The 144179-nt window shown below is 41.2% G+C and overlaps 2 protein-coding genes across 4 annotated transcripts; one reads left to right on the top strand and one right to left on the bottom strand.

Moving 5' to 3' along the window:
- Positions 1–20978: 20978 nt before the first annotated feature.
- On the top strand, positions 20979–33293 carry rflna (refilin A). The gene is made up of 4 exons (XM_086031060.1): positions 20979–21180; positions 21250–21615; positions 32387–32496; positions 32569–33293. The coding sequence occupies exons 2-4, from the start codon at positions 21391–21393 to the stop codon at positions 32900–32902; spliced, it is 669 nt and encodes a 222-aa protein (XP_085887186.1). The 5' UTR covers positions 20979–21180; positions 21250–21390; the 3' UTR covers positions 32903–33293.
- Positions 33294–35866: 2573 nt separating this feature from the next.
- Positions 35867–121179, bottom strand: ncor2 (nuclear receptor corepressor 2). Of its 3 annotated transcripts, none has more exons than XM_086030094.1 (46): positions 120910–121179; positions 101111–101312; positions 99263–99378; positions 95075–95252; positions 93073–93255; positions 91554–91667; positions 86193–86249; positions 85698–85750; positions 83113–83179; positions 82029–82201; positions 81809–81902; positions 78149–78327; positions 74616–74670; positions 74434–74532; positions 72791–72945; positions 70632–70792; positions 67458–67520; positions 62912–63054; positions 62660–62798; positions 60243–60672; positions 57146–57266; positions 56419–56683; positions 55292–55456; positions 55048–55184; positions 54630–54729; positions 54379–54483; positions 52989–53080; positions 50523–50673; positions 48654–48803; positions 48469–48561; positions 48049–48266; positions 47600–47945; positions 47216–47416; positions 46643–46891; positions 45825–45920; positions 45514–45738; positions 45225–45402; positions 44623–45104; positions 42861–42997; positions 42589–42770; positions 42242–42376; positions 41497–41639; positions 41370–41423; positions 40432–40638; positions 39305–39484; positions 35867–38309 (listed from the first exon to the last, which is right to left on the bottom strand). In XM_086030094.1, the coding sequence occupies exons 2-46, from the start codon at positions 101213–101215 to the stop codon at positions 38119–38121; spliced, it is 7167 nt and encodes a 2388-aa protein (XP_085886220.1). In that variant the 5' UTR covers positions 101216–101312; positions 120910–121179; the 3' UTR covers positions 35867–38118. The 3 variants fall into 3 exon arrangements, with proteins under 3 accessions (XP_085886220.1, XP_085886219.1, XP_085886221.1); XM_086030093.1 differs by having other exon boundaries at positions 45825–45977; positions 120910–121178; XM_086030095.1 differs by having other exon boundaries at positions 44737–45104; positions 45825–45977; positions 120910–121177.
- Positions 121180–144179: the final 23000 nt, after the last annotated feature.

Genomic DNA, 144179 nt, shown 5'->3' with positions numbered 1-144179 from the left:
TGTATGTTTGAATCAAAATCAAAAGAAGGTGTGTTGACACATACAATCCATTTCCATTGTAAAGCAGTGAAAGGAAGCCGTTTCTCTGAAATGCCACGTCCTTTACAAAAAAAACCTCATGGAACGCCCTCACAAGGCCCACATTGTTCCTTCAGCCTGTTAAAAATGCACATGGAGACGTTGGTGAAGGGTGGGGCGAAATACTGTAGCTCTGTGGGTGGGACATCAAGCTGCTGCTAGATAAGAAAACAATATCACCATTTCTTTCTATTCTATTCTTTTAACCACAGTCACTATTTTTAAGGGGCACTAATTAGTCCTGTTAGTGAATAACATCTACTACATTTTCCTTGGACAAGGAGGTGTGATGGCACATACCTGAGGCCGATTAGCATCTTAATTCAAAGGCACTGACATAACACTCAATGTTAAAGCGGAAGTCAACAATATAAGTTAAGCAGCAAAATGCACTCATTTTAACCGTCTCCGGGGGCGGCCATTTTGTCTTCTGTCGACTGAAAATGACATCACAACTGCTCACAACGACCAATCACAACTCAGATTCAGAAAACAGGTCAGCCATGATCTTGCTGCTTCACTTATATTCCACAGACGCAAAATTAATCAGAATGCCCTGTTTCAACTAGTAACATATTCTTGAAAAAAATATGTTTGGGTTGACTTCCGCTTGAATAAGAAGCAAAACAAGCCAGTTGAAAGAATTCAGGGGTGGGGGGCAGTTTGTTTAGCATTAACTCCGCAAGAATTTGTCACATATTTGTGCTTTCTTGTTAAGACAGAGGGTATGAATACGACACGCATTTGTTAACAGATTGATTTCAACAGCATGCATCTACTTAAAAGCATTTACCTCTGATAACTACTATACATATCACATAACATAGCGTTCGGCTCACTCGGGCTCTTGAACTGACATTTGCAATAGCTACTGACAATGAAAGCACCGATCCAGTGAGTGAATGTCGCATGTCTGTCATCAATAGGTGTCTGCAACGCACTTCAGCATTTCAGGCCGTCGTGTGGCAAGCTGCACCACAGGGCTAATGAGCAGAGAACCAGCACTGCCTTTTCGACGGCCTTCTGGTGATGGAGCGCCCGCAAAAATCCAACAAATTAAAAGCCAGCGCTGAGAGTCAAAATAGCCTCCAGCTCTCACTGACTGACGGAGCATTTGGAGTTTGCAGTCTTTAATCTGACAGTTGCAGTAAAAGCAAAACACACCGGATAATGTGGCATGAGAGGAGGCACAAAGTGATTATCTTACAGGCTTAGCTCGAGACGAGTGCTCTCTGGTTTGGCTTTTTTTCCCCACAGATAGCCTACTATTGCGTCCATTGATTTTGCAGATCACAATCATTGTCCGTGAAAAATAAAAATGTAATTATGAGCATCATGTAACAGGAAATATACCATTCATTCAGAATTGACAGCAAACAGCCACAACATTGTGAACGCCTGCACAACAATGATGAAAACGTTGTTTTGGACTACCCGCTCTTGTCAGAATAGTTCTACACCACAGCAACCTTCAACTATAAACATATTGTTAATTGAATACCTCTTCGACATATTTGACAGAACTCTTGTATTGGACAATGGGCATCAATATATTGATGGTCATAATGGCCACTGTATTGGCTTGCAGTAGTTGTATGCATAATGCTTGTCTACATTGTATATTGCTTGATTGTGTTTTGTAGATGACTGCATCATGTGTAAATTGAATCATATTTTAAACGTTTTTTCTTAGCATTTTAGAACACTTTACTATATATATATATATATATATATATATATATATATATATATATATATATATAATGTCCGCTGATAGTGTAGTGGTACACACGCCTGAGTTGTGTGCGGGCATTGACGGCTGGGATAGGCTCCCGCGACCCTATATAGGATAAGCGGTTTGGAAGATGACATGACATGACATATATATATATATATATATATATATATATATATATATATATATATATATATATATATATATATATATATATATATATATATATATATATATATATATATATATATATATATATATATATATATACTTCTTACACGCACATAGTAAAACACGCTCAATCCTATAACGTTCTTGACAGAATTTCAAAAATAGGAAAATTAAGATAAATTGTGCAGGAAGGAGGGAAGGAAGGCAATAAAATACATACTGTAATTTTACACTACCACGACAGTTGGTACTGTATGTATTATTATTTGTTTATTTGTTTAATGTTAAAAAATAACAGAGCCTGTGTCTTTTTCATTCAATTTCATTTGTATCTATTTATTTATCCAAGCTATTTTGTTGTTCTACATTTCAATGCAAATGTTCCATATCGTTGAGAATTGAAAGATAATTGCACTTAAAAAGGATGTACACTATTTTTGCGCTAACATCAGTGTATCAGTGTCATTTAAAAAACAACAACAAACAAATCATACTATTGTTTATTGTGATCGTTTCTGGGTAAATGCATCCGCAAAAATGTGTTATCGTGACAGGCCTCCCAGTAAATAATTATGTTTAGGCGCCCCTGCGATCGTCACACTGTTTCCGTTCCAAACTGACCCCCGGACCCCCATCAGAGAAGGGCAAAGTTATTTGGCCCTCACAGGAAAAGGTTTAGGGACCCCTGCTATAAGTGATGCTATCTCATGTGCAAACAAGGCTGTCTGACCAAACTCCATAGCAAATATACAGGTAAATGACCTGATTTTTCCCCGTTGATTAGACTGCTTGCCAGTGGACCCATGGGGTGAAACATGCCCCTCGGCAGTCCAGGTCACCAGAGTTTGCCCCCATCCAGAGCGCGATGGAGCACACCCAGAAACCACATCAAAGCGGCCAAAAGTCAAAAGCCAGGCCGCAGCGCCCCTGTGTTCCAGTTTGTTATTCTCCTGCAAAGGTTAATTAGGGGTTTCCTTCAAAGGACTGGCTGGGCCATCTGCTAGGAGTTTGAGACTCGAACTCGGGAGATTCCTGTCAGGCCAAAGTCAAATATAAACAGACCAATCAATCATTGCAATGCTAAATTACACACCCCCTGCTGTGGTTTGTGGGGGGTAATTGCAAGTTAATGTCTCACTATGAAAATGTCACCTGACTGCGAAACAGACCTGATAGCTCCACAATACACTCTGCTGCACGATTCATGTGCCGAGGTGATGTGGGGGCACGCCACCATGCAGCCGCCATTGTCCTCAAACTCCATGTTGGAGGGAACATGCCAAGACAAAGTGAACTGAAGAAAAGGACAACAAAGAGTCCACAAAGAGGTGGATGTACTGAAAGACACCACCAAATACGCAAATGGCTCATTCCAAAGGTCTGTGAGGGGCAGAAATGAGTTTCATGGCGTGCTGGTGTTCCTGGACGCTCTGCTTAGTGCTATCAATAGTCAGCTATTTGTGTTTGTGCAACTGAATCCTGAACTCTTTTATGACTGTTTACCAATGAGGGAGTCCTGTTAACTCCCCTCTTGAGCTACTGCATGTCACAAATGAGAAATGTTCACTGCACAGGGCTGGGTCGAATAGCAGTTGGTTCAAAACTCACTTCTGAGAACTCTGACATTTCAAATATGGTCCATCAAAGAACATACAATCCATCCCGAATCAAAAGTAAAAACATACAGTTCAGACGGCCATTTCCCAACCTGAAGGTTGTCAGTTTGTTCCGCAACCCTTGCGTGACATGACTTTTTTGAAAATGTTTTTTTTAATTATAAACGAATACTATGCAAGTAAAAATTTACTCAAAAACGCTGCTTATAACATTTACTTTGAATTCATGAGTGAAAAAAAATTTCTATTGAGCAAATATCACTCCAAATATTTTTCAGTGCACTAGAACGGGAGTGAATCTTCAGAATGGATCAAAATCTGTTCACTGAGTAAATGAGGATCTCATCAGTGTAAAATATTGGCAAGTAACTTATGTTCTCATCAAATAAAAGTTGATTTTAATCGTTGGGAGTACAATTATCTTCAACTTTTAGTAAAATTGACTGTAAGTAGTTGACTCTCTTCCAAGTTTTACTAAATTTTACTCTGTTTCGAATGGGACCAAATATAGTCTTTTTCTGAGTAAAATGTCATGTCATGTCATCTTCCAAACCGCTTATCCTGCACAGGGTCACGGGGAGGTGCTGGAGCCTATCCCAGATGACAATGGGCGAAAGGAAGACTACACCCCTAACTGGTCGCCAGCCAGTCGCAGGGCACACACACACACACCCAAACAAACAGACACCGTCACTGAGCGGGAACCGATCCCACGCTGCCCGCACACAACTCAGGCGTGTGTACCACTAGACCATCAGTGACTTTTTCTGAGTAAAATGTATTGTACGAAATTTACTGTGTGTACTAGGGATGTAATGATTAATCGAACATCAATTTAAAATCAAATCGCCCCGATTAATCGATTAGTCAATTTGATTAATCGAAAATCAAATTGATTACATTCATCTCGAAAATGATGCCTTGAAACACTTTTTCATTCCAGATGCACAGCACATTTTGAATGTGTAGATCAAATTAAGCTTTTGCGCCAAATATTATTGCGTTATTATTTGTGGATGGCTGCAGAACCGCACTGGTGCACGCATGGTAGCAATTTTTAAAAAATCGAATCGAATCAAAAATCGGGAACTGAAAATCGAAAATCGAATTGGGGCTTGAGTGAATCGTTACATCCCTACTGTGCACCATTAGAAACTGTTCAGAGTCACTGGAAAGCCAGGGCCCATCCGGGCTGACTATGAGAGGAGATCCAGGCAACCCTTTGCACTCACATTCAAACCCATGGACAATACCGAGTCTTAAATGGACTTAACAAAAAAACCCTTGCAAGCATGAAGAGAACATACAATTTAGAAAGGGAGATTTGAACCAAGAACCTTCTTCGTGGGTGTTGGTATGTGCCCCTTAAAAAGGAGAAAGGTCCCACACTTTGAATATTTGCCAAGCCTGTTTAGTTTGTCACACAGCTGACAGTCATCATGAATCTGGGACAGCAACCCGTTCACTTGTGCAGGTGTGTATGGTTGCGTGTGCTCTTCAAAACAAGCTCATCTACCCTGCTTTTTACATGCTTCTCAATACAGATTTAGCACACTTATCATCAAATTACACCTGAATTACACTTGCGCTATATAATGAAATTCAGTTGAAGGTAAGCATCAACAATTCTCATTTTGGATAAACACTCAGATAGATACCAATTCAAAACAGTTATTTGCATGGTGTGGATCGAGCTGCACTGCATCATAGATGTTTGTAATATTTACAGGTAACATATACCAAACAACACCACTCAGTGTAATGCAATGCTATTTCGAGTGGAACTCTCTGAGTGGTATATACTGTATGATGGTGAGAAACTGGCACTGCATAATGCCGAGAGGTGTTGGGTTACCATATTTAGCTAAATGAGAGGGACAGAATATTAGAGTACATTTTAGGCTACACCCTGCCAAGTACAACCACAACAAGAATAGAACTAGAGCTTTAGAGCTGAGTATAGCACAGACACACTCCACCAAGGCCAAAAATTGTAAATGTGTCACGTGATTTAAAAACAAACAAAAAAAAAATCCTGACTTTTGGGATAATACTGTTCCACTGCAGAGCACCAACCAAGTTGGTCACCATCAAAGAGACTGTAATTGTGAAAATAAATGCTTGAAAGCAATATGTACCAAAACCTGGGTTCTTCTATACATGGCCATGTGCCTTGAAGTGGTCACAGTCTTACGCTAAATTAAGCTAATTGTCACTGAGTTTTTACTCCCGCTTGAAATGGTTTTATTAAATCGGACGCAAAGCACAGTCTAATTGTGCAGTTTTCTTTCTTTTGGTATTTTGCTAGAGTAGCGCAGATATAAGAGGGCGTTTGTGCCATTGTGCGCCGTTGTGGGAGGGAACGCAGCTGACTCCTGGCCAATCAAAGCGGCTCCCAGCTCATTCCTTTGAAATTCAACGCAGAGAGGTGCGCGCAGTCTACGTGGCGGGAAGACTCGCTGGAGATTGGCACATGCAAACAGTAAAAGGAACTGCAAGAAGAGCTTCTTTGGATGTTAGAGCTCTACCTGAGGATGATGTAAAGTTGGTCGCTCTGGGAGGGCACTTGGAGACCGCTGTCCAAACCCAATTGTGCATCCGTGTGTGACAACCAGCTTCCCCCCATGCACCACCTCCCATAGTTGTGCCACGCGGTCACGGTAAAAAAAATTTTTTTTTAATAAGCAATAATTCAGAAGGAACGTCTGAATTATTGAAGATGACATGCACCGCAAACATCCGTGAAGAGCCGAATACATCTATCTGCGGCTGGATCGAATCCACAAAAATCACATTACGCCACCTGCGCCAATATTTAGACCTACTTTTAGGCAGTCTACAATCTTGTCTACTTTTGGTTACCAATTTGGGGAATACAATCAAATACGCTGGAACCCATACTGAGGCGTAGCACAAACGCGCTAGACTTGCCCCGGCATGAAAATGAAGATGCGGCCATTTTTATGCCAAGTGAAAATAGTGCCATAACTCTTGGTAAAGGACCAAGAGAAGAAATGCATCATGCAGGTTGCAACAAAATTTTTTAGCCACATGATCATCCCCTTATGTACATTACAAACTCTGCACCCATCCGTTTACTATCCCACTGGCAGGTGTCCTGTTTGATGTCTCAGGGAGCTAAATCCTATCCCAGCTGACTTTGAGCAAAAGGCGAACTAAATCCTGAACAGGTCAACATGGACAAAAACAAGCATTTGTACTTGCTGTTACTGAATCGCAACTAAAGCCACACTGCCCGCGTGAAAGTCGGGCAAATAAAGTACTACACCATCTGTGACCTCCAATACACACACTGTCCTGTCCTATATAATCAATGTTTGGATTTCAAATGATAGACGCTACATGTAACATCATCATCATCGATCTTTGAAAATGGTCAACGCGTGTATGTGCGTGTGTGTATATAAAACGCTGCCTTGTCAGCCTAATGGATGGGGGATGAGGGAATGTGCTGTTGCCGTAAACATCTCATCTCAAAACCCAAGCACCAATGCAAACTCTCAATCTGTCACTAAGATGCCCGGAGCTAAATTCATGTTACAGCCCACATGCAATATTTCACCAGCAGAGCATCACATCGGACGGACAAATTCGGTATTGTAACCACAAGGAGGACGAATATCAATAGAACATAACCTTTTTCTTTTTTCTTTTTTTTAAGTCATAGTCAAAAGAGGTCATCTTTCACACCAAAACACAGTTTTGCTAATTACCCACAAGGGCTGTAGATTAATAATCATAAAAATAAAAAAAAAAAACAGACATAAAATATATCTTTGAGCTCTGCCCGGATCATTTTCTTTGTGGTATTTTGGCTTTGTGATGGACAAAAGCAGCCTGTGTAACTGGATGAGGGAAAATGATCATCACAGCAGAGGCCAATAGCAGCAAATCAATCCCCAAATCGCACCTTGCCAAAAGAAATAGGGCCCAGCAGTCGAAAAGGTAAAGGTGAGGCTCTTTATAAGTCTCCTGATGATCCTCGCAGACTGAATGCAGCAGCTGTGACGGGGCTGCCGTTGGCTGCTCGTGGCGGGTCACACGGGGTCACGCGGCGCGGTCAGTCGGGACGGCGGTTCGGATTTGACATCGGCCCAGTGGCACGGCTGCCAAAAAGCAGACTGCAACAATGTTTGGCAGCCTGTGTCAAAACGGACCACTTTATTCAAACAATACAGAACCGCCGTCTGTCTAGACAGAGCAACAAAAGGGTCAGGTTCGAACACAACATTTCCACTATATCAGATCTTGTATCTTTTTTTTTTTTTTTTTTTTACAGCTAGCACCAGATGGTTTTGTGCTGCAGAAGTGATGTCAAGTATTTGAAATAGTATCCATTAATTTCGCATGCTTCACTCCAAAGCGTTTATGCAATGCTCCCGAGTAAGCTTAGCCCATCTCTGGCTGATATTAGCACCGGTTCAAAAAGCATGGTGTCAATATGTTGCTTCCACGGCGGGTCTCAGCGGTCACCGTGGTCAGCAGCTGTGGGCCACACTGGCTGACCTGCTTTCAGGAAGGGACTCTCACGGGAAAGACAAACATGCATCTTTGCTTGAAACATGCTTTCAGGGCGGCCTCTTTGGCTCAAAGTGTGAAATGACACTAACTGATGGGAAGCCTTTTTGTAATTGTAATGTAATTGTCATACCGCACAACTAATAACCACCCATCCATTTTCTCATGTCCTCATTAGTGTTGAGGGGGAGCCGGAATTTATTCTAGCTGACATTTCTTGCCGTTCTTGTAGTTTTTGAGATAGCGGACAAACTGACGAGCTGCAAACGAAGAAAATTGTCAACACGGATGTATTGGAAGAAGGGGCAACTTTTTCTACAAACACTTGTCCGACAGTAAATCTATTTGCTTTTTTTCTTGTTGTTTCAGCAAACTGAAGCAGTATGTAAGAATGACAGCAAATTCATTGTTTGTTTGGATGTGGAGCAGAATACTGAAATTAACATAGAACAGGGGTGTCAAACTCATTTTTGTCGCGGGCCACATCATACTTATGGAGTCCCTCGGAGGGCCGTATAATATAAACGTATGATCATCTTATACTATCACATATACACAACAAATGATGGATAACTAGTTTTGAAATCAGAAGCCCGTAAATAGATTTAGATATTTTTCAATGCAATATCTCATATGTTGTGTTAACAGTGAAGACAAGTCAACACACATGATTTGCCTGCGCGGGCCACGTAAAATGATGTCGTGGGCCGGATTTGGCCCCCAGGCCTCGAGTTTGACACCGGTGACATAGAAGATCAAAATAAAGTTTGTATATTTGGACATCAAAGACCGGCCTATCAATACTAAAATAAAATATCAATAATAAAATAATATGGATCGTTTATTTTTCTTCAATACAATCCCTTGCCATTCATTGTTAAACTACAGCCTTTAGATTAAACACACATGCACATTATTTATATTTTTTTTCTTTTTGGATAACAAATTCCTGAGATTCCCTGGATATTTTATAACATGATATACGTATCATTATAAAGCTGTCTCAATGCAACGATACAAATCAAAGCAAATGTTGCCGGAGGCCGCAAGATGTTTTCCCAAGGTGAATGAGTGAATGAATAGTGGGTGTCGACTAGAGCCTGGGACTCTCACTGCTACACATGTGAACGTGATCATACTTTACTAAAACATCCCTCAGCAGGATTCTCGAGCGGTCGGCAGGACAATGCTCACGATTTACAAGCCGTTTGCTTCTCTTTGCACGATTGGGATTTGCTGAGGATAAATCCGTGATATTTAACCTTTCATGTTGTTGCCGGACCAGTAGTCTGGGACAGAAGTTAGGAGAGAGGTTCAGGAGCTGGGTGAAAAGGTCGGCATACAGTTTCATCCTTTCTTTTTCTCCTGCGTGAGATTGTATCTTTACTCTGTCAAACACGTCGTGGCAAGATTGTGTGCTGTGCCACTTGAAGACGCACTCCCACCTTTCGTGTGTTTGTTGCGTGTCTGTGTGTGTGCAGGTTGAGACGGGTGTCTAAACACAGGCTGTTTACCTGCAGAAAGTGCATGTGCAAATGTGTGTGTGTGTGTGTGTGTATGAGTCAGTTGGCGAGGCCTGAGGCCAGACAGCGGCACAAGAAAACAAGAGCTGCTGTCAGCAAGATTTGGCAAATAAGTAGAAAACAATACAACATTTAATCAACGATGAGTGTTTTTTTTTTTGGAGTGTGTGTGTGGGTGTTCTTTTTTTTAATAATATGAGCCAAACCGTATGCATTAACACAATAAGTGATCTCAATTGCTATGACTATTTCTTTTTGCATTTTGTATACTGGAGCCGACAACGGAAAAGGAAATATGTCAGGAATTTCTTCTCTTTTCATGTTCTCACTTGGCAGGCGAGGCTTTTCCAGACAGTCCAAGATGTAAAGCGGGGCTTCACTTTGTTGCCAACTAGTGTGTTCTCTCCACACACAAACATGAGTCTCCAAACAAGAGGTTTGAGGCTCAGCATTTGCCAAAAAGCGCAGATGGACAAGCGGAAGTCTTCTAATAAGTACCCCAGCCCCCGCCCCGCCACCCACCCGACCGACTCTGCACACAGGAAGGAGAAGAGGAGGCATCATCTTTTGGAAAAGAGGTCCATCTCGGTGAGGTGAAAGGTCAACACGTCACTGAAGGGCAAACGCTTGACTGAAATGGAAAATTGTGTGTGGAGAGGAAAGAAAAAAATGCAATAAAATGGAATTGAAAAAAGGAAACAAGGCACCATGGAATCAAATGAAAGATGCGTTTCACCTTTTGTCACCTCCTGTTATTTACACATTTTTTCTCTTTTCTCTGTTGTCCAAAAAACAAAGATGAACGCTCAGTGAACGGTCGGCACCTTCTAGCTTCCTTTGTTTCATTATAAATGTTTAAGGATTAAAAAAAAAAAAAAAAAAAAAATTTCAGCATCACTTGGATTGAATCAAATTTGATATTAATTCACAGTCAAATTTTCTACCGTGAACCACACTTATTTTGTTATAAATAAGGTGTGTGTGTGTGCATGCTCTGGGTCATTGGAAATATTTTATTTCCATTCAGCATATTTTTGATGTTCAGTGAAATGACTTGATTAAATGGAAACACTGCGGCGACATAGACATGCAGAAGAAAATGGAATGTGTGGCCACAATTGTTGTCTGTAGAATGTCTTGATCACACTTTTTGGGCACCCGAGTCCAAGTCTTTGGTTTTAAGTATCTGCCGATACCAAGTCCCGATCCGATTCGTCAATCCATTCAGAAAAAAAGAATCATCAAGAATCGGAACCATCCAACTTGAAATGTTTCCAAACTTCCCAAAATTCTCATTGAATCTTTCGTTTGGCAATAGTATTTGAGATCAGTTCCCACGCAGTCTCTCGTTCACACTCGCCCTGTATTTGACAGATAATCAGTCCCCGTTGTAGGCTGCCTGTTGGCTCAAGTCAGATGCGATGGGCTCCAGCTACGATAAATGGGATGGAAAGTGGACAGATGATTATTTAGTTCAGATAGGGCTGCACGGTTGGGCCATATCACTTCCATGAGAAGCTTCTAGGCTTGGTTCTGGAGTCCCCCCAAGCCCCCCCTAGATGGAGTTTGGGTGCTTTCCGCAGTGACGGACTGAGGCCAGCAGTCTACACAAAAACAGCATGGCCGCCCACATGCTCGTAGTCTGGTTCTGCTCCAAGTTACTTCCAGTTAGTCGCTCCCCTCCCACCTATAGGGTTGGCTTTTGGGGGGGTCAGGTCAATATGTTCATGTTCATTTTATGAATGAAGGCCTTCTGATGTGTCTTATACAGTGTAAATGACATAAGCAAATATGGTCACGTTCTTTGCCGACCTTTTAAAATGACGGAAAAAGTCGTTTTCTTCCTGTTTTACACACACAGAGAAGCAAGGGGAAGTCTTTTAAAAACATGCAGAGTAAAACAGACATGGGTGGTCCTGGCTTGCCATTCTAATCTCCCTGCAGGCTAGGAAGCAAACACAAAGCCCCATTGGGAAACCTTCCCTGATGGCAGAATGCTTGGAGGTGCCGTCATGAACTAGTGAACTTGCAGTGACGCACAGTGCGGTGTGTATCTTTTGGTTTGATATCAAACCGACAATATAACGCTTTATATGATGACATTAAATAGGAGATTATAAATATCACTCAGAAAGACAATCAGCTTGATTGTTCTACCTGGTGCAAGTTTGAACTGATGTGAAACTATTACAAACCACACTAAAATGGAGCCAATTTGACATACTCTTTAAGCATCCATTATCCAAACCGCTTATCCTACAGTCATTATTACGTGTTATTAGGTCCACACACGAGGTGTTTGGTTTGATTAAAAATGCCACAACAAAATGTTTATGTTTCAATATTAAAATGACTGGTTGGCACATCCGCCTCACAGTGCAGCGGTAGTGGGTTCAAATCCGGCCCCGGCTGGCCTGTGCGGGGTTTGCACTTTCCCCCCGTGCCTGCATGGCTTTTCTCCGGGTTTCCTCCCACATTCCAAAAACATGCATGGTATGTTAATTGGACACTCTAAATTGCCCCTAGGTGTGATTGTCAGGGCGAATGTTTGTTTGTCTCTGTGTGCCCTGCGATTGGCTGGCAACCAGTTCAGGGTGTACTCCGCCCACTGCCCGAAGACAGCTGGGACAGGCTCCAGCACGCCCGCGACACATGTGAGGATAAGCGTCTTGGATAATGGATGGATGAATATTAATATGGCTGCATGCAATAGAACTATTATGCATACATATTATCAGGGCTGGGCATTTTACTAAAAACTAAAAGCGGTCTGTTTATCGCATACCACCTACAGCCAGGGTACCCTTCCACCTTTTTGTTTGGACAGAAAAAATAGCAATCGCCTATATGCCGGTGTGACTATCATTTTAAACAGGCTTCTGTTAGCGTTTCCGACTACAGACTTTGACAAACTACCACTCACTACCACTCCCATCGCCTCACCGCGAAAATAGACGATTACATAGACGGAAAAAAATGGGCTTCCGGCTATGCTTAGTCCGCCTATTTTTCTAAGTTTCCCGTTTATAGTTTATCGCCTACAAAATGGGCGTCCGTCATAGGCGGAAAGACGGACCGGTCGACACATAGAATGCCCAGCTCTGCATATTATGCACATCAACAAATGTTTCATACGTTCTACCTATTATGCATACCTTAAATGTGATATTTTATTATACTATATTATCTATATACTGTATTTTATTGTCAATATTTTACTTAATCTATCAGTCTGTCAGTCTATGTTTGTTTGTCTGATGGTCTGTTGGTCTAAAATTTCAAGTGAATGTGAAATCCGCCCATAAACCTGAAACACAATATATACTTTCATGTTTGCAATATTAGATCTTAGCTCATGATTGTTTCTTACACAGTATAATGAATTTATTTTAATATTACAAATGAGGTACTGTAACTCTTCTTAAAAACAACTGTATTGCAATATTGTATGTTCACTGCCTTATCACTACTTTATTCCTGCAGAATTATTCATTTTCAAAGTGGCCCTAATGCCTCTTTGTAGTTTTGAGTAAAACAAAAAAGAAAGAAAAAAACACCTGAAAAGAGTCTTGTTTTTGGTTCATACGACTACCACTTCTCAAGCAAATTGTATGTTTTTTTTCCCATTGCAACTGCATTCAGGAAAGTTGCATTACTTGAAATATAGTAAATGAAATATGACATTTGCACATGAAGTGTATTCACAGGCCATACGTAGTGTCTGACTTGACCACTATTATTCTGGTTGGGATATATTCATTTTTCAGTCACCTTTGCAGGTCAATGTGAATGGTGATTATTTGGACACACTCAAACTTTATCATCTGCTGTATATTTGAAAACACATTCCTGTTGTTGCTACTACAAGCACAATAAAGGACAGTAATTCGTAGGGCAAGCTGCACTTATGTGTGATGCTTGTTTACCCTCGAACAGCACAGAGAATGAGGCGAGGTGCTCTTTTCTCTCCTATGTCAATACAAACATGTTTGAAGTGAGATGAATGGGACAAGAAACATAAACAATTCTTATCTCTCTGTCCAATACCCCCACTGTGACCTTTTACTGCATTCAGCAGCTTGCTCCTCTGCTCGGCCTCATCCACCCATTGTTCACTGAATAAATTACACAAAGCCCACATTGTATCAATAGCCAAATATTTGTTGTGTCAAAACTGTTGAAACTGCTGTACCCTGTTATTCTCATAAGCACACTGTTGTCATGAGAATTTCATTTAAAAACACATTGTGTTTTTTTTTTGTTTTTTTTTTAAGGAGATGTTGATGGGTATCATTAAGGAGTGAAACACATGACAGGTGTCACACAGACAAGAGCACAAGATTGCCTAAGGGCGGAGTAGCCACTTCTAAAGGGACAGACTGGGAATCAAACCTCCATCATTAGTATATACTGTATATACTAGAACTTTTGTGCACCTGCCCTGCAACCCAGTGACAGACTTGTCCACCCTCTATGTTCCTTATTGGCCTGGTCAGAGTGTACAGGCTCATTCATGCATTCAGATAAAAACTGAAGCTCTATAAACCCGACCTCAGTCAACTCTTTGGGTTGGCTGTCTGAAACCAAGCCTTCAGGATTAAAGTCTGACAGTGGGAACTGACACTTAATCTTGTACATCCTTTGTCAATTTGCACCGTGCACCAACTCTGAGGGCTCTGTTTCCATGCAAGTTTGCCTGGGCTATACAATTTGATTTATTCCTTTGTCAATTTACTCATTATTATTATTATTCTTATTGTTATTATTATTCTTATTGTTATTATTATTATTATTAGTAGTAGTAGTAGTAGTGGTAGTAGTAGTAGTAGTAGTAGTAGTATTGCGTCCTCTCCATCTTTTTACTTTATTTAATGTTTAATTTCTTTCAGTGTGCTCTGCAATACTTTTCTACTTGTCGATAATTTTAGACAATCGGTATTTTCCATCCATCAATTATCTATAACGCTTATCCTCACAAGGGTCGTGGTCGGTATATTCCTTTTCTCAATTGTTGATTGCAGTGTGAATGCCTGTGACTGAGTGTTTTTTTTACAGTGCAGAATAGTGCTTGCTTTCTGATGTACCTTTGTTTTGATTGAGATATTTTTTACTACTGAAAAATGTAACTTAACTGAGAGATGGCTTTTTTGTAATGGCTCAACTTCTGTACCCCTACCAGAAATGTGAAAAAAAAATCCAAACAAATATTTGACCCAAAACAACATCAACAACAACAAAAATCTATGACAAATCAGTGCTGCCAACCACATTGAAAAAAAATGGTGTGTTGAATCTACTCAATTTTATTTCGTCAGGTGGTTGCACAAAATAAAAACATTTGGATCCATGTAGACTATACTTATATTACTTATATTTTTAAGTAGTATAGTCTACATAAAAAAAAATGTATCTGGATCAAGATTATTATATTTTGTGCAATCACTTGAAGAAATAAAATTGAGTAAAATCAACAGAAACCTTTGTCAGTGCATATCAGTAAATATAGTCTGGCATATGTTTGGTGCTTACACATTAAACAAAATCAATTTTCATGTTTAACTATTGACTGTTCACGTGAAGCTATGAGGAAGTGAAACATCAGGTTATGTGAAGTGGAGGAACTGTTAACATGCACGGACACCAGCACGCCGGAGGTTATATGAGCTTCACTGCTTTGTGCACATACACTTGGGGAATTAAATGCCTTAAATATGGCAGTAAAGTCGATGTAAGTTAATGCAATTAGGAATAATAATGTTCCTCCATCTAGTTACACCCACGGCAAGGCCAAACTATTAACAATGGTAAAATATTGTTTATGTATGTCTGTGCGTGTGTGTGACTGTGTGCATATGTACATGTGCGTGTGTGCGTGTGTGTGCCTGGTTCGTTGGGGTTGCACAAAAACGATTTTATCACTCTTTAGTGTGCACAAACCACAATTCATAACCGTGGAAAAAACCCTTTCCTGAATCTGTACCTCAATTGCGATCAGCGGTTTAATCAGCGGTTTAATAGTTCTTGCTTGATCCATGCTCCATCCCTCAACAAAGTTTGTGGTTAGTAGCTTTTGTGTAATCGGATCCTGCTGACACAGTAGTGGAAGAGCCAAAGTGGAAACATTTTATCTACCAATATGACATATTTGCAGCTTCTGCCTGTACGAGTGGTTCACCCAAAAGGGAAAATGTACAGCCAGCAATAAAATGATTCATGACCACTTGCACAATTTAATATCCAATTCAAGAGCTGTACCAAATATTCCGCCTTTACAAAGTTAAAGTTGGAACTTCTTTTTTAAAATTATTTTGACTTACACTATCAGTAAGGTATTCATTTATTCATTATTGAGTTTGAATTTTGCGGTGGTGTAGGAAATGATAAAGAGCTGTTTCATAATCTCTGAGCTCTTGTTATGATACAGTACACTTCCATATCAATGCAAACTACAACCACATTGCGTAAGTCATTGTTGTAGTCAGCGTCACAATAGTATATGACGTCTTTACTCATTCTCACCAACTTGAAACACGAACAAATCATTTAGGTTGGTAACATATTGTTAACGTAACTGCAAGAGCAGGCGTTCGCGCAAAGCCAGGGAAAGTTTGTCATGAGGGCTGTAGTGGAACTCACCATCAACACAAAGTCGATCAAACGGATGTTTCAGAGCGTGATCAAGGTTCACCTGTATGGACTACAGGTTGTTCAAAGGTTTCAAATGGAAGATTAGAATGCCCTAGTCCTAACCTGAAATCGGTATGGGTAGAGATTTAGCATTCTCAGAAGTGATGCTGAATTCTAGTGCAGACTTTCCTTGGCTTTGTCTAAACGCCTGCTCTAAGAGTTGGGTGCCATCATCAATTGTGGGGGAAGCAAGAAACTTGCCATGAAAACTGGAAAAAAAAGAAAGTGCATCCCACATTTTGTGCATATGAAACTGTGATGAATAATTTATCCGATTTCTTGTTAAATAAAACATAATCAATTATTGTTGGTGTAACATTAAACAAAAAGGGCCCTATTCTGGTAGAGTGGCACCCGTGCACTCGGCGTAAAAGCAGGCGTAACTTAATTTTCATGTCAGCGCAACTAGTCTGGTCTACACTGAATTTTTTTGTTGTGGTTGAATTTACTCAGTTTTATTGAGTCAAGTGGTTGCACGAAACAAAATCATCTGGATCCAGATACGCTTTCTAAGTAGACTATACATTTATGTAATTAAATACATTTATCTGGATCCAGGTGATTTTATTTCATGCAACCGATTGAGGAAATAAAATTGAGTAAATTCAACACACCATTTTTTTCAGTCTAGTTCAGCCTGTTTGTGAATTTGGCAGACGTGCTACGCCTCACTGGGTATTTCTGCCTTGCCCCCCAGCGCATCTGCAAATATGCTTACAAAAAGTAGCAAAAATTTTAGACGGGCTAAAACGTGGTCTATTTTGTAGCACAAATGGTCGAACACGATTTTGGTGTATTAAATTGAGGCACAGGCAGACAGATTTGACACTACGCAGACATGTATTGTGGACCTCATGGTAAATATGACACCATGGCACAATCCCTCTGAATAATTGTAGAAATCAATTCATTTAACGAATTGTAACATTATCATATTAAAAATATTTTAATAGTGCCCCTATATGCAGAAACTCCAGCTGAGAAGTCAGGGTTAGGGTTAGGGGACATGAATTAGACAAATCTGATTTCTGTTTCCGCAGTGTTCAAGCACGGCGTACTCAGCTGTGCTCTCCGTACCACCCTAATTTTGATGCAAATGAGGGATGCTGCAAGGATTGGCCGGGAAAACACTGCAGTCCATCCCACAAGGGCGCACAAAGGCGCAAACGCCCCGTTACACACATTTTTACCCACGCAAAGTACAGAAAAATACCAAAAGAAAGTAAACTCCATCAGGAACAAAAATAGAGCCCAAAGTCCCCCCTTTTCAACTGGGGCTTGTGTGTTTGCTCCCCGTTTGCAGGATGGAATGTGTCTTCCCATCCATTAAAACCAGATGCAGAGAAACAAGTTGAATTATGGATCCAGCTCCAAGGTTTGGACACTGCCATTGTCATCCGTCAAAAACATTCCCATAATCCTAAAGCAGAGGTACACAGCTGCGTGGGCACGGCGAGGCTGTCAGCTAACAAGTGTCCGGTGTTGACGTGTACATTGTGTGAAAAGCAAAGTGGAGAATGTTCACCTATCTGCGAGATGTTGAGAATGATTGCCTGGGAGTCCGAAGAACGTTGTGTGTGGAAACCGCAGCTGACGTCTGTCCCTGCCGACTGAAAACAACCTTCCTGCCTGCCAGCCCTGGCCTCTCTGTGGTTTGTTTACATTGAGAGTCACTCCAGACAGCACATGCGTGCCCCAAGAAAGCACCTTACTCTGACCCAAAAAAATAAAAAAATAAACCTTTTCTTCTCCTCTCACTCACGTTTCTGCTTGCAAATGTTGCCAACTCATGGTTGTGCATTTCTAACAACAAGCTGTTTTTGCATGTTAAGAATTAAGTACTAGTGTCTATTCAGTTGAACATGATAGTCCAATATGAAGCACTGAAAATGAATGATGAGCAGACAACTTTCCTGCCCCCTCAGTGTGTCTCTCTCTTAAAGTCTTGTGGGAGCTCAAGAGCACAATCCTGATTGCAGTTATTGGAGACAGTCTCTTGGCCAAGTGGAACGTGTTTTTTACGCAATGTCTCACATCCACAATCCATTATGGAAAAGGTCAAAGGTTTCAGTAACAGTGTATTAACTAAAGAAACAAACTGGGTGAAAACAGGGGGCCATTTGCAAGTAATGCTAATACTCCTCAGTGGTTTGTTTTAATGAAAAACATTACTATATGACTCAATGTAAATGAAAATGGATTTCATTAATTCGGCATATAAATATACAATCATTATTGTCAAACCACTTCCTGCAAACAACTGTATTGGTTTGGTGGGGTGTCTTTTAAATATTATTTTTATTTTTTTTTATTTTTGATTGTCTGGATGTTGTTGATTTTTGTCTTTTATTGTACGGTATACGTTGATGTTTGTAATAAAAGAAGAAAAAAGAAAGACCTGTATTGGTTTCATGCTAAATATAATTGACATTTTTATTATTATATGTTGTTGTATAATATGTTGTTGTATAATATGTTGTATACATGATTCAATTTTCCAGTGAAATGAAGAATGTTATATTTTATAAGAACAAATGGGAAAAGTCAAAGGGTCGAGATGTCAAAGCAAAAGTGTTTCAATAAATGCCCTGTAAAAAGTTAATAACACTCAATTATGCTGCAGATTTCCATGCATGTCATTCTTGCTCTCCCTCTCGTCTTTCTCATTGAAACTGCAATTGGGCCACCCACAGACACGCCCACTACACCCACAAACACACACCATGTGTATCCCAGTGTCTTCTGGGTAATCTGTAGCAGATCTCAGATTGAATTCCCAGAATGCTGAAGGATCAACATGCCGGTCTCTTTCGGACACACGTGATGGCCCCAAAACACATCTGACACACTCGGCCACTTCCTGAGGCGAATCCTGAACAATAACGCAAGCAAGGCAAAGTGGGGGCCCAGTAAAATGTTTGGTGCCATTTGGTGTATCTTGCACACGTGTAATGAGAAGTGAACAAACATCACGCATGATTTCCTGGCAATTGTGTGTTCATCACCATGGAGAGCTGCTGGACCATCACACACACACAATCAAACACGGCAAGCACACGGTCGCCTCGACAAAGCCAGGCTCTTACTTTCCTTTTGATTTCCTTTTTGGCAGAGTTGCTGTTTGTAAGAGCACCAACAGAGAGGCCAAACATGATGTGCGAGGAGAGCGGCAACAGGCATTCAATTCTTTCTCGGTGCATGCGTGAAACATTTAATAGCAAGCGGTGGGATGCACAGCGTTCCCTCTCACCTCCACCCATTCCTGAAATACACTAGCAGGATGCTTACACAAACACATGCACACACACCCACTCGCGCGCACACACACCCACTTACATGCATACTCTGACCTTATGAAAAGTATCTGTACTGATGTTTCCAATACCCCATTAACAGTTATTGTATGTTTTATTTCTTCTCACAAATACGGCACTAAACTATCTTACTAGCTTTTCAAAATGTAGCTAATTAACTCTATAGTGCCAAATGCTTTTGACCGAGCTATACAAAGTGCTTTAATGCGAAGGCATTTCTAAAGGTATAAAGACGCTCAATATAAACAGTTCCTGCTTCTGTTGCATCTTAATATTCAGTTTGATGGCATTGGCAGCTAAAAATGACAACTGAAATGCATGCAAACAGCTGAACTTTCTTGCGTTGTTTTGTACAAAACAGTCCAATTTTATGGGTTGGTTTGTACAAAACTACCCATTCTTTGGGCTGTTTTCTGCATAAACAACCCAGGCGGTTGGGTCAAATCGACCCAAGTAATGGAGTGGTCCATTTTTGACCCAAAATTGTGTTATTTTTAACCCAACTGTTTTTAGAGTGCTTTGGGTTCACAGTCATAATGGCCGCCTGAGGAGCACCGTAACTATGATGTGACCGGCTACAAAAATGAGTTTGACAACACTGCATCAGTTGTATTGTTGAGAGGCGTATGTTTTTCTTGGCAAACGGTGTTTTGACTGTTCCTTTCTTTATCAGTACATCTTGACTGGATGGTTATGATTTAGTTTTTAAAATCCTTTTGGTACATTAAAAATCAGAATAATTTGGGCCTTCAGCTACACAAAAAATTGTCAGACAGTGAATTTATAGCAGACATATTACTGAAAAATGACTTTTTTAGTTGCTGGTCTACAAGACGTTGGGTCTGAGAGTGCCTACCCACACATCAAGTCTACATTTAAACAACCAAGTAAATCTGCAGTTAGATGTACAGTTCTCAAGATACATCTGTGAGCAACCTGTTGGTCATTTTCCAAATTGCTTATCCGCAGTAGATTAAAGTACCGGTAATAATTATTACTACGGCACATTGGTTAGACGTCTTTGGCGTGTATGTACTGGTGCCTCCACAAGTAAAAATACTTTTATTACCTTTTAAGGCGCTCAATTATTTCCGCACTGTGTGGGAAAATATTTGCTCTATTCAGCAAGAAAACAGCAGTGTGTGTGAACTGAAAAGAATGAAAACGGTGACGTTGCAGATGACTTGAACAGAGAAACGACAACATACTGTACTGCAATATCCTCCCCCTCCTGGCCATGCGTGGAAGTGATCCCCATCACACTGGACACACGCTCGCAACACCCGCGCGCACACTCACGGTGACGCGCACTCCTTTAGTGGAGTGTGAGCCGTGACGAGTCCCACAGAGGAGCTTTCCTCTAGACCTGCGTCAGACGCACGTCTACTTTGTGTTTTTGTGTCGAGCGATACGTGTGACATTTGCTTTAATGTCGATGTAATTTTTGCACGGTTGAGGCTGGGAAGCCAAGTTTGAGCATTTTAGTGGAGGGCTCACTTGGCTACTTAACGCCACAGGTAAGCTAGTTCATCTACTAGAACTTTTAAAAAAGTAAACATCTAATTTAACTTATCATCTTCTTCCAGGAGTCCCCCTGGAAGGAATTGGCCGCGGATTAGTACATTTCGACGCTGAGGCTCGACGAGACAAGAGAGGGGGGGGACTTTTTTTTTTTTCCTCCTTCAGTGCGACTTTGCGTCTTTCCTCGCCTGCAATCGTCCCCAGAAATGGTGGGGCACCTCCACTTGCAAGCGATGGATGAAAGTCTCAAAGGAAAGAACCGGGAAGGGCTGCTCGACAGCCCGGACTCGGGGCTGCCTCCCAGCCCCAGTCCGCCCTTCTGCTCCCTCTCTCCTGCTCTCATCGAGCCGCGCTCCAGCAGCTGTGCGACGCCCGTAGAGAACCAGCAGCAAGCGGCCTGGAAGAAGGACTCGAATCGGGAGGGCAAACTGGTAAGATGCAGCCATCATCATCGTCATCAACAACATCTTATAGTAGCGGAGAGCCGCCATGGCAAATAAGGCTTCCTCAGACCTACATTTACAACCTAAATTGTTTCATGAAATTGTATTCATTTATTCCCAACTTTATTCTCTTCATTTCGTAGATTTTTTCTTTGCTGCACAGTTTCCAGTAGCTACATGTATGTGGATGTTATGTATATCGGTGGTTCTCAGAAAATAGGGTCCAGACGTGTGACATGAAAGACAAACTTGTTCGAAACCAGGTGAAAATGATAATATACTCGTGAAATCAAACCCTTTGTTCGCAAGAGATTGTTGAATGTCGTGGTCTACTCCATTGTTTCGTAGTGGAGCACTTGGTGCCTGAGCACCAAGCACTGAGTACTCAAGTTAAAAAAAAAAAAAAACAACATCCCTCCATCCTTATTCATAAAAACAATCGTCCTCTGACCCGTCCGTCCTTGTCCTTTTAAAGCGCTTCCATCCTTACATTTCGTCAGCCCGTCCCCACCCCCCAACCCCACAAAAAAAAAGGCCATCTATGATGCCAAGACTGCTAACGCCAGAGTTTCATAATTCATAGACATTATTTAAAGCTCATTAGCTGGTTAACTTTAGATACACACTTACCGGCTGGGAGTATCGTGAGTGGATTGAATTGTTTACAACTGTTTCAATGTTAACACAGATAGCATTTAACTGCCCACACAAGTGGTTTATTGCAAAACTTTTATAAAAATAATTGCTGAAAAATAACGCAATGTTATTTTAGGAGGACTTCCACTTCCGGGTTGTAGCTTTAAGTGTATGAGAGATTTTTACGCTCTAGACTTGTCCCGGACAAGGACATACTTTGCTTGCAAAGGGATAAGGTATGTACTAATGTTAACAATTACCAAAACAAAATTGCTATCCACCTTTTCCCTCGTCAGTGAAATGGGCATCTTGTGGTGTAATCCATGGTATTACATGCGTTGAACCACTAGAGGGCAGACTATGCCTGTGAGTACAATGTTACTGCAGGGAGCGCACATGAAAAAGAGAAAAAAGGACTCCAGTGTTGTGCAGTCAGTTAATAAAGGCAACTCTGTGATATCAGAGACCAGTGGTCTTTCTTTTTAAAAGAACAAAACACATCAGTCGGTACTTGACCCGGTTAGGGACGACTACAGGGACGAAGGAAAACCCAATGCTTTCCTTAGTCCGTCCTTTTTTAAAAAACGTCTCGTCCTCTGTCCACAAAATGGGCGTCCGGACGGAATGCCTATCTGTACATTAACAGTCAAAGATGACGTTTTTTCCTGGCGACGTATTATCACACTATGGACAGCGACTTGATTAAATGGTAGTGTGTTGCATTGATATTTTGCTAGTTTAATGGTAACAACTGTTTTTGAAACGGATGCATTCTAAGAATATAAAGGTTTCTTATTTACATGGGTGTGTTGGCGTGTCAGGAAGAGGAAGTGGCCGCGACGGCTATTTTGCACCACTCTAAATACATTCACACCAAACGACAGTTGATTGTTGATTTTATCCCTGCAGTATATTTGCAATATTGTAAGCGGTGAAATCTGGTGATTGATTGTAAAGGGAAGAAAATAATGACTCTTGAAGTGTGTCAGTGTTTGAACATCAGTTTGGACCATACTTTCTGAAAACCACCCATATATGTATATATTTTGTATCTAATCAGATTTCAGCCTCTGTGCTGCCATGTTAATCCAATCAGCCCACGGCCTTCAGAATCACAGTCGTGCTGGCCAATTTAATTGAAACTATACAAGCGAACACGAGCAATCAGATCCATTTCCAATTAGAGCAAGCCGGCCCTCGATTACGTTAGCATTTTCCCATCCTCTTAGTAGTCGGTCAGAGCAAAACATGTGATATAGTATTACCATAAATCAATATTTATTCTGAGCTGCTTTTAGATGATGTATTTTACACAAGTATGTGCTGTTTTTGTAGAGTATTGATGGTTTCTATGATTGCATGGATGAGATTTTGTGATACTATTATGAGTTTATAGCACTGGATGAAATCATCGTCCATTAGGTGTAAAATTTGATTGTCCAGAAACAGATCTTCCATCTGGAAGCTCTCTCTCTCTCTCTCTCTCCCTGACACCTCCCACTTCTCATGTTGAGGATGCCACTGGCTCAGGAATCCTTAGAAGTTAAATGCCTGCATGACTTACTGCATCTGACTTAACTGGTTTTATGGGGGATCCAAAGTGGGACCCAGTAACCCTCCCAGTTTCATAACGTGCCGTATCAGTTGCAGAAAGTGTAGCCATTGTTGCCTCCTGTCTTTTGGTGTCCGCCAGTAAGAAATGCTAGCAATTGGTCAGGTCAAGTCTGTCTTCATCACTTTGCCTCACAGTGTTGTTGTGCATAAGTCACTGTTGGTATAGCAGCACATTTGCTTGCCCCCAGTGCAGACAGCCGGGGTTCGCCTCCCACTCATTAACGGTGTCAATGGGAGTGTGAATGGTTGGTGGACTGGTCATCAATTAGTCACAGGGCACATAGTGTCCGCCTTTTGCCTCGAGTCGGCTGGGTACAGGTGATATACTACAAAACATTACGTGAATGCTGACTCATGTGTTCAGCCGTTGTACATTAAAAACAATGGGAAAAGCCAGCATGCGTCTTCCATTTTCACCAAATCAGTCAACATTTAAGTGGAAGTCGACCCAACCATATATTTTTCCAGAATATGTTCTATGCAAGCCCACTAGTTGAAAAACAGCGTTCTGATAAAAATTGCATTTGTGGAGTATGAGTTAAGCAGCAAAATCTAGCCATTTCAGGGGGCGGCCATTTTGTAACTTCTGTCGACTGAAAATGACATCAGTTGCTCAGGGCTCAGATAACGACCAATCACGGCTCACCTGTTTTCTGAGGCTGAGCCATGATTGGTTGTTATCTGTCATTTTGTTGCAATGTTGCAATGTCATTTTCAGTCGACAGAAGTGACGAAGTGGCCGCCCCCTGAGCTAGCTAAAAACGGGTGGATTCCTCATATTCCACAAACGCAATATTAATCAGAATGCCATGTTTCAACAAGTGGACCTGCATAAAACATATTCTTGAAAAAAAAATGTTTGGGTTGACTTCCTCTTTAAATAAGTGGAAAAGATCCACTTTTTTTATTTTCAAAGCACAGTGGACGACATAGCCATCGCGACTGCTTTATTCTTGTTGTCCCGCAAGTCTCACCAGCTACCGGACCATCGAGAAGCACAACAGCTGCTTGTGAATTTCGCAGCCTTCTCTGTGTAGATGATTGTAGCTTGCAGCATGTCATGAGGCACACCTGTGCAACATCCGCTTTCCGTACCTTTTAACACGGAGCTGATCGGCGTCACCCACAAGTACGTTTAGCTCACTGTTTACTGCTCTGTTTCAATCGTGGAGACTTTTGGTTCCATCTCCAAGTCCGACAGAGGTCACTAAAGCTTTTTATATTTCTGTTTAGACTAGTGGGTCTGAATAGAACATATTCTGGAAAAAATACATTTGGGTTGGTTTCCCCTTTAAATATACAAAATAGAAAAAAATTATATATCCAAAATGTTGGACGGACATTTCTTGTCAGGCAGGTCAACATAGTAATGACAGCATGATGTCAAGCATCAATCAGATTGATATGATAGGGTCGTATTTGCATTGTTTGTCAGGTTTGCTATGATGTGCTGTACTTTATTTACCAATACCATCATAAGTCCTGAATTCGATTTTTTTTTCGCACTTTCTCCAACAGTTGAAGTAACGAACAGCAAAGGGTGATCTGCAAATTTGGACAATGAGTGTCATATTTTCAGAGACAGCAAAGCTGCGCTGTGGCACAAATGCTGCCGTATTGTCATTTTTGTACCAGCGCAAGGCGTTTGCTATTTGGCAGACCAGTCTCTGCCAAGCACGGCGTTGCAGCACAGCGAGGGTGTCCTTGGAAATGCGCCCGGTGAAGTGACAATTCGGTGGCAGAAAGTGTCTAAACTCAGGTCTGCTCAGACCATGTCTAAATACTCTCGCAGCTGGTCTAACGTGAGTTTGGTGAATTTGATCGGGTCACAGCCGTACTTGAGCTCGAGTTGTTTTGTCTAGGGCATTACACTTTCTCTTTTTTTGCTTTGCACATCTGTCATACAGCTGAGCTGTCTGGGTTCAAGTCTCGCAAGTTTTCTTTGTCTTTGGGTTTTCTCCCAGGTACTCTGGCTTCCTAATTAGAATCCTATCCCAGCTGACTTTGGGCAAGCGATGGGGTACACCTTGCACCGGTCACCAGCCAATCACAGTACACATAACGAGCAACTGCATTCACACCTACAGACACATTTGAGATGCATTTTTTTATGGTTGTGGAATGAAGCTGGAGTACCTGGAGGAAGACCCACGCAAGCACGGGGAAATTATCTATACTCAGCACAAGAAGTCGAGATTGGAATCCCAAACCTCAGGCCTCTGAGGCAAACGTACTAATCCGACTTGTCGCCCAAAGTATGAATGTGCCCCATCAAAAGAAAACCAATTTTTGAAATATATATTACAACAGTGAATATATTACACAATCCTATTAGATTTCCCGAAATAGTTGGATTGATATTGCAGCTTGATGGTGTAGTGTAACTTGATAATAGGGCTGGGGGAAAAAAATGCTACCTTGGCTAAGTGACTACAAAAATTAGTAGACAGAAAAGTTTTGTCTCGAAACTATAATTAATCGTTAAAAACGATGTTTGTACAGCCCCGGACCATGTTTGGCCACTCTCCATTTTTTCGCACAGAAATTTGTTGCAGACGCACACATTCAGTCAATGGGACGGGAAATGGGAAAAGGTGCCTAAGCTTTGGGGCGGCTTTAAACTAATAAAAGGACAAAAATAAAAGTTTCTGTAATCACCACGGTGTTTGTAGATTACACACTGTGGTGCAAGGGTCACCAACGTGCTGTCCGCTGACACCAGGTAGCGCCCAAGGAGCACATGAGTAGCCCGTGGGCCTGTTAGGAAAACTGAGATTTATTTTAAAAAATAATAATAATGATAATAGTAAGTGTGGCATATTGATATTGAAAGGGGACAGTGCAATTTCACGTAACACATGAAACATCATGGTTAAAAAAAAAAAAAGCCAGAATTAGCCAAAAGCCCCCCAAAAATCATAAAAATGCAGTTACAAAAAATACATATAAATAGCAAGACACTAAATCTTTCAAACATTTTACAATATACATTATAACAAGTAATTAACAATAGTTAAGAGGCACACAATAAAACTCACAATTCTATAACCACATGAAGACAATGACAGCACAGAAGTGCTGTCAAATGTAGTTATTTTTGGACCATGTGCTCAAATTATTATTGAAGGCCTTGTAGTTGGTTTGTCTCCTAACCTCTTCTGGTATTCTGTTCCATTCCCCAGCACCTCTTACTGACCACACTGACAGACTAAAAACACTCTTGTGCAGAGAAATTGCGCAGTCACCTCTGAGAGAGGCACGAATGAGCAGCTCACTCCTGTCTCTTCGGCAGATGAATTGGGCCAGGGGAACTGGGGCGAGGCCATTCACTACCTTATAGGGATGTAACGATTCACTCAAGCCTAGATTCAATTTGATTTTTCGATTTTCAGTTCCCGATTTTCGATTCCATTTTTTTTGAATCGCTATCCTGCTTGTCTCTGTGCGCCAGTGTGGTGCTGCAGCTCTTCGCAAACGCAATACATGATAATGTTTGGCGCATGCGTGTCAAGTAGGTCTCCCACAAAATTTCGCTTCTCGACTAAGAACCAATAGTAGTGCTGAGTGGCACTAATACTAGTATGAAGCTACCTATAAATATTAAAAAAAATACTTAAAACATATTCCATTTTTTGGACAAAGTTTGTAGACGGAAACAAAAACAGAAACCCATTTAAAATGATAGGCGGACTGGCCTATAGGTGATATTTGGTCGGGCCAGACAAAAAGGCGACCGGCTGAAGGCGGAAGGCGATAAACGGACTGGGAAATTTGTAGTGTTCATTTTTACACTGATGCTGCATGCAGCTCACGCTATTGTACTTTTTAAGTATCCTAGCATTCAACGAGCTAAATCTTTGTCACAGTACATGGCATTACTGCACATTTGCATTTTCAATTCAATCGTAATGGCCGGTTAAACTTATCTGGGTGCAAACTGGAGCTTCTCTTCTCTGGAAGCTAACTTGGCTTAGCATAGCTTGCTACGCCGCTAAACTCTTGAGAAGAACAAAAAGAAATAAAGCATTCATCAACTGTGTGCAGGTCAGGGAGTTTTGGATGAAATACTTGATAGGATAATTCATTCTAAATAGATTAGAGCAGCCTACTTGATAACTCCAATAACTAAATATTGGATGTTGCTTTTGCAGCAGACCGATACTCAACATTGTAATCCCTTTTTTTCTTGCCTGTGCAAGATGCAGCAAGACATATTTGATCAGAAATCCTCTCCAGGTCACTCCCAGTATCCAAAAATCTGGAGAACATGTCTGCGCAGGTTTATGTGGCCTTTAAAAAGGTCTGAAGGAGGCCTCGGAAATGCTGTTCTGCATCCCGGGATTGTTGTGACATTAGCCTGAGACGCACACGCACGCATCCACTAATCCTCTGGAGGTTCAAACTTGCTGAACGTTTTTGCTTTGTGGTTTCCATTTTTAAGCGGATTCCTGATCGTTGCTTGTCTTCGGCTTCAAGAATCAAACGTTTCCCATCAGAAAAGAGTCCCTTCTATGCAGTGTGCATGTCTTGCAGCACAATGGGGGGGGGGGGGAGCCTTTTGTTCACTAGCGCTCATGTTTGACCCCCCCTTTCCAAATCTATTTTGGAGTTGTTTTCATATGCCACCTAAGAACAGTCGTCAAACTATTTTGAGGCATGGGGCTTGTTAGAGGCTGTTGCATAAGCGTTTGTTGATGAGCCCTCATTTCTAAATGCAACGCGGGCAAAATGCTCAGACTGTCTGTCTGACTGCCTGTCTGTCTGCCTGCCTGCCTGCCTGCACAGCACTTGACAGGGATGCGACAGTCTTCTCAGCGTGCCACCGCCGATGTTCACATAAATGTCTCGATGGCTGCAGGTGGGAAATGTTTGAGTTGGCTTGTCGACACTCGGCGGCTCGCCGTGGTTCTTTGGACGCTGCGGCTTTGTCAGCAGCACACTGTTTGGCTGGGCATGAACGTGCTTCTTCCAGGACGGGTCCATTCTTTGTGTGCATACCGGGCCTTCTTCCTGGAGGCCTCCTAACTTCCACTCAGGTGTTTACTTTGCACAAGATGGAGCGCACACACATTATGGAAGGACAGTGAACCCCCATTTATCATAGGGGGTATATTCCAGACACACCCGCCATAGGGGAAATTCTGCCATATAGAGACCATATAAAAATACATTGATACAAAGTGGTTTTATTCCTCCCTTTTCAACCCAACCATTATAATTTCTGCGAGCAAAATAATGTTAGCTTTTTTTTCTCGCTGCTCTGTGGGAATGACTTGTTGAGATTGTGGAGCTTTTCCGCCTCTTTTTGCAGACAATTACACAGTGTCTCTTTCTACGTGGTGGCCATGGCCACCCCTTGTTACCCTCTGGCCGCCCACACATCCAGGGAAAGATTTTCATACCTGTGACATTTCTGCCGCAAGTCATTGACAGTAACTTGCGTATTTTAAGAATACACTTACAATTGATCTAAATTGAAATTGTAAAGGATCTGCATTCAGTAAAAAACACCTCATTCTCACAGTCAACGTTGATTAAAATCATTAGTTTATACTTTGACATAAACGACCATAGCAAGCAAACAATAGGGCGGAGACGCCATCGTTTATCATACCATCCACAGTCACAGTTTCATGAAATCAAATGCACACGTGTCAGTATTGCACTCACACTCATGATATAAGTAGAAACAAACCCAATTACAAAGTGTGAAGAATGAACAGATTGTTCTCTCATTGTGTTTTTTTCAATATGATTTGAATGAATGAGCCACTGATCACAGTTTGCAAAATGCCGTCAGCCATCTGCGACATTTGAACACTCTTGATTGGCTGTTCACTAGCAAATCAGTGCATGAGATGGAAGTAGACGGCGAGAAAGCAAAAGCAATGGCAAAGAAAATGTGTTGGGAAATGAAGCTCAGCAAAACACGGCCTTTTATTAAGACTTGTCCCTGCTTGTATTGTGAGAGTAAAAAGGGGTGGATTTTGCCGCTTAACTCGCATTCCACAAAGGCAATATTAATCAGAATGCCGTGTTTCACCTTGTGGGCCTGCTGGGAACATATTCTTGAAAAAAATATTTTCGGGTTGATTTCCCCTATAAATTCAGACTTGCCATTATACTGCCAAACCCCATTAAAATAACAGTCGTTTAAATATCTGCGATGAAGTGGGGGTGCAAACACTGAACCTCAACATAGCGGGGGTTCGCCGATGACGACGACGACGACGACGGTTCAGTCGTGAAAATTCTTCTAAGAAGTGTGCGCACGAACATTGCGCACAGCTGCCGGTCCCTAACATTCAGACGGCATCGGTAAGACGAGCCGGTGGCACTGATCTGCCGTGCCCTTGGCCTCTTCTCGCCCGCCCGCCCGCCCGCCCGTTCGTTCCCCGTCCCGGCATGTGCGCTTAAGTGTGTCCAAGCCGCAGCATGTGACCGCCTCGCACTGTAATGTGAGAGGAGCCGGCCAAGCGCTCAGCTTCGCGTGGCCCGAGCAGGCCCACATGCAAAGGCGGCCATCGATCACAAGTCCGGCTGCAGCGTCTGTGACGGCGCACGTTGCAAGCGGATTAGAAAACGCGCCGCGTTAGACCGAGTTCAATCAGTACACATTCTCATGCAGTCATTTGAGCAGATATCCTTCAGATATTTCTTGGCTGACGACCATCTGCACAAAGTGAGAAGTCAGAAAGAAAAAGAGTACGTGGCATCCACCAGAGGCCAGATTTAGTCATACTCTGGCAAAATTTTGAGTTCAAGTGAATATTTTTGTTTGGTAGAACTTTTAGCCATAAAAGATCCAGAAATCCACTTTTCTTTATGTTGTGTATTTTTTCAAAATGCTCTAATTCAAAAAGTATTCGTACCGAAACGACTTTTTTCAACACATGTATAGCCGATGTTCTAAATGTATAGGTGATTAGATGATAGTATATGTTATTATGATACTCAATAGTGACAGCCCTAACACCCATTGAACAAATACTAATGAATTTTCTCTCAAAAAGTAGCTACAGTGTAGTATCCCCGAGGTGCCTTGAGGTCAAGGGAGAAGTCAGCACATTCAGTTTGGTTTTATTTGAAAAAAAACCAAAAAAAAAACCTGTCAAACCATAAGCCGGCGAACATGGTTCGTACAATGTACTCCATTTTTCCGCGCATTCCTAGGGACAATAATTAACCAAACTATGAGATTAGATCCCATCCAGCAAACTGTTTGAATTTTGAATGTAACATAAAACGTAAGCCGACAGATCGAAAACAGATGGTAGATTTGTAATCATACACGTTTAAGGGAGATTTGTATCTTCAGTGCTATTTTTTTTTTTAGCAACAAAAAAAGAGCACGCAACAGCTAGACAACACACTTGAGCCATTTTGAGTGGACACGTTACATTGGATCTAACATTGCAGAGATGTGCCGTGTGCAATTAGGAGTCTCTTGACGAATCTCATGTGTGGCCTGGCGCTTGCGGCCATGTGGGCACAGAGCAGTGGAAGCATAGCACTTTTTGTGCGGAGACTCAACATCTGTACCGCACACTATCTTATAGATGTGGGCGGGGCTCTTGGTCTGGCTCAGCTGTAGTGACAACTACAGAAAAAAAAAAAAAAAAAAAAAGGGCGCACAGTTAGAAACTATCTTTGTGAGTGAATTAGATGAGAATAAAGCAGGAATTTACTTAATTGGTGTTGCCTCTTAATAGAGAACTTAAATGTGGGATATATTTGTCCAACCTGATTTAATGCAAGTCAAGTTGAACTTGCTAATCCTCAAGCACGTGCATGTAGCACACTGCTTAGTGCTGGCCAATTGAAACCACGCACTGTGCATTCCTCCATGTGGACAGAAGATTTCTAGAATCCTTGTAACACGTTGAAGCCCAGAACACAAGAATGTTGAAGCCACACTTTTATAAATATTATTTGGTTAAATATTTTAAACTTGGGAACGTCCGAAATTAATGGTCATGCTTATGAACGGATGATAGGAAAGTTTCGTTTGGAATATGATACACTCTAAAAACAGTTGGGTTGAAAATGTCAAAAATGGACCGTTACACAAATTTGACCCAGTTTCTTGCATTGTTTTGTACAAAACAGCCCCTTTTTGGTGTTGTTTTGTACAAAACTACCAATTTTGGGGTTTTCTGCAAAATAACCAAGAATGATGTGTCAAATTTCCCCAAGTTGTGGATCGGCCCATTTTTTGATCCAAAATTGTGTTACCTTTAACCCAGCTGTTTTTAGAGTGAACCTTTCCATTAAATACTCTTCATTTCCAAAATTCCCCATCTTAGCTTCCCATGGAAATGTACTGGAAATGTTGCAGCCCTTTTCAACTGTAATGAAAAGTAAACGCGGTTGGGCCTGCGGCGGTTTTAATGGAGGTCGCCGGCTCCGCTCGAGCATGCTGAGCTCTTTGTTTGCGGACATGTTAGCATCTCAGCTCACAAGGCTTCCTGGCTTCCTGGCTGTGATGGTGACTCTTTCCTCTCCCCAGCTGCCTTACCTGCTGCTCAACAACACAGGACCAGACCCCAGGACTCGCATGTATCCTGTCTTCTACGGGGAGAGCATCGAGGTTGACCCAAAGCCGGAGCGGCAAGTCAAGTAAGCGACGTACACACGAAACGAGGACATTTGTCCCAATCTTCCCGTACTCAAGTGTAACGTCTCCTGCAGGTGCACGTCAGCGGTCCGCTACGATTCGGACAAGCATTACCAAGACCGAGTGTACTGCATCCCCGTCCCCACGCCGACTATGTACAGCGAGACGGTGGTGACGGTGCCCAACTGCACCTGGAGGAGCTACAAATCCCAAGTGTACCTGGAGCCGCGGCAGAAGGCCATCGGCTACCAGAGCACCACCATCGTGTACCCCAAACATGCCAAGAACATTTACCGCACCACGCTCACCTACAAGGCCACGGTTGCACGCCGCTGGTTCGTCTCCAGAGTGCAGCTGGAGTCCAGCGAAGATTCAAGTCCCTGTATCATCTACACAGAGGACCTGTAGGCCCACACATGAGCTTCTTGTTGTTGTGTGTGTGGTTTTTGTTTTTTTTAGGACTTGAGGACAGCATATTAGAAGGGCAACACAAGATAACTGGAGTAACCCTTTGTTCGTTCATCTCGTCTCACCCCAGAGGAAATCTTTCAACTTTGGACTGGTGCAGTTTTTCAAAAGGGTCCTGTTGCACCGCATTGGCTAATGTCTTACTATTTAAAGAGAGCGAGAGGTGACAAAACACCTTCGCTCCTGCAGGATGGACTTCGGTGAAAAGAGTCATTCGAGTGCGGACAAAATTTCACAATGAAGAGCTGAGGATTTAATAATGCCAGCAGGTGCAGACTTTGAAATTACAGCTTCATTGCACTTGTTTCCTTATATGAAAAGCATCTTGTGTGTGTGTGTTGGGGGGTGGGGGGGGGGGGGGGGGGGGGACGCATGCGCTTGAACTATTGGACCAAAGTCAGTCAACAGCCACACAAGCTGCCCATTGATTTACCACACCCATTTTCTCACTGTATTTATAGTTGACTCAATTGTAACAAGGCATCCTATTTATTCAATTATTACAATTCTACACTGAAGTATTAGTGCCACACCGAGGGAAAAAAAAACTGCAAGAAAAAGTATTTGTCACAGCATGTCGAGGAGGGAACCACAATGACTGAAATCTCTTATTGGGGTGGTTTCACGATCTAGATGTGTTTTCAGCAAATATTTCATATCACTCAAATGTATGGCAGGTCTGTTGAGAGAAACTGGTTGCTGTTTGTGTTCAAAGACTATTTTTTTGCCATAACAGTGTGGTCTACTACTTTGTACAAATACAAAACAATAAGAATAGCTTCAGTAAATGACACACTTAAGAGTTGTGTTTTTCACCAGTTTCAATTTTTGTTCTCATGATGAAGGTAAAGTGAAAGTGAGAGGATCCGGTTTGACCCCAGGTGGACACTAAAAAGTTTGTCGTGTTAATGAATCTTATTCGGTCTTTTCATAGTCTCAACTGCATCGCCTAATCCAAAACCCAAGTTCTTACCACGATAAAGTTCGCCATTTGATGTATATGGGAAATGTTGAAAATCAATTTTTTTCCTCTTGCAATTTGCCATCAAAGCAATTAGTTAGCGTGATTTACAAATGTTTTTTACCTGCAAAAATCATTTAGCTACTGTGCTATCTAGCTACTAGCTACCTGTGCGTGCAGCGTTGCTATCTTACAACCGGTAGTACCAGGTAGGTCGAACTTTTTGAAATTCTAGAAACAAAAGTTTACGTTGTCTATTGAGCAAAGCAATCCTGGAGCTTGTGAATGAGTTAATGGCTGGCTGGAGTCACAAGGAGGAGCCATGTCACATCAACTCTTCCATGTCTTTGCGTCTGGGCCATTTCAGTACACTTGATAGCTGGCCTCCACCAGTTTTTCCATTGTGCTGTGCTATCCTGAATTTTAAATGTGAGGTAGGATGGCAGATCCATCCATTTCACATTGCGTGCAATCGGTTAAAAGTAAGTGAACACACAATTTTGGGCCCGCTATTTGGAAACTTAGCAAATCAGGCTCCAAGGGGCAAAGCCAACAATTCAGAGTAAAGAGACTTTAACACATCAGATTCTGGATTTCAAAACTGCTTAACTGAAATCTGATTTGTTTGCAATCACTGTGGGAGGAAGAGATTTAAATAACTTATGTTCTATTTAATTTTACAAACGTGTACACCTGATTTTCTTTTTTTTTGTTACCTTTACCTGTCAGTTTAGTCGCTTGAAAAAAAGCCTGCAGAGGTGTGGAAGCCGTACAAGTGGTGCATGCCAGGATTAACCGAGGGGAGAGTATGTTGTGATTAAATTGATGGCAGTTTCAACAGTTACTCTAAATCAGATATTGGGCTGTGGAAATGACTAGGAAGATTTCACAGGGAGAGGTCAGGTGTCGATGGTCAGCGAGTTAAGTGTCATGAGAAAGATGAGAAGAGCTGGTTAGATGTGAACTTGTTAGTACTTTGCTGGTTTCATGTGAGATCAAGTGTTTCCCAACATTTGATTTTGTTACTGTAAAATAGTTTCCTGATGTATATGTGGACGTGAGGCACTTCATAATTCTCTTTATATTTTTGTACGTCAGCCGGTGTTCCTGTTCTGATCTAATTTAAAGATGTATATTGTAACTGAATAATAAAAAAAAAAGATTCCTATTTTGGACTAGAGGTCATTTTGTGATTTTGGAAAAAATAAACTTCAAACAGGATACAAAGAGTTTCCTTCCAGACTTCTCTACTGTGATGTTCTTTGTTGTAAATACAAATTGAAAGAATTTTATATGTGCTAATCAACACAAACAATAGCGAAACTGATCGTTTTTTTTTTTTTTAATTTCTTCCATAGCATGCCCTCCATTGGTCCAAAGGTGTGCGGTCGGAGCTGATTGCATGCGCACAAAGGCATGTTCTGAAACTTGGGTCATGTACTTTGAAGTTTGAAGGGAAAGGGTAACATGAGCTATAATATATACGGTATATATTTAAATCAGGATTAGAACATAATATTTCACAAGCTGTTCCCAAATGCTCTTCATCTGATCTACCAGAGCTGGATCTTTTTCGCAAGGTAGACTGGGCAAAAAAAATCAGTCTCTAGATGTGCAAAATGGATGGAGACATTGCTAATACTTTTGCAAGGCACTGCACGCTTTTAGAAAGGCAGTTAGTTGGGCTGGATGTAAAATAAAAAGAGAGCCCTGACCTCAACCACAAGTGGTACGAAGCAGGACATGTTGTTGTGAGCCAGGCCTAACATTTTCCAGACAATGTCCCAAGAGTGGCATCTGTTGAGTTTTCAAAGAATCGTCGGCCAGTGACGAGGACGAAACATGCAAACGTAGAATTATGACGCCACCTAGTGGTACTTAACCTTCAATTGCAGCACTACTGTCCACTTCACACCTTATAATAAAGTGACTCCAAGACTGAATGGCAATAAGCTTTTTATTTAAACATTAAGGCAGTGTCTTATTTGTTTTCCATTTGTACACTGCTATCCACAAAGCTTGCTGGTGGGCATGTAGAATTTAACCGTGTTTTTTTGTTGTTGTTTTTTTGTAATACCAACCTAGAAGCAAGCCACATAAATATGTACATCTATTTAGTTTTATATACAATCCTTGCTATTATACAGTGGGTTATAATTATATAAAAAACATTATGAACAAACAATGTTATAATTTCCCCACAGCCCTGACCTCCCTCCCTCCCTCCTGGGACCACATCAGATATTTTGAGATGTAAAGAAATGGTGGTTGGACAAAACTGTGTGAGCAAAGGCAAAAGGAACGCATGTTAAAATTCAATTTAGTATACTTTGTTGTTGTTTTTTTTTAATGATTGGATTAGTCCGTCATCTGTTAAAGCAACAGCTAGATATGGCTTAGTCTGTTTACGGTCACATTCTTAAACTTCATCAATGGATTCATGACACAAACGTGGAGACAGATAAACTGTACATCATGTGGCGAAGTTACCGGTACGCAACCTCCACTTGTCTTCACCTGGGGAAACCGCCCCAATCCCACCTAAGAGACGGCTGAGATGAGCATTGTGCAGGCGTGACATGCTTCACCATCAACAGGCAGGATGGAGGAGGGAGAGGAGGTAGTCCGAGAACAGTCAACACATGGACGTCGCTGTGCTCAAATAAACTACAAGATGGAGGAAACTCCACACCAGCAGACGATGGCATCCGACCTTGGACACTCCACATACGTATAGTGAGTCAACATGACACTTTTTGTGTGTGTTTTTAAATCATTTGCCCTCATCTCCCTTGAACCCGAACCAAACGCGGGCGCAGTGAACTCGACTGTCATAGTTGTCTCCATGGAGAAAGCATCGAATGCAGGACTGATTGCTTCCGTGTGTGGTTTCAAAGCTCGGCGGGTCTCGTGTGTGACTGACAGATGCACTACAAAGATGTCTCATTTGCTTCTCTGTTAGTACAATTGCCAGCATGGACAGTAGAAACCCTGGCAAGGGAGGGGCCAAAAACAAAAAACAATTGTGCGTCACTTGGTAACTTCAGGACTGTGCGTGTAAAATAAATGGCACTTAACACTAAGAATATATTATAATGTACAAAAGCTGCACAGGAGAGAAGCTAAGGGTCTTCCTCTATGCAGTACAAGGTCAATGGTCAGACAGTCACAAAAGCTCCAAGATGAGATTCTGGCAGGCCAGCTGAAGACGATGCAAAGGACTGAGGTACGTACGCCTTGTCGATGTGAAGAACCCGCTCGACTTCTCCTTCACTCACACGTGATTGTCGCTTGTGTTACTTGAAATCACTGGTGGCGAGAGCAAAGTTCAACAGGTGGAGCACGGGGATACCTTCCGCCACGGGCTGCCATGCTGTTCTCGGGACCATGTGTCACCCGATTCTCCACTACTCCATTGGGAACAGGCCAACAACTAAGTGCTTAATATCCAAAAACCATTTCAACAAACACAGATGCGGTTCATATAAAAACAGCGAGAAAGTGTCACTTGTCTGCGTGCCATCCTGTGGCTCAACCTGACATCAGCAGGCCTCGGCTGTTCCTCTGGACCCTCACAAATGTATGATGACATCGGCAACGAACAGCGTGTTTACCCTGTAAACCAATGATATGACCCTCCTGTGCTCAAATCCCTCCCCGCCCCAAAAGCATTTGTCACTGCAGATCAAGGACTACACGTCGAGTATAAGCATAAAACGTTCACCATTAAAACGTACTTGTCTGCGATCGGTTTGCAATCACAAGTCTGGACTGAATGAGTTAAAAGAAGAAAAAGAACCAAGGACATTGGGAAAAAAAAAATGTCCGTTTTTTCCTATCCCTTGCATGCACTTGTGCATTTGCAGCAGTGTGGACACTGTAAAGAAATGTAGGAGGGGCCTCTTGCTCGACGGGCTGCTGTGCTTAAGGCAGGAGCAGTAGCACGCACACTTGGGGACTAAGTGAATTAGGCAAGAATCCCAACCTTCAAAGAAAGTGTAAGCGCTTGAGCGCGGTGAAGGTTAATGTGCCCGAGTTGATATGGCCAGTGAGGAGATGCAACATGGTTTGAAAAAAAGGGAGCAGTTGTTCAGATAATCCTGGAGTGAGCATGTGGACCGAAGAAGGAAACGCAGAGTGGAATGGTGTGGGATGTTTCTCCTTTGTGCACCTGCGTGTATGGTGCCACTGCGGGTCACTCGCTGTCAGACAGGGACTCGTACTGAGACATGAGCAGCGGCTTGGGCTCCTCCTCCCAGGCGCGGCCCGGTCCCTGCCCGGGCACGTGGCCCACCGGCTGCCCGGACGACGGGGAGGGAACTGAGACCGTCCCGCTGGGGAAACGCATAATCAACGGGTTGCACGGGAAGGGAGTCGGCGTTGAACCTGAAAGAAGCACAGGGGCCATAATTACTTGCGGGAGCGCTTGTTGGACAGTCTTCGCGCAATAGAGGTAAGATCCGGGCCCGAGTCCGACAGACCGGGTCGGCTCAAAATGTCAATTATTACGTTCAGGACCGGGATTCTCTCTCGCTGACTTAAAAAAAAAACATATATACATATATATATATACATATATATATATGGCACTGTCGCGTAAGGGTAACAGAAGTATCTTAAACTTTTCCAGCATTATTTCATTGTGTAAATGCATTCATAATGACCATAAAAATATTATTATTATTATTTTAACATTAAGAAATTTTCTGCCAACTCGAAGAAATCTAAATAAATGTCAAATGGGCTGCTGCATTTTGCGATGAAGTATGATTTATCCACACCTGATAGAACAAACACACAAATATAAAATATATAAATGTTTATTGAATATGCATCTTATAGTCTTGTTTAACTGGGAGAATTCGTTACAAAACACAGGCTTTAATTTGTTATCATTATGCACAGACATCGTCACAAATGTGATCACACAAATAGCAACCCGTCCCGCGCCTGCAAATCAAGTTAATTGGTCAGGCTCGGGCCGGGTCTGGCTTTAATACCCGCCGGAGGCCCAATCTTACCTCTACTGTGCAATCTACAGTGAACCCACACATATTTGCCATTTGGCATTTGTGAATTGACCTCATTGCAAATTGAGTCTATTTTTTTTAAAAACATATTCTCCATCTTTCACAGTTTTGTGCTCAGGCTAAAACATTTTTAAGTATTACTTTGGTACTATCTTGTGGCATTTAGGTACCAAGGAACAACGTTGAAGTGAACTGAGGAGCTTCATTAAGACAAACGTAGCGATTTGCCTCGATCTTGGTGTCAAGGAACTACATTGAATTGAATTGAGCACCGAGATAAAAGTTGTACTTTGCTGCCATCTTTCTGCCATCCCTAGGCAATTCTAATCCTTTTTGGGGGCCGTCAATTACCTGTGGAGGAGGGTCGGTCCTCCCAGACTCGGTTGGTCAGTGGCGTTCTTCTGTTGCAGTCTCCTTCTGAGTGGACTGAGGACACTGAGGATGGCCTTTCACCCCCTGACAGGCCGGGTCCCGGAGACTTGGCCTTGCGCCCATTAGAACGCCCGCCGCCCTTTGAGGGCTTCCCAGCACCTACAAAGAGAGATGATGGAGCTTAAACCTGGGAATGTACTCTTAAGTGTGAATGGTTGCTTGACTATATGCTTTGTGACAATGTGGCCGCCAGTCCAGGCTGCTCTGGCCTCTTGACATTTGGCGTAATCCTGTTCGCAAAATGATGAAATGAAACCAAGTATTATTAGCTTTTTTTTGTGTTTCGTGTGTTCGAAAAAAAAGCACGTAGATGGCAGCAATGCATTTGCCATCGAACCAATTCAAGACCAATTCAAGTTTTTTTCTGTGTACTGTCGTCAGATATCTTCCTACAATAACCCTCCCTTATCATTTTTGTCTTGATCTGAGGCAAAAGCACAACACAAAGACTTTGCCAAATACTGGATTGTATATAGTAGACACACAGTAGCAGCGCTGTTGCTGATTTATACACACTGCCAGCATCATTTTTTCTTCAAACCTGAGGGGAACATTGCTCAGTCAGAGCAATAATACAAAATGCTCCTCACCTCCTCCTCCCCAATGTACCTCACCCACTGTAGGAACTACGCAGCCGAGCCTGCAAGTTTCAAGGCTCATTTAATGCAAACTTTAAGGTGCCACTGCTGGCCAATAGGTTGATGAGTTTACAAACTTTTTCCTTTCCTACCCTGGTAGACAACTAGAGTGAATTTTCCCTTCTTTAATTGGATGGACGGATGGATGCAGTAAAAATAAGACATAGCTATGTTTGAAAAAATGCTAACTGCATGATGTACATGCTAAATTGTAAACTTGTTTGGTCCAACCTGATTTATTTGTCTGTTGCAGCGGACCAAGCTCAATTACTGCTTTCACTTCATAGACACGTACCGCACTAAGTGGAAAAATGATCTAGTGTTTGATGAAATTTGACGCGCCCTTAGATCGCTGGGCTCTTGAGCAGGTTTTGATGTGATTTGTACAGGTTTGGAGAAACTCATCACCTTGTGAGAAACTGTCCTCAGGTCGTCCATCAGCTCCGCTCATTGTAACAGGCAGACCAGACGCGAGAGGGTTAGCAGCATTGGCTGGGGAGCGTTCCTCAGGTTGATCATCGTATTTTCCCATTAAGGCCTTTCTTATAATAGCCTCCAGACCGATGGAGCTGCCAGGTGTCTCTGGAGCTGGGTGGCTGCGGACACTCACAGATCCTGTTCAAGAGACGGTGGACCATTCATCATGTGTGCGTGTGTGTGTTTTTTTATTTATTTTTTTTAAATTAGATTTAAGAACAATCAACTGAAACAGTAAACGGTGGGTGAGAGAAGATGCTGACTCACGGAATTGTAACACTGAAACTTATTGGATGAAGAGAAAGTAAGCAACAAGGTTAGCAGTGGAAAGTATATAGAAATGATGACAACCGACATGGAAAGCAGGGGTGTGCATCTCTTTAATAAAAGACGATTTGATATCTATCCCGATAGATGGGGTGCAATATGACTCAAAGACGTTCCGACTTTAAAGTGGAATGATTCGATTCAGTTCGATTGGTACGCCTCACTTCAAGAGAGTATGACGTAAAGAGTTTCTTGTTGTCATTTTACGTACATATGGATTAACTTGTTCGTACCGTAAATGTGACACTTCCTTCAAAGGTATATCTCTCAAACAAAAGTTGATGTGAAACATATCTCGACATATTTTAAATAGGAACGTTACGATTCCGTTCGATTCAATGCGCTCGCATCTTTTAAATGAAACTGATTTTCTGATTCAAATTGTCATTTTTTTTTACACCTCAAAGGGCGGGACAGAACAATATTGACAAAGACCTGAGAAAGCCATAAAGACATCTTTGGTCAAGAAAAATTACGAACATGTCCTCAGGTTATTAGTTTTGGTTGTGTAGTGGTAAGAAAAGAGAGGAAAAAAAGGTGACCTGCTGTTGTAGATGCGGGCATGTTGAAGATTTCTGTTCCAGGCTGACCTGCATCTGAAAGTTTAAGTATGCACACTTAGAAATTGTTATCAGGCTGTAAAGGTATTTATGCTTGAGTAATACTCACTAAAATCACTGTCACTTCCCACTACAGTCATCTTCTTGATCATCTCCTGCTTCTTTGATTTCACAATAGCGGAGGTATTCTCAGTCAGCTTGCTGAAGAAAGCTGGAGGCTGGGAGGCGTTAGGAGGCGAACGGGAGCCCATTCTGTGAGCGGGAAAAGTATTCGGTCAACAGAACGCACCCGAACCAACTCATCAACCTGAGAACTGATGAGTCGGCACACATGAGGTCTGAGACTTATCAGACACGGCTACGTTTCCATGGACAAAATGTCTTTAATCCGATCAGAGTTCAGATATGAGGTTTTCACGGACACTAAAAATAAGGTTTGATTAGGACTTGCATGTTCATGCATCACATTTCGCTCTGCTTCTACTCGCTTCTGGAGATAACAGAAACGCGTATACTGACGTCACAGATATGCACGGAGAAGACGGTTTGCTCCGAAATTTCGAACTAAGTGTTTTCATGCGCGCCAATCGGATTAACAATCGACAAACTACCTCTCTCATTTGGAATAAAATCTTGATCGGAATGGTCTTGATCAGGTCCGAATATTCCGAATGGGGTGTGCACATAAAGCATTTTTATTCCGATCAAGCATTTAATCCGGATAAATATGTCCATGTAAACGTAGCCGCTCAACAGAAAAGTATACTCTAAATTATGTGGCCGATGCACATAGGACTGCAAATCCATCTTTCCTTCCAACATCTGTGTAGAGATCGATAGCAACAAAGTCTTACATTTGCTCTCCTTGTTCATTAGGATAGGACACGCCTCCCTGGATCTCAGGCTCAGAGTTAGCTCCGGCAGGAGATACCGGTTCAATACAGTCATTGGAAACACTGATCGGAGAAGACTTGGACTGAGGTGGAGACCTGTAGAGCACACGCAGATAAGTGACCTTTTCTAGGCACAAGTCTCCCTTCACATAGCCTCATGTGTCCATGAAACATGAGCACTTGTATGCCTATTAATACATTTATTAGACGTCAGAAATAAACCGGTAGGGAGTAATGAGTCGCCTTGCACAACCCCAAAGAGTTGATCATGTTTGCTGCTGCTGATCTTGCTTCGTAACCACTCTTACCGGTCTCTGTTACGATCTGCCCCAAGGCCCTCAGGATAGCGGGTCACTTGGGGAGACTCCTGGGATGTGGGCTGGGGCTGTGAGGCACTGGGAGGACGGGTCAAGTCCAGGATGGGCGAGCCATGGTAACCTTGTTGATGCTGCTGCTGACTCAGCCTTGTGTAATCTTTCGTGATCACCTCCTGTTGCCGTATAAAGGTATCGACAAAGTTGTCACAGGCGAAAGTCAACACACTATCGACGGTTCCGAAAATGTTATGGTGTGGACTTACACTGATGTGCTGAGCCAGGGTGACGATCCTTTGGCTGCCTTTCACGCAAGGAGATGGTGGTTTCTGACCTGGGGACAGCCTCTCCTCAGATGGAGGACGGTACAGAACATGTGGCTCCATCTTCTGTTGAGCTGGAACTTAAAAACAAACACATAAAAGTAAAAAAAAGGATGCTAAAAAATGCATCTCCCCGACAGTGCGAATGTAAGGAGATGATGACGCAAGTTGTTCACAGGGGATTGCAATGATTGCATGGAATCCCTCAGGGGAGAAAACCCTCAAAGGGGCAGTTGTTTTGGCTTCTGTTTGTGAGTAATGAATGACAAGAATTTGTCTAAACAACATCTTACAGCCTGCCTTTCTCCCTCTAGACTTTCCTACTTGTTAGTGAATGCCAATTAACAGCATCAGAAACACCAATGGTATCGATGTCCATGTTGATTTATTTTAAGTACTCTCAATCACAGCAGCAATTGCTCTTCACATCACACTTTGATTTGCAAAAGCCTGATAATGAGCCTGATGATTTGAATCAGGTGTGTTGCCGTAGGGATAAACCTAAAACAAGCTGGATTGTGGCTCTTAAGGACCGGACTTTTCCACCCTTTGTTACATTGATGTCCGTATACTGATTTTATTAAGTATGTCTTCATTTACATTAGAAACTAGTGGACCAGAACAGCTGCTCGAGCATATTGGGTACCGTTAAATGAAAAGGTCACGGAAGCTTAAAGTGCATAATCTTAAGAGTAGTGGTGCAGTAAAAGTACTGTAAGAATCTCGACAGCCCTATTTTAAGATGAGACAATAACAATAGCACATTTACAATGGCGAACACATTTCAAGAATATGGATTGACTGAGCATTTGATGTGCTTGTGTGGGTGTGTGTGGGGGTAGGGGGGTGGGGTTAGCTGGAGGATAGCTCGGGAGTAAATTATGATGCCCAAACAAGTAGCATGCAAAGATTAAGAGGGCAGGAATCAGTAGTACCCCATCTCCCTCTGAAAGGCTTCAAGATGCCTGAGTCGCACACAATGTGTAACAACAAAAGTCTGCTTGGTGGCTGGCACAGCTTTCAGCACATGGCCAATCTTTGGTAACTGTCACTCTGACTTGGAGCAACAGCATTTGATTATAGTGCCACTTTACTAGAACTCTTTAGTCATCTGACATGTATCATGTCAAATATTGTTTTCCGGGCCTACAGGATATCCGAGGCAAAGAATCCAAATGGTCCTGAAATTTTAATGTAGTTTTAGTCGTGCCCACAACCACTTCTAAACTATTATGCTTAAAGTGAGTAGCCAAAAGGGAGGGAGGAGGGGTGCCTACGTGTGAATTTTCCAACAAATCTCTGATGTAAAGACAATGAAGTGATCTTCAGACTTGATGTCTGTTTAGCAATCACGACTTGAAGCAGACACCTTAAAGGACACCTGGGATATTGCTCTTTCTCAGTGGCCATAACCATAGGCCTCAATTTTAGATTGCATCAGTTCTCAATCAGACGCTTCATTTAATCTTAGCCAGTTAGGTGGAATATGGGTAGGCAAGAATTTTTTTTCAGAGGGCACCCTTGGTGGTCTTTAAGTTTGTAAACATCTTTTAAAAAATTATAGTATTACAATTAAAGACAAAAAAAAAAAAAAAAAGGAAATGGGCTGATTTGATAATGCCGACCACCTCAGCGTGCAAAAGGCCACAGACTGACGGGGGCGTGTCTGGGTGAGAACAGGACCTTAGCATCCACAGCATCTTACCATCAGTGGCGCTGCTGGCAACACGCGAGCCCATCTCTGGCATCCCCGTTTCACAAGAAATTTGATGCATAATAATCGCGTTTATGAAGTTGGCCGCAGTCATGGTGGTCTTACCGAGTGCTCTGAGTTCTTGTTCCTGAATGGACATCGTTTTGTTTTGAGTCTTTTCCCTACAAGGTGTACCACTGTCCCCACGGCCAGCGGGGTTATCCATCTGTAGGTGTGGTGGTCGTCCTGACATCGAGGAATAAGGACCTGGGTATATTCCTCCCTGGCTAGGGCTGGAAAGCTTGGGGTCTGACTTGCTAGCGGGCCCATGCTGGTCTTGGACTTGCTTAGGTAGTCCCCTGTTTTTGCCATCGCGACTCTGTTCTTTGGCTATGCTCGAGTCCAGTGCAGGTGCATAGGCCTCAGGGGGCAAACCAGTCCTTTGAAGATGACTATGGTAACCTTGGTATCGGGAGGGTCCTGAGGGCATGGATCTGAGAAGAAAAAAACAACAGCAAAGAAATTCATGATGTGAGTGCATGTGTGCATTTAGTTCAATCTTGAAAACATCTCCATTTACGGTTGAAAGACTGAAACCCTAATCAGCAGTTTACCGTAACACAGAGGAACTGGAGTGTTCGGCCGAGAGATTCTTGCTTCCAGTGTTGTGCAGGACGCTTGGCCTTTGCTGCACATTCTCTTGGGTGCGAGGGGACACTGGGGAATGCTGGTGGCTGTATGGCTGGGAAGCAGGTCTCACACTGCTATTGCTTGCTAAGCTGTGCTCTGTACCTGAGGAGCAAACAGGTAGACACGCATTCACAAATACAGTTTTTCTTTCCCCCTGGACTTGTATGAATAAAGAGACAGAATCAAAAATAAAAGTCAAAATCTGCTCCACACCTGGACGCCAAATGGGGGCGTGCTCCACATTTGTTCCACTCTTTTCCCTGTCCCGTTCTCTATCCCTGTCACGATCCCTCTCGCGATCTCTCTCTCGTTCCCTCTCCCGTTCTCGTTCGCGCTCTCTCTCCCGCTCTCGGTCTCTCTCCCGATCCCTGTCTCTGTCACGATCACGTTCTGAAGAAGAGGATGCGCCTTGCATCTTGTTCATGTGCGAGGAGCCAACTTGGTAAAGAAACAGAAAAGCAATAATGATGTCAACAATGATTACTGGTATGACTGGGAACAAATACTGGTATGACTCATCCTACCGGGTGAGATTGGGGGAGTGGTGTAAGGCCTGCCAGGGAAGGTGGTGCTTCCCCCAGGGATGTAGGTAATACGATCCATTGGGGAGCTGGCTGTCCCTGCAGAGGGAGGGACCAGGACAGGTAAGTGCGGCACCTGAGATAGATCAATGATTCCTATAATAGAGGGCAAAAGAAGAGGAGAGCGAAAAAACCTTTAATGGCAAATGGCCATGTGATGGTTGGAAGCATGGGGTTCAAACTCATTTTAATCTCGGATCACATCAGCATTATGATTGCCCTCAGAAGACAACTAAGTTAAAGATAGACTACATGGTCAATGTGTCGTCATTAATCAGAATAAACATGTCATTCTCAAATCAAGCAGGATATTTCCCAAATCAACCTTTCATTAATTCAACTTCACATTAATATCAAGCATGTGTTTTGCCACAGTTCCGGTGGGTGTGGATGTGTGTGTGACTGTTTGTTTATCAATTGTAAATTTGTGAAATTAACAGGCAGAGGAGCAACAGTAATAACATGTTTTAAATTTCTCAACCATTTGTGGAAGCTGCAGTAATAGAGGCTCAAACCTCAACAAAAAAAATAACACAAAGAGGAGCTCTGTCAGCGTTAACCCAGAAATTCCATACTATACTACAATACTGACCAATGTTCTCATGCACACGCTCTGATGATGGAGTCTCTCATTAAGGCAAACATAATATGCTTTCGTTCAAACCCAACCTTGGTTTTGTGTACATTTGGACTCATTGGTGTACAAACTGGTGGAGAGCCATTAATCCTTTAGCTAATGAACCCCAACAAAGTGGTCTCACCACGAGGGGCTGCAGAGTAAGGCAGAGGAAGGGCCTGATCTCGTGGAGTAAGGCCCCTGAGCATGTCTGAGCGCTGGGCAGCCATAGCAGCTGCTGCAGGCCACTGGTGCATTTGCTGGGAAGTAATGTAGTCATTGAGCAACGTCTGACGGTTCTCGAGGGCTGCTGTGTCTGGAAAGCCCCGGATGAGGTAGGGATAGGGATGAGGGTACGCCGGGTTGGGGGCCAGATGGCGAGGCAAGTAGTAAGCTGTATTAAGGAGAGAGAGAGAGAGAGAGAGAGAGAGAGAGAGAGAGAGAGAGAGAGAGACAGAGATCTCTTCATAAAGGGCTAAGAATCATCACATGAAACATCCCACATACTTTAAGATTTCCGGAGAAGCAGAAGTGAAGTTAGCCATTTTATCGGAGGCAAGCTTGTTTAGGGTATACCCACAAAATTTAGTATACCCATTTAAGCTTCATAATGAGAAGATTTGTTTGATGGTGTCCCATAACTCTTTCCACGCCCAACCCTCCTTAACTCATTCAAACATCATGGGTGTGGTGTGCCATGCAGTTGCTGCGACTGTACCTGGGTCAATGGGGATACCACGAGGCAGAGCTGCGGGATCAAAGGCCAAAGGAATTTGTCTGTAAACATCAGCTCCAAGGCCCTGCAACAGACGCTCATAGGTCTGTTGGTCAGGAACCCCCGGGAGAGGGGATTTGGTAGCACTCATCTCCCTTGGCGTCGGTGTGGCTTTACGCTCCTGAGGTTCTTTCTTACTGCAGCCTGGGGAGAACAAAACAGATAAGCAAAATGTACAATGAGGACAAAATATTGAACATGAACCACTTCTTCATTTTTGAAGCCAAAAGGACAAAATGACAATATTAATCCAACATGTTTACGGAAATTGAACTTGTTTTTGAGTAATCCCTCCAGAGGTGGCGGTAAAAACATCAATGTCCTCACCATCATGTTGCCTTTGACTTGCCTCCCTTGAAAGCGGCGAGCCGCGGTGTGATGGTCCAGGGTAAGCGTTTCTTAAGGTGCCTTTGTCCTCGTAGCCCACTGGGCTATGATGGGATTTACCTCCCTGCTCTGAAGCGAGTGTAAGGGGAGAAGAGCGTGCTATGGGGCTAGCCGTGCTGACCACTGCACTAGGGCGTCCTTTGGGTGCCTCTTCATAGCGTCCCCTCTCTGCCCGCATCTCCAGGTGAGGGGGCGCGGTATGGTAGGAACGTGGTGAACTGGCTATGATGGAGCGAACATCATGTCGTTTACCTGAGCCAACGGCCTCCTGCTTCATGGGTGTTCCCTGAAAAAAATGGTTTGAACAGGAAATCCCATTCGATCAGGTATTGGAAGAAAAGTCATGTTCATAGGCCATTTGGATGCATTTCAATGATGTGTGTACCGACCGGTGTTATAATGCCCTCCTTGGCTGTCTGTCTGAGCTCCTCCCTGGGAATGAGGTGAATAGAGCGCCCGGCCTCCTTCACTGTGGGCACCATAGCCTCTCTGCCCTTCATCGTGTCCGACAGTGAAGTGGCCCCACGTGGTGGAGAGTTCTCTCTTTTCATTTGCTTCGCCTCCCTTCTCAGGTAGCTATCCTGATGGTCCAGATGACGTGGTATGCCTAACACCATGAGAATATAAAATTCAAAGAGAGAATGTGTAGATTGGGCATACAATCATTTCATTGTTATTTTTCGTTAAAGGAAAATGAATGGGTCATACAACCATACGGTAGTTCTCTTCTAGAGAGGACGTGGCAAATATAGAGAACGGTGGCTTGGTGTAATGAAGGATTGGTGTATAGCAATCAAAAGTTATTTTACCTTGTGAGATAGAACCACGGATGTGGTGAGCATCTTTATAAGATGTGTGGTGTGGACTGTCCCTGTCATGAGGCATGGCTCGACCAATAAGACCTGAGGTTGGATAAGTGGCAAAATGAGTTTAATACTAAGGATGGGACCTGAAAAATCCAAGGTTGAAAAAGATCAGATCTAGTATCTGCTACCTTCACAGTTGGAGGCAGACAGCGAATCCCTCATAGGCAGACCTCGGGAGATGCCTCCCTCCATGACATCGTAAGGACGCTTTACGCCAAGAATTTCACCAGGTTGTCCTGACCCTCGACCCTCATCTTTAGAGGTTTGAGAAACTGGACCTACATATTCAAAAGAGGAGTTACAATTGTGTTATATTTACATACAGTGAAAAGAAATAGAAACAACACTTTCATTTTTCACTTGTTGACTCAAAGACTTCTCTCAAACAATGCTCACAAATTTGGCAAAATCCATCTTAATGAACACTTCTCCTTTGCCGAGACAATCCGTCAACCTCACATGCGTCAAGATGCTGATTAGACAGCATGATTACTGCATAGGTGTATTTGAGCGGTCCGCAATAAAAGGCCTCCTAAGATGTGCAGTTTTATCACACAGCACAAAGCAAAATAATGTTGCAAGTTTTGCATGAGCATGCAATTAGCAACCTGACAGCTGGAATGTACAAGAGCTGTGGCCTGTGAATTGAATGTTCATTTCTCTACCATGAGCAGACTCCAAAGGCATTCCTGAGAATTTGGCAGCACATCCCGTCGGCCTCTCAACCGACGACCACTTTTAACTTTAAATCATCACCTTCAATATCGTCTAACGCCAGCCACCCAACTGCTGCAACAATTGGTTTGCATAACCAAAGAAAATGTGATCAGAAACCATCCCAGGGAAGCTGATATGTATCCTTGTCATCTTCCTCTGAGTCTGGACCTGAGTGCAGTTTGAGTGGAAGTCAACCCAAACATATTTTTTTAAAGAATATGCTCTATGCAAGCCCACTAGTTGAAACAAGGCATTCTGATAAATATTTCATTTATGGAATAATAATTAATCCACATGTTTTTAGCCCTCTCTGGGGGCTGCCATTTTATCACATTTTGTCACAAACAATCGCGGCTGACCTGTTTTCTGAAGCTGAGCCATGATTGGGCGTTACCTGAGCCCTGAGCAGTTGTGATGTCATTTTCAGTCGACAGAAGTGACAAGAAGTTACCCTGAGATGGGTAAAAAGTGGTGGATTTTGCTGCTTAACTCATATTCCACAAACGCAATACTAATCGGAATGCCCTGTTTCACTTTGTGGGCCTGCTGGGAACATATTCTTGGAAAAAATATGTTTAGGTTGATTTCCCCTTTAAGCTTATTTGGGATGCTTAAAGATGCTTGCAATGTGTTTCAGTACCTGCCAATGTCCAGCAATTTCACACAGCCACTCATAAAATGGACCAACATTTCAATGCCAAAATCAACAGTCACTAGTGTGTGTAAAGGAGATGTTTTTGTTTTTTTTTGAGTCATTGTTTAACCAGGCAAGGCAACTGAAAACTGTTTCTCATTTGCAATGCTAACCTGGAGGCAATTTAGGGTTAAGTGTCTTGCCCAAGGACACTTTGACAGTAGACAGTCGGAGCCAGCATTTGAACGGTCGCTACACTGCGTAAGGAAAAAGGCCGCCACACCAGATATTGACTGGTTTTTGGACCCCCCCGAAAATAGTAAAACTGCACAACATTTTCAAGTGTTCTTTATTGTGTGCAGTCATCATGCTGTCTGATTAGCTTCTTAATATGCCACACATTTGAGGTGGATGGATTATCCTGGCAAAGGAGAAGTGGACACTAACATTGACCTAGACAGATATGTGACCAATATTTGAGACAGACTTTTTCTATATGTAGACAAAGTCTTACAATTTTGCATTCAGTATTATGAGAAGTGGGAGCAAAAACTTGAAGTGTTACATTTAGATTTTTGTTCAGTGCATATGTTGTGTTCGGGATATCGTTTGCACAGACGTTGTTGGGTTTGTGCAAAATACTCACGGTCATATGTGAGGATGTGTCCACTTATTCCCTCATAAACCACATGACCTTTCGACAATGCGTCATCCCGCTCTCTGTCAGCACGGCTAGCGCTGTCCTCTGTGATCAGACGGGTTATAGTTCCCTTATACAGCACATCAGCCGGTGTCCCCTGTGGACAGAGTGAGAAGTAAGACCCATACTCATCATTTTACTATGAAGCAGATGGTTGAACTTATGTGGTGAGACTCAAATGGGTAGTCTAATAATAATGTGGTGTTGACGGTAAAGCCTAATCTTGATTTAGGCTAGGGCTGGATGACTTTAGGAAATAATCAAATTTCCCCCTCAATATTGCGATTGCAATTTAATATAACATTATTCTTTCAAGGCCCTCTTGGGCCTTATTTTTGTTCTGGGAGCTAGTCTAGTGCAAAGCGTAGTCTCACTATGCACATGGGGGGTGGGGAGTTTTATTTCTTTTGGTATTTTGCTAGACTTTGCATTGGTAGAATTGGGTGTAATGGGGTGTTTGCGCCATTGTGCGCCATTGTGGGACAGAAAGTAGTTTGCATCAAAATCAGGACGGTACTGAGCGCACGCCCGAGCATGTCGTGCTTGACATACAAAAATAGAAATTAGACTCGGAGGTCGTGCATGACACTGGCACGTAAACTGTAATTAATATCTCCACTTTCGGATGATGCAGTCGGCTGTGTGTGACGTGGGTAATTGGAGACCTTGGCGCCTCCCGATCGTGCGTCCAACCATGACATTGCAACGTCGATTTGAATTCGATTATTTGGTCAGCCCTACTTTCATATCCTGGCAAGAGCCAGATTGATATGTGAATCACTCAAAGGAGTTGTCCACAGTATCAATCCGGTGCTGCTCCAATGTGATCTGCTTGGGAAAGGCGGGACATTCAGTACAATACTTGGCGCTGATTGGATGATGCGGCAACACGTGCATGCCTACCAATCTTGTGTTTTGACCAATCCTGTCAGCGGATGAAAATGCTATCACAAGCATGCACCTTGTTTTGACCAGCTTGTTTTTGCAATGTAAATATGCGGATAAAGGATAAATAACACAATATTGATTTTTTTAAATCAAGCTGACTGTCAACCAACAATGAAGTCAGTGGGCTCGGGGCAAGATGGAGTCTCTGGGTTTTGTGAAGTCACAAATACCGGGAGAATTCAGCTTGCAGGCAAAGATACTACTGTTAGCCTTCACAATTATTACTATGATCATCAACTAACTTGACCACATTAAGTTTTCTTCACACCATGCACTTATATACCCTGAGTATTTGTCGACTGATCCGCATAAGGATGGGTGGACAGAGAACACATTTCAGCCTGTTGAGGAGTTTCGAGAAGTGTCTTCCAATTCTTGTGGATTTTGGGTAGTGGGTGAGGGGTGGAGTTTTGAGTGCTGGACTTGTTTATCTGCTACCTCGCAAAAAATGAGAGCAAATAACTGATCTGCCACAAGACAACAGCTTGCGCACTGCTCACTTTTTCTTTACCAATCTGTCGTCACAGACTGAATGAGCCAGTTGGATATTACATTACGGTGACTTGGTTAGAATTAATGGGTACAGACACAGCACACCATGTACTTGTTGCTAGGGTGACTCGGACCGGTCAGAGCTGTGGTTATGTCACAGCTGCTGGGAAATCCAGTTGCTGCTGCACTTGGTCTGCCTTATGACCTCTCCACTGCTCATGTGCTCCATGCTGTGTCCACGAATCACAGAGAACTAACACTACGGCTGCAAGTTAGATGGCTTCCGAAGGAATTGGAGGAAGGCCAATTCACTGTAATATCGAGGACAAGAAATGAATGCTTTGCATAGTCTTTTCTTCTTGTGGAGCTTCCCAGCTGACCGAGCAGTTGAACCATTTCATCATCAACACGGATAAAAGCCCTCACAGGCTCCTCACACTCTTTCTTTGGCCTGGCGGCAGCAGCATGGCGGCACGCCACTTCATTTTGACTTTGTTCTTTTGCTTGCTTTGGTGAAAGTAAACAGATTGATTTTCAATTTAATTGGTTCTTTTGGTTATTTTATGTATTTTTTTCATCAAAAAAAGTGTATACATGTACTGTAATGACAACTTGTCTAACTTGAATACTTAGATGTGTCATAGTCATAGGCTGTTGCTGCTGAATGTTTAAAGATCTCAGTGTCTTAATAGTTTACAAAATGAAGACACTTTATTGTTAGTGTATTTTTTATTCTGGTGTAATTTCTTAGAATACCACCCGAATGGTTTGCTTCTATTTATTTTTTCTAAAAAAATGCACCATTTACTTGTCATCTTTTCAAAATAAACATATAAAAAAAACAAGCATTTTTTTTGTACCGAGAGAGAGGTTAGCCTCAGCTTTAAAAAGGTTGGTGACCCCTGATATATATAGTTACTGTACATATACTCATATTATTTGACCATAGACAAAACAACAATCTAAGCTCACCTGAGTGATGGAGCCGCCTCTGTAGGAGATTGAGGAATCTGGATGCATTCTGGTCCCTGGGATACCCTTCGTGATACTACCTCCCTGTACAGCTAGAATTGAATTCAAAAAGGTAAGACCGAGATTTCTGACAGAAATAACAGAAGAAGTGGTGTACACTTTCAATGATACTTATAAGCACAAATGAATTGTACAGACCTTTTAAGATTTCCATATTTGCAAAATTAACATTCAGTGGAATACCTTTGCTGAGTTTGTTTTTTCTTCTTTTATGATGTTAGAAAGAGTGAATAAGGCAGAGAATGACTAATTTTTAAATACAAAAATGTATGTATGAAACCCAGGCAAAGGATTCTGTTGTTGACTTTAAGGCTTATTTTATGGCTATTTGTTACACATTGGTGAAAGGTGGCTGTAGAAAACGGTTTTATTTTGATGAGCTGGAAAGATGTGTGCTCCATGATAGTGCTTTGCTGCAAAGTGGTTACGTAAAGGTAACGTTCAACAAGTACTGCGTCATACAGCATTTAGGGTTGGGCATCTTTTGAATTTGTATGATTGCGGTTCCTCAATTCGATTCCAGTTCCTCACGTTTCTCAATTCTGATTCTTTTTGGAGAAAAAAAAAAAGAAATAAGGGAGCTAACCAGAATTATTGTTTGGATAAAATCATATGTTCTGTCTGTTTTTTCCTGGACTTTTTAGGGTTTGTGAACTTTACAATGAATTTCTCTTTTTACCGGGATACTAATATCAAACCTACAACCTTGAATTTTTCATGAAAGCCTTATTTTTGAGAACCTCAAGAAAATACAATAATGCAGCAGGTACTTAAAGCATGATACTGAGCACCGATTAATGGGTAACCCAGTGATATTTTTCTATAGAATGAAAAAATATGTATGACAAACACACATGCTGCATTTGAGGGGCACACAAGGAAAATCTAATCCAAGCAGTGTACGTAAACATCTATGCTTGCTGTGTATGCAATAAGCTTGGATGGGCTTTTGCATTTGTGTGTTGACCCAGTATTTTAGTTACAGTCGAACCTGTTGAATCAATGCTAGTGAAGGTTTAGTCGGACTCGCCAACACGGCCGTTTAAAATTAGAGGCGGACCGGCCTATAGACGGGAACTATTTCCCCCCCCCCGGAAAAAATGGCGAATGACGTACGACGGAAGGGTACCCACGTTGCACACGGAGGACAAATAACGGACGCTCAATTTTTAGTAAAATGCCCAGCTCTCTAAATAGTCAACGCTAAGCATAGTTTACATGTTCAAAAAGGAGTAGGAACAAGTAAAAAAAAAAACGGATTTAGTCACTGCCACTTGTTCTTTGTAAGAAAGTATTATTAATAAAAAAAACAACAAGTCCAAAACCCTACCTCTTCCACCATCATGAAGTGTGCCTTGAGTAGATGGGTTTTCAGATTGCAAGGAAGAGCTGCGGGGGGATAACTGTTCTTGTTTTACCACAGGGAATGGACCACCTATGAAATGCACAGCAATTTAGCAAAGGCACAAAAAGAAAAGAACGTTGATTGTTACCCGAAAGATGGACTTTGCTATCCATATAGAGGCAAGAACTTGGAATAAAATCGGAAGTAAATGTGATTATTCCGATAAATTCACCCACCAACTTTCCTCTGATCAATCCAAGACAAACTCATCTGAGTAGAAGGCATTTTTCCATGTTCGAACCCATGAGCTGGGCTGTGCAACTGTACAGGAGTGCCCTGGAAAAGCATTGACTTGATTAACAGTATCCGCAATACAGTACATGAGCATGGCTTTGCTTTATCTCAGAGGTGTCAAACTCTTGTCCTCGAGGGCCACAATCCTGCATGTTACGTGTTTCCCTAGTCCAACACACCTGATTCAAATGATTAGCTCATCAGCAAGCTCTGCAAGAGCCTGATAATGATCCTGATCATTGAAATTGCGTGTTGCGGGAGGGAAACATCTAAAACATAATAGATAGTTTGGCACCTGTGCGGCATCCTAATTTGAATCATTCATACTCTTCAGAGCAACCGATTGTGTTGTATTTCTACCTGTGTGATAGAGCCCCCTGGTTTGGTTGAGGAAATGAGAGGTGGTGGCTCTGGCATAATGAGGGGTCTCACTGCGGCTTGCCTGGCACTATCCTGTTGTAAACCAGGAAGTACTGGGTGGCCCACTTGCTGGAAGGCTGACAGCCACAAGAAATAATGAAACAATGAGCACAATGCAATGTAACACATACAGAAAAAAAACAAGACAAAAATTAGGCCCGAGGAGATAAAGAAGAGTCTTTACAGTTAAATTGGAGCAGGTGCTGGTCGTGACTGATCTTGGTCATGTCTCGTGGGGACATGGGGAACGGGGACAAAACTGGTCGGCCCAAGTTTGTGGACCTTAGGTCATCCGGGCCCAGTGCGGGCCTCTTGACTTCACCATGAGACGAGAAAGCCTGCAACTTTTCTACAAAAGCAACACATATTCTCCGTCATTGTACATTTCTGCTTTTTCTTTTTTGTTTGTTTTATTCAATGCTGTTTTCAGAATGTTTTGTTTCTTAAAATCTAGGAAAATACATGAATTTGAGTTTTTCGCAGTGGGCTTTCAAAGACAAGACTGACCTGATGTTCACATACAAAAAGATCGCAGTCAAGTGCGCTAAATAAGCCTATAGTCCCTTCTGGGTCAGTAGGGATACAATCATTTATCAGCTACCAGTGTCCCAGAAACACATGATTATAAACTAGAGAACACAGACTCAAGGTCAGCAGCCAACTCGGAAAACTAGTTCAAACACTATTCAATGGGTTTAAAAAACTGCCAAGCATCTTGCATGATTCTCCGTCACCTCCGTTTTTTTTTTTCTTTTCTGACATTAAAAGGGGACGTCAACCCAAACATTTTTTTTTGGAATATGTTCTATACAAACCCACTAGTTGAACAAGGCATTTATCCGTTTTTTAGACATCTCTGGGGGCAGCTGACCTGTTTCCTGAAGCTGAGCCGTAATTGGTCGTTACCTGAGCCCTGAGCAGTTGCGATGTCATTTTCAGTTGACAGAATTGACAAAATGGCCGCCCTCTGAGATGGCTAAAAAGGGGTGGAATTTGTTGCTTAACTCATATTACACAAATGCAATATTAATCAGAATGCCGTGTTTTAACTAGTCGGCCTGCTGGTAACATATTCTTGAAAAAAATATGTTTGGGTTGATTTCCCTTTATGATGTGCCAGATTTAAGACTTAAATGACAACTCCAGCATGTACCATGTAAACAAATACAGTACAGCCGTGAGTGAATTAGCCCAAAAAGTGCTGTTGTGAAGTGTCTGTTTACTCTCTATTTGTTCACCAAAAACCTTGTGCTGTTCGGTACTAAAAGAAGTTTAACATTAAGTATCCAGTAGGCAATAAAAGAGGCGTACCATCCTTGTCACCAGTGGAAGGACTGCGTGGGCGGATGCGAGGGCTGCTGCTATGAGGAGCCTCCCTGTCTCTTTCTATTTGTTGGGAATAAGGCTGCTGTTTGCCTGGCTGGCCTGAAAGCTGCTGCTGCTGTTGTTTGACCTCCTGAGACGACTCCCCATGAGCCATGGTGATCTGCTGCTGGTACAGCGCCAAAGCATGGGGGGGCAATACAGCCTTGGTACCGCCGCTCCGTTGATTGCCTTGGACCGATGCTTCTGGTATCTACACACAGGATTAAATATATTATGTATGAAGTCCATGCAGTGTCTGATGATGTTGATCATGATGGCGATTATTCTACTAAAACCAAACAGCTTACTTTAGTCTTTACAAACAAAGAATAACATTGCATCTGCTAATGGTTCATGCAACTTTTCAAAAAAAACAAATAAAAATGCAAGTCCTTTAAAGACATATTTTCAAGCTTACACAAGTTGATTTTAGTTTGTCTGGCATTATACTAGAAAAAATATTACTCGAAAGAAATTAAGAGAAAAGCAAGGAAGGTTTTGTGCACGGGTTTATACAAATATTTCATTTGGACAATATTAAAATGCCAATGATTTGGTCAAATAAGAACTTGAAATATTTAGTTTACTTCAAATTCTTAATTTAACATTAAAAACACGGCATTGACGGATGGCCGCAATCAAAAACGCAGAGGTTGGAGAACAAGTGACTCACAATAGATGGTATGGCAGCCGCCCGCTGTTTGAGCTGTTTAAGGTCCATGGGCTTTTGCAGAGGGGATGAAATGACCCCATCATGAGTGTAGTTCAGTAGGCTTGGACGGGGAGAAGTCATTCTACGGAGAAATTTAAAAGAACACAAAAATATTAGCTGGGTTTTCCTTGTCACCTTCTTAACAACACAACACAACACAAAATTAATTAAAAACTTGGTGACAAGATACAGATGTATAGTCATAGAAAACAATATTGCAAAAGATAAGACAATTTCCAAGATCTACAACTGCATAACTACAGCTGCACAATTTACATACAGTGTTGCCTCGATACTTCATGGTTCCGTTATTGCAGGTTCACTCTATCGCGGAGTTTCATTTGTGACCACAACTTCATCTATTGCAGTATTATTTTTTTAGCAGGTTTTCTTGCTATTTTCTTCCTTCTAAATCAGACCAGTCAAGAAATGTACATTTTTAGGGCAAATTTGTTTTCAAAAACTGAGACCGCCAACATTAGGGCCGTGTTTCAAATTTCACTCTGACGCCCGCGCACTGGACACTGACATTTTTTTGGGAGTCCAGTACAAGGAAAGTAAACCACCAGCTGCATTCAGAAAAGTGAGCGGCGCGTGCTCTGCCTCCGACAGCACCCAGGACGAGCACGAGGAAACATCAGCTAATAACGATGTTAAAGTTTTTCGTTTTATTTTAAATCGGCTAACGTTAACTAGAATCCCACATGGCATTGTAGCCAAAGGTATAACCCTGGTGAATGAATGCTTGTAGAGCTGTCAAAATTAGTAATGGCTGGGGGCAGAGGCATAAATCCCACCGAAATGTCGACCTCTACTAACCAGATTTGACCTATTGCAGGTACATTTTGGAATGTAATCCCGGCGATAAATGAGGTACCATCCCACTCAGTATAAAGTGGCAGAAAGACACAAGTGACACAAACAAGTGAGAAAATACACACCCACGCACACACACACACACACACACACACACACACGCACACACACCCCCACACACATCTCTTTGTTTGCTTTGGCAGAGGGCAGCATTTTTCTCAGCTCTGCCAGTGTGTTCAATCATCTCTCATGGAAAAAAAACAACAAATACAGCGCAAACATGACTAATCATTCCTCCCACGCACTTTGACACCCATTTCTTGTGGCCTCATTTACAGGCACGCACGTATACAAATTACACTTAAACATACACAATATAAGCCACTGAAACTATTTCACGGAGAGAAAAGGCCAAGTATTCAAGTACACACAACCAGTGGCTGCTGATGGGAGTTTTCACTGGGGGTTTGGGGTTAGGATTAAAGAAAAAATATATATATATATAAGGGGTGTGTTCCAATCAGGGTTTTATGCTGCTGATTCCGATTATCCATGAGTGAGATCAACCGATACTAAAATCGATCACATGGATTAGCTGCACATTTTTCAAGTTTAGAGCTGCTCACTAACGATTATTTTCATAATTGATTCATCTGTCAATTGTTTTTAAATTAATTGATGAATAAGATAAAAAAAAAAACTGCCTTCCAAATTTCCAACACTTTGTTACACGAAAAGAGGACATTATTCAAAATGGACATTGCTTTAAATGCACAAACACATTTAATGATTAAGTTACTGGATTTGTCTGAAACATGTGAAGTGTTGAGTAAAGAGGGACAGGGTGCCACACTGCACACAGGCTGGTCTTTAGTTGGCTGTAGGCTGCAACGTACAAAGTACTGTACGAATAGCGGGCGATCATTTTTTGTGATCGGCACAGAAAGGCACCGATCGACATATGTGTACTTTGAATGTACTTTTCCACGCAAATCGGACTATCACCATTGGTGGCTGATCCATTGGAGCACTACTTTGTGCAATTTTGTAATTTTGAGTTGGGTTAAAACAATAAAAACTAGGAAAATATAATGGTGGAGGTTGAATGTAGAGCTGCAACTGTCGAATATTGCAGCATTTGAGTATCATACTGAAAATGTTATAGCGTAATTGTGTATTTGGTTAAACTAGGTTCTTACTTAAAACATTTTACCGACCGTAATTTCCCGTGATTAAGAAGCGATAATTAAAAAAGAATAAATAACAAAAAGGTCCAAAAGTGAATTAAGAAAGGCATTTCAAAAATGTTTGGTACAGTAAAAAGTATACCGTAATTTCCGGACTACAAAATACACCTGATGAAAAACTGCAACAGCTAAATTTAGCTCCCAAAAACACTAATTTGTACATAGATTAGCCGCTTCGGACTAATAGCCACGTTGTTAAATGGGGTATTATCTATATTATAAACACCGGTACACGTTTTTTTCTCCCCAAACAATTCTGAACGCAGCGTTACATAGCATACCGGAACCTTTCTCAGACTCTTCTTATCACAGGAGGCGAATTCACAGATGAGCTAAAATGGGGGTCGCACTGCAGTGATGGCAGTATTTATTGCACTTTATAACTTTGCTCAAATTACAACTTAAGATGCTCATTTTTGGATTGCAGTTGCTCTCTCTCTCTCTCTGTCTGTCTGTCTCTCTGTTTCTGTCTGTCTCTCTCTCTCTCTCTCTTTCACAACTAGTTGGCTGCTCCCGCAGCTGTAAATCATGTTGTTCCAACCGCAAATAGCTGGTAGGTATTCACACAATTTCATTGTGCCGTGTTCAGTAATGCCATTGATCAGCTGTGACAAGAATGGTACATCTGTTAATTGCTCGTCAGTAAAAACCCATGAATAAACCGCATCACATTAAAAGCTGCTGGGTTCAAAGTTTGGGGGAAAAAAGCAGCAGTTTGTAATCTGAAAATTCAATATTTTGCGATATTTTTATTATAAATTTTCCCAATTTAACTTTTGTCCCTTTCAATGTGACTCAGCTGGGTGCCGCCCTATCGCCCTCTATTGACGAGCCGCCACTGAAGGGCAACCATTGTTTTGCTAAAAACTAATGACACTTGGAACTTGCGCATGTTAGAGTTCTTTTTTGTGGGGGAGCCTAAAAATGTAGGACACATTTCACCCCGATCACTGTTCAATGATTTGAAAAATTACTGGCAAATTACAGATTTTCACCTGTTCTTTTCTGTGTTGTCTGTCTCTTCCACTTCATCAGCACTGCAAGTGGCACTGGAGTCGCTGTCCCCATGAGAGCCTACTTTGCCCCCATGGTCCTTTTTTGAGTTCTTGGGACAGGTCTTCACATCGTCAGCCTCTGCTGTAGAAGGTTTCTTGTCTGTGGGATCACTACTCTGTGATGGTTGGGTCATTTCCTTGTTTGGCTCCCCTGTTTCAGTCTTTATCTCCTGCTTGATGGAGACCTCTGCATCTTCTTTTCCTAGAGGTTTCAAATCTTCAGCCTGCTCTGTTTCTGCTCCAGCTACCTCCTTATCACCAGTATTACAGCCAGCCTTCAACTTATTAGAACCCTCCTCCTTGGCCTTGGTATCGTCAGCCGAATGTGGTGATGGCAAACTCTCTGTGTCCGAGCTGTTGTTGGCACCACCTAACAGAAGGCAAAGCCAGAGACGTGTGAGAGAGTTGGTATGATACAGAAGCAGGTATGTTTACACTTTTTTTCAAATTGTGGCCTCAGCTAGAATTTATCATCCACTTGAATACATAAATGTCATATTTTAAATAGAGGCCTCATTTTTCCCCCTCAGGGAAAAAAATAAATAAAACACAGTGCCATCTATTAAAATCTATTACGTGTAACTAGGGGTGTTCCAATCAGGGTTTTATACTGCCGATTCGGACACTGATCGTCAATGAGTGAAATCGGCTGATCCCTATTGTGATACCACTCACACGGACTGCAATTTTTAAATTGTACAATTGCTCACTAACGATCATCTTAAAAATCAATTAAACTGTCAATTATTTTTTCGATTACATTGATGAATCCGATTTTTAAAGCATTCCATCCAAATTACCATCTCTTTATTATTTCCAATTTACATTACTGGTTTGAACTGTAATGTGCAGTATTAAGGAAAGGGTGGGGGGACGCTACACTGCACACAGGCAGGTCTCTAGTTGGCTCCGGGCTACAAAGTATGAGCTGCGGGTGATTGTTTTTTGGGAACAGAAACTAAAGGCATTAATTGACATATGCCAATCCCATATTTTTCCACAAAAATCGCCCAATCACACTCGGTGGCCGATTGATCGGAGCACCACTACCAGAAAGTGTCTTAACTGAGTAATATTGAGTACCATTATTATGACAGCACCATTTGTGGAAGTATATGTCATTATCGCAACACAAATCTGACACACAGCTGACCTGGCCTGGCATGAAATAACAAGTCTGTGGCTGTTGTCAGTGCAGAGCAACATGAGGCATAAGCTGCTCAATGTTTCTTCACAAAAACAAAATTGGGCATCCACGGAACAATCTCATGTCTTCTGACAAGAAGAGTACGCGCGCCTCGCTGGAGGACAAATTGGGAGAAACAATAAAGCTTCATGAGGAGTTGAACTGAAAGAGTTTAATTAGGGATTCACGATAACCATTGGAAAAAAAATGGGCGTCCGCCAATGAACGGACCGTTCCATCCTTGGGACGGAATGCCCATCTCTGTTGAAATGTCACTAACTTTATCAATAGGTACTGATACGCATCAGAGCTTTTGAGTTTGCTCCTCACCTCACCGTCTGAAGTGGCAAGAGTTCAGAAAGTAACAAAACATGCGACTGTGCATTGTCACTGACCACTTTTTCCTTTAATCATCCTCCGACCATGTTACATTCGTAGGAATCGGGATTCAAATGTTTTGATCTTTTAAGATGCTATAACAGACATATTTGTAGTTAAGTATACGAAAAAAGTTAACGGCTATCGGTAGAAAAATAAAATTTGGTCTCATCTAACCAAAGCACCTTCTTCCACAGTGTCCCCCCCGCCCCACTATCTGGCCTGTGCAAACTGGAGTTTTGGTGCCTCTCTTTTAACAATGGCTTTCTTCTTGTCACTCTTCCATAAAGGCCAGATTTGAGGAGTGCATGAATTATAGTCGTCCTGTGGACAGATTCGTGCCAGTTAAGTCGAGTTTTTTAGGATAAGTGTCAGCGTTTGAACCATCTCAGTAATTTTGACCTGTCCATGTCTCGGAATTTTGGCCTGTATGAGCAATTGGTAGATGTTTATAACTGAAATTTAACAGCCAATCAAAAAAGCGGGTTATCTGAGTAGAAAATGAAACGAAAACGTCGAAGAGAACATTAAGAAATAATGAGGTTGGTGTTTTTTGGCCAGATTTTCTATAGGCCATGTCACACAAAAGCAATCCCCAAAAAGGCCATCTTCTTCCAACACAATACCCCTCAATTTTCTCTGGCCCATCGTCCGATTTTCAAAATTCTAAGTGTGTTGTACTCAGGTTGAAGGGACCATTTCACCAGACGCGGCGTTTTCATTTTTTGAATTGATTCATGTCACATTGATAATATTACTTTAAATCCGTATTAATGCTCTCATTTCAGTCTACCTTCTCCATCTTCAGGTGGCTCCTCTTCATTGCCACTAGCCCCCGAGCCTTCCATCTCTTCTTCCTCTGCAGTGAACTGGGCAGTTGGCTCTTCATTTTGAAGGGTTTTTCCCCTGCGGCGAGCCTTTCGTTCCTTCTCCTAGGTTAAGATTCAACACACAAACAAATATTTAAATAACACCAAATAGAGATCACAAAGTTGTGACCTGAGAGAAGACATCTGCCAGTTGTTTTTTTTTTTTTTTTGCTTACCGATTTCATTTTATGTTGCTGCAAAATCTCATCCAGTTTTTGCCTCTTTTTGTAGTTGAAATAGAAGTTCTTACACTGTGACACAGTTTTTGATCCCACCATCTTGGCAATGGCAGACCAGTTCCTACCATACTGAAGAAGACCTGCACAAATGCCCAAGTGAAGTTTAAATTAAAGACAACATTCTTGTCACCACCCAATCTGCAGTCTAGAATTATAAAATTGTTAGCGTAGCCTGGTAAAAATTCTAATGTATGTATGGTTAACACTTGGAGAGAACAGCCTGTCAAATAATTATCAGCAATAACATGTAAGCGTCTCTTAAGAGCTGTCCTTTCTCAACGATAGGACAACTAGGACTTGATTCCGCAGTGTCTGCGGATAAGAGGAGCATTGGCAAGCTGCCATTATATTCCTGAATGCACAAACCAGAGAAATGGTAAGGGGAGTGGTAATGTGGCGGCTGAACCACCCCTTATGTCAATGACATCACTAACTCTCCGTCACTGAGGTCACGCTGTGTTATATTCTGACTAACTTTGATGTGACCCAGTTCCAAGAAACCCTAGTCCTTTACTCAGTCAACCACATGATTGTGCCTTTCACAAGAGTTGACATGCACCCGCCAGACCAGAGAGGGATAGAAAAAGCGGTCATGAAATCCACATATCACATGTGCTCAAAGATTTGTTGTAGGGAGCGGTCAGCATGTTTGTGCAAGAGAGGGCCAAAGACAGATAGTGTCGAATTTACTGTGGTGGTTCCCCTTCGGCGTGTGCTGTAAGAGGCTTAACCTACAACGCCCACTTGTTTCCTGTGGCAGTACGACAGATCCTGGGAGGGCACTCGCTGAGGGTTTTGGGGGTTGCTATGAACAAGTGTGAAGCCAACACCTAGCAGGGCTAACCTTATACAAGAGTTCAGAAGTCCTTGCATCTTGTTATTCGATGGAGAAAGGAAGCCAACACGCAGACACGCTTTGATATTATGGTCAACTTGATACTTTCGCTGCCATACTTTACATTCACGGCGAGCTCCCCCAATTACAATGCATCTTTGACATATATAGCTGTCAATGGCAGTGACTTTAAAGGGAAGCCTATTAACTCATTCGCTGCCATTGACACATTTATTTGTCTTTTCACAGTGAGCCATTCAAACCCGGGGACTTATATTTTTTTCAAATGTTTTCAAACGTTGGGGTAAAAGAGGGTCTGAAAATGCCTGGCAGTGAATGAGTTAAAAACGAATCGGCCACATACAAAGCAGTGCATCATCCAGCAAGTGCAACAACACTACGCTTGTATTGCTTTCATAAGAATATGTAAATGACAACGCAAATAAGTTACAGCAAACGCTGAACTGTCGTCATATAAAATCTGCAGCTCGACCTGTCGCGCTTTAAGTGGGAAGACTATGACTGAAGACATTGCCTAAAAAATAAAAAAAAAGAGAAAAGAGCCGATTTGATGTCCTACTTCCAAAAGACAGGTCGACAACTAGTAACGCCTATACTTGAGAGGGTGATGCCTCATGCAAGTCAGTCACCATTTCAGACAACCTATAAAAGCACTCCATAAATTCAAAGTTTTAAGAAAGCAATTACTCAGAACGGAAAGTAATGACAAATATCAATACCTAATTTAATCCTTGTATGCGAGTGTACAAAGCACATTCCCAAGTAGCTGCAGCTCACTCAAAGCCTTAGAGGCAGGGGGGACACGTGGAACAAACATCCAATCGGCAGCAGCGATACTGAAGCAGGTGGTTGCCTCACATCCAATCAGGACCCTGGAAGGTCTTAAGCACCACCCCGAGAAGTCCAATCAATAGCCGGAGTAGCCAGAATGTGGTTGTCACTGTGTCACATGCCTGTTACTTCAGCCGTCGTCTTGTGGCCCTTCTGGATCACACGATCAGACTATCTGATCTCTGGCGGGCGAGTCAGGAATGCTCTTCAACACTGGGCCTTCAGATCCGGAGCACAGATGAAAACAGCTCAATCTCTCTCTCCACTCTTACTTCCAGCTGGCTTGATACTTGAGCTCGGGTCAGGTTGACATGCTCCAAAACAGCACGCGCTCCTGGTCGCTCACCATCTCTCTGCTATTCCACGTGCCTCAGTAATTGCAGCTTTTATTCTTCTGCCGCGTCTCTCTTCAATGGCGGCCGTCTAGGACGACTTCCACGGGAAAGTAGGACTATGAGGCTGTGCTCTGTGCTCACTCACTCTTCTCTTTCTCTCTCCTCATCTGATCTTTCCTCTATCTCTCGCTCTTTCCCCTCCCTCTCTCTGTCAGCCTATCCCTCCCCCTACATCACTCTGCCAGCAGGCACCATCGACCAGTGCGCACACAAATGCATGAGTACACACTAACTGGAGCCCTCTCGCTCCCTCTCGCTCTCTCCTGTTAATACTTTAACACACAGACACAAACACACTCAGGCAGCCCAAGTGTAAACACAGAGGGAGTCGAGAGGAAGGGTTAGGGAAGCAAGGAGAGGGAGCGAGGAGAAAGTGAGAGAGAGAGAGAGAGAGAGAGAGAGAGAGAGAGAGAAAGAGAGACAGAGAGAGAGAAGAGAGGGAGTGGAGACTGCGATAGGGGATAAAGAAATGGAGAGTAAGTAAAAAGAGAAGATGGGGGAACAGGGGAGGCAACAGAGTTGATGTTGATACCATGAGAAAGCATAAAGGCTTCCACATTTTTCCTAACTGACCTGCTTTTCATCTTGAATGTGACCTCTCCAGTCTATAATAAAACAGAGTAAGGAGAGAGAACAAGTGTGTGTGTGTGGGGAGGGTGGGGGTTTTACTCTCGCTTGCCAAATCTTCCACAGCACTTGCCAACTACTTGGGCTGGTGCCATCTCCCAAACCGAAAAGTGGACATGGAGAGAAGCAAAGGGCAAGCAACAGTGGAGAGGAAAAATGATATGTGGTTTTCAGCTCCTTTATGTGGGCTCTTCCAGCAGGTGGAGCAGAGGCCTTTATCCAGGTGCCCGCTTGCACTCTGACAGAGCCTTACATGAATGCTAGCCAAGAAGTGTTGACATGCAAACACACAAGTTGGATCAAGATCCAAGTGATACAACCTTTACAACACAGGCCCGCACAAAGAGCTACTGCATTTAAAAAGCAGCCCTAGAACAACTCTTGTCCGAGCTACGGATCTTTGAGCAGGAATGAAGACGAGGTATGGTTGCAATACTATCCTGGAAAGCAGGGAACATTTCAAATGACCTGAGACATAAATGCCAGCTTTCAAATCTGTTGAATGAAAGGAGAAATACACACTAAGCTTTCTGACAACCAAGCTTCGTTAACACATACACGTCACGAACCTGCAAGAGGGAGCGGCGAGCACCTTGAAGAAGTTGGTACAATACTAGATGGGGGGGTGGGGGCTTGAAACAAATGGGGCCTATACAAGAGGGTGAGCTGCTTTTCGTGGCGGGGAGGGCTGTTATAATTTCAGAAAAATGGAAAGACTAGTCATCCTTCAACTCTGGCTGCTGTCGCCGGGGTTCAGTAGTTACATAAGCACTTCATAGAAGCCCTGCATCTACTGAACTGCCAGGCTAATCCTCTGGGATGGAGCACCCCACTAATCCCACCGCAGGAGAATGGAATAGAAGACATTAACCAGGATTACTACACAGCCAAGCAGTGCCAGATATTGAAAAATAACCCCTTAACAGACAAATTATGTACAAATAAATCCTCAAATTGCTGAGGCCAATGCACATGTAGCCAAGAGGCTGCAGATTCGGCACTAGAGCAACAGCACCATAGTTACTATGATTAAAAGGAAGGATGGATTTAATTATTCGGAATGAAAACTTAAGACACACATAGCCACGCAGCTGACCCGAATCATCATGATGCAGACAGCAGGTCGCATATTATAAAGACAGCCCTTAGCTATTACATTTTTATAAATGCTCAACATTTTAATGTATGCAACACCGATTACTCATTAAAACAAAAAAGAAAAATCACAAGTATTTATGTTTACAGTAATATATAATGTCAGCAAGCTTGTCAAACTACTGTCACAGATCTGTGGGGAATCCCTTTCTAAGAGTGAGGAATTATATACCACAGAGTGAGAAGCTTAATGGGAATCATGTACTTTGCACAACACTGTACAAGTGTGGGGACAGTGAGCACAGTATCTGAGACCTCTGTGAACCAGCCATGGGCTGCTGGGTAATCTTCCGTCAGAGATAATAAACAGGCAGGTTAATGACTGCTGCAATTTTGCAAAGGTTAACTGATAAGGGACAGACTTTACAGCCGCCACGATAAGAAGACAGGCTGCCTTGACCCAGAGAAAGGAAATGGCTCGAAAGAGCAGCAGCCACAGTCCACACTCGATACACACAGACAAAACTTCGAAGCATGTGGCAATTGCTTCCTCAGTAACAGGAAGGCACAAACTCATCATTGCTCTGGTGTGCTTTTAAACCCATGCGTGGCATCTCATTAATGAACAATAATGTGGCAAACAAAGTCACAGAGGAAAGAAAGGTTTGTTGCGTGTTACCTTTTTTGGCAGTTTCCATCTCTTCTTCAGTCCAGCGAGAACTCTCATTCATCTCTAGATTGGCTGTCTCAGATACACACATACACACGCGCGCGCACACACGCACACACGCACACACACACACAAATAAGCAAGTAAGAAGAAGGAGGGGGAGTGGGCAGTTACAAATGACAAAGTCAGTTAGGGAGTGACTGACAAGAGGAAAGGAAAGACAAATTAGAGAAGAAAAAAAACTGTGTGGGGGCAGGGTATTTTTGCCGCTTGCTAAAGAGGCACTGTTGCCTAGGTCGCTAGGGACTGTTTGCTTTAGATGGAGGAAGCAGGAAATCGAAGGGGAGAAGTCAGTTAATGATTATAGACAACAACTGGCTTTTCCCTCACTGCACAAGTTATTAGCCAGAGCGACCATGGCTCTGCCCAACACATAGAAGTTGGATCTTGTACTTGTACTTGTAAATCCTTCATTTGGACCTGTGAAGGACGAAGCAGCCAGCCAAGCAGTGCTCTGAGCATCAGGACAAGGAAAGAGGGAGGCTGTTCAGAGTCCCTGCACCTTGTCTCACTGGGGAATTCCGTGCAACGAAACTTAGTGATAGCAAATGCAACATGCAGAATACATTGTACGTGCAACAGCTGATATATTTAAAAAAGGTATCACCAATAGCAGAAGTGATGCTGTGAGTACAACAAACTGACAATGTGCAAGGACTCCATATGGGGACACAGCTGGCACTTAAATAATGAGTGGGGAGAGGACTGAAGGGCCAACAGTGCACTCTGGTGGTATGGAACAGGAGATCATTATTTGGAGCGCAAGTGAGCCACTGAAAAGATTGGGCTAACTTAATTTTTTTGTCATATTGCAGTTGGGCAATTTAAAGATTTAGGTATGCCGCCCAATGGATGCCACTGAGCGTTTAGTTCAATAGTAGTCTTAATCCAAACATCTGTCAAATATATTCATACTTTGTGCAAGCTGATTAATTACTGGTACAATGGCACATTCACTTATACTGTACTAACATGCAGACGCACTGAGACCCAAGTTTAAAAAAAAAAAAAGTGCTGTATGCAATAATGAACTGCCCCTTCAATGTAAACATTGAAACTAAACCTTTATTTAAACCGGTATTCATCAAAAGATAATATGCATTTTCTCTGTTTATTTGTGCTCTTAACTTACAAATAACAAAATGGTATAAGCTCGCTCATATTCTCAGTGGCTCAGTTGACAACTGTATATTAAAGCAACACTGTCTCATGTCAGTTTTTGTTGATTATGGCGGTGCCATGTGGACAAAAGCGGTAGTGTTTTGATAAACGTCAACCACATCTCCCATGTGCGCCAGCGCGTAGTGCCGTGAAATCCTGAGCTCTCCCGCTGGTCTGCAAGTTGGACTGAATTACATTTCTATGTCCAGTGGCTGTGTGAAAGATGAATAGCGATGAGGTCATGAATCTAATTTTGTTTAAACAATACTTTTGTTTTTTTGTTTGTTTTGGGGCTTCTGCCATAACACCAGTAATAGCGGGTAGACGTTTGAATCGACTTCCGTCCTTATAGCGAAAGGAGGAAGTGGGAGTGCCCTAAAAGAATACAGGACATTTGTACATTTTTTTTGTGTGCCAGGGTTGCTCCCATCCTCCTCAAAGTTGATTAGTGCCAGTAAAAACGATACAGAGCCCCCCAGGGCATGACTTAAGTCCCATTCAACTACTTGTCAATGTTTCATCAAAAGAGTTGTGAAAATGTTTTATTAAGGTCAAATTCTTGCCCAGTGCTGCTTTAATTCACTGACATTGACATTACACATTTGGCTGTATCTTATCTTTATATGTAGGTGTGCACATCATTTTTTTCATGCGGTACTCACATGAGTACCAGGGGATTGTCTTTGGTACTCACTAGTGGGCCAACGGATCTCATAAGTCACGGTTCGGATCGGTCATGGATTTTGAGTCACGGATCGGATCGTTTTTTTGTATGAACCAAAAAAAAAAAAAAAAAAATAGCTAAATAGAACTTATATTTTATAAAACACTTTTGCCTATTAAAAAACAAACAACAACAACAAAAACCCCTCTTAATGTCTAGTATGGCCGTTTAGGATTTAAAAACAAAATTTAACGCAAGTTTGTAAGTGGTACAGTGTATTTCAAGATATCCTGCCATACATTTTGAGCTGAATGTTTTCTTACAATTATTAGGCAAACGTGTTGTTATAAATAAAATGAAGACAAAGTTTTATTTTTATTTTTTTTCTTAATGAAAAAGACTTGAAGTGCAACTTAAGGCACCTTTATTAAAACATGGGCGGCACATTACAAGTAATCTAGGTCCACAATATAGAAAAAGAAGTTAGAAAAAAAAAATCAAGGAAAGGAGCAGATGTTGAACTACCAGCTAATGATAACAGCTGCTAGCCACTAACGCCGGAGACTTGTGCCGTATCATACGATGACAGCAAAATTAACCAGCGGTTTGTTCGAGTCCTAAATTAGCGACTGAATATGATTTCGAGACAGCGTTGTGTTGGTAGCAAGTGTTAAAACTGCCAATGCGTCGAAAACGGAAGTCAAGTTAGCCGTTACGCCACCAAAGTAAAAGTTCACTAAGGCTATTGCATTGGCATTAATGATTCGATGTATCATTTGGTAAGCTTTATTTTGAAGTTAGCCTTTGCGGAGGCGGTGTGTTCATTGTGTGTTCATGTTTACAAAACGCTCTTGTACATGCAACTTGTGAATGGGCGCATTTTTTTTCACCAACCATTCTGCGGATCGTGCCCATCTTGAACCGATGCTTGATCCTTACCAATCAAAGATGATTCATTCCACTGCACCACTAATAGGTACGCAAATGCGCGTAATGACGCAAATGACGGTATGCATTAGTGATTTCTGTTGCGCATGCGTACCAGTTATGTGCACCCCTGTTTATATGCTCAATGAACAACATTAATGGTGCTTTCAAATAAATGTTAATGATGTAATGCACAAATGCAGTAATCAGGAAACAGACAAGCATCTCTCAATGACAAATTGACATTTACTGTTGCCCACAGGGGGACTTAAACTATGAACCTCCGGTTTAAAGTTCAAAGACCTTACAGATGCGCTACCATCGTCCCACACCCTGGTGCAGTGATTTGATGTTAAACCACCAAGACTGACCGAGCTCACTGTTGACAGGTGCCGTGGTCATCTCCTCCACCTCACTGGTCATTGAGCGGGTGATCCGGCCCTTACGGCGCCCCTGGCTGTTGGCTGTTCGTCGACCCTTGACAGCCACTGCAGGCTCTTTGTCCTCTGCATCTTCCCCAGAAGTTTCATCTCTGCAATTTAGAAATGGCATTTCGTTTTCAAACAACATTTAAAAACACATTGTGATCCTGTATATAATACGTGGTATAGGTAGGAGATGGCTCAATACATCCATCACAACCATTGACATGCAGTCTATATAATAGTAAACCCATATCTGGCTTTAGTTTCCACCACAGTGTGTGTACTTTGGATGGTAGTACAGCGCAATGAAAAAGTATTTGCCACCACAATAAAGTGGGGAAACACTAGTTTCCCCACTTAATTGTCATCAAACAAAAGTAAAGATCAGACAAAGATAACCAAAGTAAACATAACATACACTGCTAAATAAAATGCACTGCTAAATAATAATTTGAATTATCAAGGGAAAAATCTATTCAAAGTGACTTGACACTGTGTGAGAAAGTACTTGCCCCTCTTGTTAAATCACTAATTTACTGTGGCTAATCACATTTTTGAGCTTGTTTAAAATGATAGGCGGACTGGCCTATAGGCGATTACTATTTTTTCCGGCCGGACAAAAAGGTGGCTAGTCGGACAGCGGAACGGTACCGGGCTGCAAATTTTTAGTAAAATGCCCAGCTGTGACTTTATTATTGATGTTGCTGCTGAGGGTGGTGTTCACACAGGAACATGCAGGTTTGGATTTTTTTCCTCCACTCACAATAAAAACATTCATTTAAAAACTGAATTTTGTTTACTCATGCCTCTGACTAATACTTTTTTTTTTTTGATGATGGGGAAACAAAATTGTGTGACAAACATTTGAAATTAATATGGATTTACCAAAGTGGAACACAACATAGCAAAATATAAATGAGGATCATTTCACTTTTTTTTTTTCTTTTTGTGTCTGTATGTTGCATAAAGCCAGGTTTTGGAGGAAAAACAAAAGACTCATTACTGTATTCACAAGGGACTACATGGTGTCTACCTCCATCTTTTAGGTACCTTTCGGGCACCACTCCAGCTGGTACAAAAAATAGTGAAAAACGTGATGGAACCAATCACATCGTTTGGCAGGCTTCAAAATTGACTAAGGAAATAAAAAATAAAAAAGATTTAAAAAATGAATAAAAATAAAAGGAAACACAACACATCGATACTGCTAGATGGAAGCGGAGTAAAAAGAACACATTTTGGGTAAATCTGGGCCGCATGAGAACTGGAATTTTACAGAATACTACACACAAAAAGGCCAGTGTGATAGCAAACACTCTCAATTCAGTTTTCCTGAGTTCCATTAATATTAACGTGGCATACGGATGCTAGTGGGCCAGCTGTACGAAAGCAGACAGTGAGACAGCAGGGTCTGGTTGGAATCACCCGGCTATGTCTCAGTAAAGGCAGAAAGGAGGTAATGCCTCATCAGCATCTTCCTGTCTGACATAAAGGCTCAAGAATGTACATTTCATCTACAGTGCAAAGAACAACCTCCGATTAGATAATAAGAGTGCCTGCCTACACAGATTGGGTGCATTCACCTATTGATTTCCAAGAAGAACAGAAAGAGTGGTATTCAAACTGTTGCTTTTTTTTTTCATCCGTTGCTGTTTGACAATATTGCACAAAGCCATCTACCCACGCATAAACACATATAATCCGTTTACATTGTCAACAGCAAAACCACAGAACAGAAGAATCCAAAGGTGTTTCCAAGGAAAACAGCTGTTTAAATAAGGTAAATGAATTCCAACTTCATGTCGGTGGAAAGTCTGGCGAGGTGTGAGACACTAGTCCTTAAGTTTCAAGCACAATAGGATTTCCAGATGAACTTTCTCTCTCTGAAACATACTTCTAACATTATCTCACTCTTTGGAGTTTGACACAGAAGGCAAGGCATGAAAGTAACGTGACCTGAATGAATGAAATTTGTAGGCTACAAATATTTGCTTGTTATAAGATGACTTCAAAAGTTGTTCATATACTGTGACAAAGATGATAAGGCACCGAAAGCCGATTACTGATTTTCTGCTCTCTCTGTTTAAATAGTAGTTTGGGCTTACTTCATTCCATCCTCCTTGTCTTCAGCCTCTGGTTTATCCTCCTCCCTCTCTCCTTCCTTGTCCTTCTCCTCCTTTTCTTTGTCTTCCTGGCTGTTTCGATTGACTTGTTGTTGCTGCTGTTGCTGCTGTTGCTGCTGCTGCTGCTGCTGGCCATGCTACATATTATTGAACAGGACAAGAAGGCAAAGGCAACCTATTACAAATATGAACCCAGATGATCTACTTATGGAGAATAAATATCGGAGTTGTCATTTTACGCAAATGAACATCAGCGTTGTCATTTTAAGCATCTATGTATGAGTTTGTAATTAGTGAAATGAAAACTGCCAAAAGCCTTTCTAGCTCAGGAATTTGACAAGAACCCCTCATCAATGCTATAATTTATTTATTGTACATACTTCAAAAGCATTATTCTTTGTGTTGAAATACTCTTAAACTCACCTGCTACAAGATAACATAGGAATAAAACATGGTTAATACTTAAATATACAATAGAGACATCAAAAAATGGCAAACAGGTTGATTTGATAACCCTGCCGTATCTTGTTTATATAACACACACAAAGTAATCTGGTTTCGCTGAATTTCACATAACTAAAAAGAATGCCCGCTTAGGCAAAACAAAACAGGATACGAAAGTTCAGTAACCGCAGAATAACTGTTCTGCTGTATAACTTTTGGTTTTCAAGCAAACAGTACCACTTCCTCACAAGTGACTTGCCTGTCTGGGCTTTAGGGTGAGAGTTCAGATGAATACAGACATCCAGGCTGACAACTACTCTTGCACTAATGACACCCATTGCTATTTATGATGTATTTGAGAATTGCTGCCTTAGGCCAAAGCAACACTTTTTTATGATAATGACCTAAATACAGTATCTTTAATGTGTGAGACGGACTGACAAAAAGAGTGAGAGACTGCTAGGAAATACATCGTAGAGTCAAAAAGATGATCAAGGGGATGAGCAACTTTGATGCGAGGGACAACAATGTTTTATCTATACCTCGATCGGCAATACTTTGAGCTACTTTCAGAGGGAAGCGATGACTATGTTTTTAATGAAAGTCAAAGATAAGTTGTAAATGATTAATAATCATCAACTATTTTGTATTTTTAAAGCATAACATATATGTATTGAGGACACTAATTCGAAAAAGTCATCATACAAATCTAATGGAGAGCAACAGCTCTTCTATACACCGTATGTGTAGCTGGCCCCATTGATATTGTTAGTGTTTTGCAGTCAGTGACAATAAAGTCTTGCCAGACCTTGGTCATTTGACCAATATGTCTATTGGTACTAGACACACTGACTGCTGAGATGATTTGTACCACCCTCAAATTAAGCACATTTTAACAAATTCTGTTCAAAGTTTCATCATCTTAAAATGTTATGTTTAAAAAGAAAACAAGGCAATTGCAACATGCAATATACAGAAGGAAAGCAGAAAACAGGTTAGCATAGGTTATTCTTGTCTGACTTGTTTCACCAAAAGCTTCTGGCCTTTTGCCCACTGTGAGACTACTACAACCTCAGGAAATGTAATCAGCTAAAGGTAATATTGTCATTGAGATAGCATGTGTTGAAATAAAAAATGAGAGGACATGATCTGGAGTCTGAAAGCTTGAAGGTTGAAAATACCTGGCTCCTTCCTCGCCGTCTGTAGTTTCTTCGTACAATGTTCTTATAGTTCTCATTCTTTTTGGTCAAATAATAAAAGAGCACACATTCTGCCACCGTCTGAAAAGAAAGAAATGTGATTTACTTGAAAATTGCTATGTCCTGAGAAGACTGGATTACTCAGATGAACATAAAAGCCATACCTTTCTTTCGAGAAAAGATGCAATCAGACCAAAGTTTTTAGGGTGTTGGATGAATCTGTGGACGCAGAACATAAAAAATATACAACCTGAAGATATTTTAAATAGCACTTGCATGAAGCACTAAGCTCTAAAACAATAAAAAAAAAAAAAAAACGACAGAATGAAAGGTTTGTTTTAGTAATAGTGTTCAGCAGGTATTCAACTCAATCAGGCTACTCGTAATTAGACTAATCACAGTATCCTAACGCTTAAAGTGGAAATCAACAAACATATTTTTTGAAGAATATGTTCCCAGCAGGCCTACTAGTTGAAACACGGCATTCTGATTAATATTACGTTTGTGGAGTATGAGTTAAGCAGCAAAATTCACCCCTTTTTAGCCATCTCAGGGGGTGGCCATTTTGTCACTTCTGCCGACTGAAAATGACATCACAACTGCTCAGGTAACGACCAATCACGGCTCAACTTCAGAAAACAGTTGAGTCGTGATTGGTCAATGGTTAAAAACGGGTGGATTAACTCTTATTCCGCTGACGCAATATTTATCAGAATGCCTTGTTTCAACTGGCGGGCTTGCATGGAACATACTCTCAAAAAAATATGTTTGGGTTGACTCCACTTTAAAGTAAGAAAATTCTCAGAAAATTGTCTTGGTGGTGGTGGGGGGTGGGGTGGGGTGCTGTCACCACAAAGGGGACACTCATTACATCCATCCAGCCATCCATTATCCAAACTGATGGTCGTGATCGGCAAGAATAGACAGTCACTCATTGAAGCCGCGGTGGCAGATGCGGTACATCCCGGCAATGTACTAGTAGCGCACAAACCAAAGCTTCGTGGCCTGAGTCCTCTTCGCAGCACACTAGCACTTTCTTCCTGCTGCTACCATACACCAGTACCTTTGAGAACACGCTGCAGAAGATAATACCTGGTAGCGTTAATATTTGTTGCACCAACTGGAGAAAGGTTTTTGATTGCCCCCTCTTACATTGTGCCATGCACAGCACCATTTCTTTTCACACTTTTTTTCCCAGTAAAGATGCATTCTCAAATTTCTCACCGTGGTTAATGATTATTCGTTCCATCTTTGAAGATGCGCGGGTCGTGTATATGGATTTATTATCACGTTATTTCAAGACAAGACACGTGCTACTCTGCCTCTGATTGGCTGGTGTTTGTTAATTTGATTTATACTATTGGTGGATTAACCCATTAAGCCCGGGAGCGTTTAAATTCTGCCTGTGTGAAAGCCACATGTCTAAGATCTTTAATTCTTTTGGAATTATGTTTCTGTCTCCTACAGGGGCTGAGATATTAATCATTTTGTAAGTGTTGAATTTCTGGGAGAACTTCAGGTTTTCAAGGGTAATTCCAAAGCCGACCTTAGGTTTTGGGGAGCTTCTGAGAAAGGTGCTTTAGGGTTAACTCTTTTGATTCACTATGGCGTAGGAGCACTTAAACAAGACACACATATAGGGCGGTGCGGGTCTTGTCCAAAAGAAATGTATGCCGGAAATACGGCACAGCACCGGAGTACTTAACTATGGTATTGTCAGTAATAATCACATTTATTATACAAGCTTATGAAGATAAATTGTAGTTGCATGTTGGTACATTTTTTAGTTTGTTTGCATCACATATATACTAAAATGACTTTTCTCTGTGTTTTGGATTAAAAAAAAGAAATACCATGACATTGTGATACATTGCGTGGTTGTGCTTTAAATGTCGTCCCTCATTTGTCACAAAAAAGGGAAGACTCACTCCCTTTCCTACAACTTCCTGACCTCTTTATCATTCACACATAATGAACAAATGTTGAAATGGAAAGAAAGGAGGAGGAGAAGCTGCCTTGTTCACAGATTAATTCCAGTAAAAAGAGATTTTATTTGGTGATTTTATTTCTTTTGAATAACTCAGTTTTCTCCTTTTAATCATTTACAGAGCTCCAGGACACTGTGCAAGTTTTAGTGATGTTTTTTTCTGAATTATTATCACTTGTCTCTCCTGATTTTTAACCATTCTATCTTAACCGGGGATTTCACCATTCACATTGAAACAGCAATGAAACAGTTATGACAAGCTTTGGCCCATAAGACAACAGGGCTCAGGTGCTATAGTGGCCATATTTGGAAGTTATTAGTTTGACACCAAGTGCCCTAAGCGCAAGATACTGAAAACCTTGTTTGACCCAGGTGTAATGGCTGGCAGTTTGCATGGTATCCTCCACCATCAGCCTATGAATGTGTGAATGAGAGACAATGCAATGCTAGGGATGTGTATCGTTTAACCGTTTACGATTTATTAAACGTTTAGTATTTTACTAGTCGGTTAAACGCTGCATTAAGTATCACGCATCATGTTCCTCACACCTCTGCCTCTGTAAACATTTACAAGCTGAGCACCAAGAGAGAATTGCTCCCCTTAGCCCCCCCACCACCCCGCCCACACGCACACATAGTAGGGGGCAGGGACACTGCGTTTGGGGAAGAAAAGTACATTCTGAAGATGTCGAAGCTACCACGAAAAACAATGGCACCGTTTGGCAGTATTTTGATGCAGCAGATGACAACAAGGTCCTCTGTAGGCTTTGTAAGCATAAATTTGCTTACACCCACTCTACCGGAGCAATGAGAAACCACAAAGTAAACCACGATGTGAACCTGCAGGTCGATGGCGGCAGGGCCAGGCAGATGAGCATGAGAGTGTTTGTTCCACCCGGGCGCTGTGATGCTCACCGCACTGCAAAGATTACCCAAGTAATTTGGAAAATGTCTCGATATGCTGCTGCTTTCTTTTGTTGAAGACAAAGGGTTCAAAAAATAAATGCTGTATATCGAGCCACGTTTGAGCGGGTCAGTAATGTGGCCAATGCCTTAACTACAGACGGATGGACGTCCATAGCCACCGAATCTTACATGACTATAATGTGTATAACGTATGTGGACGAAGGACATCTCCGCAGCTTTGTGCTTCATGTGCCTTGGAGGAAAGACACACAGCTGAAAACTTGGCTGCTCTCCTGCGGAGTGTGATGGGTACGTGGGCACTAGAAAATAAAGCCTGTGTCGCCTGTGTGCATGATAATGCACCTAACATATGGCGAATGAGACCCTGCTGGACTGGGAGTCGGTACCATTACTCATTACATTATTCATAATAAATGCCATGCATTGCATTGGAAAATGTATCAGAAATGTATTTCTCTTTCAATTGTTCACTTCTATTCAGTCAGTTGTTGTTACATCAATTGAATTTAAATTAACAAACTATCCTGAATATTTGGGCTGAAATAGCCCCTACTGTAAATACACAAAACATTTGCATTTTAATCTTAGAATTCAACATGTATTAAATTTCAAGTTTTCTTGCTTATAGACTAGTTGACTAGTCGCAAATAAAATTTGCGACTAGTCGGCGGGCAAATTAGTCGAAATTCCCATCCTATGCAATACTGTCAATCATTTCACCTAAATGTGCTAAATATATGCACCCCATTTACCAGCCTGACTTTACTGAAAAGTTGACCTTACTTCTCTCTGAAAGTGTCCTTCTCTTGTTCGCTCCACATGTTCATGACCTGCCGGTCCTTGTACACCTTCATAGGGTCATCCATCAATCCATTCATGTTGATGAACTTGATGCGCTGCTGCTCAGCATCAAACAGCATTGGAGGGATAACTGCCAGCTGTCGCATTTGCTTCTCTGTGTTCTAATGTTCACACATGCCACACGAAAGACACACGCGCACACACACATGCACACACATATCAACATCCAAGAATGAGACAGACCGTTTTCGACTGTACTTGTAGTTGTCATGAACTGAAAGTAACATTACAGCTGTTTTAAAGCACTACAGAGGTCAGCCGGTAGGAGAGGAAGTTAAGCTTCCTCTGCAATTGGAGACATATTACACATCAAATGTGAACTCTACACACATTTACCGCTGACTCTAGTTGTTATCTTAGTGAAACAAAGTGCTTTGAATGGTTCTACACTAGAGGGAAAGTGATTAAAGGTCCATTAAAAGTGGCAGGCAATGCCTGAACATCTTACTGTCGGATATAGAACAGAATAGACAACCTTTATTGTTATTGTACAGTGCATATATACTGAAATTGGGGTGCATCTCCCGAGGTTTGTGTTGCAAGAAAGAAAATAAATAGTACAGAAAAATAAATAATATGAAAACTGCAGAAAACAATATTCAATTGTGCATTGCAAATTGCAGGAAGGCACACTTATGTACACCGGCAGCAGAGTCAGGCTATTGTCTGTGTAAAGTAAGCAATTCTACATATCCAGTGCAAATAGTAGAAAGGTATTCATGTTATGTGTGCAGAAGCACCGTAGTAGGGGACGTTGAATGTGCAAAGTAAACAAAACTACATTTGCAGTACAAATGGCAGTAAAGTACTCATAAACTAAGTATTCTAAAGTAGTTAAGTATAAAGTACTCTCTACCCTGCTACTACAGTAAAGCAGAGATTTCTGATTGAACAAGTAGGAGTAATATGGGAGTGTGTGGATGTTGGTGTTATTGTGTCATTGCAATGACAGCTTGTGGAAAGTCTGTTCATTCTGTTCCTGATGGACCTGCAGTGCCTGCCAGGTGAAGACAATGGAATAAGATATCCTTAGTAACAAGTGTTATTGAACATAATGCTTTGTTTGCATATTTGAAACGAAGTCATTTTCTAGATCAATGAACTGCTTAAAATCCAAATTCCAGGAAAAAAATATATTCTACAAAATGTCTTCACAATTGAACTCTAAACTGTAAAATAAACATAACCCTGATTCATGTGTGCATGTGAAAGCAAAATATACCATGTGTACATACAACTACACATTTGCAAGGTGACAGGATACACACGTTTGATACTTTGTAACTTTGATACTATGAAACTATGAAACCTCCCTCTCGTCACTTTGCACCAGTCTGTCTGCATTGTAGGTATTTATGTTATGCAAATTATTTTTATCTTCCCGCTCGAAATGGCTTAATTGGAAGCTAACATTTTATTTTGTTATGATAGCATTATTATTTTAATTATTGTCTTTAATAATTTAACGCTAGAAAAGTCATGACCCTTCACTAATAAAGCCATAGGAACTAGTCGCTCCACCAGAATCACTGTACACAAGGAGTGCCCAAACAGTCAATCGCGGTCAAGTGGTAGACTGCTCCCAAATCCGAGCTTTCCCTTTGTTAATTACTCCTCGCAATCCCTTTGTGAGAACGATACTTGTAAAAAGTGCAGATTATTTGCCACCATGGAGGCGAGATGATGGAGGCTGGGATTACTGAGTTAGGAGTGAAACCGCAACATGTTTAGCAGGCAACTGTAGCCTGCCGAAGCTTATTGCTAAACTTGCTATCGTTGGCTACACAGTTCGGTGTCTGAAAAACTTAAAAATCTTGTCTCTAAGTTTGGATATTCTTTGTGTTTTGATGATGCTCAAAATAAAAACTGCTTTGCTTTCGCAGTTTGAAGGAGTACACACTACCAGCATTCCTTGAGGGCCTTTTTTTTTTTCTTTTTTTTTTTTAAATAGTTATTTATAGTTACGGGCTTGTTGTTGTTAGTTTATTATTTCCCAAAGTAGTAGTATTTTATTATTTGCATTAGCCCACCTCATTATTTATTCATTTTCATTGACTGTTAATTTAAATTTTCACTATAAATTTATAATGTCGGATGACTATGTATTAACCTTCCAGTAATGATGTTCAGTCTGCCACCTGGTGGCAGATAAGTGCCGTAAGCTTGATAAGTGCAATTCTTTGCCCATCAAATTATTATTGCATGCAGTTTGCTTCAGATGACAAATGATGATAGACACAGTAGTAGAAAAATTACACGTAGTCGCGATGTATATCAGTAGAATCGCCCAGCTCTTGCGCATGCTACAGCCTGCACACCCTATAATCTTAATGTCGAGTAAGCCACCTTTGAACAGCAACATTACTTCCTATCCCTTCAAATATGGCGTTAAGCCGGGCCTGCGGCACATTGTAGTTCACTGGTCAACACTCTGCACTCCCAAACCTGGGACATGTTGGTGGTGCGGGTTCGATCCATGGATGGCGCAAGAGTTAAAAACTAGATCTTGGGTCAAAAAAGATTGAGCACCCCCTACTGTACACAATACAGAGCGCCAATGCTTTCTTAGGACAGCGAGTAAGATTAACAAGTAATCTTCACTGCAGAATGTTTGTAATCTTGTTGCAAAACCTTTGCTTAAGTGCAGAAATCCACCATGCATTTTCCTAGATTCATTGAGTTGAATATGAAAACAAAACTAGATACGTTTATTTTGTTGAACTCGGGTATCCTAATTCACGCCATATCATGTGGAGATGTGTGCTGGTATGCCAGAGAATCAATTTTATTCATCACTAACCGTATACTATTCATCCTGCTCATATACAAATAGATATATGGTACGCTAAATCACATTTCGATTTGGTTCAGTCTTGGAAACTTTCGTTCGTTATATTTTCGGTAAAAAATGAATTTTAAAAAAAGATGACAAGTAAATGGTACATTTTTTAGAAAAAATAAATATAAGCAAACCATTCAGGTGATATTCTAAGAAATCAAACCAGAATAAAAAATACACTAACAATAAAGATCTCTTAATTTTGTAAACCATTAAGACACTGAAATATTCGAACACTCAGCAGCAACAGCCTAAGACACATCTAAGTATTCAAGTTAAAGCTTCGGGCTCTGGCTTGTTTGCGTATGCCATAATAATGCCATTTATCCATGCATTTATGATTTATCACGGCTTCTGGCATACTGGCTCCTCTTCTGTGCCCCAACTCCCCTACGTGTGCAACACTCAATAGCGTCCGTGTGAAAACTCGCCTACTCGCGCGTAAGCTAGCGCTAATAATAGAATCTGATCAGAAGTGGTACGCAAGTGGACCGAAACGAACATGTCGTATCAAAACGGATTAATAAAACCACGTATACCGTTGCACTCCTAATATTTTGTAGTATTTTCATTATAATATTTAATTTTCATTATTTTGTTTTTGTGCCTTTCAAAGTGATTTAGCTGGGCGTGAAGGCAGTGTCCTAGTGCCCTCTATTGACAAGCTGCCACTGACTGTTTTTTCATTAAAGGGAGAACAAAGTGTAAGGCAAGCGACACAATCTCTGACAGAAAAGATTTACCTCATGCTCTGATATTCCATCAATGATCTCGGAGACCTCATGTTCGCTGCGAGCTGCAGAAGAGCTCAATCCACCCCCTCGCTGCCCAACACGGCTACAAAAACAGATGACACAAAAAATATTCCACCATTTGAGTTCTTACAGTAATTATTGCACATTAGCAACATCAAGTGAGTAAGTCAGTTGTAGTGAGCTTTGGGATTGCAAACGTGTAGCTCACCTCTGAATTCGTTCCTGCATCTCTCTCTGCTTACGAATCTCGGGGAACTGTTTCTCGTAGTACTCCCGTACCTTGCTTTCCTTGGCTCGGCGCCGAGGATTGTTTTCAATGCGCTCAACCTTCTTTTCCCAGGCTTCCATCAGTTGGTCATAACGCTGGCAGAATTTCTGCTCCTATATTGTCACACAAAAAGGCAGGCATTTTATTTTCAATTAATAACAACAATTTTAATTAATCACTTACTGTGTTGTGTGCTGTACATATTTTGCTGCACAACACACACAGAGAGTCAAAACACACACAAGCAGACATGCAAGGAGACCTATCAGAGTGAAAGGAACCATAATCCTCTGGCTCCAAAGCCCAAGCCCTTACAGATCAATGACGCTCTAATGGTGAATTTTATAATTTCCAAATTGTCTATCTCCATCTACAAACCCCTAAATGTTGAGAGTAATGTATGAGTTAATAGTGAAGTGAATTGTTTTTCAACTTTATATAATATAATTGAGTGACAATTGTTTGGAAGCCAGAACTGTAGTACAGAGCTGAAAGTTTAACCTTCAATTTTCAATGCAGTCCCTTCTCACTATACGCTGCACTTGACTGTTCTTTCGGACATTATACAGTATTTACACTCTGATGTCATTATCTTTTAAGATGGAAACATTTGCATATAAGTACATTTTGTGCCAAATGTTACACCCTTTTTTTTTTCCTGCAAAGTCAGTTTAATTTTGTTTCCAGCTGGCTATGACAACAGAGCACAAGCACACGCCATTGATCCCTTCTTTACTTATAGCTATGCTAGTTATACGCCTGAACAACAGAAATTCTCAAGATTAATTTCCAACTGGAAAAAAAAAACCTCACCCACGGTTTAATTGATGATGTTTCTTTATAAAACGGTAATCATCCAGCAGTATGCTGAAACATATCACACCCAGGCCCTGTCTCCTCTCTGGTCAGCCTAAAATGGCCACTCACTTTAAGGAGCTGCTGACCCAATTTCACACTAGTCATCCCTCACTGGCTGAGTCCCAGCAGCATAAAAAAAAAAAAATACTCAGTTCTGTACACTTACCCATTGCTTACGAGCATGATTTCTTCTCTTGAAGTACAAGATGAGTTTCTTCCTCATCGCCTGGTTTCTAAGAAGGTTGAACAAATAAACTGGCATTAGGAAAAGAGTGATGCAGAGGATTAAAAGCAAAAAATAATATTATTAATAGTAGGTTTTCACACAATTGTCACTTGATTTCTCACTAAATCTATAGGTTCTGGATTACCCTACAACACAAAAACAACTTTCTTTATCAATGCTTTCGGACGGACAGGACAGCATGGGGAACAAACGAATAAAACTTGTCTTGCAGTTCGTCAAACAAAGGTCAGGGCCACTAATCTCCTTAGGCAGCCGCTCAGTTTGTCTCTTTCTTTGCTGCAAGACAGAGTTTTATTCCTGACACTTAATCTGTCGGTTGTAAGGTCACGCTTCCCAATGATTAATGTAATCTTATTCTACATTAGTCGATTTAACTGAGCGGCGGCGTTACATGAAAGGAAAAGAAACTACAAAGTAGGTTACTAGAGGTCTCAGTCTTACATCACAACTGCAAGCTGAGATAATATGCTGAAAAAAATAAACAGAGGATAATCTTTCCCCCCATTTCCCAACATGTTATCTGCAGTACTACTTGTGAAATCCGAAAGGCCTTACCCAAAGCATACATAAACACTGAATAAAAGCTCCAAACACATTCAAACAAACACTATGACAAATTCACCAAAGTTGTGTGGTTGTGCAGAAAAATCTGTGAAAAATCCCACTGGATTGCCAGGGGCCACTATTGAGTCACACGGATGAAGAATCTCTCCTTACACCCCTTGATACTCTGCCATAACTTATTCGTACTATCTGCATTTTTAATGACAAAATTATGAATTGGTTTTAATACAAATTTGAAAGAAAGGTGTCCTTAAAAGAGACCGCTAAATTTATACCGTCAATGTCAATCAAAATCATTACTTTCACACCATAGCAAACAAACAACATGGCTGCATTGTTTGTAATACCATACACACAGTTATGGTTTCATAAAATTAAATTCAGATATAACCAGACTCTTTCTCAACACATTCCTAAGACAAACAGGAGCACGTGGAGATCTGATGCATTAAATTGGCTAAGAGACGGAGAATTGGATTGGACAGTGACGTATCCGCTCCCCCGGTTTGAAAGGTAGAAAGACGCAACAGTGCTCCCGGCTCTAGTGGTAGAAACGCGGTTATGCGCTCCCGGGCTTAATGGGTTAAAGTCGTTCATGTCAAAATACGTTGTATAAAAAAAGTACAATTATGTAACAAATTGGTTTATCTGTGTTGTTGCCATTATGACATTTGTGTTTTGAAGAAGTGTGTTGTTTCCGACTTTCCTGAATGCATCACACGAATCGCTGGATGGGAGGGGCGTGTGAGTGAGAGGAGAGAGTGGACGGGAGGAAGAGACAAGCATTCTGCACTAACTTAGCAGAAACACTATGATGCTGGGGACGAAATGGCGGAAGAGGCACGGGTGTCGTAATATCGAAACGTCGTAGGTCGAGTACGTTGTAACTCAAGGACTTCCTGTTTATGTAACCTGTGACTAGCAATCTGAATGTGTTAAAAAGAAATGGTCAAGGACTCAACATTTCAAAGGAAGGATATAGTGGTACCTCTACTTACGAACGGCTCTTCATACGAAATTTTCAAGTTACGAAACGCCTCAACAGGAAAATATTGCCTCTTGTTACGAAAGAAATATCAGGATACGAAAGGTAATGTAAGGTATGGGCTGCTACTCGCAGCTCCAGAGTTTCCTGAACGCAACATACTCATAGCTGCTCTGCCATTGGCTATTACCTAGCATCTTCCTGGCATCCCGTTGGCTAAGAGGGACTTCTACCATATCTGTCTATGTGTGTAGCTAGACAGTTAGATATATATATATATATATATATATATATATATATATATATATATATATATATATATATATATATATATATATGATAGATATGTCTATACAGCGTCCTCATCCTTGTCATTCGCCCCTCGGGCCATGAGGTTTTCCGATAGTTTTACAAAGCAAGAGATAATAGAAAAGTATGAAAAAGAGATGCGTTTGGTTGAACTCGCCAAAGAATATGACCGTAATGTATCGACAGTCGCCATGTTATTAAATCAGTTCTTTACAAAACGCCAGGCAAAAACCACTCCTGAGAAAGAACATGAACCAAAGAGGGCAAAAAGCGATGAGGGCAGCAATTAAAAGGTAAATGACCATCATGTTTATTCTTTGCTCTATTGTTTGTTTTTTACATTAAGCACAAGTCTCATTTATTGTGCAATAATCTAATTGTAACATGTATTTGTTACATGCTATGATGCATTTTTATGCATAATAAAACATTTATGTCTGAATTTTGGGGCGCTTGGAACGGACTATGGCATTTACATGGAAAAAACGTCTCTACTTACAAAAATTTTCTACTTAAGAAATGTCTTCCAGAACCAATTAAGTTCGTAAGTAGAGGTACCACTGTACTGGATTTTTGCATTTTTATTATAGCTTCTTTTCATTTTTGATTTTGGCATGAAAAGGAAAACGCACAAGGGTTGACTTACATTTTGATGTTCTCATGGTACTGCTTGGTATCAGAAGGTTGATTGTACAGTGGCTGAAAGAAAATAAAAGTTTTGTAGTGTTAAGTTCTGCACCAACAAGGAAGCAGCATCAATCTGTTGCCTTGTCACCAATAGATGTGAGACTTAATAAATCAAAAGAAGGGACACAGGACAAATTTCGTCATAGAGATCCAAATTCCCCAGTTGTCCAAGACAGATGCAGATGGATGGGAAAAAGTACAATATCTAAATAGGCACAAGAGATATTCTATTTTTAAAATATGGCACAGAAAAGATCTTATTAGTTTGATTTTGAGTTTCATTTAGTTGCCTTGGAGAGCTTCTTTAAAACTGCTCAACCGCTTGTGCCCAGATTGGTAGGAATAATGCAATTCAATTCAATTTCCTTATGTCACTTGTTTAAAATGAAAATCAGAAAACAAAAGAGCGAGAAAATAATAATATGGTAACAGGAATATGACAGATACAACTCACCAGTTCTACCCTGGGTCCAAGTCCCTCCAGTATCCTGTGTGCTTCCTCTGCCTTTTTCTGGTAAGAGAACACAACCAGAAGTGCTAGATTAGCCGGCTGCCTGCACCTCAGTCATCACCATGACAACACAGTGAGCACACTCACTTGAACGCTTGGACTCCACTACAGCCAGCTGGGTGACTGGATGCAATGATGGAAAGGTGCATACGTTGACTATTATTAGTGCTTTTAGCCCAAGTTGGGCCATAGTTACTTGCCTTACCCATCACTACTCTGACGGGGAAGAAAAAACAGGCTCACTTTTCCTGAGCAGAGAGGGAGGTAACAAGCGGGCAGAAGCGCTAGTGGGAGTCGAAAGAGTCAAGCAAAGGCAGCAGTGGGGGGGAGACTTCCTTTAAAAGGGCTTTGCTGCTCTCATAGAGACAGCTGATGAATGATAGCAATAACAATATATATCTAGAACACAATAAACTGTAACAAGGAATGCATGCACATTAGTCCCTATTAGACTGCCTGTAAAAGTCAGAAATCTTTTTTTTTCTGTATAACTGTTCTGCATAAACAGTACTGGCACAGACTGGGGACTGAAGTCGACCCACAGTTTTATCAGAGTCGTAACTCCACCTATGCGTAAGGTTAATTGGCAATGCCGGGACAAGGGTGAAAAGGTGAAGTCACTTCCCCTGCCCTGTTGTGTTGAAAGCAACTCTTTCTGTATAAAAATATTCAAAATATTGGAAAAAGCTCTGCGTTGTGCTCACAGTAACACGATGGTGCGTGTAAATGATGAAAAGGAAGAAGAGTTCACACTCCAAGTGAGCTATTTTAGAGGTGAGGTGAGACAAGGTAAGAACAAAGACCTGCCACTAGATGTAAACGTCAACCTTTTCTCTGCCCCCCCCATCACCGACCAACCTGAGTCCACGAAAAAAATTGCTCAGTATATCTTATGCAAACACACAACAAAAAAGTAAGAATGTACAGGATTGTATTTAGAAAACAATACTTGTTTTGTCTGTATAATGTAGTACCCTACCACTGACTGCCATTAAGCCATATGAACAAATGCATGTATGAATCATTACTACAGTACTGTCTTTTAATATAGCCATAAAGCCAGTCTCACTACCCCCTGCAAATACTGCCAGAAACATTTCTTCACCTGTCACTTTGTGGAAAAACGAATCGAAATGGGCTGTCTTTGTCCCCTAATGATGCAGTTAGACCAAATGTGAGTCGAGTGTTTCTGGTGGCACGTTTCCATATATAAAGCAAATTGTGTGGTCGGGCATTAATGTGTGCCAGATGGTGTGGATTAAGCATTTGAAGTTAAAAATGTTGCTTCTTCACCCATTTCACGGGATTTGCAAGTGTACACTTTTTGTGGCGTTGCGTCATGGACAGGTAATGGGTGTCGAGAATGTACTACGTCACACGCAGCAGCAGTACAAGCAGAAGCAGACACACGCAGCGTGGTGAGAAAAAAACAATGTGGGATGATATCATTGCGGTCTGTGGGACCGAGAGGTATACAGTATTGCCAGCTTCCTTAACTGGCCGGGACCAAGCCAAAAAGGAGCAGGTGTGGAGAATGGGAGAGAGGAAGTTGGCATAGCTGGTCAGTGGACTGACTTGTTTGCAACGGATGTACTGTCAACCAAGCATTTGGCAGCCAAAGTAATAACACAAGCATCGGTAAACAGATTGACTAGTGATGGGATTTTTTTTTAAATTTCCTCTCGGAGGACAAAAGCTCTGATTAAGCAACCCTGTGCAGTTCCAAGCAACTGTGTAGTTCCCCTGCGAACAAAAAACGTAAGACACGCGAGGCGACATGATATTTCGTGTTTGGTCTGAACCTAGCATAACTGTGTTCTGGTTCTGAAATGTCTACGATAGCAAACAAAAGGTAAGCAATATCATTAGGTAGTTTAATATTGCCTACCCCAAATGGCAATAGAAATGGGCAAGTACTAATACCAGGTATCGGTATCGGCTCGCCTTATTTATTTACTTTTTTCATGTTTTACAAATGAATCCTACATTCAGTTACTTGTTTGTGGGGGTTTTTGGACTTAAATTCTCTATTGCAGAGTGACTGTATTGCCTTTTGTCAAAAATAAACCAATGGCCTTTCTTTAAAATTATCTGTCATTGGTTTAAAATACCTCCGGGTACTCCGGTTTCCTCCCACCTTCCAAAAACATGCATGGTAAGTTGATTGGACTGTCTAAATTGCCCCTAGGTGTGATTGTGAGTGCGGATGTTTGTCTCTGTGTGCCCTGCGATTGGCTGGCAACCAATTCAGGGTGTCCCCCGCCTACTGCCCAAAGACAGCTGGGATAGGCTCCAGCACGCCCGCGACCCTTGTGAGGATAAGCGGTATGGATAAGGAATGAATGAATGAATGGTTAAATATAAATTTTATAAACTAAAAGTACGACTGGTATTGGTTACCTGGTATCAGTATCTCGAAGTATTCAACGGTTGAGTACTAATACTGATTTCCGTCTAAAAAAAGAAGTATCAAACATCACGAAATGGTAACAAATGAGCACATTCACAGGGTTTTTCCTGTGTTCAAAATTGGGAGGAAACCGCCACCAGCTAATTTTGTGATCGCCTCAAGCAAGAGCGACTGATGTTGCTCAAGACAGCACGATGGATATCGTGACATCAGAAAGCGCTTCCAATAGAAGAGGGGCTGGCAAGCGATTTACTGCTATTTTGGCGGACTTATTTACAAGTGACAGCATGAGGACAATGGAGGAAGCCTTGATAAATAAAGTGCATTTACTGTATTTAACACTGAGATATAGATCTTGTCTCCTCTTCATTTTAGTTTTGTGCATCAGAGTTTTAAATCATGTTAACGTGTGCACGGACGCTCTTTTTGGGGGGTTGACAGAATGTAAGGACGGAAGTGTTTTTAAAGAACGAGGGCAGTCGGGGTTGGAGGATGATTATTTTTATTTGCTGTCAAAATCATTCAGACTGCTTGTTATCATGGAGGAGCACTAAGATCGAGCATGCTTGCCCTACGCCCACAACTTGTAAGTAAATACTTCAGTAATTACCGTCACAAATCACCCACAGATTTACTATTTAAATGCCATATTACCAATATCATCTGCTAAATTTGTTGCCTGAATAAAAAAAAAAAAGCTAACTTTTTTTGCAGTTAACACTTGTGCACCATGCTGCAGAGGTAGGTAGGTAGGTAGGATGGTAGGTAGGTAGACAGACACAAACAGACAGACATAACTTCATCTGGTGAGAGAAAGTAGCTTTGGTAGCTTCATGAAGTTTTTCAAACCTTTCCACAGAGCAGTTTGTTAACTTGTGAAAGGTAGAAAATAGAAGTTTGATTCACCCTGCCCTTCCGTCTCATAGAAACACGCACTGTGACTGAAACATGACGTTAAACATATTCAAGTTAGATTACTTTAATATTATGGCACTTGGATTAAGTAATTATGAATGCACTTACCCGTCAGTCGCACACCCTACACACGCGCACAAAAAAATTTCAGATCCCAGTAAATTGTTCTATCGAGTTAGGGTGGGGGGAACCATCTGACTTTTCATTTTAGGGCACCCAAAGGGGTAGCAACAGCTCTGACAGTGTGGAACGTAAGGATAACGGTCTCATGTAGCGAAAAATAATACCTCCACCTCACATGCACATTGTGTGTTGTTAAATAAAGCATAATCAATCTTTCCCCAATCATTTGATTAACTGATAGGATAATAATAATAATAATAATAATTAGCGATTCTAAAAATTCGCTGGGTGCAGCCCAATTACATGTCGTGGGCCAAACTAAGTTGTGCGTTTTGACCGTTCCACCTTACACTCTAGTCGGGGCTGATGGTGTAAATTTCTGATACTATGTGGGAAGCCGGAAAATTCAGGGTTTGACTTGAACCCCCCCACCCCATTCTGTACTGCAACATTACACACAGTATGGCAAGTCAAGAAAACGCTGGGGAGAAGACAGCTTAGTTGGCCAGGGTTAAAGGATTTTACGATAGCGGAAATTGGTTACACTATTCAAAGAAAAATGGAAACATTTTGGAATGCAAAGATGGCGGCGGTGTGGGGGTGGGGGTTGCTCTCATTTGCAAGTCAATAAAGTACAAGGTTGTACAAACACACCAATATTTAAAAAAAAAATTACGAAAGAAAAGTGGAGGCTTCCTTAGAGCTTAAGAGTGGGCTGCCAGTAAAAATTTAGCTTCAGCCTTGTCAAGCCTCAGAAGGCATGTTGAGGCTGACGAATAAAAATACAAAATTAGGACAATAAATGTTTGGACTAAGTTTTTAATGACTGACTTTATACACAACCAAAAAAGATTATACCATCATTTCAGGAGTACAAAATGTACCTGATTACATGCCTCAAAAGCTTAATCTAGCCATAAAAACAAATATGTATGCACAACGGCCATTAATAGATGCGGGTCTCCACGTTATAACATGGGATATTTGCAAAAAAGAGGTCACACAGACCTGGGCAATAATTAATATCAGTATGTATCGCGATAGACACGTGATCGATAACAATAGAAAATGCCTTCGATAAAATGTTCGTTAGAAAAAAGAATAAAAATCAGAAAGCAAGCCCCAACCACGGCATTGTGTAGGCAGCGCGCAGCCACCTCCAAACATGAAGAAGAGGCAAGTTAAACCAACGAGTGTGTGCGCGGCATGCTTACGCAGAATGAGTGAGTGCCGTAACTTTGTTCAAATAAATGACCAGTCGACTCGGCAGGACAATTCTGATAATGAAATGATATTATGCATACTAACCCAATTAAACACCTCCAGATGGAGACGCGGCGTACAAAGTGGTCACTGATGGGAAAGACCCGGACGCACTGGACTATAAGGAGTGCATGACAACATTCTGACTGGCTGTGAAATGTTGTATTTTAGTATACTGTATGATTTGAGAAAAAGAAAATGTTAGCACAATAAAACTAATGTTAATACTTGGGGGTGGGGGTGTTCATATATAGTATGGTGTCACCTCTGCCTCATTAAATTATTTATCGAAAAAGACCCACATCTGATAAAGACTAAGCATTTGTGTAGTCCATACCGTTTTAGTTTATGTGTGTGGAATTGTGATTATTTATGCTGGAGTTTAAAAACCCTATTCTGTTTGGACGGCGTGATAATGGGTCATTTTAAACTGTCAAAGAATCATTAGACATCTTCTATTGACTTAATCACATTGTAACAATACATTGGATTGTGTATGCATACCCGCATGCATGGGCATGCACACACAATCAATAATCCAGGCTACTCTCTCACTTTTGGTGTTAAGTAATGGCGGTGTTTATTCCACTGACCCTGTTCTCATCATAGATGATCTGCACCAAGCTGCGGTGCTTGGCCTCGCTGGGTGGAGGGGAAATAGGTCGCTCAGGCTCGTGAGGTTTGGCAGCCTCCTCCTCCAGCTGTTGCTGTAACAAACACATAAAAAAGTATTGTACCGAAAATATACCGAACCGAAGTTTCCAAGAAACCGAACCGAACTGAAATGTGATTTAGCGTACCGTTACACCCCTAATAAATAATAAGCTATTAAAATAGCAAGTTAACCACAATTGAGTATAACATCAAAACACACAAGATCACAAGGGTGGGCACAATGTGCTGCTCAAAAATAGTGACTGAGCAAAATAAAGACACAGGCTGCACTGTGCTTTGCACCAGGTGTAAAATAGGACCCAGTGCACTAACACAGTGTGTTGGCATGCCTAAACCGACCATACTGTTTCTCTACTAAACATGGCAGGCAGCCAAAAGCGAGGCAGAGTGGAAGGGATGTGAGTGCTTTAGCAGTCCCAAAACCACTGCCATAATCCAATTCCTCCCCTGGGGAAAATGTTATTTATAGCTGTATGTATTTTTAACCTACTCTTCTCCTAAATAAAAACTGAAGACAGAAGCAGAAAGGAATGCAGCTGCCATAAGGACCGCATGGACTTGTGGCATTATCTACATGAACCAGCAACAAAGCTCGACGACAGAAATAACACCTCACAAAGTATCTACAGTATGTAGTAGGGATATAACGATTCACTCAAACCAAGATTCGATTCAATTTTCAGTTCCCTATTTTCGATTCAGATTTTATTTTATTTATTTTTTAATCGCTACCATGCTTGTCTCTGTCCACCAGTGTGGTGCTGCAGCCATCCACAAACGCAATAGGCAATGATGTTTGGTGCAAGAATGTCAAGTAGGGCTACCACAAATTGTTATTTTGCGAGTCGACCAATCACCAACAGTAGTCGCAATAGTCAACTAATCGAATCTAATGTAAATGGTGGCATAATCACACCAGGCAGAATCGGGCAACATGGCCTTTCAGTGCGAACCAAATCAAAGTCGCAATTTGTTCAAACATTGATATTTGAAGACAGTGTTCATACACACTTCATATGTAAAATTCAACAACGATTTTAGTATGATTACAATCTATTTTCAGCATTGTGCTGGATATTTTTGTGCATGCTTACATCTCCCACCAAAACATTTCCGCGCATCACATGCAAGCATGCAAACCAGAAAGAGATGTGCGACTGATGGGGCAGTGCAACGATGTTGACCCCTAAGCTAATTAGGGGTTCATTAAACTCAACAATATTATATTTATACATTATACATTTATAAATTATTTATAAAAATCTCTTTCACAACCAGTCTCGAACAATATGCTATTTTAGGTAGCATTAGCCTGAATAATTTTATATTCAGCATCCTTAAGAGACCAGCCACTTCTGCCACTAAAAACACAATAAATGTAAAGCGCTTTCAGTCCCTTGTATCAAAGTGAAAGTCAATTTACATAAATGTGCAAACCTGTTTTTTGCGAAGCTTGCAGATCTGCTGTTCCACCATAGTGATCTCCCTGTCGACACGGTCCATGTTCTGGATCAGTTCTTCCTTGGAAAAACGGGCTGGCACCAAATCCAAATCAGGATCCATGTGTACAGGGCTCACAGGTGAGATTGGCTCTAGCTTCCCCATGGCATTTCCACGATCCTATAAAAAGGAACAGGGTTAAGTGCAAAAAAAAAAAAGCATTAAAGTATTAAAAAAAAAAATACAATGAAATATATTTTTTTGCTGTAAGTTGTCTTTTTGTACATTTGTTTGCCATCAAATGAGCGTTGCTTTCTCCTGTGCTTATTTCCCTATGTCAGTTACCACAACAAGGAGTATATTAAAATGTTGGTAATTCACTGTACCTTTGTGGGGGGTTTTCTTTTCAGTCTACACATGCACTGCATCACATCTCTCTCTTTATTTTCTTTACACTTGTCTTACTGCACTTGCCCCTCTAGTCCACCATCATTTGGTGCACTTCAAGGAGTGATTGTATTTGACAGGACTTACGCAACGACTTTACATGCCGCATTGCTCTGGAGTAATTTCTGGCAACTCTAAATATTAAAGAAAACATTTTGGACATATTTGCTGGTACTTGTGATTCAAGTTCAGACTCTCTGGGTAACTTTGAAACTGGTGTCAGGACTACCACGGAATTAGCAGTTCTACAGTAGAGTGCACGTGGGATGTTTTGATCTGCAGTTTCATCCCCAGCCTTTTGGAATTTAGGTCATGTCTATTATTAATTCATTAATGTTTCCCAGCTCCTTGAGCCTTAGAAACCACTACAGTTTACATATTATACAAAACCCCAAATCAGTTTCTCTTGATTCCTCGTAGCGTATGTCTGATACCATCATCATCTATTGTTTTGAAGGAGAAAGCAATACTATGAGAGACAAAAGAGAAAGGCGAGAAGAAAATTTGACTTGAATTTTGTGGCGCTATCTAAAGAATTACAATCAGGCGCGAGTCCACGAGGACTGCCTCATGTATAGAGTAGGGAAACTAATTTAATTTGAAACTGTTTTTTTTGTTTTTTTTCTAACTGAAGTATCCCAAAAAACAAGACTTGTGGGTGGGTATAGAAGATAATTTAGTACAATAACAGAATGTTTTATTACAATTATGTAGAGCGGACAAGCACGAAGCACAAAGCTTTGTCCAGTGGAAAGGTCTGCTACAGTCCAAACCAAAAATAACTACACAAAATATAGGATTTTGCAGCCTTTACTAGTAATGGTGAAGTACTTTTAATTAATTCGGCATCAAGGAGACAAAACAATAATGTCAGTTTCAGTCAGAAAAAATATGACACGTGATTCTGGTTAAGGTGAGCAAAACTTGACAATTTTAATCAAATTTATTCGGACGGATGGACGGATAGACGGATAGACAGATAGACAGATAGATGGATAGGTGTTTCCCTCATCCGTTGGACCTTTTTTTCCAGGATTGACGATAGACAGACTGACAGATCTTTGACGTTTACTGACGGAAGAACGGTTAAAATAACATGATGGACTGATCAACAGACGATTTCAGTTTGGTGAATTATTATTTGAAAAATAGACGGAGTGACGAATGAGGTACGGGTACCCAGGCTGCTGACGGATGACGAATGACGGACTGGCAAACTTTAATGAAATGCCCACCTCTGATGATTTCAGTTTAAAAAAAAAACAACATGTTTGATGATTTCCAGGCAGCCAATCAAGCACGCCTCTTTGGTGAATGTGTTCATTCATAGCTTACATGTGGTGGATGTGTCAAAAGTATGGATGGGAGAATACGCATACATATAGTATAAGTGTGCAAGACCAGGCACTTAGAAAAGGACTTACACAAAAAGAAGAATATGGGCCTTGTTGCATATGTTGTAGCCACTGATTATTGAAACAAATTGAAGTGATCAAATTAATTTGATAGTTTACAAACTGCCAAAATGGCTTATTTTACAGAGGCTACTGACCTTAGCAAGATCCTCAGGTCCTCCAAGAGGCAACTGTGGCCGATGGGATGAAGGTCTAATGAGAGAATCTGGCCCCATCTCCAATCGAGGCCGTTTGATCTCTCCAAAGTCCATCTCTGAATGGCTGCTAGGCTCCGGTAAGTAGATGTGCTCATAGCGGATATGCTGCTCTTGTCCTCTGCAAAAACAACAAAATTATGTAAAATAAAAATGAAAATATCTGTACACTAAGGGTAGTTAAGGTAAGAGTATGTTGGCGTCCGCCACTGCTTGCAGAAAATTCATGAAGCTATAAGCGACGCGGTGCGAGTGGGCGATGATTTTGGATAAACGCCAAATCGACAAGCCCTGGAAGGTCGGCTTTTTGAACGTTCAGTGTCGTGGTATGGCATGTGCTTTTAGGGGCCACTTGGGGAGCATCAATGTCGGATAGCAAGCTTCACGACAACCCTGGTTCTGGTCTTGGAAAAATCCAGCATCCCCGGGCACAACCCTAGTGAGGATATGCAGTGCAGAAAATGATGAATGGATGAATGGATGGATGGACAGACTGAAAAGCACCAAAGCTCCAGCGAAGAGGCTGACTCTACAGCCAGGTGTGGCCGCGTTCAACGCGTCATTTTCGGATGAGTGGAGCAGGCGTACACCCTGAGAAGCCTTCGTGGAAAAATAGTGAGTAGAGCTAACGGTTATGGATTAAAACCAAATATATAATGACCTACTAACGATGTACAAACAATTAACCTTATGAAAAGCCCCTCGGAACGCATTGTGTTTGCATATCTTGATGACTTATTAAAGTAAACAGACAAGACATGAGAGAAACTGCACGTAGGCTGCTCATTTCCTCATTCTCTTTTAAGTCAGCCATGGAAAGTCTTATAATTTTGTGATGTTTTCAGAGGTTGAAGTGGTCCTAAGTAGAGATGTCCACAAACATTTTGGGGTCAGTTGGTCCCATTATTTTGACATTATTAGTGACGTATTTACAATGGCTTTCAATGGACAAATTGTGATCGGCCCCTGGCGTGACTCCCACCAAGACATGGAGGGAAGGGGCATGGTCATATTCGTCATTTCTTGTGGGCAGTTTTAAGTTAGTCCAAAAGAATGTGTAACAGAAGATACCATGTGTTAAGTAAACTCAGAATTTCAAAGACAATTAAAGACTAAGGCTATGATCAGACTGCAAGTATTAATGCTCAATTAAGATTTTTGGGTGAAAACCGATTCACATAACGACCTCAGTCTGTCACATGTGTGAACCAATTGCGTCCCCAAAGTGACCCACATGCTCAGAAGAAGAGACAACGACACTCACAAAATACAGTTTACTGATGTGAATATGGTCCAGCGTGTAGAGGCTCATCATTTTATCATCTCTTTATCATAATTACAGAGGAACGATGCGCTAGATGGTAGAAATATTTTGGGAAATAAGGTGAGGCTTTTCAACTTATTTTAGGGAGATGTCTACTAAAGATGACATCACGCCATCACATATTAAATGAACCGTGCATCATGTTTCAAATGGGATTAAATTTAAATTAAATATAAAGTCAATGTTGTTACTCAAAATAACTTTTCAGATTGATGGACAGTTGACAATATCCCTCCCAGGCACTCTCCCCTGCCCATGCGAAACGACGTATAGGTCGAATACATGTGACCTGGCCGTTCAGACTGAGGTCGCATTCAAAAATCTGATTTGTAGCGGATCTAGGACCACATGTAAAAGTGACCATGGTCAGATTTTAAAAAAAATCTGAGTTGAGCCGTTCAGACTGTCATAAAAAAGTCAGATACACACACATATGGGCAAAAAAAAAAAATCTAATATGGGTCGCATTTGCCTGCAGTCTGGACGTAGCCTAAGTAGGGAATTGACAAGACAGCAAAAGAAAAATGAAACCTTATGTACCAAAATTGCTTTGGGAACAACCTATTTAGTCTGGGAATACATAACAATCTCAAATGTTAGTGATTACACTAAAGGAAAGCAACGCATCAGGAGCTACGTACATCAGTAAAGTATATATACTGTACTTCAATTCTTAAAAAAAGATTATCTCAAATCTGCCCTTCGGTCAGATGCCAGAATGTCAGTAACTTTCCTGCCTATGTCAAAATGGAAGTGGCTTAAGAAGACCAGAGGGGAATACTGTACACAATCATAATGATGGCCTAGGCCCACAATGGCCTAGTGTGTGGTTTGTGTACATACCAAGAAGCATGGATTCTCTCTGTCTAGATAGGTGCTAGTGGGGTGGTGTAATCAACACTATCCTCTGCCAAGACTCCAGATTGCAACTTCGAATGTACTGTATAAATTATTGAACTTGGTGATGTATAAGACTGGGCACAATTTGAGAAAGGACAATTAATTAAGGCTGTTGATCTTATCTAACCACTGCGGGGAAAAAATGCTACCAAAATTCATAGCCACATGGCCAGATGGTTAAACTCCCCCAAACCCCACCCCCGCCCTCCCCACCCTTGCATTCACTCCCGTTCTTTTCATCTTCATAGATGGCTGGCACTTACATAATCACATCAAGCTCAACGCCCACCACCCCACACCCCATCTCTCTGTCCCTATTTTCTTTCCTCCTCTCGTGAGCGTGCAGAATAATCTGATCCCTGGGGAGGATTTGTCTGGAGGATGAGAGAACGAGATGCATGTAGGGACGGGGGAGGAGAGAGGGCAAAACAACACAAACACCGACACCTAACTACCAGCTCCATTAGATTCTCACTGGCTTGGCTCTGATTATGACAAGAATAGAGATTAGGTGTGCTGATACCAGCCCGTTACTGTGAAAGCACAGCAATGTTTGTGTGCCTGCCAGTCTCTTTGCTACTCGAAAGGGGAACAGCTCCACAGCTGAACATGGCACAGAGGCTGCTTAATAAAATGCTACACTCAGATCATAAAACCTTTATGTTCATATTACTACTATGGGTGTGCCAAAGGTGGCCCCTTTTCACACTTAAAGCAGCACATTTCAACAGAATGGCTAGATTTACAGTGTCTTCTTTAATGTACCATTGTACTGAATCTCCATTTGATTCTCATGTTTTCACGAAATGCGTTGCATCCAACTGATGGGATTCCTATACGCCTTTTCGACAATTAAATGTTGGTCATGTTGAATTAATGAATTATGAAATTTACAGCAGAGTGAGTGAAGCCTTGTTCTAAAATACTACATTTTGGAAATTTAGATATTTTTAATGAAGGCACACCGGGAAAAAAAATCAACATCATAAATGTAGAAGTTCTTTAACCAGATAAATAAGAAAGCATACGTTTGTAATTACATGGCGTTAATAGGAGTTATACAATTTAAAAAAGGTACTTTAAAGTCAATCCAAGTGGAATATGAGTTAAGCGGTAAAATACGAACCGTTTTTGTCCATCTCAGAGGGCAGCGATTTTACCACTTGCTGTCGACTGAAAACGACATCACAGTTGCTCAGAGCTCAACTAACGAACAATCATGGCTCAGTTTCAGAAAACAGGTGAGCCGTGATTGGTCGTTACCCGAGCCCTGAGCAGCTGTGATGTCATTTTCAGTCGACAGAAGTGACAAAATGGCCCCTGAGATGGCTAAAAACGGGTGGATTATGGGGGATTATGGGGGGTTGTTAAAAAAACCCGGCTACGTGTAGACAAGGGCTCATATTCCACAAAAAGAATATTAATCAGAAGGCCATGTTTGGACTAGAAAAGGCACTTAGAACATATTAGTGAAAATAATTTTTGGGGTTGACCTTCCCTTTAACCCATTAAGGCCTAAAGTGCTTGGCTCAACATCCCCACAAAACCTATGGAGACTATAGAATCACTCTTTTAAACCTGAGGTTATCTGAGAAATTCAACATGTACAAAATAAGCCATTGTAGCAGATAGAAACATCTTTCTAAAAGAATATAAGAGTTCCCAAAAATATAGATCTCCTGTTAAAAATAAAAGTCCATGGTTTTCATATTAATATACTGGTTAAAAATAGCCCTTTGAGAAAGTCAATATAGTTCATAAACCGTAAAAACTTCATAAAATAAAAAAAAGAGAGAAATTCAGATGATTCCCCTACGCCAAAAAAATGGTTAGCTCCCTCATTTAAATCATGTCAGCTTTTTTTTTTAAATTTATTTACTTTTTTAAGTTGAACATGATAACCTTACCTCTCATTTCCAGGTTGGAACTCGGAAAGCAAGGAGGGCCGACGACGATGAGGCTGAGCCAAGTGCGAGCTGTAGTCTCGAGCATGATGGGAGTGGTAGTCCACCATTCCAACTTCCTAGAGAAGGAAATGTAACAAATGCTTAATGAAAAACAATTATTAAATTATTCACCAAGTGAAATGATGCAAACATAAATAACTTGCCACAACCAGGCCTTACTATGTGGGAACACATTTTATCAGAAAAGTGACGACAAGAGTGAAGGATTAATTACAGGTGCAACTTTGTGGTAAACCTTACCTTACCACAATGCAAAAGTGCAAATACAGAGCTGGGCACCATTTTTTGACGGTCCGGCTGCGACCCTCCACCCTTGACTTGGGTAGTACCCTTCCAGCGGCGACCCTCGGGCCATATTCATAAACATTGTCGGCCCCTGCCCCATTCCGCCCCCCGACCCCAAAAAAAAAAAAGCGGCCGTGATTGACGTCGCTGTGGGAGAGACGCTAACGGCAGAGGCTTTTTAAGGATCATTAGCTGGCTAATTTACTATTCGAACCCGCTGTGGATACGTTTCAAATGCGCTAGTAGTATTTACCCAACTGCATGCTTCCTTTCATTGCGGTTGGATTTGTCGTATTGTATAATTATTTGGGTCCAATAATTATAGAGAAGAGTCGTAGAAGAAGAAGTCGCAGAAGTCGTAGTCAAGTTACTTATTTATTTTGCACACTTCCCCTCCTTCCCGGCCTTCAAAATAAAAGCATACCAGCAAACCACTATACACTGCAGGTTTGCTATGGCGTATTGCTGGAGGTAGTGAACGCCAGAAAAAGTGCATGAACTCCACCTTGATGTGCTAGCGTCTGAATATACTCGTGGACACAAATTGTTTTGAAACAAGTTGGGGGGGGCGTCGCTTCAAAAAGACAGTGACAACAATGCATATCGTGCCTGCTACAACCATAAAGGAATGACTAGACGATGCATTTAATTTTATTGGGAAAACAATCTGGAATGTGGCGGCTAAGGGGGAACGTGGGTGAGTAGCTTGTTTACTTTGAGTGATGGGACTTTGCAGCAGCAGCAACGAGCTGCGTAGCTCATTCGTCTCCGTGTGGGAAACTGTATGTCATCGTAACATGTGAGACAGCAACGTGCGCTCAAGCGTGTTTGTATTTCCTCATTGTCATATCACATAACCCGCGCCTCCCACCTGCAACTGGGGCATACCATTACAAGAGGGGGCGGAGGTGCAATACCATAATCCCTATAACAGCAGATGTTGCTCGCGCAGACACGGGAGTAGAAAGAAGCCTAAAAAGAAGCCTTTCACCGAATAGGCTGAGATGATTTTTGGCCGCCTCGCGAGCATGAGGGCCAATTAGTGGGCTGGACTAAAATCAACTTCTGGCCATGCTTAGTCCAGCCATTTTTTTAAATTTGTCACCCGGAGGGTCCGACCGGTCCGGCCCAGGGACAGACTGCCCAGCTCTGTAGAGAAACACGAGTGGTTATTGTGCCTCTGATATCTAGGCCATAATCTTGATACGGGGTGTCGGTGGAATCTCTTGACAACGACAACATGAACTTCAAACGACTAATGATGAGACTGAGCCATGTGCCCAACATGGTGAAGGGGAACGTTTCTAAAGAAAAGTATAGGTGAGAGTCGCTGGGGTCATGCACTCTCCAGCGGGTCGGAGTAATGTCTATTACAAGATGTGCATCAAGCAGGTAGTATCATAAGCACAATAATCAATCATTAAGTCCTTTAACTACGTATAGCTTGGGAAGTTAGATATGAGAGGAGGTGGCATGAAATGCATTTTGTGCCAGGTCTCTTACTGTGTGTGCCCGCTGGAGCTGCAACGGTAAGGTGGCAGGGTTTGGCAGGTGCCGTGTGTCCATAGTCCTCCGGCCTGGCGGCACAGACTGAGGATGAGAGGACATCCTGGCACAGCCTCTGCCTCTACAGACAGGAAGTAGGTGTAGTTGCAAACCAGATGGCTTTTATGTGCATTATGGGTGCTTCCTCTAAGCCAGTGCACTGTAAAGGGAAGAAAACACATACAGCCAATGTCAACTGTGAATAGAAATTAAATAGATTTCAAATGCAGTAGCTAAAAAAATGAGCACACCAAGGATGAAAGAGAAAAATCAACTGCTTATGTTGAACATGACAAATAAAATAAGCACATGTAACTGTAGCTTTGATTTAATGTAAAATTAATACATAATACCGGACTAGAATGCTTACATAGCAATGTCAATCATTTACAACAACAATTACAGAGAAATCTATGACTCGTTGCTATAGAAACCCCTCAAAACACTCCACTTTGACTACAAAATCCACCGCAAGCGAGTTGTTGAGTCACACTCATTTACAGCTCGGTTTAAGAATACATCCCTAGATATGACAGTAAGAGGTGTTCCCAATGATGATATGCGTCTACAAAAAAGAGTGTGTTAAGGTTAAGGTTGCTGTGAATGCTGGCAGTTGTGTGCGCATCATGGGACCAGTAGATATGTCGTGGATAGACAGTTTATGCTTGAAGAAAAATGTCGCCCACATTGAGTTTGCTTTTTTTTTTTTTTTTTTCCATTGGCTTTTTTTTTTTTTTTTTTTTTTTTTTTTACATTTTAATGGGACTATTATTTTAAAGTTTTAGTTGCATGGATTTTACCGACTCTAAAGAATTTCTGATGTACAAATTTGCAGACACTAACTGCAGCTCTTCCTCCTCAATAACATTTCACTGGCCTAAGTGAGAGTTCATAAAACAATTCATATCTAACCCAAACATAGAACAGAGTGAAGTTAGCCAGGTTGGGATGTGGTTGACAGACAGAGTACACTCTGGCAGCTGTAAAATGTCAGATGGAGTTTGTCTGTGTTTAATTTTACTTTTCACACAATACAATGCTCGACATTGCAGCCAAAATGATCACAAATGTGGCCAATTTTTCAGTGTGTGCAGAGTAAAGATTTCATCCGGTTGCACAACACAAGTGCATGTTTTTATGCTCATTCTGTAGTCTGACTGTTTAAAGCGTGGTTGAAAGACGCTGCTTCTTTTTACACTGCTTCAGCCAGCCTCCTCCTCCTGCGCACTTTCCTGTTGCAACGGGGGGGAAGGGGCGCCCCTTGCCCAGCGCACGTCAGGCAGTACAAATGGAAACAGTTCAAGCACAAGCTGTTGATAGGATGCATTCAGATGCGTTTGTGTTTGAGTTAGACACTACCCGCTGCGATATGATTGGCTGATTGCTGCTTCCGCATAGGACCGCATTCAGACGTCACAGATCGGAATGAAAACAAGTGTTTCACTAATTAGAAAAAAAGAAGCATTCTAGTGCTGATATTTTTAAACAAAATTAGACGCAATGGCTCTACACTAATTTTTGCACTGGTAACACTGGTGCAACCATCTTTATTAGTTGGTTGCACCGCACAAAATTTGGCTGCACCCTTTTTTTGGGCAGGTACAGCATGATCATATTTGCTGATGTATACTAGTCTTCATTGGCATACTGTTGTTTCGTATTTCGTAAAGATTGACAGTGACTGAAGATATGACAGTTTTCAAAACATTTTGCTGTAACAAGAAGTTTGTCTGCAACAAGCAGAGTCTGGCAAGAACAGGTCAATTATTTTTATATAATTTCAAAAGAAGACATGACAGAAAAAAAACTAAGGTTTTGCTTTTATTTTGTTCAACTCAGCAGGGCCAACTCTCATAATGGGGCTTCCTATCCCGCTTCACCTGGGAAAACAACAGCTACACATCCTGCCTAGCAGCATCATGAATCAATCAAGTGTGGACCCTCAGCACTGATTCAGATTAGGTCCTCCAGAGCAGTGTTTCCCAACTTGGGGAACGTTTACAACTAGCGGTCTTTGAGCACTTTGCAGGAGGTACTGTACATGAAAACATTTAATAATTGATGTTCAAGATCAATAACCTGTGGCACAGCCACGCCAAAATCACAACGGTCGCGAATCAGCTCAAGTCTCTGATTTTTAAAGTTCAGATGACTGATGAAAAAAAAACTGCTATAGTGAGTCTGGTGTTTTGTGTACTAAAGTTTACATGCTTGTGTTAAAAGGAACTTCTCAAAGGAGCTCCAGGTTTTTGTGGTAAATGTTAATGAGTTACATAGAACAAAGGAGTTTTTTCTCTTTATTTGATTCCTATTTTTTTTTCTTTATATTATTTTAACACCAATTTTGTTTGATACCTATTTTTTATTTATTTAAACTACTATCCATTACCTACACCGCTTCTTTAACACCAATATAACCCCAAAGAATTAAACGTTCATATTAAGGGTGAGAAATAAAATTATTTTCGTGTAAGTTGTGTTACGTTCTACTTTTGGAGAATCATCAACATGTATGAGTCAGCGGTATGACAAAAAGGTTCAGGGGTACACAAGCCAAAAATGTTGGGAAACCACTGCAAAACAGTATCAGTGTGGGGGCTTGCCCTCACATCAGAAATAATTCAGTTTTGTGTTGAGAATTAGGCCATTGAAAGCAGTGCTTTTTTTTTTTTCTTCACCTGCTGCTCGGCTGATGTCTCCCTGTCCTTTTCATCATCAGTACCGTCTAATTTGGCACCTTTCACTGGCTCTTCACCACCAGCATCCAGCTCTCTCTTCTCATTGTGTTAATAAATAAATAAAGAAAAATCAGCCATAGACTTCTTTATTTTTTCTAATTAGCTTGTCATTCTGGTCTGACGAGTATACGTGGTGCGTGTGTATGGCGCGCCAAAGTGTTGTGTGAGCCAACGGCTTGTCATGCACATGTACGCGCACTTACGTGAGCCATGCTTTTATTTCCAGTAGACTTGATTATTTTAACAGTCTTCTTACTGGACTCCCTCAATAGAGCATCGAACAGGTGCAGCTCATTCAGAACGCTGCAGCTCGGGTTCTGAACGCAACAAAGAGATCAGATCATATTACGCCAGTCCTAAAGCCTTTACACTGGCTCCCAATCAGCTGTAGAATAGATTTTAAAATTCTGCTACTGGTCTATAAATCACTGAATGTGGCTGGTTCCTAAATACAATGAAGACATGCTGATTGAATAAAAAACCCTGTAGGGCTCTGAGATCTGCGGACTTGAGTCAATGACTACGCTTACATGCGGTCAATATTTGGGTTAAGGTTAAAATTCCGATTTCTGAGTCATTCGGAATAACCCGTTTGCATGGCTTGAGCGGAGAGAGTTAGTAAATATTATTAAATCATTTTTTTCTTTTATTTTAGAAACCTTCTCTTATTTCGTTACTTTGAAATGTTTTTTAGTTTTTAAGTTTTTTGTTTAGGTGTTTTAATGTTGACAATGTACATTCTTTTCATTTTTGTAAACTACTTTTGTTTTCTCTGCTTTGCTTCTGAATGTCGTTAAGTGTTGCATTTGTAAATGTTTGTAGTTGTCGGTGTTGTGTCTTTGTAGCGCGGTGAGTTGCCTTGTGTAAGATATGTGCTATGTATCCGAATAAAGCTGCCTTGACTTGTCTTGCCTAAGTGGAAGCAGCAGCAAGCCATGGCGTCTAACTCAAATACAAAGGGTGCGTTCGGAGAGGCAGTGCGTGCTCCCCTCTTATTTTCCAAACTTATGCTGTGTTATAACCAATCACTGCACTGTTTCCATCTGTACGGCCTGACACAGTGGCGCCCCTTGTCCCCAGTTGGAGTAGCCAGAGCACGCTTCACAGCACTCCCAAAAACCCAAAAACGCTCCGAGTTTCCGATCAGTCCAAGTGGAGCAGAACGCGGTCGGAGATTACATATATCCAAACGTGCATAGATAAGGAGACGGCATTCTCTTGTTGCAAAAGGGGAGCGCGCAGGAAGAAGACTGGCTGAAGCACTGTAAACAGACGTCAACTTTCAACCACATTCTTAAACAATGAGACTGCAGAGTGAGCATAAAAACATTGCTGTGCAACCGGATGAAATCTTTACCCACAAACACTGAACAATTTTGCCTCTAGTCACGAGCCCAGCGAAGAGAGAGGTGGATGCTGGTGGTGAAGGAGAGCGAGCAAAAGGTGCCAAATCAAATGATGAAAAGGACAGGGAGAGCAGTACTGCTTTCAGCCACAATGACTTGATTCTCAACACAAAACAAAATCATGTTCGATGTTGTGCAAGCCTGCACACTGATACTATGAAGGACCTAATATGAAGCAGTGTTGACAGACCAGACTTGATTGATTATGACGCTAGGCAGGAGGTGAAGATGTGGTTTTTCCAATGTGAAGCGGGTTAGGGGGCCCCATACTATGAGAGTTTACCCCTCTGAGTTGAACAAAACAATCTTCACACAAAAGCAAAGCCTTTGCTTTTTTTTCCTATTTGTGGCTTCTTTTAAGATTATTTAAAAAGTCGGTCGATGTTCATAGACGGAAACGCAAATGGAGGCCCATTTAAAATGGTAGGTAGACCGGCCTATGGGCCATTACTACTGTATTTGCTCCGGTCGGATAAAAAGGCGGATAAACGAACGACGGAAGGGTACCCTGGATGCAGGCGGAAGGCAATGAACAGACTGGGAAATTTTGTAAAATGCCCAGCTCTGGAAAACACTTCATCAAGCCAACAAATACACTTGTCAATTAGTGTGCAGATCAGTCTGTGGTGCATGCAGCTGACACATCCCAAATCATCATGTCAACTTCCCCACACAAATCTATCAATATTTCCATAGTAACAATGTCAATCAATATTGTATTTAGATTGATTTGACGTAAGGCTACATTCAAATGCAGTATTGATAGTAGCTTGTGAACTTCAAACTTCACCTATTTTTCCAGAATATGTTCTATGCTGGCCCACTAGTCTAAACACGGCATTCTGATTAATATTGCATTTGTGGAATATGAGTTAAGCAGCAAAATCCACTCCTTTTTAGCCATCTCAGGGGGCGGCCATTTTGTCACTTCTGTCGACTGAGAATGACATCGCAACTGCTCAGGGCTCAGGTAACAACAAATTACGGCTCAGCTTCAGAAAACAGGTCAGCCGTGATTGGTCGTTACCTGAGCCTTGAGCAGTTGTGATGTCATTTTCAGTCGACAGAAGTGACAAAATGGCCGCCCCCAGAGATGACTAAAAACGGGTGGATTAACTCTTAGTCCACAAACGCAATAGTTATCATAATGCCTTGTTTCAACTAGTGGGCCTGCATAGAGCATATTCTGGAACAAAATATGTTTGGGTTGACTATCCCTTTAAGTGATATATTTTAGTGATGTGTATTCCATGTTCAATAAAGTTTGTGATTTATGATTTTGATTTGAACAATATTTGATAGTATGTAAAAGGATTGTTATATTTGAGTGAAACTTCACGGTCGATAAAAGTTATTAAATATATCTATAATATAAGTTATATTAAATAAAAGCGTTTTCAACAATGTTTGGTTGTGCGCATAAAAAAAGGTTTCAATTTGAGTGAAACTTATGCCATGCTTAACAGAGTTTGTGTTTTTGGACAATATTTTATTAAAATAAAACATTTTAATCAAAATGGCTTTATCCTTTTTCAGTGGTCAATATTAACAAGTGCTCAAACATCAGAACGTGCACTCTTCCGTTCCATTCCTCTTCCATTTTGGAATATTCCAAAATTCTGAAATAACTCTGCCGTTGCTGAAACACATGATAATAATAGAGCTTGCTAATACAGTATATTAAGAGGCCCAGAAAAAAATCTGGTTGAACCAAGCAGCATTTGATGCATGCCGGTTCCACAGGCACAGACATTCCCCGGAGAAGGACAAAAACAAGTATGGCAGTCAAAAGAGCTGCAGAGAACGACAAACCTGAATCAAGAAAGGGGACCAGCACATTGAAAGACCTTTGACATAAACTTTGAGGTGAATGGGGCCTTCCAGACGAGAGGCTAAACACATGCGCTGGCAATGCTACAAACACCCACCGGCAAGCAAGCCGCTGGCTCACAGCCAACAGTGGGGATGAACTCAGTCACCTCACTCTCTCACTCTAGCACGCTTTACTTGGCCGCTCTCCACAAAGTGGAGTGGGCTTTGGGCTTCACTAGTCAATACACCATCATCGCAACCACCTTCACAATGGATTGTTGAATGGCTGAGGAAACACGAGCGGGGCGCTAAGGCCTTGTTTTGGCCGTTTTCAAATAAGAACAGTGTGGTTCCAGGCATCCAGTAGATTGTGTGACTACGAACATAAAACAAAAAAGCTGCCAAAACCAAAACAGTACTGAACCGCTGCATGTTCACTCACCGCCATCGAGTAGGCACATGAATCAATTTTAGATTGACCAAAGCATAAAAACAATATTCACAAAATATCCCTCCAGGAGACCAATTTCAACTTTAATAAAGTATCACTGGGATCATTTTCTATATTTAACTACAGAGTGTAATAATAATTTCAAGTTGGCCATTTGTGAAATAGCGATGAACAAAATTGCATGCCTTCTTTGACACGTATCGGTACCAAAATTTTGACTTCGATACTACACCTGCATAAATTACCTCGATACTGCTACCGAAACAGCACCTCGACAAAAATCTAAAATCAGCAAAAGCAGAAAAATGAAAACTGAGAAAAGATCTTCAAATTTTTAAAAATGTGTTATTAATTCAAAATATTAGGATATGCTTGATAAGAAAATAACATTTTAAACAGTGTTAAACACTTGTGAACATTTGCACACATGTGGGTGAGTGACATAAATATATTACACTGTTTCTTTCTACACTTGATTATTTACATTTTATAGACTACATGTAAATTAAACTTTACTTAAGCTTATTCACTATAAGCTTTTACATTACATGACATTTTCTTGACCTATTTGACTGCATTTCATGCCATCCATTGTTGATATTGACAATACATTTGCACCATTACTGTCAACAAAATACGTTCATTTCATTGATAATGACTCAATGTAATGTTGCTTCTTGTGTGTGCAATGTATTTGAAGGTCTGGATTTACACAGCAGGTCCAAGTGCCCACTCCAGGTCCAAGTGGCTACTCTTCTCTATTCCACTCCCAGCTAGTAGAATGTCTCGTCAAATTATACAAATTGTGAAGAAAATAATTCACTCTGTACTTATATTTGATTGAAGAATTAGAAATGCATCACAACCTGTCGCTCCTTAAACTGGTGGTTTAACTCTGGATGCCGGTCAGCGAGGTGCTTGGCCAGACTGGACGTGATCCCACCTCGAGCCACGGTAGTTTTAAAACAAGCCTTACAGACGGGCTTTGTCATGTTGGTCGGCTTGCCACGGCTTTACATTACCGGTATCCCATGCAACACTACGTCTGAGCCCCTCAAGACATAGTGTGAAAATACGCTGATGTTTCATGTCTCAAATTATAAGAGCTTCCCTTGCATATTGGGAGTGTTATGAAAGCTCACTTCCAATTCAAGCTTCCCATGTCAAGTAGCAGGAAATAAAACTGAGGGTTGCACTTGTGTTCTGGGCTGACCTAGTTCCCCTTCATGCTACTTAATTATTCAGGAGCTTTGAAATATTCTTCTGTGTGGAAGCATGCAACACGAGTAGCTGTTTGCCCCTCCTGACAGAAGCCTCACGGTTAGTCTATGTAAGCATATCTATGTAAGCATAAGAGGCTTCTCATGTGTGCAATGTGTTTGAAGGGTTGGATTTACACAGCAGGTCGAAGTGCCCAATTCCGATTTACGTACTATATCTGACTTATTTGTATCAATTTCTTTTTACATGTTCATTTCAAATGACACATAGTCGATACGGCTGTGTTTCCATTCACAAAAAGCATGAAATAGCCCGCATGTGCAGGGCCCAAATCGTATACTGTATCCAAAACTCCACGAGTGTAAACCCCAAGCATTTACCACTAGGAAGAAAGCTATAATAAATAAATAACACAAATATTAAACATTACAAATCATGCGAATGGCTCACTGTGGCGACCACAGGGACAGGCCGAAAGGCGCAACGACGTAGGACTAATTGGGAGGAGGGGTTGTCCATTACAGCAGATTTTCCATTAAATTGACCTACTGTACTTTTTGCGTGGCATAAAAACACCCAAGATAGTACAAAATTATTATTTTGTACTTTTTTGTGGCCTACAAATGCTCATTATAGTAGAAAAACTATTGACAATAAATATAAAAAGCTTGAAACTGTTTGACAAGTTTTAAAGACTATCGAAAATCGAGCCATGATGTTTGTGCGTTTCCTTTTATCACAACCGTTAAGAATAGATTCGAGAGCTAAGGGCTTGGCAACAAAACAACTGCAGTGTATACTTTACCATTAATAGCATGTTGGGGAAACCTGTACATGTACTACATGACGAGAACTCCAGTAAACAACAGCCCTAGATATGAATAAGCAAATACAACACACTCTGTTGGCCCTGCTAACATGGCCGCCGCCACGTAAGCAAGTCTGTAAGCCTGCTCTCGTCTGCTGTACATCTGTGACAACAGCGGTACAACCCAGAAATACGTTTACCGGTCTGTCTGTTGATTCAGACAGATCGCCAGTCAACAACAATCCAATTCTGAAAATAACAGACTTTGATAACTACTGTACCAAAGGCTTTTTTGAGTCGACTGGACACAATTTTCTGTCTGTTAAATCAGGAGTCAGTTGGTTTCGGGAGGGTTAAATCGAGGTTCGACTGGATATAATTTACGACAAATCTGTACAGTACAAAGACCTGTATTCCTTAGCGGTAGATTAGATTTACAGCGTATTCAATTGAATGTCTAATTTGTGTTGTTTGGGCAGATGCTGTTCCGTCATCGGTGTATTTTGGTGATGACAAGCTTGGATTGATGGGGTATATCCAATCTGTCTATTTACGCTGCAGCAACATAGACATAACCAATGTATCAGATTTTTATCCATATTTGGAAGAGGCCTGATGATATCCGATTCCATGCTCTTGTTTCTCTTTATGATGCCATGATGCTAGGGCTGTGCAGGATAAAAGGTATATTCAATAGACGTTATGAATTTGCCCGAAGGTAGAGAGTTGGACCCTACCCGGGATCGCGATAACGCATGTTCATTACGTCTTTGTATCTCCCTTTTATGCTCACTCCTCAGTGTGGCAGAAGGGGCCCAAGAGAAAGTGGAAAAAGACCTCCCTGAAATAAGGTATGTTTACAATATCCAGTATCCAATATCCAAGTAAGTAATAAATTGATGTTAATAAGATTTGTACTCTTGTATTAGAGAAAACAGCCTGATGCAAAGCTGCTAAAAGTTACAGATCCTCAGTATTTTTTTTTTAGGAAATCACTTTACATTAAGTCATTACGCCGTTTTCTGTTGTTCGTATGGTAGAAGCTGAGGTGCTCACTATTTTGCGGCGACCCGCTTCCTACGAGCTACGGCTGGCTAGTCAACGTGGCTAAACATGACGCCAAGCCGCACAGGCGAAAGTTCACTTTGCATCTAGTGCCAACGTAGCATAAGTCACTAATCATCACTTCTACAAGATCGAAAAAGCTACACTTTTTAAGTATCGTTATCACGAAGTAACGAGGAGTAGTAAGGAGAAGGACAAAGCCAAGCTAATTACTATGCTATCGAGATGTAGACGCAACACACCGAAATAAGTACTTGTGTGACACAGTACACTTGTCACATAGGTCTGTCTGGAACCGCGTTATAGCCAAGAGTAACCAACTTGAACAGCAAAAATAGCAGGCAATAGGGCTGAACGACTTTAGGAACAAATTGTATTGCGATTTTTCTGACAGATTTTGCGATTTCGATTGTGACATCATAATGACATGAAAATGACATCATACCATCAAATACATTAAAACTATTACTTTAATAATACAAATACACTAAATAGGTTTTGTGAGGGAGTCTGTCCTTTTTCAAGGTTGTTACAAATGTTCAAGTAACATCATGAATAATGCCAGTACCAGTGCCGTACCGTGATTTTCCTGCGTCAAAAATGGCCATCTTTTTTAATACCGGTATTTAAAAAAAATAAAAATGAAAAAAATACACGAATTTTAATAATTTTTTATTTTCTATAATTCATAGGCTGGTATCAAGCTGGCAGGAGGCCAAAAGAGTTGCTGTAGAGTTGGACTCTGACTGTCCTGTTGACTGTTAGCAGCTATGTTTTACAGACAAGATACTCCACACTTTTATATAGTTCAAACTCAAAGTAGGTTTTCTTTTTCATATGTAAAAATTGTAAATAGTTATAATTGGGGTGAATAAATAGACACGCACACACACGTACCGACATTCACGCACTTATTGTACATACTTGCATATAGTTTGAAGTTCATACAGTTTGGTCAAATTTGAAAATGTAAATACTGCATTTATACTTGCAAACAAATTGTCATTTCACCATTAAAACCATTTTGTCAGTGTTGGTTATGTTGTTTTAAAGTTGTTTAGATGTTTGAGAGGACAGAAAAGCAAAAAATATTAGTGTCAAAAGTTCAGCTTGAAATGAAGCTTTTCACAAAAAGCTAATTTTCTCAGGTTTCTGGTCAGAAAAAGGAAAAACAGGTGAAACTTGGCTATGTTCTACTGCCGATTACTAAAGAACAGAGAAAGGCAGAAATAAACTTTTTTCTAATGAAAGAAAAGAGTCTAATCTTTCTTTTGGTAGGTTCCGTGTTCATATAGCTGTAGAAAACAATATTCTGTGGGCCTTGAAAGATGAGCGAAAATCCTTCAAAATGGCTGGCAAGGTGGAGGTGCTTCCTTGGAAAATGGCTGGCAGTGAATGGGTTAAAAATATGTTAATATAGTATGAATTATCTAATTAAGGGCGGCGCGGTGGTCAACTGGTTAGCACGTCCGCCTCACAGTACAGTGGTCGTGGGTTCGAATCCGGCCCCGGCCTTCCTGTGTTGTATTTGCATGTCCCCTCGCCTGTGTGGGTAAACTCCAGCACGACTGCGACCCTTGAGAGGATAAGCGGATTGGACAACTGGATGGATTAATTATTTGTAATCTATCAAATGTTATTTGTTTGTTTTCACAATAGAGTCTTGAGTTTTGAGTTTTAAATGTTAAATGGACTGTCACTTGTAGAGCGCCTTTCTACCTTAGGTACTCAAAGCGCTTCACACTGTACCTCATTTACCTACTGATGACGCAGCATCAGTATCTTGCTCAAGGATACTTCGACATGAGCACAATGGCCAGGGATCAAACCCACAACCTCCGGGTTGGGAAAAGACCACTCTACCACTGAGCTGCACAATAAATGTTGTTAAAAATACGTTACAGCAGAGCTTTTTTTTTTTTTTTTTTTTTATTAAATCAATCAATTCAGCTTTGCTTCGTTTCATTCATTATCGTTATTATTGCTTAATAAAACCCTTGATTCAAGTCCAATCCTTATTTGAAACCAGGACAAAACTGAAACGAAATCATTGATTCTCCAAACTGTTCAACAAAGAAAAAAAATATTTCAAGCCTTGAAATGGGACCACTTCAAAGAAAAAAAAGGGGAAAAAAATCTGTCACTCAAACCAAGCAGTACCAATCCAGCTCTATTCACATTCACACATTTTTTTGACTTGATAGGCCTCTTTAAAATATGGAATCCTCCTAAAATGAAGCATGAGCATGTCGATACAGGAGTAAACTGGTTCAGCACCATAACCAACAATTACAATGTACTGTACTTTACTGTCATGCCTTTCACTGTTAATTGTCATGTAAAATTTTCCGCACCAAGGTCATCACCCCTTTGGTGTATGTCCTGGACTGCCCTTAAACACATACCTTTCACAAAATAACAAGCAACCCACGCTGTTACAACACGCATTCCATGCAGAAAAACCCGGCTAATCAAATGAGATAAATATATCCCAACTGCTACCCGGACACAAATGAGAGTAATGTCCTATAACATGCTGTCATCACTGTTGCGCAACAGAGTCAAGTGAATCACCACAGAGCCATTTCTAATCCCTGCTAATGCGCTGTCTGCCTCTCCTAAAAAAGGGGTGACTGGTTTTAACTGCAATTGAAATTCAGAGGCAACAACATCACAATAGAAAGCTTTGTGTGATAAACAAAATACCACAGTAATCTGGGCCTCACGTAACAGTTTAATCGTGGTGAAATCTTCTTATTCCCTTTTGCTTCAACAAGTTTACTATTTTTAGTTTAATGAAAATGTAAGGTCTGCCTATTGCATTCATTGTATTGTATTGTGTAAGTCTCAACTAATCCACCACAGCATGGCGACCGCGATCACCAGGTAGACCCACCAGGACCACATGAGTAATGCACTGTTGTAAAATGAGTTTACCAGTGATGGGATAATGTGATTTTCTAGGAATGCCATAAATGTGATCATTTGAAAATGTAAACGCTTGCATAGATTTATAGAAATTAAGTGTTACATATTGAAATGTATCGGTTTCCTACCTTGTTAATAATTAATGTTTATTGTTTGTTATCATTAATAATAACATTTAATTAAAGGTAAAGGTAACCCTTTGCATTAATCAGTACCAAAGAAGTAGCTCTCAGTTTTAAAGAAGTTGACGACCACTGCTGTACTAAGTCTCAAAAAAGAACAGGAACCATGGAATTTTGGAACATTTCAAGCTAATTACAATCACTCTGGTAACAATTTTCCAATCAAAGGTGATCAATTGCTCAACTTTGCACAATCTCTTCAACTACTTTGAGAGAGAAGACTGACAAGGCATACTGTACAACTCATAGATTAGTTCCGGTAGTCATTTACATGAGAAAATAGAGAAACTAGTTCAAGAGTAGTCATTCTCTTGGAATTGACCATTCAACTGCTTTGGAGCAAAATGGATGCTTAAAATGTCTAAAAAAAGAAGGCTAACAGGGCGAGGGATGTCCCGATCCCCATCGCGTGGTCGGAAACCGCGCCCGATGTGTGTTTATTTTAATTTTTAATTTTTATTTTTAAGTGATACAATACAAAAAACATAATCCAGAGGTACGCAGAAACGCCAAAAGAAAAAATATATATACAGTACACCTTTTATACTATCCAACATCGCGACGGCCAGTGGCTGAACATTCTGGTAGCTGTCACGGAAAGCAAACATGACGCTGAAAATATCTTTATATGGAAAACAGAGACAGTGCAACAGCGACATGCAATGTGTGCAAATTGAGCATTTCGCGTGGCTCTTAGAGCCCTTTTCACTCCGAACTTCAATCCCCTTCAATGTGTATGCGGTGAACGGCGGCACCACAGAATGGAGCGTTCGTGGGCGGCGCTGCACGTACTCGGACGTCTGCCACAACAGCAAATTCCCTCAGATTGAAACATATTGTACTTTACGGCGGCGCCATCATAACGTCAGAAAGCGTTTCCAATAGGAGAGGGGCTGGCAAGCGATGAACTGCTATTTTGGCGGCAAGAGGACAATGGAGGAAGCCTTGATAAATAAAGTGCATTTACTGTACTGTATTAAACCTGAAAGATACATCTTGTCTCCTCTTGATTTTCCTTTTTATAATGAGCAAAGATTTTTTTCTTCCATCTCTTTTGTAACAATTAAAGAATGATACATTTTGTAAACCAGTGGGAAAAGCCACACTTTTTACATCCTGACCGGTTGCTACGTCAGCACTTCCACATATGGGCATGATGTTGCACGTATGATAAAGTGCCGAACACGGCGATGGAACAGATTAAATTCGGCAAGCGAGGTACCAGGTACGTGCATTTCACGCATCCACTTTGACGCAAATGGAGGGAAAAACATTGAGTAGTGCTGCTTAGCCTACCAAGTACACTTTCAAAATGGAAGGGGAAAAAGAGCGGAGCATCACAAAAAATATGAAGTTCAACACAGGACGAATATAATGGCCGCCCCACTAAAAAAAAAAAAAAAAAAACACCACCAGCACTAATACACAGCAAAACTAGCATATCTTGTGAGCTCATATGATGGTCTATGCTGAGAGGTTTTCTGTAGGGTCGTTCTGCCTCATATATTTGGCATCATTTGAGCAAGGCTTCACATATTCAGCGCTACTGCACTCCACTCCGCACAAACATCAACCGGGAATTTTCCAAAGGGGACTGAACTTCGCAAGCACGAGTTTCTCTCTTTGAAAGATCAGGCTGAGAAGTAGACACAGTTGTTCCCAAAATGTATGAAGCATTTGTTTCAACTGGCTTGGAAGTTTAAACACTGCATAAGCGAAAAAGCCATACAAAGAAGGAGAGTTTGTCAAAATATGCAAAAGAGCTAGGGAGTGAGAGGACGGGATGGGGCAGTTAATGTGCGCCCATATGTAGAATGTGGCTCTTTGCAGTAACACTTGAAAAATTGTGGCTCTAGTTTTAATAAGTTAATTCTTTGATGTGATAGTAGTCATTCTTATTGGAACTCTTAACTTAAAGTACGTTCCCTGTTAAAGAAAGTGAGTCAGTTGAATTTACAGAATATATGCATGTCAGGACCACCTCTCTCTCAATTTGAGCCAGGAAAACCCCTGTAGAAGTATACAATACAATAGTATTTATATAGCACATTTCATAACCGCTACAGGGTCACTTTGCTGACCTGTCATGGAAATGTGTGAACAGATGTTCTCAAAATGAATGTCACAGTGACCGTTTCTTCCATTGGGTAATCCTTGAAAATAGGAAAGTGGTAAAACTCTGCCAGATCATTGCCAATAAAAGCGAAGTGGGATAATGTCCAGTTCAATGGAACTTTGACTGTAAGTAATCCCTAAAATGTTACCACATGGAAGTTAGCAGAACTCTCACAAACCAAACCAGGAACAATTCACTTGGAGCTCGGCAAGAAATGCCAGACAGCTGCTCTTTCTCAATCGGCAAGAAGGAAGATGGGTTGGAAGGAGACTGAGCATGTCATGGACACAGCCTAATATTTCCTTCTTCAGCTTCTGCATTTTTATTTACGGAACAATAATGTACGCAGTGATATACTAATGTTGGGCCATTTCTCTATTATGAAAATTAACATGCACGCACACGCAAACACACACGCACACGCAGGTATGTGCTGTAGCAAACAGCTTCTACGATTGATGACCTACAGTAAGTTCTAGTAAGCATTTAGCACAAAGTTGTTGTCTGATCATTATTAGAAATTACATTTTGGGGGCGAATATGGAGCACCGCTGCAGTCATTCCAAGCCATCGGTCCTGACGTACCACTGGTCTGAATCCTTTAAGGCTAGCAATTATCCAATTAGCGAAAACTAGCCTCTGCCACCTCAGCCTTCTGTCCCCAACTACGAGTTCTGCCTTGGCTTTTACTGCTGTTTATATACAGTAAGATTACTATGCCTTTAAACAATTTGGGAAGCCCCAGGTGATGCTGTCATGTCTTTGGAGGCTTCTGATTTATTGGTTTATTGCCAACATTTGAGTTAGAGATACACCTGTGGCTGTGGGTATATTTGAAGGCACAGGTGAGACACACAGCTCCTTTGTGTAACATTGGAAAGACAGGTTCTGTGTCCCACAGGTGAACATGCTTTGGATTGAAATGTGCATGTCAACAACCCAAGAGCAAAAGCAAAAGACCTTGTGAAGTTGCTGGCTGATGCTGGTGAAAGTTTGCCGCCATCCACAGTGAAATGAGTACAGCTGATGGGCTGAAAGGCCACTTGGCCAGGATCAAACCATTACTCAAAAAGACACACAAAAAAGCAAGATGACAGTTTGCAAGTACACACAAGGACAAACAGCTTAATTTTTGCAGGCATGTCTTGTGGTCTGACGAAACAAAAATTGAATTGTTTCACCAAAATGAGCATCATTACATTTGGGGGAAAAAAAAGGGGAAAGCTTGCAAGTCTGAAAACAACATCCTACTGTTGTTTGGCTGCAGGAGGGACTGGTGCACTTCACAAAACAGATGGTATCAAAATGATGTTGAAAAACTGAAGGCATCAGTCAAAAAGTAAAAGCTTGTGCCAATGGCAAATAGGTCTACAAAATGGTCGATGACCGGAAACATCAGGGCTGGGACGATACACTCTTGTCCCGATCCGATACGGATACCGCTACTCGGGTTGCGATCCGATACGTATTGCCATACTTAAGTATAAAAATATATGTTTAAAAAACTGAGGCATGTGTTTCCAAAATTTTAACTTAAGTGCCATTTGACATTTATTTAAGTGTCACGATTGAAAAGTACATCAACTGTTCCAGTAACTGTTACTGACACACAGGAATGCAAGACAGAAAAAAATGAAAAAGACAAAACTACAATCGCAAAGCTCAACTTTAAGGACATCGAATGTTCCAAAAATACGTCATAGAACATGCAAAACATAACATAACATAACATAAGCAGAGCTGGGCACTCCGTCCCGGGGCTCTGAAATTCTTTTGGAATTATATTTCTGACTGCTACAATGGCTGACATATCAATTATTTTGTAGGTGTTGAATTTCTGGGAAAACTTCAGGTTTTCAAGGGTAATTCCAAAGACGACCTTAGGCTTTGGGGAGCTGTTGAGCCAGGCGCTTTAGGCCTTAATGGGTTAAAGTGACAGGAACAAGAGCAAAATTTGTGTATTTGAGGCGGCTTTCAATATCCGTCAAATTTTGCTGATATCGAACTGGGGCTGAACGATTAATTGCATTTGCGAATTTTGCAATTGCGAAGGCTGTGGTTTAAATGGTCATTACTTTATTGACAGCGGAAGTGAGAGGAGGATTCAGCGAACTCTAAGCTAACTCTGCCATGCTCGCTTGGAGCGTTCTAACATGCTTGTTATGTTTACCTCGCACTGTTAAAACTTCCCGCGTGTGGTATCTATTTTGTGATGTTTTGGCTGCAGTCGTATGTCGGAGCGTGTGTGTGAGGAAGTGTCTGTTTGTTGGCTGTCGGATGCGTGCCACCATTGTTAAGAGTTGACGTTGAATTTTTTTTCAAAAGTTGACCACTCTCATACAGACGACAGTGTGCGGCTCCTTGAGCCACGACAAATAAAAGCGCATCCGTGCAAAGTTGTCAAGTTATCAAATATTAACAGGATGAATTCAGCCGTCTGTTTGGAACCAAAAGACAGACGAAAAGATGTTTAATAATGAGATGGCGTTGAGTTGTAATTAATGCCCGCTGGTGCTTGTTATTATGTCATAAATAGGCATTCTCTTACTTTTCCTAGCGGTTGCCGCATGTGATGTCATTAAGAGGAGACCGGGTAAGCTTTAATTTTATACATTAGGTTTTATTTATTTATCCGTCAATATGATAAGTTGAGTGAGTGATTTGAGAAGTGCATCCACATTTACATATCATGTTTCCTGAAATGAAGTGACGTATAGGGAGTGGTACAGCCGCTGGATTGTTGTTTTTCGATCTATGTAAGAAGTTGAATGATTAAGAAGGGCAGGCCACCTTTAGATTATGTTTCATGAAACGAAGTGATGCTTAGGAAGTGGCAAAGCCACTGATTTGTTTACATTCTTGTTGTAATCTGCACTTGAGTTTGTGCCTTTCCAGTATAGTATATACTGTACTTATGTTTACACCTCACCTGTGGCAGAATTATGTTGTCGTTGTGAACGCTTTCCAAACTGCACATCAAAATATGTAGTAAGTTTATACTTCTAATTGTAGTAGATAAATTGTCTTTCATATTAATTCATGATCCATTTGTCTTTACCTCAGTATTCTACAATGCATAACAGACGTAACTGATATTGTGTAACATGCCTATTGCCTAGGGTGTATTTCTATATTGTGGATTTCACTTATTGCAGGGGTGTTCTGGAACATAAAACACATGACACACATAACCCCTGCAATAGAGGGGGATTTACTGTACTTGAACTCCCAATTGTCCGACTTCTAAAGAGTTTAAATCCTTAAGGACAGTTGTACGTACTGTATGGTGCCTGACAGTACACAAAGAAGTCAAGACTATATAAAATTAACAAGTAAATGAACTTTGACTTAGTCCAGATCAAAAAGTGAAGTTTTGGGGGGATATACATACATTTCTGTAGGCTACATATGAGAAAACACTATAATGAATGGACAATTAAGTGCTTTGTTTACTTATGCATAAGGAAATCAATGCAATACACTTCAGCTGTTATGTCACAGACATGCAGTCAATTCTGACAAATGTTTATAGTTATATTGAGGCTCAAAAAAGATGTTGACTATACTAAGAAAATTCGGGTTAAATTACATTATGATTAGCCGTACTACACCTAATTCATCAAGTACAATATGTATGCGTTTTTATGCATGTTGGTAAACCGTTGAAATGTTCAAGTGTGTTGAAAAGTAAGGTTTTATATTAATTATGTTTTGGGTATACATTTCTAGTGCACAGAACTAATATTGTATACAGGATATGGTACAATGACACTACTGTCAACTGAATGATAAATCTTTTGCAAGCATAAATGCAATCCTGCAACTTTCTATGTCCAACACCTGTGATTTCTTCACCATTAATTGCTATCTTGTTGCACTGAGAAATCTGAACACATCTTTAAATCAGGTGTCACTGATTTTTATCATTAATTCTGAGTTAATCTCTTCTATCCTCCCATGAATTTAAAAGTTTCAAACAAAATCTAAATAATAAAGTCATTAACTTGGTTTTCAACTTTTTGGCACATCTGTTGGAAATAGAAATTCTGAAAAGATAAGTTTGACTTTAATTAGCAATATGCTGTGCTTAGAATGATCCTGTATTGGGGCAACTTGGAAGCACACGGTCTTCCAATAGAATACAGCTTTGCTATACAGATCATGAGGTACCAGTAAAACGATAGGAAATCATTATGTGTTGTCCTTCAAAGTATGACAGCATCACGTTCAAACCACATGTAGCAGGCCTGGCATCGACAAAACAACAATTATTACGTCACAAAATGAACCCCTACAAACTGAGCATGAATCAAGTGCACGTAAATACTACTAACGCTGCTACTACACTGTAATATCTAAATTATTACTGTCTCAAAGTTAACATTCAAACACAGTATGTTGGTTTATTTGTAAAGTGAAATCAGCAAACGGGATGTTATCACTAATACGAAACACAGTGGATTTCAAAGTGTTTACGCACGCAAACCGGGCGCTTTGTGCATACAGTAGTTACGAGCAGGCTAGCAAAGTTAGACAAACACAATGGAAGAGACGCCAGATAAAGGGTCGGCGTGGTTTAAAATGTGCCTATCCTTGAAGTATGCTGTGTGCCGCCGTGATTTCTAATCGGACACATGGTTGTACAACGTATATTTAGTGGGATAATATTGACGTAAGCCAGCCTCTCCGCAGCTCTGACAGCTAGCTTAGTCCGCTAGCACCTTTAGCCACTAGCAAGCTTAGCTTAGCCATGTAGCACGTGTTTGTGAATTATAAAATAATCAAGTGGATCTGACAATGGCCGGCTAACTGAGAATGCCGCGGTGTCGTTAGAAAGCAGATCGACGCGACGCCTCCTCGCCCTTAAACGTTTGCTAAAACGAGTAGCTGCGATGTTTACATTGCGTGGAAAAGGTCAATACTGCTATGTAGGTTTCTCCTGCAAATAATGGCTAGACCCTGTCGTCCAACAACACAAGAGACAGACCACCCCCAAACCCACGGACGGAGAGCAATGGAGGCTAACTAACCTCGGTGGCGGAGTAAACGGGGACCATTCAATGGCGTTGTTCTACAGTCAGCGAATGTCCCAATCCGCGTCAACGCGGTCCGGTGTCGCTTTTAGAGAGCTTCTCGCTTCGATGGCGCGCGTCCCCCGCGAATTACTCCACTCCAAAGGGTAGTTTTCCTTGTCATTTGTTCCGATGAAGGTTGAGCTATGTCGTGCCTGGTCCTGCACAATGCGCTGCGCTGATCTGCTGCTCCCTGCGGCCGACACACCACAGAGGGACTGAACCGCCCCTCTCTCCCTTCTCTCTCCCTTCTCTCTCTCTCTCTCTCTCTCTCTCTCTCTCTCTCTCTCTCTCTCTCTCTCTCTCTCTCTCTCTCTCTCTCTCTCTCTCTCTCTCCCCCTCTCTCTCTCTCTCTCTCTCTCCCTCCCTCCCTCTCTCTCTCTCTCTCTCTCTCCCTCTCTCTCTCTCTCTCTCTCTCCCTCCCTCTCTCTCTCTCTCTTTCTCTCTCTCTCTCTCTCTCTCTCTCTCAATAAAGCCGCATGCTCTCTCTTCCCTCTAGGTCTAGTCACATATGGGATAGCGAGTGATGGTGTCCTCATGTCACCCGTGATTAGACTTCGACTTTCATGTACACTTATTAAATGATCCCATTTGTATTACAGTATATTCAGACAGTCACACACTCAAGCATTGACGAACACAAATAAGGTCGTAATTATCAAGTCATGAGTTTTGAACATATCTTCAGCCTTCAAACAATGGGTCATATTGTTTCCAGTTTGCAGTCACTGTGACTCAGTTGAAGTGAGTACAGTTATGGTGAGAGTGTATGGCAGTGGTGTTACCAGGATTCCAGGTGCGGGTGGGCAATAGGCTTTGGGGCCAAAAAAGTGCTACAATGCTCAAGTAAGTCGAAATCCAGCACCTTAAAACATGTCTTGTTTTCGCAATAATTGAGATAACTGTTGTTGTAATTTGGGCTAAACAAATAAAAGTTGATTTGATTTAGATTTTTTATTTCGCATTCATCAGAACTACATCCAGTTTTCTTTGGGTGGGCAGAGTGTGTCCGTGGGTGGGCACTATGGTAACGGCCCTGGTGTATACTGTTTTGTTTTTGTGTGTAGATAGAATTCCGTTATTCTCATAGAATTCCGTTTTTCTCAAGCGCACGGGCAAGATCTCATACTGATGAGAGCGTCATTATTCCAGTACTCATACGGTGACAAGTAGCATAGTTAGGCCTAATTTAGGGGGGTTGTAGCCTCCCGAGAATGTTATTAAGCCCCCCTAAATCATTTGGTTGCGTCCCACAATGAAAATCAAATTTTAAAAAACAATGAAGTGTTCAGACCTTGCATATTTAGTCATAAATATTAATTATGATCTATTTTACCACAAGGCATTAATTGAGATACTATTAAACTGAATGTATAAAAAGTCATCTTTTATATGTCACTTCCTATTGGGAGGTGGCTGTCCCAATCTCTAACTCCTAAATTTCAATTCATGAAAAAAAAAATGTAGAACATTTTTGCCAATTTACAAAATATTTTACTTTAATAGAACATTTTGGTTGCTTTTAAATGTATTGTGAAACATTTATGTTGATTTTGTAGATTTTTTTCAGAATTAGAAGTATTTATTTAAAAAAAACCTGTCCCAACTTTTCATGTCACTACCGAAACGCAAAGAGTATTTGTCTGTAGGCGGGGCTTGGTTTTCGCCACATCCCCAGAAATTTCACCAGTAAGAGACATTACATTCATGTTCATCACTGGCCACATGGCGAGTAATTAGTTGACAGCATTATAAAGTCATGTGCCCTCCAAAGTCTGAAAATCAGCATGTGGTTTTTAGGACCGTCACTACCGAACACCTCATTTCGGCAATAAAATGAGCACTTTTGATTTTAATGCTAAATGTACTGTTTTCTATCTCTGTATACGTGCTCAAAACTGTCTGTGGTAGCCACGTTGTGCCTAGCATTGTTGAGTATTGTCAACAACGATCATAAAACGTCACTACTGAAACGTTTCGGTAGTGACATAATGGTTTCGGTAGTGACAATATGATTATGATATGTTTCTTTTTGAATAAAGTAAGTTTTAAATAATATAATACATAGATACATAGATACATATGTCATACATATATCTTTCTGACAATATTCTATTCCATATTTTATCTTAATTTGAAGGGAAAAATAAAACCGAAACAGTCACTACCGAAACATACAGAAAGGTTTCGGTTGTGACATAATGGTTTCTTTAATGACAATATGATGTTTATTTTTGAATAAAGTAAGTTTTACATAATCTAATACATAGATACATATGTCATGCATGGATCTTTCTGATTTCAACAATATTCTATTTCATATTTTATCTCAATTTGAAGGGAAAAACACCAAAATTCCCAAAAGCCTAGCAGAGACAGAGTACAAGCGAAGTGTTAGAATGACCCAGTGAAATCCAAAGAATATTTAATAAAAGAAAGAGAAAGAAATAAGAGAAGGAAGGAAGAAGGAAAGCTGAAGTCTACCAACTAAGTATCCAGCAGAGAGCAAAGGAAAGTCAGAAGAGCATGGAGCAAAAGACAAGACCACGAGATGTCTCTCAAAAAACAGAGAGAGAGGGAACATACATACAGGGAAATGCATGTTACAAAAATGTTTGCTATTCCAATTAAATTTTCATTTGGAAGGTGAAACCACAGTTTTTCAATGATGAAGAGCCCTGTGATGGAAAGGTGACCGGTCCAGCGTGTACCCTGCTTTTGCCCTAAGTCAGCTGCGATCAACTCCAACCCCCCGCAACTCTGAGTACAGCACAAAGCACTAAAAAATGGAAAAAAATCATGTTTCATTAGTTATAATACATTGGCTGGCAACCGATTCCGGCTATTTGTGCCCCTTGGATATGGTCCAACATGAAGCCAAATAAAGGTTTTTCTGAAATAAAATACAAATTTCACACATTTTCCAACTCTGAATTTGAACCAATTCAGTAGAATGGCCCATATATGGATGAAAGAAAAACTGAAACAAGATTTCGTACTACAATGAAAAGCAGGTGCATATCAGTTCATGTAGTGAAAATATGGAATCATTTATTAGAAGTCATTGACTAACATTTTCCTTCAACCAATTTAGTCGCATATGCACCGAAATGTAATCTCCGTGACTTCAAAAGTATTTGGTAGCTAAGAGTTACTGCTTGTGCTGTGAGCCAAAGTAATGTCATTTGCCTCAGTTAATAATTAAATGTGTTTCAATCTTGTATACAATGTGTACAGTTTTACGTGGGTTTTTTTGTGTGTGTGGTTAATTTTGTTAAGTTTCTATACATACATCCTGTGTTTGTGTACCATATTAGAAGACAGACACTTCAAATAACACTTCAAATCTAATGATGACTTTAAACCTTTACACAGTATTAGATTCTTTTTAAATCTGTCCATCCGTGCATCTCTTAGGGTCAAGGCTACCCTGTCCATGACACCCAGTGATGTCCCTGCAGTGAAATGGATGGATGGATGGATGGATGGATGGATGGATGGATGGATGGATAGATAGATAGATAGATAGATAGATAGATAGATAGATAGATAGATAGATAGATAGATAGATAGATAGATAGATACATACATAGATACATAGATACATAGATACATAGATAGATAGATAGATAGATAGATAGATACATAGATAGATAGATACATAGATAAATAGATACATAGATAGATACGTTCATGCGTGTGTTTTATATTCGAGGCCATGAACGTAAACAATCAAATGCAAATCCAGAAAATCTGGCCAACAAATTGCTACTGCTCTGCCACTTGAAACCTTACAACATTGTATTATAGTCAAAAACTGAGGACTTCCTGTATAGGGTTATTCATTCTTCTCACATCACACAGCCAAATGCTACAATATGTTTTTAAATGAATTAATTACGGTACAATACAAAAATATATAATGAGAATTCGACAAACATTCATTTGTAAAAAAGTGTGCAGAGAAAATGTGTGCTTGATCAATAAAATAGTTTTACATCATTAACTCTGACAATCATTGACCCAGTCTTTGGTCCAGCCCCCTGCGTATTTACTCTCACAACAGACTGAGCATGAGGTTCCAAAAGGGGTTCAGAACAAGCTCTTATAGGCCAGGGATCATACATCTGTGCTGCTTGATGCCCACTGAGAAGTACAAGCTGTGACTACAGCGACTTAACATTGAAGGATGTATTTTGGAGATCAGACAGAGCACCACATGCTGTGTACATAGTTGATGGGTGTGCTACTAAATGGTGTGAAACCTCTCTGTCGCACTCCAAAAACACCACACAGACTGCAGGTAATGACAACTGGAAAAATACGAAATTGCTAGGACTGAATGAAGTTTACATTTGCTGTTTTGCGTCAATGTTTATAACTTTGGCCAACTGGCTTTGCAATGAAATTATGGCACATTGCCGAGAGGCCATACATCTTGACCTAAATTTTGGTGCGGCAGGCCTGACTGTGATGTCAGGGATTGTTTTTCTTCCCTGTGTTTTTCTTTCTGCTCTGTGGTTTGGGAGACCCCCTCTAACCATCAGTGCGTCCGCCCTCTCTTCATCCAGCCGTCGCAACGCAGCAAAGACAACAGCTCATTTCGCCTGGGCTTCCCGGGCTTGAGTTTATGTCAGAATAATTTATCCCACATTGCTGCAATGGCCAATTTGTCAACTCGCTGATAAGACACAAATGTTTCTCGCTACATGTTTCACAGGAGTCTTGTGTTAAAAATAAAAATGAGCCTCTGAGCGTTCTACAGCAGCATCTAAGCAGTCAACAGAGATTTCAAAGGCCGTCGGTTGTTAAGTGTATTGCGCACACTTATTATAGTTCTGACAAGGGAAAAAAGCAGAAAATCTCTCTGAACAGAGAGATGGCTGGAGGGAACACCCTAACCAAAACAAAAATCTTAAAAGGGTGTCACGGATTAATGGAGCCTATGCAAGTGATTGGCTTTGATTGCAAATTAAATAGTGCCAGATTCCATAGCATCTTTACCATGGTCACACTACATACATGTGGCCATATGAGAACCAAATTGCACATGAAACTCCATTGCTTTGTTTATGGCGAGAAGTGGCGCAATTTCAGTGAATTGGATTTACAGTAAAATCTAAGACCTAAAAATCTATGTATCCTACATTCATAAAAGAACTAAATGATCACATATATGAGCTTGGTGTTTGTATGAAAGTCATAGAGACTAACTGGAACAATATGTCATTTATAATACTGGTGTAATTACATGCCAAGTTCTTGCTCTGGCCCTGCTGTATATTTTCGTTGCTATATAACTCACTTTACCGACACTGGCATTTGTTAGTGTCAAACGCGGGCTTGAGTCAAGTGATCCAGGAAGATTAGTTTACATATCAGATGCAGCAGGAGTGATGCTAGTAATATCAATTGGGTCAAGGTTTCCTGTGCACAGTCAGGGCCACGATATATTTGCAAGCACTCGACTTCATCTCATTGCCACCTTACCTCAACAAAGACAGCCCTGAGAGCATTGAATGCAGCATCTCACCGAAAAGTCGAACAACTGCCTGCATTGTTGGAATTCCGGCTTAACTTCCTGAGTCTGTCTGCACCTGGCCAACAGCCAGCGTGTGCTTTTCCGTCATTTTTTCCCTTCCTTTTATTAGACTCATATGCAGACTATCTCTTGCTGCGGAGACGCTAAGAAAATAATACACGGAACCATGTTTTTAATCATGTACTAATCCGGTGTTTATTCATCGGCAATGACGGTTGGAGTCTTTTTTAATGTGCATGTAAAGTGATGATCATTTTCATTGTCATTGAACATTCAGCATAATCACTCATCATATTATAAATGTGAGAATTTAGAGGGACGAGGATTCAGGCTAATGCTATTGTATGTCCAAAATAATTTTGGGCTCCCTTTTCTTATTCTCCATTTGTTTTCATCACATTTGACAGAACCCTTGCTAGGTTGAACTGACAACAGGATAATAGTTTGAATAGTTTCATGCACAGACGAAAACCTTGTGGTTCCCATTTCGAACCCATATGCATGTTCAAGTGTTTGGAAAGTAACGGTGTCCAAAAACTTGCAAGTTCAGGGCAGTTTCAAACACTTTCATTTTCAGACTCTGAAACAACCTCTGACATATACCTTAATTTAAAGGGAACATTTGCAATTAAAAAATGAAATTTACATTTTTTTTATTTTATTTTATTATTTTTATTTTATTTTTAGTATTTTTGTTAAAACTGTAAGTATGACCTGACAGTAGTACTTTAGTAAAATGATCTGTAAAAAATTCAGCCATCTCTTGTTAATTTTTTAAGAAACCACCACGCCTGAGGAAAAACAACCAATCAGAGACAGAGAGTGTGACTCACGAGATGTCAATCATTCTCATGCGCTCGCGGGCACACATTCAGCGGGCAAACCAATGCGGCCTCGTACTGTTACGTTGTTACCTTTTACGTTGGGTTTGAGGAGCTTTGCTGAAACTATGGTGGATTATCCACCTCCAGTTATCAACAAAAGGTAAAAAGAAGGAATTAGATCCTGAGACAAAACAAAGGTCAATATGATGACTTTCAGACGAGCCACAAAGCCACAGGAAGGGACGGGGTGGCCATTGGGAATTTTAGTAAACGATGTGAATTTTCCCAAACGGCCATTGTTTTTTCAAGCTGGTCCTGCCACCACCGCCGCCGTCAAATGTTATGTTTCTGCCCTTAACGACAGCACCCCATTGCCGACTATGTGGATGGCAACTTTTCAAGCGCATGGAATTTTCATTGTTAAAATATTTGCGCCACCATGCTTTTCTTAAAACAAGCCCAGATTTGCTGTCAGTGGCTGCCGTTTGCATGACAAACATTCAAAACATCCAAGTGAGGCCCTGTGATGAAACTGGCAGCATCAGAGCATCACTCGCGCGCATTCAACCATCTGTTAGCTTGCATGATCGTTGATGATGACGTTTGGACGAGTTTCAGCGAGATGTTCATGACATCCATGTTCGTCATTGGGTCAACCCCCCCACACACACACAATAAGAACACGTTGCTGCATTTTTTTGTAATAGAGAAAACATGCCCGGATAGTATGATTCACCGGCTGTCGGCTCTGTGCCCTGAAAAAACATAATGCAGGGACATGATAAGCAATATATCAACATAACTCGTGGAAGTGAGACTTCTCAGAATAATAAAAACTTTACTAGGCGTTATTTGGCTGTAGGTTTCTCACTGATGTGATGTAACACTTATTCACCTTGTCCAAGGTGAATGTACAATTGACAGGGTTAGGTTTGAGATTTGATCTCAAGCGATACAAAAGTTCACGTAATCTTTCTTTCAAAGATAGACAAATTCCTTTTTCTTTGCACCAAGGACAAAAGTGGTTTTGACTGCAATTTCAGGCCCGCTGCCTGGACCAAGAGTCCAGAGGTGACCTGCCTCTGCTCACCCAGCACAAATATGGCTGTGGAAGAAGCACTGCTGCAAATAAGCCAAATGCCGAGGCAGCACTAAGGGCTCTGTTTTCAAAGAAAGCCATGAAAATTGCATAAAAACAGGCGCATCTTCATTTCCGTGCTGGGGTACACACAGTCGCACGATTGTAGTTCAAAGCAGTTTCCAAGTGTCCACTTGGCAGCGACCAACTTTACATCATCTACAGGTGGAGATCTCTTGCAGTTCCTTATAAACACATGTTCAGTCCCACAAATGCCCATTTCTAACTGCGCCCGTCTACAAAAATGCCAAAAGAAAGAAAATTCTTCCCGTGCGGTTAGACTACACTTTGCGCTAGTCTTGCACTAGGCACGAGAATAGGGTCCTGTATGTCTCAACCCTTCAGAGATCACCAGTCCGGTCGGGGTGTTTGTCCACTGCGTGATAAGAGGTGTGGGACAGGTTAAAGACTGGGAATTCTGGGAATGGGGAAGAATGTATAGGAGTTGTGATAACACTATACATGGGAGGAAACAGAAGAATAGTGACATTTTCAAGGGGGAGGTTGCAAGGGGAGGGGTTCGGAAGAGTGCAGAACCCCCATAAATAAAGCTAATGAAATGGCGTTTGAGTCTGAAGAGAGGTGGGATGGCTGGTTGAGTTTTACCCACTCTGATTTATCCTCTGTGTCCCTGGGAGCACAGCGGGTACATCCATTACCTCACTTCATCAATAACATCCCATGGACAGGGCCAAAGGCCTGCTTTCGACACCGACACCCACCCAAGGGACCAGCTCAGAAGACTCTCTTGGCAGGGGGAGGGGAAGCTGGTGTAATGTAGTCTCACACAGAAAGTGCAGAGCAAAAATGTCTCAGTTGGGGGATGGGCTACTTTACAGGAGCTGTGCAGCTCCACACCCAGACCAGAACACTTTCATAACATGCGTACATTTCTTACAAGCCACGGACATGGTTGCATATGTCTTTTTGTCCTCAAACACGTCCTCGATGAGTACAATGCATGATTAAGCCTACGGTACATTCTTAGAGTGAGATGTCAAGCGAGTTCTGCCATGGAGAGAACATGAGACATGTGACACAGATAATGCACGCTTGAAGTCTCTTGCACCCGAAATGAGGTGAAACGTCACCGGAGCTTTATGGTGTGTGGTTAACAGTGCAGAGATAAGAATAGAGTGCAACAGCAGATACTGTAATTCAAGTAATCTCTGTCACACACCTCCCTCTGTCTATGTGTGTGTGTGTGTGTGTGTGTGTGTTCAGAGTGATCTTTCATCTACTTTCTTGCAGGGAGATCACACATGCGTGTCCGTGTTAGTGTCAAGGCTGAGTAAGCCATCCTTGTGGGACGGGCTTTTCAGCTGCACAGCTAAAAGCAGGAAGCTCATGCACATTTTCCACACATTATTCAGCTATTAACAAATTATGAATTAGACTTTGATCACGTTGAGGGCATCACTGTGGCGCCAAGATGAGAAGATGTGCTTCAATATCTTTGTCATGTTGCCAGCTTTGCAAGAAAAAAAAAAAGAAAAAAAAAAGCATCTCAATTACTCGATTAACACATACACCATCCATTGTTTTATGGAAATAATATTGTTGTTTTTGCATAATCTGTTTCGTTTTTGTAAAATGTGATTGAATCCCACTTTTCAGAGCTTAATCTTTACTATACCCAGCTCTGTGGTCATTTGAAGTTTACGGGTAGTTTCAGTCCTTATCAATTTAAACCTTCTGCAAACAGATAACGTGTTAAAGCTCAGTTTGGAACAAAGCACAGCCAGGCTTTGCCTCCACACTGAATTTATACACTTTGACAAAACTATTCACCAGTTGTTTGAGATATACACTTATTTCATGGTCACTTCGGGAGCTGCCGAGAAACCTCTCTCAATAGAATTCGGATTTTTAAACAATCAAGACAATCTGCTGTCCCTAACTCAGCAGACACTTCATTCTTATAGCGCCCTCATTCCGATTGAAAACAAATAATATCAGGCAAAATCTCTCCGCTTTTGTGATTGGTCCATGAATCATTTCATTTGGGAGATGGTTGGATGGGAAAAAGATGTATCAGCACCAAAATATCAGCTGAAGCTTTTCAAGGAATTCAATCTGTTGTAGCATGCCAAGCAACAGCATTACTCCAATATTATCCTTGTTAGCCTATTTTTAATTTGGAAATCTTTTCTCCAAACTTAGTTACATTACTGAGGAAATACAGCACACTGTAGACTGTAATCCCACTTTGAAGTTGCAATGGGCATTTTTTTTTTGCACTGCCTCCGCCCCACCCCCCAAAGAAAAACAACAAACAAACTCATCCGTCCATCCGTTATCCAAACCACTTATCCTCACGAGGGTCGTTGGGTGCTGTAGTCTATCCCAGCCGTCTTCAGGCAGTAGTCGGGGTACACCCGGAGCTGGTTGCCAGCCAATCGCTGGGCACACATAGACAAACAACAACCTACTATGCACCTACTATTTACATATATATATATATATATATATGCTAAAAGACAGAAGAAGAAAAAGAAGAAGAAGCAGATGACGATGTGATGTGAAGTCAGAAAAAAAGGTTTGAACAAGGACTAGGAAGCATTTCAATCCAACCTTGTGGGATGAGAAATCTGGATAAGGTAAGCAAAACTTAGTAAAATTTCCATAGTTCAATAATAGATAAGTGTAGACTATTTGAAATGTCAAATGTATGTGAGTGTAAATCTGTTAGAGCAGCAAACCGACACATTACGATGTACATTTTGCTCTCCATTTCCCATTTTCATCAAAACGGTTCAGGTAATGGATGGATAGATTTTTCATCTATTGGCCTTTTTTTTCTGGACGATTGACGATTGAAGGAGTGGCGGACTTTTGATGTTAACTGATGGAAGCGTGTTTAAAATAACGTGACGGACTCACTGACGAACGATTACAGTTTGGTTCGGCTTGAATAAATGACGGATTGACGGATGCGTACCCTGACTGCTGACGAATGACGAATGATGGACCGGCAAACTTGAGCAAAATGCCCATGTGTGTGTATATATGTACACCGTATATTGGACTAGCCATACTGAACAGATCAAAAACTATATTCCTAAAAGTACAGGTTCGACACATGAAGAAAGATATTTCCCATGTCATTTCCTTTTCACTGTCATCTAAAGCACACAGAAAGGAATGCGCAACTTTGTATGAGAGAGAGCTCTCATTCTGTTGCTTCTGACTGTCTTTGCTGGCACCAAGGTTAAAAGGCACACAGCCCTGGCCAGGAAGGAGAGAAAGTCCATCAAAAAAGCACTGAAACAGCATCTGTGTCCTGGAAAGTGTTGATGCAGGAATACTGACTCACTCCTATGAGAATAAAAGCAACCCTGCAAGTATCGACGGAGCTTCCAAGCATTCCCATTCCTAGTATTTCTATTTCTGCTTGATCTCGCCTTCTCTCCTCAAGCACCGAGGCATGTTCACAAAATTATGTATGTGAGAGCTCATTATTCTGATCGGTGACTATTTTAAGACAGATTTATGTGTTGGACACCCTACAGCTAAGGTGAGTGCAATCAATATCTCATTTTTAGAGTAACACACAAGACAGTCTGGTCCTTTGGCAACACACCAGGAGGATTCTATTGTGACTGGACTCCATTGTGAGTCAGTAAAGGAAAGAGCTTCGTGGTAGGAGACTAACGAGAGAAGAATTTCACTTGAGACTGCCAAAGCAAGTGAGTCACATCCGATCTGAGAGATTCTGGTCAGATGTGGGAGAGTGGGAGTTGTGTGGGCTGTGCAAATATGATCTTGAGGCAAACATCCAGCCTGCAAGCGTTCTCTTGTGAACGCCAAGAAATGAATCCGTCCACCTTGGAAGATCCTCAAGGCTTTTCACATTGAGCATTTCATGAGTTAGTAACACACGTCTTTGTGTGCATTTGCCAGTGTGGACAGTATGGAGAATCTGAGCGTGGTGTACAACAGTTTGTACATAATGAAAAGCTTAGTAGGCCTACACTGGATATGTTCAAAAAATAAATAAATAACATGACAATGAAAACTCACTGGATCCCTTTATAAGAATGAGTGGCAACTTTGCAATAGGGGCAAGGAGGAAAGTGCTTTTATGCTGACTGTTAGTCAACGTAGTGATGATGATATTGTGACATTCATGCACAGGGAGTTCTTGGCACAAATAAGACGGGCTCAGTTACCATCGTACTTACTGCTTTTCATATGATTGTTTTATATTCATGGCCCAGAAGTGTTTTTCATATCCTGTAAATAACATTAGTACTGCGTTAGTGATAGTCCATGACTGCCAGATCAATCTAATCTTCCAAGGATCAAAAGAATCGGCCGTGCTTGTTGATCTATCAAACTATTTTAGCAGTTGGACTATTTCTTTAACGAAACAAATTTCAAATTGACCCTCAAATGGCCAGCGAGCTGACACTTACACTTTTTCAACCTCTGTATGGTTACTCAAAACAAAACTTGTTATGGGCAACTTTGACTCACAAAACCCAGTGGGAGCAATCTGCACACATTAAGACATTTAATAATCAGCATCTCTGGTGAGTATGATGTGTTTTATTGTAATTGTAATGTTGTTGTCATGTGTGTTTTTATTTTATTTTGTCAAGTGGCTGCACAAAATAAAATCAAGAATAAAAAGTAGATGTATCTGGATCCAGAGGATCTTATTTTGTGCAGCCACTTGACAAAAAAGTGTCAATGCGACAAAAGTTTTTTTCAGTTTAGACTAAATACTGTATTAATTTTGAACTGCTCCAGATGATGCATGTGGCACAGTTGCACGTTGGCGTTTCTTTTTGAATTGTGTTTTGGACTCTTGATGGTTTCTTTAACGGTGACGTGATAGTGGTGGTCTTTAGAGATGGCTTAGTTCCAGTAAGTCCCCACTGAGGACCATAAGCATGGCCCACCACTGTTATCGCCACTATTTCAGACCTTTGTCACTCATTTTGATAGTTTTCACATCAGTGTGCATGCGTAATCCTTTCTCTCTTTATAATACATTCGCCATGTCTGTTTGGGTCTGCCCACATCCTGGGAATAGTCTGTGCCCAGCCAGGTGGCACTAATGTGCTCATTCTACTATGTTTCCTTCCAGGGGTCGAGGATGCTGGCTAATTAACCCACAGGATGTGACCTTTAATCCACTCGCTGCTCCTTGCCGCATTTATCTCCCCTCCACCAGCGTTCAGCTCTTATAACAGTATGTTAATTAATGATGGACCTTTGACGTGTTGTTAGACTGCACTATAAAGCACATGACAACTAAATGAGGTTTTTTTTCTGTTTGACTATAAATACATCTTATTCAATTATTAAGAATTGACCTGTTTTTATTTTCTTCCGAAAGTGTTCTAGGCGTTAAGAAGGCAAAAAAGCCCCCCTCAGCTGTAAAAGTACACTGTAAAATCCAGTTATCATTACTTCAAAGAAGCATGCAAACCGGTTGCACTTAAAAAAAAACAAGTAAAGAGAACCAGTTAATTTGAGTTGTACCAACAAGAACTTTGTTTGTCGAGTACACTTACAAATGCGTTTGAGCAACTAAAACAATCGAGTGTAGTTGATAACTTACTTTAGAATACCCTTGACTTAGTAAAGACTACTCAGAATTACAATTTTAATAAATGAACGAATATGTTAAATTTACTGTTCAGAAATGGGCTGTCACTTGGAGCGCTTTTCTACCTTGGGTACCCAAAGCGCTTGACACTGTTCCTCATTTACCTAATGACGACACAGCATCAAGAGCGACTGAGGGTTCGATATCTTGCTCAAGGATACTTCGACATGGTCACAACGGCCCGGGAAGGAGCCCACAACCACCGGGTTGCGAAACAACCACTCTACTACTGAGCCATAGCACCCCTCATATAACATACTTACCGGTATCTAAATTTCACTAACTTACTGTATATTACTTCACTTGACGTTTTTTTAAAAAACAAACTGAATTGTTAAAACCATGCAAACTTGTCTTCAGCAATCTAAGTGGTTAAAAATATAAAGGGATGAAAAGCGGATTCCAGATTACTAAAACAATCTGAATTACAATTAGACATAATAAATCAAGATAACACAGTTGAAAGTTCAAATCTAAATTGTATTTCATTTATATTCCATTTCATTCTTTTTTTTTTTAAGATTGTGGCATCCATTTCTTTAATATTGTACAAACAATACAGTAAACCTAAAGAATAGACCACAAGAACCAATATGCTGGCAAGTGCACTTCAATATTCCAAAATAATAATACTCAAAAATATCTTAAAAGGTTGTTTTAAAAGTACCCAATAAAACGTTTTCCTCTCCTTAATGTATTAACAAAAACGTTCTGGACATCATCCATTACAATACCTCCCTCAACAATTGTTAGCAGAGCGGGAGGATTTTCCCCCTCTTATCTCATTTGTACGGTTTAACAGCAACTATTGGATTTTACAGTGTATCAGAATTAGAGCATGGCTGTGTCCATTGTAAATGACTGTGCAAACAGTGACGGGTGTCATGCAAAGGAAAAAATGTAACTTAAGTGCTTGGGCATTTTAAACATGATAAAATTGTACATAATAGTGTTGCACTATTGTGTTGAAGTTTAGAGAACGTAATTAAGCATTAATGATGACAATAGTCTGTTTTTATATGTACTGTATTGGATTTTATGGAGAAATTAACATGTTATATTGTTTGTTTGAGAAAGCATTTTGTTGACAACATTGAAAACCCTGAACACTAGTTTCTTTGAAATTATGATGAAACTGACTTTTGCAAAGCGTGTCCGCCATGTCTGTGCAGTAAGTTGCAATAGGGCTTGACATTGTTTTAATGCTTGCTGCAAGCTTTCACATGTCCATGACACTCATGTTGATGAAATAAGGATCCCCATCAGACATAATATAATGCGTCTTAAAAAACGGTCTTAAAAGCTAAGAAGTTTTTTTTCTTATTATTTGGCACCACACCAACAAATGTAATTAGAGGACAGTCACATTTATTTTGAACAAAAATAAATATGTTGTTACAGCATTATTATTTCTATTCAGCAAAGTAAAAGCACTCACACGGATGGCTTCAGGGTTGAGGAAAACGCAGCATGGGAGGTAAGAGCATCAGATCTCAGTTTACAAAATTGTGAGTCACCCTTGATGTGCCTTCTTGGCTTCGAGGCAATTTTACGGAATACTAACACTTGCTGAGTTTGATGTATAATCCTCATTATGAAATTCTTAGCAATGTTTCTTCTAAGCCTGCAGGAGGTTTGTGAGAGTGTGAATGAAACAAAATGAAACAAACAGATCCCTCACGGGGTGCTGAATCAGCTTAAAAACACAGCTCAATAACTTGAATAATCAAGTGGCACATTATGCGCCAAATGCTGTTTTTGTCAATTTTACTTGCCAAGATCTGTTTCTGTCCTTCAGTGGCTGATGGGATTTTACAGTGATTGTCTCTGCATGCAGTTAATTCCTGATTAGAGCATGACTGCAACATTGCTATAAATTGACATTATTTCCGGGCTGAAAACACACCAGTGCTCTATGATAAAATGGCTCACTAGATGATTTACACAAGATGTAAAAAGATTTTGCATTACAGTGTGCTTAGTCTGTGAATGCTGATATTTAGACTAATTCACTCAGACAGTCTAAAATCCAAGGTTAACATTGTTGAAAAAATATGATGGCCCATGATCAATTACATTCACCTTGAAGGAACAGACGATGGAGGGTCTAAAATTCAGCAGTCAACAGTACTGGATTCCTCTTGAATTAGAAGACACACTGAAAAACCAAAGTAAATATTTGATTTCCATACATCAGCTGGAAACAATCATGACTCAAAAATGCTCTGCATGCCAGATGTGTATGAGGGGGATATTTCATTCCTTAGTCAAGATCAGATTGTACAGGCCAGAACAAATGCAATGTTACGGAGAAAACTGTCACACTGATATATAATGTTTTACAGAAGTCACCGGTTGTATTCGTTTATTCAAATAATGACAAGAAATATTTTTCTTTGCTTTTCTATAGCGATATTCACCTAATCTACTAAATTTTACCACTGCACAAATCTATGTATTTATTTTTCCAATGGTTGAAGCACAGTGGCGCTACATTGGTTCTATTAATAGATTTAACTTAGGATGGCTACGACGAGACGAGAAAGTAACGCAAGAATGTGAAATCTCAACATGTTCCTTGTAATAATGGAAAAATATAATCAAACACTGTGCATCACAGAGGTGTACGATAAAGAAAGGCAGCCCATATTGTGTACTTTTGTGTCAAGTGTGGTTTTGATTATGCGATGTAAATGAAAGATAAAAAAAAGGGAAATACGCAGTTACACTATGACAAATGCTACACGAGTAAAGTTGAATGAGTTCTTCCTCCCTCTTCTTGAGCACCCCACCTCTTCCTCTTCAAAAGCCCCGTCCAATGTAAGGCAAGTGGCCTCTGGTCCTAAGATGCCATTGCCTCATGACTGTGTGTGTGCGTGTGTGTGTGTGTGTGTGTGTAGGGGTGTGTGTGTGCGTGTGAGATTTATTCGTCTTTTCCAGACTTGGTGAGAGCTGGGAACATACAGCCTCACGCTTCCCCCCACCCTCTTACCCAACAAAGCTCTCTGAAAAATGTGTGTGAGAGGTTTTGGGGGATGTTCCCCCGAGAGGCAAATAGAATTACGGAGCCAACTGGAGTCACTGAAACTATGCTGGTACTCCTCGGCGTAGAGGAGAAGCACACACCCGAGTCTCTCAGGATTCCTTCGAGCAAGAGCCTATTTTCCTGCTTATATTGCTGCATGCCCATGCAGTTGTAGCCACAGTAATACGATTTGATGTGGTGTTTTTAAATGCGTCCCTTTTTACGAGGCAGACTTCATAGGGATCAATCATAACTGCCCAATACACTTGAAAAACACAGGGCTGAAGAGTCTGCATGCCCCTGGACAGCACAAACAAGAATAAGAATTAACAGAGATGGGCACTTTACCTAATTTTGCCGGTCCGTCCGCGACCTGGACACCCTTCCGTCATCGTCCCGCCGTCCTTATTCATAAAAAGAATCATCCTCCAACCCCGTCCGTCCTCGTCTTTTTAAAGGCGCTTCAGTCCTTCAGTTCATCAGTGTCCCCCTCCCCGCAAAAAAAAAGTCTGTGCATGACGCATGACGCCGGGGGAGAGAGGCTCACAGCAGAGGTTTCATAATTCATAAACATTATTTAAAGCTCATTAGCTGTCTTCTTGTTTCCTATTCACATCCACTAACCGGCTGGGAGTATCGTGAGTGGATTGACTTGTTTACAACTGTTTGAGTGTCACCCGAGATAGCATTTAGCTGCCAACACAACCACCGTCGGTCACCAGTATACAGCACGAGAATATTTAAAATTTCGTTATAACGCAATACTATTGTGTGTTATAAAAAAGCGTTTGCGTTATAATGCAATACGTTTTCAGGTTTTATTTTAGGAGGAGAACGAATGACTTCCACTTTCGCGTCGCAGTTTTAAGTGTACCGTGGCGCTTGCATGAGCATGAATGCTATCCACCTTTTTCCTAGTCACTGAGATGGGGGTCCTGTGGCATAATCCATGGTATTACATGTGTTCAACCACTAGAGGGCAGACTATTGCTGTGAGTACAATGTTAGTGCAGGGAACACATATGAAAAAGAAAAAAGGGACTCTGCACTGTTGTGCAGGCAGGCGGCTACGTGGTATCGCAGAAGAGAACAGTAGTCTTTCTTTTTCAAGGAAATTAACACAACATGTCAGTCGTTACCTGGCCCGGTTAGGTACGATTACAGGGATGGGCAAAAACACACTCCTTTTAAAAAGTCCTCGTCATCGTCTGTCCTCCATCTCCAAAATGGGCATCCCGGATGGACGCACCGTTCCGTCCTTGGGACGGAATGCCCATCTCTGGGAACTAAGACACATGATGAGAAAGACATCACGCAAAAGGCATTGCTCCAAAACCAGTTCTTTTAAGGTTTACATTTTGTGTCTCATTTTTTTAGCTTGAAAGTCGAGCCGAAATCTAAAATCTTTGTGAGTCAGATAGCAAACTTCATGCCTTACCGTGCTGTCGAAACATCAACTACTGTGCTACCATTGGATTCTGTGTTAAATATAAAGTATGTCTCCCAAAAGCAGGAAAAGAGCATCATCTGGCGGGGCACTGCCCCCGCTTCCCTATTGCCACTGCTATTATGCAATAAACAATACTATTTTAAATGACTGTGGTTTGTTTACACAATAACAGTATTTTGGAAGTGAAAATGCAATCATTTGGAATGGTATAAATTTATGAGTCGCCATTTGTAGTTTCCATCTAAACAAAGTTGTCTGTGAAAGTGGAAAATGTACTTGCGTCTCTGATTAAAAAATGTGTTGACCGGTGTAATGAGTTGGAGAACGCTCCTCCAGCATTGTGTTGATTTGCTGCACTGCTACTACATTCAGCAGAGTTGTTTCATTTGCATACTGTGTGTGAAATGCTAAACCCAAACCTTTATACCAATAATTAGTTTTCCAAAAAGCTGGTCTTAGATTAAAAAAAAAAGGAATTCATGTGCATGAGTTTCTTTCCAAAATCATCACCAATTACTACCACGGTGTGCATATAGGTTTCAGTTTGTTTTGAAGCTTGTTGCTTCAACAATGTAAAGCTACAATAATGCAACAAAAAAAAAAAAAGAAGCTGTTGTTGTGTAAACACACTTGAAAGTGTTACGGCGGATAAACAATGAATGAAGCAAGTAACCACTCACACAACACAGCCATCATTGGTTCTTTAGGCACTTATCTCACACATTTATTCTGGCCAGACTACTTGCAGGCTGCAATCCACCAGGACATCTCATGTTGCGTATCAACACTTCCATGTGGGCAGTGTGAGCCTTAAGTAGGTTAGAGGAAGGCATGCGCACTCCACTTGGGTCTCGGAGCCCTCCAGGCGGTAAACGACTGTGTCAGAGAGGCTGCTGCTTGTTATCGACGTGCTCACAGGCTGCAAGTCGGAGCGGCTCAGCAACTCCTGCAGCCCGGCGGCTGCCTCGCAACAGCCATGGGTGATGGAGAATGTTATGGATCAACTGTAGCAGCATACCGTGCACAGTAACGCAGTGTGGAGCACAATGCATCACTTTGTATTGATCCCACCACAGCACACAGTGGCATTTACATGCTGTTTTATGTAGGTGCAATGATGAGCGCTGTAATGAACGCATGTGGCACCAAGACGAAACAAGACTGCCACGATAAGCCAGATGCTCAGCTCTACTGCAGTATTTTTAACTACATGTACAGACACTGAATTATATCTAAGTACAAAAGTAAATGTTCATTTCGGTCGTGAATTTTGTACAATAGCTGTTGAGTGGCACTGATAGCCTTGAATTGGAACATTATGGGACCTATTTTCCTGCCCAAGTCTAGCATAATAGTGCAGTTGAACTTAGCGCATTGGTAGAGTTTTCTGTCTTGGTATTTTCCTAGACTTTGGACAGGTAGAAATGGGCATATGGGGGCGTCTGCGCCATTGTGGGATGGAAGTAGGCAACTTACGGCCAATCAAAGCCGCTTCCCTCCCATTAAACTCAGGGCGATGGAAGTGCACATTGCAGAGGCAGAAATTGACTCTCTGGGGTCTGCGTGCAAAGTGTGTTTATACCAGTAAACTGCAATATCTATCCTTGTGGATAATGTAGTCGACAGCGGATGTGACGCTCGCGATTTGAGATCACCTTGCACCCACGAACGTGCATGTGAGCCGAAACGCCAATCGACGCATAGGGGGTCTACCAAATTCACAAACGCACAAACTATACCTGCCCCGGTAGGAAATTGAAGTTGTGCCCATTTTTACACTGAGTGCGGTCTACTAGTACCAAATGGCCAGACACGCCAGAGATACGGCAACACGGGCTGCCGGAACCCCGAGAGAGGCGCAATGTTGTCCCAAATGGGGCTAGACTAGACTTGCCGTGATACCAAAACGAAATACGTTTTCACGTCGAGCACACTAGCGCCTGTCTACGAAAAGTTAGTTGCTTTCAGACCAAGAACTTTGAGTTCCTGGTCGCGGGAGTTCGTGGTTGTAAGAACCTGCGTGTGGTTCACTAGTTTGCATTCACACGGAGCGATAGGGGGCAAGGTAGTTTATTCAAATTGGATTGATGACATATGTAAGTAGTAGGCAAGTGCTACAATAGGCAACGACCTAAATAAAAAGTATTTATGGGACTATTTTGTATTTACCTTCGTCTAAGTAAACAACCGCAATAATAGTTACCGACCAGAGCTGGGCAGTCCGTCCCGGAGGAGTAACGGTCCGTCCCTCCGTCGCCCGGACGCCAATTTTTGGGGCGGAGGACGGGGGGCTGACACGTTTGAAATGCAGAATGGTACCCCGGCTGTAGGCGGAACATGATAAACGGACCACCAATTTTAAGTAAAATGCCCTGCTCGGATACTAACTACTTACTTGTTCCATATAGTTGATGCTACTTTACTTTATTTGTGCAGCACTGAGTATTAGCATATTAGTATTAGCATAGACACAATTTACAGTACACATACATGGGCCTTGTTCAGACTGCTAGCCAAAATCCGATTTTAACCTGTCCATTTTGAAACTGAATGGGTCTTTGGAAGAGCTGGGCATTCCTTCTAATTGACAGACCGGTCCGTCTAGCCGTCACTGACGGACGCCCGTTTTGCTGACGGTTGACGAATGACAGGAAACATTAGACAATAGACAATAGACAGACTAAGCATAATCGGAAGCCCCTTTATTCAAGCCGTCAATAGTCTGTCATTAGTCTATTTTTCGCGGCGGGGCTTCGATGGCCGTGGCGAGCGAGGCGAGGAACAATAGTGAGTTCTAGTTGCCTGGGGTACAGATTTGAGTGATGGACCAGGCTGTGAACAGGCTTCCATGGCGCAGCAAATCACTCTTTCTCTCTGTTCAAATATTGGCCAGTGGGGGGTGCGAGTGAAGGTTTAGTCGGAGATGCCGACGGCAGCCCGTTTAAAATGAGAGAATTCAATTTTTTTATATTCTTAATGTTTTAGTGATAAACCACTCAACATTGGGATTTCACAACGCAAAAATAACTACTCTGATCAAATAAAATAAGAACTAAATTTTAAAAAAGTTTCTTTCTAGATATCCGTGGAGACGGGTGTAGGTTCATGACTTGTGATTCTAATGTAAATGGGTTTGACATCTGTACATCAAAAATGAATGCCCAATAATGCCCAATTTCATATACTGTAGGTACAGTAGGTTATCTAGGCCTGCGTGCATTATTTCCCAAGAGGCTTGAGCTACAGAGGACCAGACATGACACGCTGAAGAGCCAGAAATCTAGCCCGACTAGACTCATAAAAAATAACTGATTCTTAATGGTGCAGCAGTAAAATATACACCTCCTTCCTAACCTGAAGCAATTTCAAAGTGACTGCATGCCTTACGTGTAATGTGAAACAGGGAGACTGAGAGGTCGTTTGTCAGCATGTCAGACTCCTCGGTCCAGAGGAGTGGGTGGGATTTGGTAATGAGGTTTAATCTGAAAAAACAACACTTAAGAGTGGTCCCATTTGTAACACACAGAATCAACGTTGTATTTCAGGAGTGTTATGTGTGCGCTCAGAGAAAGTGTGATGTACTCATCGGGGAAGGTGTCGCAACCTCGCATACCTTGTGATATTTACAATGAGGAGCACACGCTCACGTGGGGGAAGGGTGGCGTATGGAAGCAAGGGCATATGATCCGTGTGCTGCATGCACCTGAGTCATCTGACATTGAATGCCGCTATCTCAGTAAGGCAAGCTCCTCATCCAAGACACATGTTTTCAATCAAGGTCGGCCCATTCCGGGCGTTGCCCAAAATTCTGGGAGAAGTACCAGGCACACAGAGATAGAACAAAGAAGTAAACTACACCGAAAAAGATGTTGTGCATCATTTACTCAATTTTATTTGTTCAAGTGGTTGCACGAAATATAATCATCTGAATCCAGATACATTTTTTAAATAGACTCTACATCTACTTAAAGAATGTATCTGGATCCAGATGATTTTATTTTGTGCAACCTCCTGACGAAATATAATTGAGTGAATTCAACCATCATTTTTCCCAGTGTACACTGACACAGTATATTCAACAGGGATCACCGACCTTTTAGAAACCGGGAGATACACTGAAACAAATTTTTGTTGAGTTCACTCAATTTTATTCAGTCAGGTGGCTGCACAAAATGAAATCATCTGGGTACTCATACCGGTAAGTTTTCTAACTAGATTTTGTAAAAGATCTTTAAAAAATGTATCTGGATCCAGATGATTTTATTTTGTGCAGCCACTTGACGAAATGAAATAGTGAAAGGATAGTGATAGTGAAATTAATAGGAAGGGCTTCCAATTTGATACATGAAATAACAAATTGGCACAAATTACCTTCAATTATGTTATTATCAAAAATTGATAATATTCATCTATGTGAAGATCGTAATAATGACTTCACACTCTAATGATTTAACAAGGTAGGAAACAGTTCCCTTCAATCTGCAACACTTTATTTCTGCAAGTGTTGACTTCCTCAAATCATCACATCTACAAAATTCCTAGTAAATCACAATGTCCCATCTCTGGTGAGCCTCGTAGGCTCCTTGGGAGTGAACCGGGGCCGTTGGACACCATGTTGGCGACCCCTGGTGTACAGCAAATCAACCAAAGAATGTCAACAGCGCTCATGCCAGTCTGGTGGTTCAATGCTTCACTTTGTTACTTACACCAGATCGCCATGAATTTTGGCACCAATATGTTTTCCTGCTTACTTTTTGGCTTTCATGTGATAGTGTTTCAAAACGGCTCATCGCTAGGCTGAGTTATTAAGTCACGGGAAGAGAAACTTTTTTTGGGAGCGGTATTATATAAATGAGCCACGCTGATGCATCACAATATAGCGAAATTCATAATTGTGTTTTAAGCAGCAGGCAGATTTACTAGAATGCCTAATTTTCTGGCACCCCAGAGTCTGACAAATGATATACAGGTACATACTGTAATGTTCCCTTTCAGTTGACATTGACCGTATAGTGACAATTCCGTAAAAGTCATTGCACACATTTATGCACACCTCACGTTGAATGAACCCTTTTCATGTGACATGCCAAGCGAGCAGTGGGGGCCTTCCATTAATTGTCCATGTGCACTTAATGAAAACTTTAACGGGAACATTTTTACAATCTAATAAAATCCAGTACAATGGCGGCAGGGATAAATGTGACTGCAAACAACGCTCATTTTTAATGACACTGTCAGACATGTATCTAACAATGTATTACTGTGCTTATTATTTCTTGTACAGGCGTATATTTGATGCTATCGAGGCTCTGCGATGACAAAGACCGAAATGAATGCGGCCGTCGTTTTTTACGATGGTGGCACTTTAGATGAAATACTTAGTAAGATGAAAAACCACCTCATCAACCTCAATGAGGTGAGCATGATAGCTACTAATACACACTTACAACCTTACGCTGAGAACTGATGACAAAGCCAGCATGATGTCAAACGAGCCTTCACGCACTGACATAATGTATGTTCAGTGACCCTTCCCTTACTGCACGGGCTCAAGGTTCCAGCACACCGGAGCGAACATGTTGAGAAGAAGAAGGGTGGAAGACGATGGAAAGCCGTCAGTGGGGGCGGA

Source organism: Filicampus tigris, chromosome 5 (genome assembly GCF_054856515.1).
Source record: "Filicampus tigris isolate MCC_2025a chromosome 5, RoL_Ftig_1.0, whole genome shotgun sequence".
NCBI lineage: Eukaryota > Metazoa > Chordata > Actinopteri > Syngnathiformes > Syngnathidae > Filicampus > Filicampus tigris.
The sequence above is the reverse complement of the archived record's forward strand: the minus strand, read 5'-3'. Positions and strand labels throughout refer to the sequence as shown.

What these genes read in the sequence shown, in the direction of transcription:
- rflna (XM_086031060.1), top strand. Translation starts at nt 21,391, where the DNA reads ATGGTGGGGCACCTCCACTTGCAAGCGATGGATGAAAGTCTCAAAGGA. An exon ending in CGAATCGGGAGGGCAAACTG is followed by an intron (nt 21,616 to 32,386) that starts GTAAGATGCAGC and finishes TCCTCTCCCCAG; the next exon opens with CTGCCTTACCTGCTGCTCAA. An exon ending in AAGCCGGAGCGGCAAGTCAA is followed by an intron (nt 32,497 to 32,568) that starts GTAAGCGACGTA and finishes CGTCTCCTGCAG; the next exon opens with GTGCACGTCAGCGGTCCGCT.
- ncor2 (XM_086030093.1), bottom strand. Translation starts at nt 101,215, where the DNA reads ATGTCCTCTCATCCTCAGTCTGTGCCGCCAGGCCGGAGGACTATGGAC. An exon ending in CATCTTTTCTCGAAAGAAAG is followed by an intron (nt 74,533 to 74,615) that starts GTATGGCTTTTA and finishes CTTTCTTTTCAG; the next exon opens with ACGGTGGCAGAATGTGTGCT. An exon ending in GACGGCGAGGAAGGAGCCAG is followed by an intron (nt 72,946 to 74,433) that starts GTATTTTCAACC and finishes AATAATATGTAG; the next exon opens with CATGGCCAGCAGCAGCAGCA.